This window comes from Podarcis melisellensis (genome assembly GCF_964234715.1).
Source record: "Podarcis melisellensis genome assembly, chromosome: 2".
Lineage (NCBI taxonomy): Eukaryota > Metazoa > Chordata > Lepidosauria > Squamata > Lacertidae > Podarcis > Podarcis melisellensis.
In genome coordinates, this window is record NC_138529.1 from 117,156,775 (window position 1) to 117,289,578 (window position 132,804).

At 43.7% G+C, this 132,804-nt stretch overlaps 6 protein-coding genes, 1 long non-coding RNA gene and 1 pseudogene across 8 annotated transcripts; 7 read left to right on the forward strand and 1 right to left on the reverse strand.

The window, feature by feature from the left end:
• Window positions 1-778: 778 nt before the first annotated feature.
• On the forward strand, window positions 779-7,009 carry LOC309362692 (vomeronasal type-2 receptor 26-like; the record flags this gene model as incomplete). The annotated part of the gene is made up of 4 exons (XM_081898384.1): window positions 779-1,358; window positions 4,927-5,157; window positions 5,380-5,506; window positions 6,111-7,009. Exons 1-4 carry the CDS (start codon window positions 828-830, stop codon window positions 7,007-7,009), a joined length of 1,788 nt encoding a protein of 595 aa, XP_081754510.1. The 5' UTR covers window positions 779-827.
• A 10,466-nt stretch (window positions 7,010-17,475) lies between these two features.
• On the forward strand, window positions 17,476-26,138 carry LOC309363236 (vomeronasal type-2 receptor 26-like; annotated as a pseudogene). Its single transcript has 5 exons — window positions 17,476-17,760; window positions 22,093-22,885; window positions 24,086-24,316; window positions 24,539-24,665; window positions 25,240-26,138. The product of its transcript is annotated as a vomeronasal type-2 receptor 26-like (transcript).
• On the forward strand, window positions 18,628-19,322 carry LOC309363640. Its single transcript, XR_014165499.1, has 2 exons — window positions 18,628-18,686; window positions 19,070-19,322. It is a non-coding gene; the product is annotated as an uncharacterized lncRNA (long non-coding RNA).
• A 5,035-nt stretch (window positions 26,139-31,173) lies between the features above and the next one.
• Window positions 31,174-41,271, forward strand: LOC309365255 (vomeronasal type-2 receptor 26-like). The gene is made up of 6 exons (XM_081903489.1): window positions 31,174-31,637; window positions 33,291-33,582; window positions 34,215-35,024; window positions 35,516-35,743; window positions 38,365-38,491; window positions 40,318-41,271. Exons 1-6 carry the CDS (start codon window positions 31,423-31,425, stop codon window positions 41,226-41,228), a joined length of 2,583 nt encoding a protein of 860 aa, XP_081759615.1. The 5' UTR covers window positions 31,174-31,422; the 3' UTR covers window positions 41,229-41,271.
• A 1,358-nt stretch (window positions 41,272-42,629) lies between these two features.
• LOC309364408 (vomeronasal type-2 receptor 26-like) lies at window positions 42,630-92,173 on the forward strand. Its single transcript, XM_081901628.1, has 7 exons — window positions 42,630-42,845; window positions 45,471-45,638; window positions 83,689-83,980; window positions 84,529-85,338; window positions 86,355-86,582; window positions 89,592-89,718; window positions 90,806-92,173. The coding sequence occupies exons 1-7, from the start codon at window positions 42,712-42,714 to the stop codon at window positions 91,714-91,716; spliced, it is 2,670 nt and encodes an 889-aa protein (XP_081757754.1). The 5' UTR covers window positions 42,630-42,711; the 3' UTR covers window positions 91,717-92,173.
• Window positions 47,692-52,076, forward strand: LOC309364900 (vomeronasal type-2 receptor 26-like). Its single transcript, XM_081902899.1, has 3 exons — window positions 47,692-48,106; window positions 49,664-49,790; window positions 51,142-52,076. Exons 1-3 carry the CDS (start codon window positions 47,795-47,797, stop codon window positions 52,050-52,052), a joined length of 1,350 nt encoding a protein of 449 aa, XP_081759025.1. The 5' UTR covers window positions 47,692-47,794; the 3' UTR covers window positions 52,053-52,076.
• On the forward strand, window positions 58,708-67,769 carry LOC309364422 (vomeronasal type-2 receptor 26-like). Its single transcript, XM_081901666.1, has 6 exons — window positions 58,708-58,945; window positions 59,296-59,587; window positions 59,992-60,801; window positions 61,714-61,941; window positions 64,392-64,518; window positions 66,577-67,769. Exons 1-6 carry the CDS (start codon window positions 58,731-58,733, stop codon window positions 67,485-67,487), a joined length of 2,583 nt encoding a protein of 860 aa, XP_081757792.1. The 5' UTR covers window positions 58,708-58,730; the 3' UTR covers window positions 67,488-67,769.
• Window positions 92,174-114,461: 22,288 nt separating the features above from the next.
• On the reverse strand, window positions 114,462-121,660 carry LOC309361290 (vomeronasal type-2 receptor 26-like; the record flags this gene model as incomplete). Its single annotated transcript, XM_081896181.1, has 5 exons — window positions 114,462-115,360; window positions 116,308-116,434; window positions 118,224-119,027; window positions 119,294-119,585; window positions 121,437-121,660. The coding sequence occupies 5 exons, from the start codon at window positions 121,658-121,660 to the stop codon at window positions 114,462-114,464; spliced, it is 2,346 nt and encodes a 781-aa protein (XP_081752307.1).
• Window positions 121,661-132,804: the final 11,144 nt, after the last annotated feature.

The window sequence follows — 132,804 nt, forward strand, 5'->3', positions numbered from 1 at the left end:
GCTCCATTACTGCAATGCACTCCATTATTGCCAGCATGTAACTCCACTGCTGTAAAGTGTGCTCTAGTGGCCCAATCACTGAGCTCTTTGGGGGAGTCACTGTTAGTGGTTCCCAATGGCTCAGATGCAGAGTTTGTATCCATCAGGAGACATATGTTCAGTATAAGAGCCATATGCTTATTGTTATGGCCCCAATGATATCAAACTCCAAATTGGCAGGCCACTTCGCTATTGACTTTCTGGGGCCTACTGAAGTATTTTATAATTTAATTTTATTTCAGCATAAAATAAAATTTTATTTTATTTTATTTTATTTATGTAAATCAAATTGAAGGTTGATTTGAAAATTTTACCTTCTTGGTTTTTTTGTATTGCATCTTTCGAAACGGCTTAGAGACTATTGCGGTTAGACAGTAGAAAAACTGCTTCAATATTATTCTTTTTTTAAACCCACTTGTGAGGTTTGCCCTATTGAATTTACCATCATCTTTCACATGGAAGTATCCACTCTTAGTCCTGAAAATCAAACCACCAGTCTCTCTTTCTTTCCTCACCAGCTCAGTTATGGCTTTGTTCTTAACGATAAAGCCCAGTTCCCTTTTGTCTACTGGATGACTCCAAAGCAAGACGCTCAGTACCAGGGGGTGGTCCAACTCCTCCTGCATTTCCGGTGGACGTGGGTCGGCCTCTTTGCTCCAGACAATGACAACGGAGAAAGGTCCCTGAGTACCTTGATGCCTCTGATGATCAAAAAGGAAATTTGTATTGCCTTCACAGAAAGAGTACAACATAAGACTTGGCTCTGGATACCCCATGAACTACCTGCCATGTGGAGAGAGGTCAATGTATTTGTTTACACTGCAGACTCTCAATATGGACTTTATATAATCATAGAGGTGGAATCCTTATTTCAAAGGGTACAAAGCGGGGGGAAAGTCTGGATAACCACGGGTCTTCAGAACAAATTCTCATTATGTGATACTGACTGCTTCCCGTATGTACATGGCTCTTTGTCCTTTGTAATGAAGACTAAAAAAAGGACGGAAAAGGACTACTATGAGCCAATGTCCCCAACTAGTTCAAGCTGCATGGTAAATGTATACAATTGTTCATATTCAAAGCATGCCTTGTCCCTGAGGGGCTTAACAAAATGCAGGGAGAAGGAGGATCTGCAGTTGCTGCCCCAAGAAGAAATGGAAAGGATTCAGTCGCAAGACAGCTACATCAATTACTTAAATATCCAGGTTTTGGCTCAGGCCTTAAATGCAGCATATTCATCCAGATCAAAGCGGAGTTCGATTGTGGAAGGAGGAAGAGGAGGAGGCAGGTTGGAACGTCAAAGGCTATGGTCATGGCAGGTATGTCCGTTCCATTTTGTAAAGGATTGTAAGATTTCTTACTGTCAGCCAGATTCAGTGTTGTTTTATGTTTTCTTGTGATTTTGATTCATTTGCAGTTGGTTTGCTTTTTTCAGTTTGTTGTGTTGCTGCTTTTTCACGAGTTTCAAGATTCTTGGCCTTGTGATTTTCTGGAAAGTTTCCATGGTTTTTTTTTAATGCAGCCCTAGGGCCCCCCACCTCTGCACTGGATCCCCTGCAACCCCAAGAAAGCACCAAACAATTTAACCCTGTGTTGCAAACAGTAGTCAGTAATATCCAAGGCAACACAATGACCAAATACAATGATACAATATCAATATGCACTCTTTATATAATATGAAATATATAAATCATATAAACAGAAAACTTACGAATCTCTGAAAGTCACAAATTACGCACTTTAAATGGATTCTCTTGAAAACATAAAACCAAATAAATATAAGTCTTATAAGTCTCTGAAAGTCTTTGAAGACTATGCCAGTCTCTGAAAGAAGCAATGTATCAGATTCTTATCTGGTGCAAACAGGCTATAAAGCTTTGTTCATGGCTTCCAATACTGTCGAAGTAGTTCGCAAACAGATATTGTGAACAGTGATTCCGGACATACCCACTGTTTTCGTGGAATTCTTTCTTCAGCACAGCAGAAGGATACAAAAATGCTTCATAAACTGTAAGATAATATTAAAACAATGACCTGCATATGCATGGTAACTATAATGAACTCGAAATATTATGAACTATACACATAAACTATAATGTCAAAATAACGTGAAATAAAACCAAAGGTATCCTTCTGCTGTGCTGAAGAAGATATTGTATCATTGTATTTGTTCATTGTGTTGCCTTGGATATTACTGACCCCATGAAGGCAGCCAGGCTGAATAGTTCCTGGGGTTGGGGAAGGTGGAGGCAGCACGGAAGCTGCATCTGGGAGCCCCTGCACCACCTGAAGGCAGCCTGGAGCTCCTCAGCTGAGCTGCCTGATCCCATTCCTATTTGCCTGCAAGAAGGAATGGAGGCGGGACTCTCTCAGAAGGGAGCAGGCCGGGGTGTGTGTGGCATCATCTGTTGCCTGCTTGCTTGCCACCTCGGCCCAGCCTTCCCTCACCCAGTGTTGGGCCCGCCAGATCTGGAGGAGGGAGTGATTGTTGTGGCAGCAGCAGACGGACCCAGCGCTGGAAGGTGGCAGGTGCCTGCTTGCTTGCTGCCTGGCCCGCCTTCCCTCACTAGGAAAACAGAAGTGTGGCACTCAAAATGGAAGTTATACTCAGAACAGAGCACGTTCGGCTTCCGAATAAAGTTCCAAAACCGGAACACTCATTTTTGGGTTTGAAGTGTTCGGGTTCCAAGTAGTTCGAGAACTAAGTGTAGGAATGATCGCTGGGATGTGGAGAACACTCCCGCCCGCGGGCAGTTTCAGCTGTCTGCAATATTGACCTTGGGGTGCGGAGCACACTTCCCCCTCACAGATAAAGCCACAGCTGTCTGAACATCTTGCCCTCTGTCTAACCTTTTGCGGTCTCAGTAGTTTGCCATGTCCTGTCTGTGACCTTTGTCTCTGAGACCTTTGTCTCCTTCATCATACATTGTGCAAGGGGAAAATGACGTGGTGGAAATAGGTGCCAAAATAACTTCGTACCACCCCACGATCTTGGGACTGGAGGATGTGTAAAGGTCACAGTCCAAATGTATCTGCCTGAGTTTGCATATTGTGGCAATAAAAGGAGACCCCACAGAGCTAGCTGGCAGCTTGCTTGTGCACAGGTCACCTGCATTATCAACTCCTGCCTCATGTCCTTCACTTCATCTGGCGCCCAGGTCCATGGGGCCAGTTTTACTCACTTCGCTCGGCAAGAGCTACAGACGTGTCCCTGCGTCACTTTGCTGAATTAAGAAACATCTCATTACAGCCTTGCTGGCACCCCGCACTACACTTAGATCTGTTTCTCTACCCCAAAGGTAGTTTATTCTGCTAAAGGAACTATATGTGCTGGGGGGGGGATGTGAATTGGCTTTCTAACGGATGCTAAAGTCGCCATAATAAATCAATTACATCAAAATTTAACACCATATTTAAAAAATGCAATTGGTAGTTTCCCTTCTCTTGACTCTTTTTTCCTTATAGTTTTATATACATCAAGCGAAACACCACCATTGAAGTCACCCATCATTATTACTTTATTAAACATAACCTATTAAACATTTACTTTCTCACAGGAGTGGTACCTATTTATCTACTTGCACTTCATGCTTTCGAACTGCTAGGTTGGCAGGAGCAGGGACCGAGCAACGGGAGCTCACCCCATTGTGGGGATTTGAACCGCCGATCTTCTGATCGGCAAGCCCAAGGCTCTGTGTTTTAACCCACACTGCCACCCGTGTCCCTGATTCCCCATCTAGATTCACTTTAATTGCCACCATTCTGCATCTTTTATTTTAAAGATGGTTTGGAGGTTTGGGGTCTAATTTGGGATTAACATACATCATTACCCCTCTTTTTTTATCAGAAGAAATGAATTTTTGTCCCTTTATTTATTAATAATTTTCTGTGTTGTCTTTTTATATGGGTTTCCTGCAAACAAATAATGTCTAATTTCTGTTTTGTCAAAACGTGTGCTACTTTATTCCTTTTCAATTTATTATTTAATCAATTTACATTCCATTTAAGAATTCTAAGATCCATTTTCAATTAAGTCTTGTTTACCCCTCTGCTTCCAACCCCCCTGCTGTTTGTTCTCCTCTTCCTCTTCTTCAGTCTCTTCCTTTTCTTCTGCTCCCTCCCTATTTCAAGACCTTTCTCATAATGTGTCTGAAGCACTCTGTCTTTGACATTTCTAGAATTAAAAAGGACCAGACAATCTCCTGGAAATTTCCCTTCTTCTTAGCACACAGGGATTTAACCCTGAAAGCATGATCAATAGTTTTATCTACCTCCTACTTTTGTATCTCAAGCACATTTGCAAGTGCCTCAGTTATTTTAGCCCTTATTGCTTCATCAGATTGCTGAGGAACAGACCTAAATCTTTTTTTAAAAATTAATAAGCGTACTAGGACTAGACAATAACATTTTAGACTACCATTAGGCAGCAATACATTTACAAGCTTTTGCAGCCTCACAACAAATGGAGGGAATCTCTAACCTTCCTTACAATCTTTGAGTTTCAGGGTAATCAATACCACTGGATAGTCTTCTTTATAAAATTTCCATTATGTGGTTATTATAGGGAAAAGAGGATCCTGCAATAGAAAGATGACTTTATCCTTATTAGAACTTAGTGTTTTGCCCTTAATAAAGCCATCTTGATCATTCTATCCATATTTTCCCCAACATCTTAATCAACCTTTCCTGTATGTAATAATGCGGACTTTGGTCATCCCCAAAATGCGGAAGCAGAATGAGGGAGGCGTAATAATCTATCACAGTTGCTATGAGTCCAGATGAGAGATGCTCCTCATTGAAAGAAGATAAGGATGCAAAAAATTAGTGGCCACTTAACCAACATGGGTTCTCGTTCTCTCAATGCTGGAGTTTCCTCTGTCATTCCAGCTTCATCCTTTCTTGAAAGAAGTCCGCTTCTATACTAATACTTCAGCTGATGGGCAGTACTTGGATGAGGATGGGGCAGTGGCCGCTGACTTCGATATCGTGAATCTGGTGCTGTTTCCCAACAGTTCTCTTGCTAGAGTGAAGATTGGGAGAATAGAGAGAAAGGGGTCCTCAAATATGAAGTTCACTATTAATCCGGAAGCAATTGTATGGCCCAATCTATTTAAGAAGGTATGAGAAATTATATCTGTCCTTTTATTAACTATGGCATCTGCCACGCTCTAACAACATTTTGAATAATACATATGACTGCAATCTTGTGCTCACTTCCCTGCAGCTAAGTCCCACTGAGCTTAATGGGACTTGCTCTTGAGTAATCAGGTATAACCTTTAATCCAAAGGCACAATTGCTACTGACACTTTCTCCTTGGTGCTCAATTTCTTTATGTCTAGACGGCGCCTCGTTCCAGATGCACCGAAAGCTGTCTCCCAGGATTTGCCAAAAAGGTTCAGGAAGGGAAGCCGCCGTGCTGCTATGATTGTGCTCCCTGCTCAGAAGGGACCATCTCCACTCAGGAAGGTAGGGGAGGATCTCAGAGGAAAGGACCTTGGATAGGACGATGGGGCTAATTTCTGAGTCACTCCAAACATGATGTTAGTAATGGCACCTCATGAATGAAATACCCTCTTCAGGGAGGGCTCCCCTGTTCCCACCCCCAGCACCAGGAAATTTTATCTGCCCATGTGCTCAAGCATGTAGAATTAACCTGTATTTAATGATGGTAGCTTTTCTACAAAATTTTGATTTGTGGTTTTTATAGTGTTATTTTCTCATTTCTCATATTGGCTTCTACTACATAACCCATATAATTTTAGAGATGGAGAGGTGAAACATCTTTGAAATCCAACCATTAAGCACTAAAGATTAACTCATATGAAACCTCAACGATATAAGCACTGCTCAATAAAATCAAAGCCACCTGTTTTAAGAGAAGCCTGTGGGAATGAGTTTGTGGATTGAGACTTTTCTAGTTGTGAATGTTTGCCTCTCTCCTTCCGTACAAAACAACCTTCTTTCCTGATTTCTCCCATATGCCCAACTTTCCTCAGAATTAAAACAGCATAAGACCATTGTAGGAGTGTGACTGATATTAGGATACTGAAGTGTCTTTTCCTCTATGCAGATGCTGATGAATGCACTAATTGTCCAGAAGATCAGCATCCAAGTGAGGACCGAGATCGATGTGTCCCCAAAGCGATCATCTTCCTGTCCTATGAGGAATATTTGGGGAGCCTCCTAGCTTCCTTTTCTCTCTTCTTATCCTTAACCACAGGCTTTGTGTTAGGAGTCTTCATTAAATACAAAGAAACTCCCATAGTCAAAGCCAACAACAGGGACCTCTCCTACATCCTCCTCATCTCTCTCCTGCTTTCCTTTTTGTCCTCCTTCCTCTTCATCGGCCAGCCTAGGAAAGCCACCTGCCTTCTTCGCCAAACAGCATTCAGCAATATCTTCTCAGTTGCTGTCTCTTCTGTGCTAGCAAAAACCATCACTGTGGTGCTGGCCTTCCTGGCCACAAAGCCAGGGAACAGGATAAGGAAATGGCTGGGGAAGAGTCTGGCCAACTCCATTGTCATTTCCTGTTCCAGTGTCCAAGTTCTCATCTGCACCATTTGGCTTGGGGCCTTTCCTCCATTCCCAGATTCTGACATGCATTCCCAGCTTGGAGAAATCATCCTGCAATGCAATGAAGGGTCTGTGTTCATGTTTTATGTCTCCTTCAGCTACATGGGCTTCCTGGCCTCCATCTGCTTCACAGTGGCTTTCGTGGCCAGGAAGCTGCCTGGGGCCTTCAATGAAGCCAAGCTGATCACCTTCAGCATGCTGGTCTTCTGCAGCGTTTGGGCCTCCTTTGTGCCCACCTACCTGAGCACCAAGGGGAAATACATGGTGACCGTGCAGATCTTCTCTATCTTGGCTTCCAGTGCTGGGCTTCTGGGCTGCATCTTCATTCCCAAGTGCTACATTATTGTACTGAGGCCAGATCTGAACTTGAGAGAGCACCTGACAAGAAAAAGCTAAACATGACATTTGATTCTTAGCCTTAAGGATATCATAGAATCATAGAATTGTAGAGCTTAAAGTCCCCACCAGAATCTAGACCGGAATGACAGCTAGTTGTTGTGATTTTAAAAAAAAACCTGGATCCACGATAGCATTTTCCTTAAGGTTCCAGTAAAATCCAGAAATATGTGTGTGTGCATGTGTACATATTCTTATTATTTATTGAATTTATATACCGCCCTATACCAGGAGCTCTTGGGGCGGCTCGCAGAATAAAATCAAGTGGCTTTGGGTTAAACCACAGAGCCTAGGACTTGCCGATCAGAAGGTCGGAGGTTCGAATCCCTGCGACGGGGTCAGCTCCCATTGCTCGGTCCCTACTCCTGCCTGTTATTCTAAAGCAGCAATGCGGCAGCAAGCAAAGGCTATAGCAGCCAAGTCTGCTGCTTGTGGCTGGAAAGCCAAACAGGAAGTTTGTGACTGTTGCCATGGGAACAAAGGGGCAGTCCATTCTGTACTGAGCACCGGATGTTAGCTCAGTGGGTTTGTCATATGACCTGTGCTGGAAGTACATGGGTGGAGTTTATTCTAACTGCTGATGAGTGCAGACATGTTTTCTCTGTACTGAAGTAAAAGACAGGAATAAAAGATGTAAATAGATTTCTGTCTGCTTCTTTCCCCTCCCTGGGGACACCAAAGGGGAGAGAGGAGCAGTTGGTGTGTTTTCCTCACAGCCTGAGGAAAATCGCCGGAACGGACCTCGCGTATGTTTTATCCTGCCGGGAGTCGCCGGAGGGAGGTCTAAAGAATTCAGCCGGTGCCTGAACAGATAGGCACATACCTCAAGACGGGCTAGAATTCCAACAGTGGTAGCAGACGCCGGTTGCTGTTTTCATCGACCTCTGCATCAAGGAGTGGCCTCCATGGAAGCCTGAGGTGAGAAGCTGATCCTCTGCAGCCAGAAGCTGAACAGAAGGAAAGACAGCCAAAGCAACGGAGCCCAGGTATGAGTTTTTCGGGCTTAGAAGTGTGAATGCAGATTGATTCATTCTCTGCTTCGAGGGAGAAACGTTTGGCAAAACAGCTCCAGTCAAAAGAGAAACCGCATTCCAAACATTCCTGTGGTTTCCTGTTCAAGGAAAAGGAATGCTGTTGCTTAGCAACGAAGGCCAGTTTCACGAGAGGGCTGGACAAGTCAGCCTTTTTTTTTTTAAAAAAAAATATTTTTATTGGTTTTTACACATAAAAGGACAAACAAAACAAACATAAACATTCAAAACAAACAACAAAAATTGACTTCCCCATGCCTTCCCTTCGCCACATCCTTGTTTTACCATTTTTTCGAGCAACTCATCGATCAGTCTTTAGTCAAGTCCCTTTTGAATTTTCTTAAAGTTTAAGATTTACAGCTGTAATTCTTTGTTTCCTGCCCCTTAACATCTTATCAGTCCACAATTTTACAGTAGTTTTTTAGATATATTTTAAATTTCCCCCAGTCCTCTTCCACTGTCTCTTTCCTCTGGTCACGGATTCTGCCGGTCATCTCTGCCAGTCCCATATATTCCATCACCTTCGATTGCCATTCTTCCAGAGTAGGTAATTCTTGCATCTTCCAATACTTTGCCAACAGGATTCTTGCTGCTGTGGTTGCATACATAAAGAATGTCTTATCCTTCTTTGATACCAATTGGCCGACCATGCCCAAGAGAAAAGCCTCCGGTTTCTTAACAAATGTCCACTTAAGGACTTTTTTAATTTCATTATAGATCATTTCCCAGTAGGCCTTAATCTTTGGGCAGGTCCACCAAAGATGGTAGAAAGTACCTTCAGCCTCATTACATTTCCAGCATTTGTTATTGGGCAGATGATAGATCTTTGCAAGTTTGACTGGGGTCATGTACCACCTATAGATCATTTTCATTATATTCTCTTTCAGGGCATTACATGCCGTAAATTTAACACCGGTGGTCCATAACTGTTCCCAGTCGTCAAACATAATGTCATGACCAACATCCTGTGCCCATTTAATCATAGCTGATTTCACTGTTTCATCCTGTGTGTTCCATTTCAGCAGCAAGTTATACATTTTAGATAGATTTTTAGTATTGGATTCTAGCAGTTCTGTTTCTAACTTTGACCTCTCCTTCTGAAAACCAAGTTTCCTGTCCTGCTTAAACATCTCATTTATCTGACGGTAGTGTAACCAATCTCGAACTTTATGCTTTAGCTTCTCAAAACTTTGTAACTTCAGTTTTTCGCCATCATGTTCTAAAATTTCACAATACTTAGGCCAATTTGAGTCCATATTAATTTTTTTCACTGCTTTCGCTTCCATTGGTGACAACCACCTAGGGGTTTTACTTTCCAGTAAATCCTTATATCTATTCCAAACATTGTACAATGCTTTCCTGACAATATGGTTTTTAAAACTTTTGTAAACCTTTACCTTGTCATACCACAGATATGCATGCCAACCAAAACTATTGTCATATCCTTCCAGATCAAGAATGTCTGTGTCTTCAAGAAGTAGCCAAAAAGCTGCTGATTCATAATAAAGTCTTAAGTCCGGCAGGGCGAAGCCCCCTCTATCTTTTGCATCAGTTAAGATCTTAAATTTTATTCTGGGCTTTTTGCCCTGCCAGACAAGTCAGCCTTTTGCCTCGGAGAGGCAAAAACAAGGTTTTGTTGTGACTTAGGCCCAAGCAAACAAACTGTTGGAAAGGGACTTTCCAAAGCAGCTAGCGTTGAGAGCTGCCAGGTGGCACAGAGTGTAAACAAGCCAGCTATTGGATTTTAGAGGCTTGTGTTTGAGAGTCAAAGCAAGGACTCAAGATGGATGCAAAGAAGGGAGCTTTGCCTTCTCCGCCCCTTCTGACCAGTGACAATTATGCATCTTGGTCTATTAAGATGAAGGCCCTGCTGCAGAATCAGAGACTGTTTGGGGTGATTGAGAACCCCATTCCAGCAGCACCAACGCGTGCTTGGGAGTCACAGGATGTGAAGGCCAGAACTGCTATAATTCTGTGCGTGTCAGATTCGCAGCTGATCCACGTACAAGATTTACTGCACGCGAAAGATGTTTGGGACACGCTGAGAAGGACACATCAGAGAGATGCAGGTTCTTCAGCGTTGCTGTATTTTGAGAAGCTGACCAACCTGAGGCTTGCGCCTGATGGAGATGTTCAAGCGCACCTGACGGAAATGAAGTTTCTGCGTCAACAGATGGTGGAACGCAATTTCCGTTTGCAGGAGGAAGTGTTTTGCTTCATGGTGATCAACAGCCTGAATCGGACTTACAAAACAGTTGCCAGTCAGCTGGGGTCTCTCCCAGCAGCGGATTTGACTTCGGAGAGGGTCTTTGCCGTGGTTCTGAATGAACAGGACAGACTTGCCGCCCTGGAAGTCAAGGACAGGGGGAGCCAAGAACGGAGTTCTAACGCCCCTACTGCTGTTGCTACTGGAGAAAACGCTGTAGCTTTGAACCTTGTCCGATGCTACAATTGTGACCAGATTGGGCATCTTCAGCGGTACTGCAAGAAGCCACGTCGGAACAGAGGAGCTAAGGCGAGCTCCACAAAGTCTGAGGCGTCAGACAAAGGTCACACCAAGCCAAAGGCAAAGACTGCAAAAGCTTTGATGTCGCTAAAAGCCACACCAGAGGTGGGAAACTTCTTTGTCCTAGACACGGGCGCGACGGTTCACATGACAGGACACAGAGGACTATTTTCTACGTTTAAGAAGCAAAGCTTTGCGGTGCAACTAGCCAACGGTCAAAAGCTGGAAGCGACCGGAATTGGAACTGTGTATCTTAAAAGTCTGAACTTGACTATAAGCAATGTTTATTTGGTTCCAGAGTTGAAGTACAATCTGCTCAGCGTTTCGCAGATTGCCAAGAAGGGACTAAAACTGTCCTATGATGATCAGAACTGCGAGATCTACAAAGATGGAGAGTTGTATCTTTCTGCCAAAGAGAAAGATGGACTGTATTTGTTGACTTTTGATCAAAGTGATTACATGGAATGTAATTCTTGTGATTCTAACATGATCTCTTTTGCAGGTGTAGCTGAGAAAGACGCCAAGCAGGTGACCTCGAGGGTCAACAAGGCATTTCAGCGGGTGTATGCTGATGTGATTGGTCCTTTAGCACCATCTAGAGGCAATGCAAAGTATTACCTAATATGTGTTGATTCTTTTACAGGTTTTGTCTGGCTTTATCTTTTGGAGAGACCGAAAGAAGCCTTAGAAAGGTTTAAAGAGTTTTGTGACAAGGTTAAAAATATGCATGATGCTGACATAGATTGTCTTTGCACAGATGAGAAGCCAATTTTCTTTTTACAGGATTTCCAGAGGTTCCTGAAGAAGAAAGGGATAAGACACAAAGTTGCTAGTTCTGAAGAAGCTTGGAACAAATGTGTTTGTGTTAGGGTGAACAAAGAATTGCAAAAGGGAATGGAAGCGCAATTGCTTAGTTCACATCTGCCACATGAGTACTGGGCTGAATCGCTAATGTCATTTTGTTACACGTGGTTGAGAAAGTTTTAAAAAGAGTTGGGAAGTTCTCCTTTTGAGAAACTGTTCCACAGAAAACCTTCTGTTGCCCATTTCAAGGTTTTTGGGTCTCATGTGAGAACAGAAGCTCCAGGTGGAGTAAAGAATGCCAGAGGCATTTTTGTGGGTTATGAAAAGGGTCTCTACAGAGTAATTTTGTCTGAATCTGGTCAGGTGATTCTCACAAAATTTCTAGAGAGTGCTCCTGAACAGGAGAGAGTGATTGTTCACACATTTCCCACAGGTGATGATGATTCTGATGATGATGAGTTTGATTTTATTGAGTTCAGTAGTACTGATGATGACAGCGATAGCTCAAACAGCTCAGTTGTCACAGTCATTGAGAGGAAATCTCACATAATGACAAGACCCTCAGAAGAGGAGGATGAACCACTGATTAAGCTTAGTACTGGTTCTCCAGAGAGTTCAGAGGCTGAACCAGAAATTAGAGAAGAGCAGCACCTCTTACGTAGGTCTGAGAGAGCAACGAAGGGTGTACCACCAAAGAGGTATTCACAAGAGTTTGCTAACTTAGCTGTTGCTGTTGTAAACGACCAAGGTCAAATTGAAGCTGTGTCTGAGTCAGAGACAAAGGCACAACAGAGAGTTGCTAACCAAGGTAATGCAGAAGCACTCATTCCTTGGAAGTCACACAACCAGAGAGGTACATTGGTAAAACCAGTGGCGGGTAGTTCCAAGGGTGGAACTGAAACAACAGGGGAATGTTATAAGTATAACAACTGTTTGTTTTCTTCTCTGGATGACGCTTTGCTCGCAGCACGCATTGATACTTTAGGGGGAGTATGTTATTCTAAAGCAGCAATGCGGCAGCAAGCAAAGGCTATAGCAGCCAAGTCTGCTGCTTGTGGCTGGAAAGCCAAACAGGAAGTTTGTGACTGTTGCCATGGGAACAAAGGGGCAGTCCATTCTGTACTGAGCACCGGATGTTAGCTCAGTGGGTTTGTCATATGACCTGTGCTGGAAGTACATGGGTGGAGTTTATTCTAACTGCTGATGAGTGCAGACATGTTTTCTCTGTACTGAAGTAAAAGACAGGAATAAAAGATGTAAATAGATTTCTGTCTGCTTCTTTCCCCTCCCTGGGGACACCAAAGGGGAGAGAGGAGCAGTTGGTGTGTTTTCCTCACAGCCTGAGGAAAATCGCCGGAACGGACCTCGCGTATGTTTTATCCTGCCGGGAGTCGCCGGAGGGAGGTCTAAAGAATTCAGCCGGTGCCTGAACAGATAGGCACATACCTCAAGACGGGCTAGAATTCCAACACTGCCAACCTAGCCGTTCGAAAGCACAAGTAGATAAATAGGTACCGCTCCAGTGGGAAGGTAAACGGCGTTTCTGTGCGCTGCTCTGGTTCGCCAGAAGCAGCTTAGTCATGCTGCCCACATGACCCGGAAGCTGTACACCGGATCCCTCGGCCAATAAAGTGAGATGAGCGCCACAACCCCAGAGTGGGCCACAACTGGACCTAATGGTCAGAGGTCCCGTTTCCTTTACCTTTTTTTATAAAACCATTGCAATTTGCAGCTAAACATGTATATGGTGAGGCAAAGGTCCCAAAACAGTTTAAAGGTCAGTTGCCCATTTAAAACTGCTGGGGAATCTCCCGGAAACGGGAGAGGTGTGTCACAATCCCCTTTGACTAAGGATGCATTCAAATTTTTGTCACCACAAAGGTGGCGGTGGTGGCAGTTGTGTGCCATCATAATCAAAGGTGATTGCATCATAATCAAAGGTGATTGCAATCAAAGGTGATTGCGGGAGCAAGCCCTTTTCTCAATTAGAACACCATTCTACTGCTTCGATAAGGTTTGAAACCCTCACTTTTGCAGCACAGTTTTTCGGAAATCAAGCCTATCTCGGGAGTAACTGGCAACACTCCCAGGCACCCGGCTTGGTCTCCTGTTGACCTCCCTGGTTGCATTCCCAGCAAGATCCAGGCTAGGTCGTGATAGGCGATTCTTCTCAGCTTGAGGAACACCCCCCCTCCCTCCTGCTCTCCTGGCAGGGAAAAGGAGATAGACAGAAACGTTTTACATGCTTTTATTTCTGTCTTTGAAGCATAACAGAAAACACGACTGCTCTCTTCAAGCTCCAGCAGTCGAGTGACAAACACCTCCTGTACTTCCTGTACAAGAGCAAGAGGAAGAGCTCATATTACACTCTGAGCTAATTCCAGTGCATTGCCCTGTGAATTGACTGTCCCTCTGTTTCCCACGGAACAGTCCCAGCATTCTATCATGTTTTGTTTTCAAGCTACCAGCTCGCAGCTGCATTGCTTCTATATTGTAACACGGTTAACATTTTCTGGTTCCAGAAATGCTGTGTTTATTCCAAAAGTGGAATCGTAAACTGTGGGTCCATAGCACGACTCACACAAATGTTTGCAATTCCCAAACTCCAGCATGGATGCATTCCAAGGGCAAGGCAAAAATAAAAAATGGCTCCACCTACACCAAACATTAAAAACATATGTATTCCCCCCAAAGAATCCTGGGAGCTGTAGTTTAAGGGTCCAAGGACTGTAGCTCTGAGGGGTAAACCAGGAATGTAGTAGCCTGCCTCATATTGAGTCAAAGCACTGGTCCATGTAGGCTCAGTGTTGTCTAGAAGGCTTTGTCTCCAAAGTTTCAGGTGGGGAGCCTTCTGCATGCAAAGCAGATACTCTGCGGCTGAGGTACAGCCCTTCCTCATGCAATTCCCAGGATCCTTTGGGGGAAGCCCATGTGCTTTAATTGGCTGGTGTGGGTGTGACCTATCTCTCCTCTCCCAAGGAAAGAAGCAACTGGGGATGGGCATGAATAGAAGTGTATAAAACTGTGCACAGGAACCCATGGCCCTTGAGATGTTTCAGGACACTCCAACTCCCATCAGCCCCAGCCAGTGAACCTGGATGATAAGGTGTAAGACAGGCATTGGGGTCCATGGTTCACAAAGGGACATCAATCCTGACTGAGGTGGCAGAGGTGGTCTCTGGCATGGTTTTGTAGGAACATAGTCATTCAGAGTTTGCCACTGGGTCCTGTGGGGACTTCATGGCTTCCATGGCAATCATTAGGCTTACTCAAATTGTCATTATACCAGGCACATCACAACTGGAAGGGCACAACATTGAATTCAAGATTGGGTTGCTGGAATGCACTCAGGTCTTTATTGAGATGTTTAGTAATCCACTGAGTAGGTATATTTACAATTGTGTAGTAAGAGATGTTTAGACAAATTTATGGAGGGGAAAAAGGCTGCCCAAGGCTATTGCCTTCAAGGATATGTTCTCCCCCTCTGCTGAAGGTAGGAGGGCCCTGTGCGATGGGTTTTGGAAATCACATGTAGAGAAGGTTCTGCTCCACATCTCCTGCTTGTGGGCTTTCCTTTGGGGTAACTCATTGGTCATTGTGATTATAGGATGCTGGACTTGATGGGCCTTTGGCCTGATCAGCTGCAGGGCTCTTAAGAGGCCAATAAAGATAATTCAAACTCATCTTTCTGCCTCCTTGACCCATGTCAGTCTATTCAGTAAACATGTTTTTCTCTTGCTCTGCACCTGCTCTTCTGAAGTTCCAGAGGAAACCTCTCTTCCCTTTACAATTATCTGAACCACAGTGATTTATTCTTATTATTTACAGAGTCCAAGGGATCCTCACACCCCGCCCTCAAATATTGCATTTGGGAACAATAACATAAACATCACACTTAAGGGCAGTTGGAGATTTACTTCGTCTACTGTGCCGGAAGGGTTTGATGTATAAAATATCTCATGTGCCACAGAGTCCTTGGGGCTAAGATATAGGGCAGGTGAGGGGGGAGCTAAGTTTGTGCAAAGCTTAATCAGGACATAGGAAGCTGCCTTTGAGATCTGTACCATCTGCTGACTGACAACAGCTTTCCTGGAAGGGGAAAGCCCTCAGCACTACCTGGAGAGGTGAGTCAGGATTGCACTTCACACCTTCTGGGTGGAAAACAGATGCTTGTCCACTGAATATTTGGCCCTTCCTCTCAATCCTCCTTTGAGCCTGAGGCCACAACCAGACACTTCTCTTTATTTGTCAACTCACTGCAGCTTCTGATTTGCAAGAATGTGGGGTTTCTTCTGAACAGCGGGTAGTGGGGAGAGGAATAGTCACAAGGCAAGTGTAGCCAAGAGACCCAGAATGCTAACACTGTTTCTGGTGATGTCTCTCACAAACTATGGGATGCAGCAGAGGGTAAAGTGTCCACCTAGTTTGATCGGAGATACAAATTCTCCTGTGAATTTTTACCGACCAGCGGACCACCTCATTGGTGGAATCATAGCTCCAAGATTTTTTGAAAATGTGCATTTCTTCACCTTTTCCAGCAACCCCTTCAACAGAATTCAGATGTAAGTACTGATGTATTGATGGGATTTATTTCTGCTTCCTAGCTACTCTCCAGTTCCCTTGATGTACCTGTGTTACCCTTGTTTTCTGGCAACCCTGATAAATCACTGGCTCCTCTTTTTGTTGTTGAGGAAACACCTCATTTAGTGGGATGCAATACAATTGGGAGATCTGGGTAGGAATAGAATGTTAGACAAAAGCAACAAGCGCCTTCTTTGCTTATAAACCTACCGTATTTTTTGCTCTATAAGACTCACTTTTCCCCTCCTAAAAAGTAACGGGAAATGTGTGTGCGTCTTATGGAGCGAATGCAGGCTGCGCAGCTATCCCAGAAGCCAGAACAGCAAGAGGGATTGCTGCTTTCACTGCGTAGCGATCCCTCTTGTTGTTCTGGCTTCTGAGATTCAGAATATTTTTCTTCTTGTTTTCCTCCTCCAAAAACTAGGTGCATCTTGTGGTCTGGTGCGTTTTATACGGTATAATATAAAGTTTATAATGTCGTGGGTCTATCCTGGGGATTGAAACAAGAACGCCTGTTATTTTACTTTATTTATTTAAAGATTTCTTTATGATGGTTCATACATTATTTTATACAGTGGTACCTCGGGTTAAGTACTTAATTCGTTCCGGAGGTCCATTCTTAACCTGAAACTGTTCTTAACCTGAAGCATCACTTTAGCTAATGGGGCCTGCTGCTGCGCCGCCGGAGCACGATTTCTGTTCTCATCCTGAAGCAAAGTTCTTAACCCGAGGTACTATTTCTGGGTTAGCAGAGTCTGCAACCTGAAGCATATGTAACCCGAAGTACCACTGTAATGCAATTTAAGTAACTGGCTACCAGCAGGAGTTTGACCAAACTGCGGGAGGCAGTGGAGGACAGAAGTGCCTGGCGTGCTCTGGTCCATGGGGTCACGAAGAGTCGGACACGACTAAACGACTAAACAACAACAGTAGTTTTGATATATGCTGCTCTCTGAAGAATAAATTGTTCTCTGAAATGTAGGGAATGCTCTGGGGTGTGTTTGAATTGCAGGTCTTCTGTAGTAAGCGACGTTGGAACTAGGCAATTATTTAACTCATGCACAGCAAAATCAATGCAACTGCAGATTGTAAATATCTACTGTGCTTTGTCACGTGCAAAGCAGCCTGTGGGCAAAAATTGGCTCCAGGACCTTTTTCTCTGGCGTCCAGCACAGCCAACATAACTAAGACTTCTTGGCTGCTCTGTGGGGCTCCTCTCCCCATACCCCCATTAGAAATATGCAAACCATTATTTGGGAACCTATTTTGCGAGACATTGCCTGGGAGGTTGTTTTATACAGTGATGGGGGGTAACCACTGGACCTAGTGGGGCGGCAGCCAAGAAAGAGTTGTCTTCTGGTTTTGACTCCTTTCTTCTCCTTGCAAAGATACTGTTGACACTGATACTGGTACACCTCCTCCTTCCTTTTCCCTGCCACCTCGCCTCATTTCCTATTTGCTTTGATTAACACAAAAAAGAATGTGACTTTCATTTTCACTGAATTGTGGGTAACTGTTTGACACACTGTTTTTGCAGATGGGAGATGGTGAGGAGCTCACAAGTTCTGTCATTCTCCCTTGCTGTTCAGGATATCAGTAATAACCCCAGGCTCTTACCAAACATCACCCTCGGCTACAGCATGTATGATACCTCTTTTCAGGGGATAATGACTTCCGATGCCCTGATAGACCTGTTTGCTGGTGGGAAAATCAATATTCCAAACTACAGGTGTGGAAGACAGAAAAAGCTATTGGCTGTTCTTGAAGCAGGTGAATCTGACATCTCCACACACATTGCAAGCATGTTGGGCATCTACAAGATCCCACAGGTAAGAACTGGGTGCAGGTCCAACACACCAGGCAGCATATGCCACCTAGTCAGACTGTAAGGAAAACCTAGGATAATGTAACTGATTGTATTGCTTACCTTACATTGTACACTGCTTTGAAACATTGCCTTTTATGAAGTGAAGAGCCATAGAGAAATAAATTGAGCCTGGAACCTTTTGCATGGTAAGTACAATTGTTTAATGTGCACTGAAATGGGAAATGCACAATGTTTATGAACAGTGGTACCTCGGGTTACAGACGCTTTGAGTTACAAACTCCGGTAACCAGGAAGTGGTTGCTCCAGGTTAAGAACTTTGCCCCAGGATAAGAGTGGAAATTGCGTGCCAGGGGCAGCAGGAAGCCCCATTAGCGAAAGTACACCTCAGATTAAGGACCGTTTCAGGTTAAGAACAGTCCTCTGGAATGAATTAAGTTCTTAACGCGGGTACCACTGTATTGTATACTGTGAAGCACGGCTGGAAACCTGCAGAAAAGTTTGGGCTGGATGAGATAACTGTTAGGGGGATTTGTAGCTGGTTGACTGAGGGTCCTCTCCTGTGTTTGATGCAGTGTGGACATGGTGATCCATGCACTGGTGACCTCAAGACTCCATTACTGCATTGCACTCCATTATTGCCAGCATGTAGCTCTAAAGTGTGCTCTAGCGACCCAGTCATTGAGCTCTTGGGGGGAGTCACTGTTAGTCGTTCCCAATGGCTCAGATGCAGTCTCTGTGTGTGGTTTGGGAGCTGCACGGTCAGGGAAAAAACAATGCTGTCCAGGGTTGTAAAGAATAATTGGGTGCATTCTTTCAACCTTCGATCAAACGCTACACTTCCAGGTGCCATAAGAAAGCTGCATAGATAGCGCAGAATAGTGCACACCCTGGAAATGATCTCTTTCAGCTTCTGCCTTCTGGAAGAAGGTAAAGTAAAGGTAAAGGTACCCCTGCCTGTACGGGCCAGTCGTGTCCGACTCTAGGGTTGCGCGCCCATCTCGCTTAAGAGGCCGGTGGCCAGCGCTGTCCGGAGACACTTCCAGGTCACGTGGCCAGCATGACGAAGCTGCTCTGGCGAGCCAGCACCAGCACAGCACACAGAAACGCCGTTTACCTTCCCGCTATAAAGCGGTACCTATTTATCTACTTGCACTTAAGGGTGCTTTGGAACTGCTAGGTGGGCAGGAGCTGGGACCAAATGATGGCAGCTCACCCCACCACGGGGATTCAAACCGCCGACCATACGATTGGCAAGTCCTAGGCACTGAGGTTTTACCCACAGCGCCACCCGCGTCCCTTTCTGGAAGAAGGTACAGGGTTATAAAGACTAGGACTAGCCGCCTGAGAAACAGTTTCTATCCAAATGCGATTTTGGTTTTAAACACAATGTAAGGTAGTCTCTGTGGGAGTATATTGTTTTTAATTATGGGGTATCAGAGTTTTTAGGGGGTTAACCAGGCTGGGATAGCTGGGATAGCAGGCTTGTTGGTTTTTGAATGTCTGATGTAGATTTTTTCAATTTCATTGTTTTGTATGGGACAATGACAATAAAGATTATCGTATCCAACAGGAGCCATGTGTTCAGCATTTGGGACCCATTTTTTTTTAAAGAAACCCCATCTTTATTGAAAATTCAAGAAGTGCATAATTATATCTGCACCAAACATGGTGAGGCATGTAAATAAAAGAGAGAAAAAGAAGAAGGAAAACCGAACCCGTGTAGAAGGGAAAATAAAGGGGAAAAAAACCAGAACTGTATATTTTACAAAGTTGTTAAAAGCCCTGGTGCTTTACCATCTGCCATATTTGTGATTGTTTTCTAATCTCGGCTTCTGATATTGGAGACATCAAAACTTGTTTTTGTGTGTATTCTAGCCTTGGTAGTTTTATTTTTTTGGATCCTGCCCTCCCCATAAACTCTTCTGGTACCTCTTTTCAGGAAGTGGTTGTTAATCACGGTTGGAGATGTATGCACTTCATGAGATTATTGAGTTTTCTTTCTTTTGCATAAGTCACTTCACAAGAATCTTACCTGCCCTTTCACCTGCCTCTCAATACTTTTGTCCTGTACACATATGCATGAATTCAACTTATTGGGACAATATATTACTTAGATCAAATTTCTTTTTTTGTTTCTTACTATACAATTCATCAGTTGGCTTATTAACTATTAATGTCTATAAGTCATTTAATACCTCTTTCAATTTTTTCTTACTATTTTCAAGGTTGTCTTTTTTAAAAGTGATAAGTATGTGTAATGGTTCTACGGTGTTGCTCATGTGTAAATCGATGCCACACCTGGCTGGGTTACCTGGGTGAACCCTTTCTGTCCGGACAGCCACCCATCCGTGGCTGTCTCAATCGCTGGCAGAATCCGTCAGTGGGCGTTTCTTGAACTTCTTCCAGCAAAGAAGTTCTTTGACGCCTAGTCTCCTCCTACTCTCCCTGCGCGGAAGCCTTCTGCGCAGGGAGGGTGTGGGCAGCGGAGGACCTGTGCTCTCCCTGCTGGTCTCCGGCGAGGAGTCATGGAGCCACCTTGCCGATTCCACCATCTGCCCCCCTTCTCCACTGGTGCTACGCTGAATTCCTTCCCCAGAAGATGGGCTGCTTCTCTCCCTCCCGGGACGCTCTCCGGAACCCCTCTGGAGCCCTCCCTCTCCCTCTGGCTCCGATGGCAGTTCCCTGACAGTATGCTATAATTCGACCTCTAATAAAAGCTTTATACGCTTCCCATTCATATATCCTAGCGGTCAAAGTCTCAGTATTTATATCAAAGAGTTGTTCAGTCTCGGTCTTCATTTGTTTTACAAACTGGTCATCATTAAGTAGTGAGATGTTAAAATACCAGTTTCTTGATATCTTGGTATCTTAGCTGTATTATATCCAAGCTAATTGCACTGTGATAAGATACACAACATACACAAATCTCACAATCTTGAATTTGATAGTATAAGGACACTGATGTTAAGATTTTTTTTGTACTTGACTATAAAATGTAAATTGCCTTTCCTTAAGCGCCAAGGGTCAACCAGATTCAGCTTTTGCATGTACTTTTTGAGAGTGTCTCTAACTAATGAATCCCCCCCCCCCCCGTGGAGGTGTGTTTCTGTCCAGGTTAGGATTAATTATTTCATTGAAATCACCTTCTACTATAAGTTTATCATATGTACTTTGACTCAGGTGACTAAAACATTGATAAAACATATCTAGGGAATCTACATTTGTCCCATATATATCGATCAGCATTATTACCTTTTCAGCAATTTTCATACCCAAAATTAAATAGCGTCCATTTTCATCACGAATAACTTGTTGTGTATCCACCCTCAATCCTTTTCGTATCAAGATAATGAGGCCTCTTGCATTGGGAGCTTAATTTGTAGTATATACCTCTCCTACTCAATCCTTCATTAACACATTTTTGTCTTGTTCCAACAAATGTGTCTCTTGTAAATAAGCGATATCAGTATTTAAAGATTTTAAGTATTGGAAAATTACTTGCTGTTTTTTGGGGTCTGTCAGCCCTTTTACATTTAAACTAATTAACTTCATATCGTATTATTAATTTCCTCTTGGCCCCTCTTATCTTGGTCATAAATCCAATATTCATTGCTACAAGGTTTCTTGTATATGCATATAGGTATATATATAACCTGCCATTCATACACCTAAAATACCGTACACATATTTCTCTCTATAATTGGGATTTATGGACCTAATGTTATCAAACAATAGCACTGTGGACCCAATATTTTCAAACTCCTTTCCAGCTGAGGATTGGCAGGCCACTTCACTACTGGCTTTCTGGGGCCTACTGAAGTATTTTATAATTTCATTTCATTTCATTTTATTTCAGCAGGCAATTTAATTGAAGTTTGATTTGAAAATTTTGCCTTCTTGATTTTTTTGTACAGTGGTACCTCGGGTTAAGTACTTAATTCATTCCAGAGGTCCGTTCTTAACCTGAAACTGTTCTTAACCTGAAGCACCACTTTAGCTAATGGGGCCTCCTGCTGCCGCCACACCGCCGAAGCACGATTTCTGTTCTTATCCTGAAGCAAAGTTTTTAACCTGAAGCACTATTTCTGGGTTAGTAGAGTCTGTAACCTGAAGCGTATGTATCCTGAAGAACATGTAACCCAAGGTACCACTGTATTGCATCTTTCGAAACTGCTTGCAGTTAAGCAGTAGAAAAACTGCTTTAATTTTTTTATTAAAAAACCACACACTTATGAGGTTTGCCCTAATTAAATTGACCATCACCTTTCACGTAGAAGTATCCAATGTTACTTCTGAAAATCAAACCACCAGTCTCTTTTTCTTTCCTCACCAGCTCAGTTATGGCTTTGTTCTTAACGATAAAGCCCAGTTCCCTTTTGTCTACTGGATGACTCCAAAGCAAGACACTCAGTACCAGGGGGTGGTCCAGCTCCTCCTGCATTTCAGGTGGACGTGGGTCGGCCTCTTTGCTCCAGACAATGGCAATGGAGAAAGGTCCCTGAGTACCTTGACACCTCTGATGATCAAAAAGGAAATTTGTATTGCCTTCACCGAAAGAGTAGAACATAAGACTTGGCTCTGGATACCCCATGAACTACCTGCCATGTGGAGAGAGGTCAATGTATTTGTTTACACTGCAGACTCTCAATATGGACTTTATATAATCATAGAGGTGGAATCCTTATTTCAAAGGGTACAAAGCGGGGGGAAAGTCTGGATAACGACAGGTCTTCAGAACAAATTCTCATTATGTAATATTGAGTGCTTCCCATATGTGCATGGCTCTTTGTCCCTTGTAATGAAGACTAAAAAAAGGACGGAAAAGGACTACTATGAGCCAATGTCCCCAACTAGTTTAAGCTGCATGGTACAATTGTTCATATTCAAAGCATGCCTTGTCTCTGAGGGGTTTGACAAAATGCAGGGAGAAGGAGGATCTGCAGTTGCTGCCCCAGGGAGAGGTGGAAAGAATCCAGTCGCAAGACAACTACATCAATTACTTGAATATCCAAGTTGTGGCTCAGGCTTTAAATGTGGCATATTCATCCAGATCAAAGTGGATTTCGATTGTGGGAGGAGGAAGAGGAGGAGGCAGGTTGGAACGTCAAAGGCTATGGTCATGGCAGGTATGTCCGTTCCCTTTTGCAAACTGCAGTTCATTGTCCCATGATGTCTGGAATCATCATGGTAGGATCACAGGTAGCTGCATTGCACCGAGCCAGACCATTGGTCTGCCTAGCTTAATATTGTCTACCTTGACTGACCAGCAGTTTTTGGCTTCTCCACAGTTTTTGGAAGGGAACCTTCCCAGCTCTGCTTAGAGACGCAATTGGAGATTGAATCTCGGACCTTTTGGGTGCAAAGCAGATGTCCTACCAAGTGGGCCACACCTCTCCCCCATCATTCTGCATTCAGAGTCAAACATTGCAGCAATGGCTTGTATTGATTGCTTTCTTCAAATTTATAAGCCACCCTTCATCACTTAAGTGGGATCCCACTGTGGTTTCCATTAGAATGCAATGAACAGAAAGTAGGAATGAACGAAATAATAATTCTCCCAGAGTCAGGGGAGGGGCACATCAGAAATGGACACACCAGCCAATAATTTTCTAGAAGCAACTTACAGACTAAGTTCAAAGGCAACACAAGAGAGAGAGAGTGATAGAGATGTAGAGCTAGTTGGAGAATGCTCTAATACAGGAGTTATCTACCTATTAGCAGCCTCCTGGAGGTCCCCCAATCAGTGCAGTTTTGAAAGATCTAAACGTGTAGAATCTTGATTTGATATAAATATTGAGGTTGACTTTTTTTTTACAAACATTAATAAGCATACTAGGACTAGACAATAACATTTTCGCCTATCATTAGACAGCAATACATTTACAAGCTTTTGCAACCTCACAACAAATGGAGGGAATCTCTAACCTCCCTTACAATCTTTGGCTTTCAGGGTAACCAATTCCACTGGAAAGTCTTCTTTATACAGTTTCCTTTATGTGGTTATTATAGGGAAAAGGGGATCCTGCAACACAAAGATGACTTTATTAGAACTTAGTGTGTTGCCCTCAATAAAGCCATCTTGATCATTGTATCCATATTTCCCCCAAAAATCTTAATCAACCTTTCCTATATGTAATGATGCTGACTTTGGTCAACCCTAAAATGCGGAAGCAGAATCAGGGGGCCTAATAATCTATCACAGTCGCTCTGAGTCCAGATGAGAGATGCTCCTCATTGAAAGAAGATAAGGATGCAAAAAATTAGTGGCCACTTAACCAACATGGGTTCTCGTTCTCTCGATGCTGGAGTTTCCTCTGTCATTCCAGCTTCATCCTTTCTTGAAAGAAGTCCGCTTCTATACGAATACTTCAGCTGATGGACAGTACCTGGATGAGGATGGAGCAGTGGCCGCTGACTTCGATATCGTGAATCTGGTGCTGTTTCCCAACAGTTCTCTTGCTAGAGTGAAGATTGGGAGAATAGAGAGAAAGGGGTCCTCAAATATGAAGTTCACTATTAATACGGAAGCAATTGTATGGCCCAATCTATTTAAGAAGGTATGAGAAATTATATCTGTCCTTTTATTAACTATGGCATCTGCCACGCTCTAACAACATTTTGAATAATACATATGACTGCAATCTTGTGCTCACTTCCCTGCAGCTAAGTCCCACTGAGATTAATGGGACTTGCTCTTGAGTAATCAGGTATAACCTTTAATCCAAAGGCACAATTGCTACTGACACTTTCTCCTTGGCGTTCAATCTCTTTATGTCTAGACGGTGCCTTGTTCCAGATGCACCGAAAGCTGTCTCCCAGGATTTGCCAAAAAAGTTCAGGAAGGGAAGCCGCCGTGCTGCTATGATTGTGCTCCCTGCTCAGAAGGGACCATCTCCACTCAGGAAGGTAGGGGAGGATCTCAGAGGAAAGGACTTTTGATAGGAGGATGGGGCCAATTCCTGAGGCACTGCAAACATGATGTTAGTAATGGCACCTCATGAATGAAATACCCTCTTCAGGGAGGGCTCCCCTATTGCCAGCCTTCAATGACCCCCCCCCAGCATGCGCATGTGCTCAAGCACATATTAACCTGAATTTTAATTTGTGGTATTTATATAGTTGTTTTCTCATTTCTCATTTTGGCTTCTACGACATAATCCATACAGTTTTACAGGTGGACAGGTAAAACATCTTTCAAATCCAACCATTAACCACTAAAGATTAACTCATATGAAACCTCAACGATATAAGCACTGCTCAATAAAATCAAAGCCTCCTGTTCTAAGAGAAGCCAGTGGGAATGAGTTGATGGATTGAGACTTTTCTAGTTGTGAATGTTTGCCTCTCTCCTTCCCTACAAAACAATCTTCTTTCCTGATTTCTCCCATATGCCCATCTTTCCTCAGAATTAAAACAACGTAAGATCATTGTAGTCGTGTGACTGATGTTAGGATACTGAAGTGTCTTTTCCTCTATGCAGATGCTGATGAATGCACTAATTGTCCAGAAGATCAGCATCCAAGTGAGGACCGAGATCGATGTGTCCCCAAAGTGATCATCTTCCTGTCCTATGAGGAATATTTGGGGAGCCTCCTAGCTTCCTTTTCTCTCTTCTTATCCTTAACCACAGGCTTTGTGTCAGGAATCTTCATTAAATACAAAGAAACTCCCATAGTCAAAGCCAACAACAGGGACCTCTCCTACATCCTCCTCATCTCCCTCCTGCTTTCCTTTTTGTCCTCCTTCCTCTTCATCGGCCAGCCTAGGAAAGCCACTTGCCTTCTTCGCCAAACAGCATTCAGCAATATCTTCTCAGTTGCTGTCTCTTCTGTGCTAGCAAAAACCATCACTGTGGTGCTGGCCTTCCTGGCCACTAAGCCAGGGAACAGGGTAAGGAGATGGCTGGGGAAGAGTCTGGCCAACTCCATTGTCGTTTCCTGTTCCAGTGTCCAAGTTCTCATCTGCACCATCTGGCTGGGAGCTTCTCCTCCATTCCCAGATTCTGACATGCATTCCCAGCTTGGAGAGATCATCCTGCAATGCAATGAAGGGTCTGTGTTTATGTTTTATGGCTCCCTCAGCTACATGGGCTTCCTGGCCTCCATCTGCTTCACGGTGGCTTTCCTAGCCAGGAAGCTGCCTGGAAATTTCAATGAAGCCAAGCTGATCACCTTCAGCATGCTGGTCTTCTGCAGCGTTTGGGTCTCCTTTGTGCCCACCTACCTGAGCACGAAGGGAAAATACATGGTGGCCGTGCAGGTCTTCTCTATCTTGGCCTCCAGTGCTGGACTCCTGGGCTGCATCTTCATTCCCAAGTGCTACATTATTGTACTGAGGCCAGATCTGAACATGAGAGAGCATCTGACAAGAAAAAGCTAAACATGACATTTGATTCTTAGCTTTAAGGATATCATAGAATTGTAGAGTAGGAAGTCCCCACCTGAATCTTGAATGGAACCACAGCTTTTTTTTTTACAATAATATTTTATTAGGTTTTCTCAAGAAAAAAGACCACAAAGATAACAAAAAATAAACATCAAAGACAAACAAAGAAAAATTACAACAATCAGAAATCAAAAATTCCACACAAAAAACAAAAGGATAAGAAAAATAAAAAATAAAAATCTCTCCTTTCAAATTCCCAGCATTCTTTTACTTATTTTCCTGACTTCCTCTCACCTCCCTCCTTGTATTCCATTTTAAAATTAATTCAGCAAATTCATACCACTTGTCTTACCCTTATTTATAATCAAACCATTCTTGCAAATTCTTATTTCCCCTTATTACTCAAACCACTTCATTTTTTCTTACATTAATTTCATTAAGTTTATCTTGTCCTCAAATCTTTAAAATTCTTAGATTTAAACCATTACTAAAGCCAATTACTTCCTTTCCAGCATCTCTTAATATTTCATTGGAATTGCACTAATTCCATAAATAAGAATTTATTACAAAAGCATTTCTCATTTTAAATTTCTCCAACGTCCCTTTTCCTGGTTCCGGATAATGTCAGTCCTTAAGTCTTTAACCCTTGTCAATCCGGTGTTCTAATATCTAATATCCAATATAGATATTGGAACCACAGCTTTTTGTTGGTAGTGTTTTCCAGAAGGCTCCAGTAAACTCCACAAATATGTGTGTGTGCATGTATCCTTGTCAAAGTTCCCTTTGTTCACTTGTGATGGGGAGGAGATAGATAATTTGCAGTAGACCTCTTTAAGTTTCTGATTCCTAATTCTTCACTAATAGCAACTATGGAGTTGCCCATTGTTATTTGAAATCCATTCCGCGAGTCTCTTTGTCTTGCGGTTTTTTCGTCTTGCGAAGCACGGCTATTAGCGGCTTAGCGGCTATTAGCGGCTATTAACGGCTTAGCGGCTATTAACGGCTTAGCGGCTTTAAGAAAAAGGAAACAAACTCGCAAGAACTCGCAAGACGTTTCGTCTTGCGAAGCAAGCCCATAGGGAAAATCGTCTTGCGAAGCGACGCAAAAACCGAAAAACCCTTTCGTCTTGCACGTTTTTCGTTTTGCGAGGCATTCGTCTTGCAGGGCACCACTGTACCAGGCTCTTCGATCTTGAATTAGACTGCACATTATTCATAGCTGAATTTCCTAAGCTGCTTAAGACGTTATCAACTGAATTGCTAAAGTGAAAAATGAACTTAGCTAAATTAGAAGAAAAGGGACATTAAACTAGCTACATGAAGGACATAGATAAATGGTCATATGGAAATCTGCAACGGTGTTACACATAGTTTGTGGAAAAGAAATATTTTTGGCACGTGAGTTTTGATGAGGATCAAAAGTACAAGACTAGGAGAAAACTTAGTACATGGAAGGACATGACGGAAAATTGATAGTAGGTAGTCAGAAATGCGGTAAGTGGTTCCTTGAGAAGTAAAGTTGTCAGACTCAGACATAAGGAAAGTGGGATTTGGCTAAAGTTTTTTCCCATCTACAGAATACAAGATTCATGTGATAATGGCCTCATGTAGGCATGTCCTGGTATCTATGCTAACCAAAGAGAATGTGAGCAGTTTGACACCAGAAATGTCTATTTCCTTGGCAAAAGCAAATTGAAAGCATAGTACCAGGTGCTTTTACGCCAAGAGCTTGTCTCCTCCAGAAGTAACTGAATCTGGACAAAATACGTCTCTCTGGAAACGTTTTTCCTGCTTTGCATGTTTCGGTCTCTGTTTCTCTTACTTTCTGATTCCCCCTCTCCACTGTATTAGGAACTCTGATTCTTGAAATAAAATAACATTTTATTACCCATTTCTTGGGTCTTCCTGTATGGTCTTAATAGCTGGCAAACCCCTCACCAGTATAGAATCTGTATGGCTGGATCCAGACACATCAAAAAGCGATTCAGTCAAATATGTTGTAAACTTCATACAGGAAAATCCTGTTGGCGAATGATGGGACTCCACAGCGCCATCTGGTGTCAGAGTGTTATAATGCGTATAAAGCACATTATCTTTATGAACATAGTGTGTCCTATGATAGCTGGAAGGAGACGTCTGAAGCCAGACATCTCACTTTGATTAATTCTTATTATTATTATTTATTAAATTTCTATAGCCATAGATGTCAGGGTGGTTCACAACATAAAAATACAATGTAAAAAAGACAAAATACATAATAAAGAGAAGAACACAAACTAACCAATAATGCCTCCACCAGAAGACATTTAAAAGGGCATTGGATGTCAATCAGCCAAAGGCCTGGTTAAAAAGGAACAGTGAAGGGACCAGCCGAACCTCCCTGGAGAGCATTCCACAAATTGTGTCCTTGAGGAATCTTTGTGTCCCCTGGAATCTTTGTGAATCCTCTAAGCCCCTCACCGTTGTCCACTCGGTTATGAGATAGTGAGGGCGATCGCCTTTTAATCCCTTGAAAATAACATGGAACTGAAGAATGTTGGAAGAATGATGCACTTTCCCTCTTCCTCTTACAGCTTTATGTGTTTATCAAGGCTCACATTAATTCACTTGGTTTCTCTGAGAGTCTGCAACACATTCTCTCTTTCTGCCTCTGAGATTGTGGTTGTCTTGCAGGTACGGGGGGAGTAAAGAGAATGTGTGGCACCCACAGAATTATAGAATATCCAGTTGTTTTTAGGGGCCTAAAAAGGTTGGTAGACCCTGGTTAAGGAACGAAGACTGTAAAAGTGGGACATAATAGGGATGCATAAAATCATACAATCATAGAGTTGGAAGAGACCACAAGAGCCATCGAGTCCAACCCCCTGCCAAGCAGGAAACACCATCAGAGCACTCCTGACATATGGTTGTCAAGCCTCTGCTTAAAGACCTCCAAAGAAGGAGACTCCACCACACTCCTTGGCAGCAAATTCCACTGTCAAACAGCTCTTACTGTCAGGATGTTCTTCCTAATGTTTAGGTGGAATCTTCTTTCTTGTAGTTTGGATCCATTGCTCCGTGTCCGCTTCTCTGGAGCAGCAGAAAACAACCTTTCTGCATTTTATTTATCATGGAGAAAGCGAAAAGAATAGGTTTTTCCTGAAAGATGAATACTCAAAGAGGCATCCACGGAAGAATCCACTTGGAGAATCTAGATAGAAAATAGGAAGCAATTTTTGGATACTGTATTGTAGCACCCTGCTTGTGGTTAACGCTTAGCTGGAATGAAATATTCAACGCAGCAACAGAGAAATTAAAATAATAATTTATTTGTCAGACAAATAAATGAGAGGCTCAGTGGTATATGGTTACCAAGCTCTGGCCTGGCCTCCTGCCATTCTGGCCAGCACTTATATTCCCTTAATCCAGCCCCCTTTGCTCCTCCTTGGGCTGCCTCTGTTCAATCAGCCTGGTTGGATTTCCTATTGGCTGATTGCTATAACTAATCACAAAAAGATACACCCATATCCTCCTGTCCTTATAAGGGAGACAAAGAGCTATATATAAATGACAAATAAGTAATAATATATCTTACATGGAATCTTAATTACCAGCTCACCTCTTGCCCTCCTTGCCCTATTGCCTTCTAAAACAAATGTTTAATCTTACATTTTTATGTTCAACAGATGTCAAGGATCTTGAGTTCACATCAACATTGAAAGATCTCCTTCATTTGAGGGTCTTTTAAACAAATGCCTGACAACTATATATCAGAAGTGTTCGATGGCGTCTCCTGTCTGGCAAAGGGGGCTAGGCTCATTTGCCCCTCTGGTCTCCTATTGCAATATGACTCTATGAATCTAGCATTTCTTAAATCCTTTGCATAATTACATTTAAGCCAATATATTTAAGCTAATATATTTCATACATTATCATAGGTAGCCTCTTAAAAGAATAAAGCCTTTGTAAAGTAAAAAGGAAGGAACTCAGTAAAACACAGCTTTTAAAAGAAGCCTCTTTAGTTTACACCCCTCCTTTCACCCCCCTTTCCAGCCTAAAAATAAAGTAGAAAGAAGCTTCTTCTCCAGCCAAGCCAGTTGCCTTTCCCCAACATTTATTGCCCTTTTTAACTCTCTTAGTTTAAGAAAGAAACAGCTTTAGAAGATTTCCTAAAAATGTTCTCTTTTTTCTGTCAGCTAAATGTTTTTCCCATTTGCTTCTGGCCTTAGAAAATTCAGCTCAAGGTTTAACATGAGGCCCATTGGTATCATTTTACTTATTTACCCATTCCTAATTGTGTTTTTTCAGCCTGTAAGGGCAGCATATGTAATTTCCCCTTTTTATGACTTTGAGAATTGTTTTTCTACTATAAATCAATGGGGCCCTCTTGTCTTAGGAGAAAACCTCTTGCCAAGGTTTTTTCTGCCTGGCATGAAACATTTGAAAATCTAAGCCCATTTAATTTAGGAACCTGATCAAGATATAAGCCAATATAAGTCTTGATTAAAAATGCAGTCTATATTCAGATGCCACAGTATCCCAATGGAGAAATTCACTTACACAGAAAATAGTGAAGAAGTGTGCATGCACACAAAAGCTCATACCAATAAAAAACTCAATTGGTCTCTAAGGTACTACTGGAATGAATTTTTAAATTTTGTTTCAGCTGCTAACTGAGACACTTTTAAAAGACACATGACTTCCAGAATCAGAGGCTGCATATTTCTGAATGCCAGTTGCTGGGATCAACTATTGCCATCAGCTTGGGTGGATCCCAGAAATGTCTGATTGGCCACTTGGTGCAACAGGATACTGGATTGGATTAAGCTTTGAACTGAACCAGCAGCAGGACTCTTCTAATGCTCTTGTCAGCAGCAAAGTTCATGCTAAACTCTCGCTCACCACAAGTGACCCATGTCAAACTTTGGAGCAGCAACTTTGTTTCCTCCCAACCATGTTTATCTCCAACTCTGCTCCTGCCCCTCAAGCCACACAGAGACTTCAGGTTGTTGCAAAGATGAACTTCCTTCCCCTTATAATTATCAACATCATAGTGATTTATTCTGCCTTGTTCCTGAGGGAAAAGTTGATACACAGAAGATCACCTGTGTCAGAGACAGACTGAGTCAAGACTGAGAGTAAGAGGGGTGGGGTACATCTGTGTGAGGTTTAATGGCTCTGAAGGTATAGCTGACCACTACCCATATTGGATAAATAAGAGTTTTTTTGGCTTCTTCTGATGTAGCTGGCTATGGGGGAGAAAGGAACACTCACAAGAGAGGTGTAGCAGTCAGTCAGAATGAGATCCCAGATGCTGATGCTGCTCATTCTGCTTGAATCCTGTAGAAATCTGAAGGCAAAATGCCCCTTGAATCCGATCCAGGAAGGAATCAAAGCACAGAATTATTTCCAGACTGGCGACTTCCTCATTGGCGGGATAATATCTCCAAATGTGTTTGGTCTACAACTTCCATACATCTTTTCACAGCCCCCATTAACCAGGTTTAAGGACGAGTAAGTAATTATATGCAGAAGGACGTCACATTTTTCTACTGCATCCCAATGGCTCCTGTTTACTAGGGAAATAGTCTCCATTTTAGGGGGTGAGGACTCTGTGGTCTTCCAGATATTGCGGGACTACAGCTCCCATCACCCCTGATCACTGGCCATGCTGGCAGGGGCTGAGGGGAACTTGAGTTTCACAGCAGCTAGTGGGTTGCATGTTCCCAGACGTGCTCTATTTTTTACCTTCTGCTGTGTTGCTTGCTGAAGAACACAAGTGCATAAATGAAGCTGATCAGAATGATTCACTGAATGATCACACCTGCATTCATGTGATGAGTGGGACACTGGAGAAAATCCTACTTTGTGTTCCTGGTATGCAGGTGTATGGGAAATAGCACTTTCTGAACACTTGACCCAATGCAGTTTTTAATGCACTGGTAAATAAAGCCAAATTTTTAAGCGTGTGCTTGTTCTTATAAGATCACATTAATAAGCCAGCACAATTATTGCAACCCCCTATAACACATGTATCTCTATGGAGAGGACTAATTAACCAGTGAGCCTATTATGTATGTACCTTAAGGTTACTTCCAATGACATATACTCCAAGTGTTGTGTTTGCTGTTCATGTTAAGTTTATGGTGTTACTGTTGTAAACAAAAACAACACATATTTAAACAAACAAAACAAAAGTCTTTTGTGCTGATATTTGGGAGGGCATTTGATTCCATCCTTTCCCCTGTCTAAAATAACCTCCCAGAAGATATCAGCAGAATTAGTGTCTGCGACTGCCATTGCAATGAGATTGAACAGTTCCCACAGGGAGAAAAACGAAAGACAAGGAAACTATCCTCCTGGATGAAATGTTAGTTTAAGTGGACATTATCTCAACCTGGAACTACTCAAGAAGCCCCCTTTGCTGCAGAATAAGACACACAATTTCAAGCTTCAGCAGCAATCCATATTCCTTAGAGATCCCCCTCACTGCTGAGAATTCACTTGCACAGGAGAGACGGAAGAAGATAAATCCTTCTGATGGTTTGTTTCGCTGAAAGACTAGTTGGAAATGACCTTTATTAAATAACAGCCCAATCCTAATCATGCCTATTGAAAATAAGCCATACTAATCAAATAGAGCTTCTAAATGTTGCATAAAGAGTTGGGTCTTTATGCAACTCCTTTGAAGCAGCCAATACTAGCCTTAGCAGCCATGTCCCCATATTTCTCACACATTCGGGGGAAAAATGTTTTCTTCATTTTCCTTCTTTGAAGATGTTTGCTTCTTCTCTTGAGCAATCCTTATATTTTAATTTTTAAGTGGCAAATGGGTTTCCATCTTGTAAGAAGGATATGTCTCTTCTCATCCTTCAAACAAACATACAGACTAGGGTCCCCATATTGCAACAAGTGAAAATCCAGACAAAAAAATGTTGAGCTTTTATTGGCAAAGTTATTGAGCCTTTTTTTTGGGGGGGGGGAGTTGTGGACCTAATTTTAAGGAAATTCCAGCAATTTCGGCCCGCACACTGTTTCCAACCGCCGTATTCCTGCAATGTCTGTATGGCAGCCCAAATATAGACCATGATTTAGGGAATCAAATACTATTTATTTTCATTAAGTGGTGAATGGTTTGACACTTTTTATTTGATTGATTTCTTACAGGTTGCCATTTAGGTTCTACTGGCATATATTGTCCTTCTTGTTCACCATCCAAGAGATCAACCAGGATCCCAGGCTCTTACCCAACATCACTCTGGGCTACAGCCTCTATGAGAACTATGACAATGCAAGGATCACTTCCGACGCCATGCTAGACCTGCTTGCAGGTGGGAAAAGCAATATTCCAAACTATCGCTGTGGAAAATGGAATCATATCTTGGCTGTTCTTGAAGGAGCCAATTCCATTATCTCCAAAGTGATTTCAACCATGTCAGGCATGTACAAAATCCCACAGGTATGAAGGGTGAGGCATGGAGGGACACAAAAGAGGTTCAGCAGCAAAATAAATTCTCATTATCATAAGCAGAGTCAAAAAGAGGCATCAAAGAGGTTTTCCAAAATGTCAATAATATTCCTTACGTTATCTGACAAATGGCTTCTCGGGAGGAAGCCCGCTTGGCCTCTGTGAATCTCCTCCATCAAAACTTTTTTCAGTCTCTTAGCCAAAATGCCAGCAAAGATTTTATAATCCACATTTAGTAAAGAAATGGTCAATTCTAGTCCATGTCATTTTGGCTTCAGAAAAGAAGGTTCCCTCTCTCTCTCAAGAGGGTTTTTGGTTCTCCAAATGTCAACCAAGTCCATATTGTCAGTCATTTCAAAGAAAGTTTTTGGTAGTCTTCCATCTTTAGTAACTACCTGTCTTTGTGCTTTGTCCATATTTGTAGATACTACTCCATTCATATCTCCCATCAAAATTAAGTTATAGTCCAAATAGTCCAACAAAGTCTCATGCAACTTCTTAAAGAATTCCAGTCAGCAAAATAAATAAAACTAGCAAAATATTTGTTAGGTATTAAATATTTCAGGCTAATCCTGTACTTTGCTATGAAAATGAAACACTATAGTTTTTCTTCCCAACTGCAGATTAGTTATGGCTTTGTATCTGGGGTTGTTGATGAGAACACCAAAGTCCCTTTTGTCTACCGTACGGTCCCCAATGAAGAAGTTCAGTACTTGGGGATTGTAAAGATGCTCCAGCATTTTGGATGGATGTGGATCGGCCTCTTCGCTCCAGACAATGAGAATGGAGAAAAGTTCTTGAGTGCCTTGACATCTCTGATGGCCAGCAATGGAATTTGTGTTGCCTTTTCAGTAAGAATACCAGAAAATAATGAACCTAAGATGTTTACACAAGGTGAATTTATTGCCCTATGGAGACAGACCAATGTATTCATTTACTATGTAAAGGTTCATACGGCACTGGGTTTCATCATGAAACTACAACAAATACTCGAGAAACAAATTGGGCCAAAAGTATGGCTCACAACAGCTTTTCAAGACATTGACATGAATTTATTTCTCTTTCCCAAGTTCTTGAAGTATATCCATGGTTCATTCTCCTTTGTAATGAAGACCAAAATAAGGAGCAAACATGACTGCTGTAAACAAGAGTCCCATTTTCTTAATCTTTTTCGGCAAAAAGCATTTAGTTGTTCATACTCAAATCACGTCCTCACTGTGAGAGGTTGGACAAGATGCAGAGATGTGGAGAATCCGGAGGTGCCGTCTGAAGAGGAGCTGCAGACTGTTCTGTCTCAAGACAGCCACAGAACATACTTCAGTGTCCAAATCATGGCACATGCTTTAAATGTTGCCTGTTCATCCAGATCAAAGCAGATGTTGATGGCGGGTGGAGGAGACCAGTTGGCATGTCAAAGGCTACAGTCATGGCAGGTATTTCCTTTCCCTTTCTAGAAATCAAAGTTCTTTCTACCAACTCTACAATAATCATTCTCATTGATTTAGACACGAATGCAACAGTGAGGAAAAAGTTTTAGTTTTATTTATTTAGATTATTTTTTTAGGCACCTGCTGGAAGATATATATACAATGTGTATTTCATAAAATATCAAGGTGGCCTACTGCAATAAAAGACATAAGACCATATAATAAAACCAAAAGAAGCCAGAACAAGTTAATAGCAGACCTCCCTCCACCTGGAGGGTGTCTGTTTAGTCTTGCCAGTAGGAGAAGTTGTGGCACAACAGGAGTTTTGAGTTCCAAGGAAGCAGGGATGAGGCATCTAAAATGCTTTCTAAGTTCGGGTATTCAGTCCTCTGTAAATTCCAACGAGGCCAGGTATGCCAGGACTTTGGAGCTGAAAGGGACAAGGGATGAGATGTCCAAAATGCTTTGAAATGCTGGTGTTTTCCCTGTCATTCCAGCTTCACCCTTTCTTAAGAGAAACCCGGTTGTTGAACACTTCCATGGGCGGACTGTATCTGGGTGAGAATGGGGAGCTGCCAATCATGTTTGATATTGAGAATTGGGTGGTGCTTCCCAATGAGTCTTGTGTTAGAGTGAAAATTGGGAGTATAGAGAGAGAGGCATCCACTGACTTCAAGCTGGCCATTAACCCAGAAGCTATTGTGTGGCCCAAGTGGTTCAACCAGGTAAGAGCCCCTTTATTCCACATGATACATGAAAGCTGTGTTGAACGTTTGGCTTCCGAAAAATGTTCACAAACCGGAACACCTGCTTCTGGGTTTTCAGCGTTTGGGAGCTGATTTGTTCGGGAGCCAAACCATTCAGGAACCAAGGTACCACTTGCGATGAGTTTCGTGAGCCCTTCGCAGTAAATCCCTCGGCTTGACCAGAGTTGTATTTACAGTTTTTATTTGTACATTATTTACAAAGTACAGAGCATCTCTTCAAGCATCTGAATTGTCCGTAACAGATCCCGGGAGTGGGAACTTCCTTCTCCTCCTCCAGGAAAGCAGCCCGGGCAATCCCAAATGTCTCCGTTGTTCTCTGCGTTTTAACCCCCTCCTGTCCTGGGCTGATGGAACTGGTGTTCCCTCTCCCTCCGTGCCTGAGCTGGTAGGGAGGTGCTTCTGCCCTCTAACCTCAGTGAGAGACTTCCTCTTTCGCTCCCCCCACTCTCAGACCTCTCTCTTCTATTGGCTGCCCACTCTCCCGCTTCTTCGGGACTTCCAGGTCGGCGCCATCATCGAATGGCGGACTCTCTCCGAGCTCCGGAGGGAGTCTGCTGGGTAGGGGTTGGGTCTTGCCACGCCGGCGACGCGGGGACCCTCAAAAACCATGGGCGGAGATGCCCATGGACTTGGTGACTCGGCGGGCACCGTTTGACCCCCCCGACCCATGAAGGAGCCTTTTTAAAGGCTCCGGAGCGGGTGACGGGGGGTGGTGGTGCTATGAGTCCACTGCTTCCCCTGCCCAGCGAAGCCGCATGCCATTCGGTGGAGAGCAACCACTTCTTCCTTGGAAATTTCGGATTTGGACTAAAAAGAACCCGTGAGTAAAATTATCGGACTTAAAAAGGCAAATTTGACTTATGAATTTGGAGCGAGCGGGGGGGGGGTGCAAAAAGGAAGTCCGCCCCCCCTTGTTGTAGACGGTTTAACGCAAGGATGTGACAACTAAGATCGAGATATGAACTTGCTTATTTGGAAAAATTTTGTGCTGGAGGAGAAGATTGATTTGTGGAACTAAATTGCAACCCCCCTGGAACCAGGAACGAACCGCTATGAGAGGCTGGCGAAGAGACACAGAAACTTTGACAGCTGTCAAAGTAGCTGTCAAAGCAGGGAAATATAAGAGAACTTTGTTACGATGGCTTTGCTGGTTGGTTACAATTTGGACATAAACTATTGGAAATAAAAGGCAACAAGTTATTTGATTTTTGGGTCTGACTTTGAAAGAAATTAAGTTACTAAATTCCCTCTAGAGGGAGGATGGGACATTGCAACAGTAGCTGCAAGTGGAAAAATACTATGAATTTGAACAGGATTTGTTATCTCTTGGGAAAGCTGCAAAAACGAAGCATTATTTTGTCTACAGAGGTTTCTATACTAAAGGAGACAATGGATTTTATCTATTGAAGGAGAGCCAAGGAAGGGACTTGACGCAAGTTATGTTCCTGAATAACAAAAGCCTCTGTGGAGAACAAGAAGTTTCTGAATTAGAAGGTTTCTGCAGCAGAACAGGAAAAAAGCAACCTGAGGAATGAGAGCTGGACTAAATTTGAAGGTGGAGCATTTGGGAGAGTTGCTTTGAGATTGGACTTTCTGAAATTAAAAACAATTAAAGACGGCAAAGTGGAGCGGAGACATAGATATGGATGCACCAGGCTGGCTGGAGACAACTGGATGAACTTTGGGGATCGGAACCGGGGAAGAGGGGGGGGGAGATTTGGAACCCAAAGGCTGTAAAATTTTATATTTCTTTCTTTTCTCTCTTTTTTCTTTTTTACTGTTTGCTGTTTGAAAATAAGGGAATTCGTATAAGGGAAATGGGGTCGATCTTAGGGAATTATATAAAACATAAGGAGAAATGGTTAATTAAGGATAACAAGATAAACTAATTTGGAACAAATGTGTTATTTAAAATTACAAATAAGGTTTTTAAATTTGGGGAAGAATTTGTGGAATTAATTAAGGGAAGTGGGATACAAGAGGGGGAGGGGGGGGAAGTCCGGGAAAGATGTTATTGAAGTTAAGCGTAAATCATATCTGTCTTTTCTTTCTATCTTTCCTTTTCATTCTGGAAATTTTAAATAAATATTATTAAAAAAAAAAAGAACAGCTTCTTCTCCAGAGCGATCTTTGAAAGACATCTAATCTTCCTTGCTGTATTATACTGTATTGTTTTAATTAGTGTTTTTATGGAGCAGTCAAGTAATTTCGTTGTCCCCGAGAGGGGGCAATGACAATAAATATATTATTATTATTATTATTATTATTATTATTATTATTATTATTATTATTATTATTATTATTATTATTTTATTTGAGGGGGGCTGGGCCCCACAAAGTTGATGGGTATTTCTATTCAAATTGTGTGTGTGTACTGCATCATGTGATCGTTGATGTGGGGCATGGCTTTCCTGGGCCCCCACAATAATTTATTCAAGTTGGCACCCCTGACATCAAGGGTGCTTTCTTGTGGGACTGGAGACCCTGCTGGGCTCTTTCCAGACTCTCTGAGTGAGTTCCATATGCACAGATACTGCTGACACTTCCCCTTTAATGTGCCATCTTTTCTTTATGGCTAGACTGTTCCTCACGCCAGGTGTACCAAAAGGTGTCGCCCAGGATATGCCAAGGTGGTTCAAGAAGGAGAGCCAATATGCTGCCACGCTTGTGTTCTGTGTGCGGAAGGGACCATTTCTACGCAGGAAGGTGGGTGACACAACAGGAGATGGAATTTGTGGGGAGAACATGAATAGGGCAACATATTAGTCAGACACTTTCTGTGAAGATTCTAAAGACATATTTGGATGCAGATCCTTTCTTGATTTTTGCCTTTTTCGTCCCCTTCCAGGAAGTAATTTGAAAGAAATTACTCATAGGAAGCAATCTCTGGGATGCAAATTGGGCTTAGCCAGCCCTGCCCGTAAGGCACAGCTTTGACTATTTTATACTGTGCCTTCTAGGATCAGAGAACCAGAACCAGCCTCACAAAAGTGAATTAAAAATGCATGATACACAATAATAAAAAAAATATATGTGAAAGCGTGTTCTCCTTCATGGAGAGCACGTGTTGTGATGGGGGCCACCAGGACACTTCAAAGTTGTGGGGCGGGCTTATTGACCATTGGCCACTGATGTGATTGGGCTTCCCTTGTCGTTGGGAAGAAATGCTAAAACTCCTTGCATGAGGCTAGGGCTTCTTCTTTTCACCTGTGCATCGGATTGCCCATTCCTCCCTCCCTAGAATTAGAATTGTTCGCTTGACCTTGCTATGCCTGTCATGGGGTTGTCTGCTCTTGGGGCAGGGGCCCGATAGGAATTTTGTCCATCTGGGTGATTGGCTGGGGCTATTTGGTTTTTGCCTGCTGAGTAGCAAATTGTCACAACTTGTAAGGTTGCGGTTAGGCATTGGTTTATGGTTTGGTTGGTTGAGGGACATGGATTGACTATGCCTGCCCCTCTAATGCTGTTGCTGCTGCAAGGGATTCCGTTAAAGGAATCAGGGGCTAACTATTGCTTGTCCACCCTGTCAAGGGGTCTCGGGCCACTCCAAGAGCTCCTGGCTGCATTCGGGGTGGGCTGAGGGCAGGTTCCCTGTTCTGTCACTAGCTTCAAGTGTATGACCCTTTTCTGACTTTCACAGGCGTGTGGAATGTCAGACTGTCCCCCATGGTGGGGGCAGCTAGTCGCAACCAATTCCTAAGCAACTACTCACATGTTTGTATTTTAATAACATTGTGGCCAAAATTATGCCAAAAACCTTAAACAAATTTTTTTGGTGTGATGTGTGAGTTATTGGGGTGGCCCTGGGGACCTCGACACGCAACATTACATTACATAACATTACATTGCATTGGAGAACAATTAAAAATTATGGGATTTCAGCAGGAAGTTATTGGATATCCCAGACAAAGAGTTTGAAAACAGCAGTAGCAACTTGGAAGAGAGGTGTTCAAGGATATTAAAAATAAATAAATCATAAGTTGTGTGTCCTTGTTTCTCAGTTTGATCCTTTTACATGGTTTGCATGTTTTCTGGTATTTTATTCATTGTGACTTGCTGTTTTTATTCATTATGGATTAGTAATTCTTTATTGAACATGATAAGTGTAAAATGTTTATTATTTGCTGATATTAAATTTTACTGTTTACTATTCCTTAGTATTATTATTGAATAGTATTGAATTTTGCTTAATTTGATATGTTGTTTATTTTAAAGTTATGCTTTTATTATGACTTTTTGTGTGTGTATTACGTCTGTGATCTTTGCTGTCCATTTTGTTGTTTCCACTACTTGTAACCCTCCTTCTGCATAGCAATATAGAAAGCCAGTTTACAAATTAAAAATGAATTGAAATATGGAAATGAAGCGGTGTTACTGCCCAAAAACTACTGCATAAGTAAATGCACTGAAGAAGCTTCCCTTTCTTACAATACATTCCCATTTTCTGATATCTCCCATATGAGTGCATTTCTTGACATGTAATGGATTGTGTCTGTAAGCAAAGCCAAAGCCATTCTTTTTCTTCTCCTCAGATGCAGAGCGTTGCACCAAATGTCCAGAAGAAGAATATCCAAACAAGGACCGAGATCACTGCATTCCGAGGATTATCACCTTCCTATCATATAAACAATATTTGGGGATTCTCCTGACTTCTTTGGCTCTCTTCCTGTCCTTAACCACAGGCTTTGTTGTAGGGATCTTCATGAAATACAAGGAAACTCCCATAGTCAAAGCCAACAACAGGGACCTCTCCTACATCCTCCTTGTCTCCCTCCTGCTGTCCTTCTTGTCCTCTTTCCTCTTCATTGGCCGCCCCAGGAAAGTCACGTGCCTCCTTCAACAAACAGCCTTCAGCACCATCTTCTCAGTTGCTGTATCTTCTTTGCTGTCCAAAACCATCATGGTGGTGCTGGCCTTCCTGGCCACAAAGCCAGGGAACAGGGTGAGGAGATGGTTAGGGAAAAGTCTGGCCAACTCCATTGTCCTTTCCTGTTCCAGTGTCCAAATGGTCATTTGCATCATTTGGCTGGGCATCTCTCCCCCATTCCAAGACTCCGACATGCATTCCCAGGCTGGAGAGATCACCCTGCAATGTAATGAAGGTTCTGTTGCCATGTTTTATGCCGCCCTGGGTTACATGGGCTTCTTGGCTGCCATCTGCTTCACGGTGGCTTTCGTGGCCAGGAAGCTGCCTGGGGCCTTCAATGAAGCCAAGCTGATCACCTTCAGCATGCTGGTCTTCTGCAGCGTTTGGGTCTCCTTTGTGCCCACCTACCTGAGCACAAAGGGGAAATACATGGTAGCCGTGCAGATCTTCTCTATCTTGGCTTCTAGTGCTGGGCTTCTGGGCTGCATCTTCATTCCCAAATGCTACATTATTGTTCTGAGGCCTGATCTGAACACAAAGGAACACCTGGCCACAAAACCTAAAGTTGTTGTCTGATTCTTATCATATTTATAACTGTATTCCACCACAGTAGTAGTGAAACACAGTAGTAGTGAAACACACAGAGTTGCCAGAGTCAATGATGGACAAAACCACCACTTGTAAGTAGGAAGGCAGGTGAGTGGTGGTGGCATGAAGGCAGGTTGAGATTGGTGGGGTGGCCCCCACTCACCCCCATGGACCAGACGTCTCACTTGTTTGCCCTGAGCTGCTGAAGAAGGGCAGGATGCATCCCTTTTGTCTCCCTCTCTTGTATAGCACCAGCACTCATAGACATCCAATGAATCGGAAGGTTGGGAGATTGAGAGCAAACATAATATTCAATCATGCAGTGCATAGTTACTTCCCCCAATTGCCAGTTGCTGGTGACCAGTGCCTGGCAAGGCCCATTGGTTTCATGCCCTGCTTGTGAGCTTCTCAGCAATGTCTGATAGGCCACTGTGTTGCAGGACTAGATGGGAGTTTAGACTAACCAGCAGGGCTGTTCTTAGCAAAGTTCAAGCCAAACTCATCCCCGAAATCAAGTGACTCATGTTGCAGTTTGAAGCCACATCTGTGATTTGGTGTAAACATATTTGGAGCCAAGTGAGGATTCCCAGGTAAGATCCTCCCTCTATTGTATGGGCAGGTAATCCCTCCCCTACCTGGCCTGGTCTCCTTGGCAATGCTTCCCCCAGGTGGGATTGGACAACTGACTCAGGTAGGCAGAGACCTCCAGGAATCCCACCTGAGGGAAGGCAAAGCCAAGCCTATGCTGTTGGAGCTGCTCCAGATCTAGGGGCTGCGCGCGTCCACGCAAAGGGCGCCACCTGTTTTAAGCGGGGAGAGGTTATTGTCCCTTGAACCATGTAGAGATCCCAAGAACTTTCTTCCCCTTTTCATTATAAAAATGATAGTGGTTTATTCTTCCCAAAGCTCAAGAGAGATCCCTGGCAATTGCCCAAACATCAGAAGCCAAGGAAGCCTGAGGTTATACGTGTCACACTGTGCTGGAAGGTGTTGACTTCTTCTGATTTCCTGGCTGTGGGGGAGAAAGGAGAGGTCAAAATAGAGGTGTAGGAGGCCAAGCCAGAATGACATCCCTGCTGCGGCTTCTGCTTCTAATGCCCCATCAAGTCTTGACGCGCAGCGTAAATTAATAATGCAGAGTTTTAAAGAATAAAAGCTTTACTAAGTTAAAATAAACTTCTTCATAAGCAACCTGGTTCCAAACAGTTTGACTGAGATTACATACTGATTCTGCTCACAACTTAAGCAGACAGACTCTGATTTCTTACAGAGAGCACAAAAGAGAAACTGGCTACTTTGTCACATGTCAGAGTGACCCAACAGTTAGCAGTCTGGCCTGAATAACTTTAGGAGGCCCAAATGACTTTGCAGTCCCAGCACTTCCCAGCCTGCTTTGCTGCTTCTGCTCTCATGTGTCTTTGTCACATGACAAGTCTATGGGAAGCTGAAAGCAAAGTGCTCCTTAAATTTGATGAGGGAAGAAAATGAAGCGCAGAGTTACTCGCGGCCTGGAGACTTCCTCCTTAGAGGAATCATATCTCCAAGAAGCTTTGTTGTGCAACTTCCATATAACCTTTCCTGGCCTCCAGTAACCAAGCTTAAAGTGTAAATAATTAAATACATCATGGATATCAGGCTTCACCACCGCTTCAGTAGTTCCCTTTCACAGGGAAATAGTTCTTATTTCAGGGATAGGGAGACAGGGGCCCTTCAGGCGCTGCTGGACTCTGGCTCCTATCATCCTGATCACTGTTTGTGGAGGCTGAGGCTGATGGCAGTTTCTAATCTCTTTTCCTTTTGCTCCTTTTGGTCTTCAAATAAAAACATCTTGGAGGTCCTGGGCCACAGGGAGGCTAGGTTGGCCTCAACCATAGCCAGGAACTTTTCGGCTGTGGTCCCGATCTGGTGGAACGCTCTGTCCCAAGAGACTAGGGCCCTGCGGGACTTGACATCTTTCCTCAGGGCCTGCAAGACAGAGCTGTTCCACCAGGCCTTTGTCCAGGCACAGTCTGACCCCCTCCTTTGGTAATCCTCACAAAACTCTAGCCCAATGGTTGCCATTAATGTGATTTGAACTGATTTTAAAATGAAATGATTTTAGAATGCTGTGCTACTTTTATTGTTGTTAGCCGCTCTGAGCCTGGCTTTGGCTGTGCAGGGTGGAGTATGAATAAAAATTGATTATTATTATTATCCATGTCTTTTAAAATTATAAGCTTGAGGACATAGGCTGTTTTAGGAATAATATTTGTAAGCTATAGTGGGAGATTTCCCAAAGAGCAAAATAAAGATGCTATAAATAAACTGAGGCCTTTGTCCAGTTGTAGAATTGTAGAGTTGAATGTCCCGACCCCTCTGAATCTTGAGTGGAACCACAGGTTGTTGTTGGAATTAAAAAATAATCTGGATCCCAGATAGTATTTTCCTGAGGGCTGCAGTAAACTCCACAGATATTATTATTATCATTATTTACTCAATTTATATAGCACCCTATACCGGGAGGTCTCAGGGCGGTTCACAGAACAAAATCAAAGTATAACTATGAAACCACAAAATACAAAATCAAAAACAATGCCTCAATAACCCCAACCTCCTACTGCATAGGCAAGCAGTTTCCTCTCACTGCAATTCCATGTATATGGTGATAAAACCATGTATATGGTGATAAAAAGGTCCAAAAGTATCATTGTCAAAGTTCCCTTAGCTCACTTGTAATGCCGAGGAAATAGATAATTCACAGTAGACCTCTTAAAATTTCTTATTCCCCATTCTTCACTAATAGCAATTGTGGAGTTGCCATTGTGGCTTGAAATCATTCCTGTACCAGGCTCTTTGATCTTGAGTCAGACTGCATTTATTCATAGCTGAATTTCCTAAGCTGCTTAAGACGTCGTCAAATGAATTGCTATAGTGCAAAATGAACTTAGCTAAATTAGAAGAAAAGGGACATTAAACTATTTTGGCATGTGAGTTTTGATGTGGATCAAAAGTACAAGACTAGGAGAAAACTTAGTACATGGAAGGACATGACTGAAACTTGATATTAGGTAGTCAGAAATGAGCTAAGCCAGACACCTCAGTTTGATTTTATTCTTATTCTTATTATTTTATTTATTAAATTTCTATAGCGCCCATAAGCCACAGATGTCAGGGTGGTTCACAACATAAAAATACAATATGAAAAAGACAAAATACATAATAAAAATAACATAAACTAACCAATAATCCCTCTACCCAGAAGACAGTTCAAAGGGCATTGGATGTCAATCAGCCAAAGGCCTGGTTAAAAAGGAATGTTTCACTTGGCACCTAAAGATGTACAATGAAGGTAGCAGCCGAACCTCCCTGGAGAGGAGGGTCTCCAGTCCCTCAAGAAAGCACGCTTGATGTCAGGAGTGCCAACTTGAATAAAATAGTGTGGGGACCCAGGTAAGCCATGCCCCACATCAACGATCACATGATGCAGTGCGCACACACAATTAGGATGGGAATACCCATCAGCCTTGTAGGTCCAGCCCTACTGGAAAGATTTTTTTAAATTTTGTTTCAGCTGCTAACTGAGACACTTTTAAAAGACACATGACTTCCAGTATCAGATGCTGCATATCTCTGAATGTCAGTTGCTGGGATCAACTCTATTGCCATCAGGTTGGGTGGATCCCAGAAATTTCTGATTGGCCACTGGGTGCAACATGATACTGGATTAGATTAGGCTTTGAACAGAACCAGCAGCAGGACTCTTCTAATGCTCTAGTCAGCAGCAAAGTTCAGGCCAAACTCTCACTCACCATGTGACCCATGTCAAACTTTGGGGCAGCGACTTTGATTCCTCGCAACCATGTTTATCTGCAACTCTGTTCCTGCCCCTCAGGCCACACAGAAACTTCAGGTTGTTGCAGAGACGAACTTCCTTCCCCTAATAATTATCAAAATCATCATTATTTATTCTGCCTTGTTCCTGAGGGGAAAGTTGGTACACAGAAGATCACCTGTGTCAGAGACAGACTGAGTCATGATTGAGAGTAAGGGGGGGTGGGGTACATCTGTATGAGGTTTAATGCCTCTGAAGGTATAGCTGACCACTACCCATATTGGTTAAATATGAGTTTTGGGGCTTCTTCTGATGTAGCTGGCTATGGGGGAGAGAGGAGCACTCACAAGAGACGTGTAGCAATCAGTCAGAATGAGATCCCAGATGCTGATGCTGCTCATTTTGCTTGAATCCTGTAGAAACCTGAAGGCAAAATGCCCCTTGAATCCGATCCGGGAAGGAATCAAAGCACAGAATTATCTCCAGACTGGCGACTTCCTCATTGGCGGGATAATATCTCCAAATGTGTTTGGTCTACAACTTCCATACATCTTTTCACAGCCCCCATTAACCAGGTTTAAGGACGAGTAAGTAATTATATGCAGAAGGACGTCACGTTTTTCTACTGCACCCTAATGGCTGCTGTTTACTAGGGAAATAGTCTCCATTTTAGAGGTGAGGACTCTGGTCTTCCAGATGTTGCAGGACTGCAGTTCCCATCACCCCTGATCACTGGCCTTGCTGGCAGTGGCTGAAGGGAACTTGAGTTTTGCAGCAGCTAGTGGGTTGCATGTTCCCAGACATGCTCTATTTTTACCTTCTGTGCTGCTGTGTTGCTTGTTGAAGAACACAAGTGTATAAATGAGCTTGATCATGATTTATTTTCATTAAAAGGTGAATGGTTTGACACTTTTTATTTGATTGATTTCATACAGATTGCCATTTAGGTTCTACTGGCACATCTTGTCCTTCTTGTTCACCATCCAAGAGATCAACCGGGATCCCAGGCTCTTACACAATATCACATTGGGCTACAGCCTCTATGAGAACTATTACAATGCAAGGATCACTTCTGATGCCATGCTAGACCTGCTTGCAGGTGGGGAAAGGAATATTCCAAACTATCGCTGTGGAAAATGGAGTAATATCTTGGCTGTTCTTGAAGGAGCCAATTCCATCATCTCCAAAGTGATTTCAACCACGTCAGGCATGTACAAAATCCCACAGGTATGAAGGGTGGGACACAAAAGAGGTTCAGCAGCAAAATAAATTCACTTTATCGTAAGCAGAGTCAAAAAGAGTCATCAAAGACGGAGAAAATCCTGAGCTATGTTAATCTCGATAGCTCAGTTGGTTAGAGTGTGGTTCTGCCAGCGTCAAGGTTGCAGTCTTGATCCCCTTATGGGACAGCTGCATTGCAGGGGGGAGGCCAAGATGAACCTCAGGGTCGCTTCCAACTCTATGATTCTATGACTCTTGAACTCAGAGACTTTGCTAGTTTTGCAACTGCCCAAAGTTTCAAAATAAAACTATCAGCCCTGGCCAGCACAATATTTCTTACGTATTTAATATTTCAGGCTAATCCTGTACTTTGTCCTGAAAATGAAACACTGCACTTTTTCTTCCCCAATCCAGATCAGTTATGGCTTTGTATCTGGGGTTGTTGATGAGAACACCAAAGTCTACCGCATGGTCCCCAATGAAGAAGTTCAGTACTTGGGGATTGTAAAGATGCTCCAGCATTTTGGATGGACGTGGATCGGCCTCTTTGCTCCAGAGAATGAGAATGGAGAAAGGTTCTTGAGTGCCTTGACATCTCTGATGGCCAGCAACGGAATTTGTGTTGCCTTTTCAGTAAGAATACCAGAAAAGATGTTCACACAAAGTGAATCAGTTGCCCTATGGATAGAGACCAATGTATTCCTTTACTATGTAAGCAGTTATAGGGGATTGTTTATCATCATGAAATTACAACAAGAACTCGAGAAACAAATTGGGCCAAAAGTATGGCTCACAACAGCTTTTCAAGACATTGACATGAATTTGTCTTTCAGTCCCAAGTACCTGAAGTATATCCATGGTTCATTCTCCTTTGTAATGAAGACCAAAATAAGGAGCAAACGTGACTGCTGTAAATCAGAGTCCCATCTTTTTAATCTTTATCGGCAAAAAGCATTTAGTTGTTCATACTCAAAGCACGTCCTCGCTATGAGAGGTTGGACAAGATGCAGAGATGTGGAGAATCCGGAGGTGCCGTCTGAAGAGGAGCTGCAGACTGTTCTGTCTCAAGACAGCCACAGAACATACTTCAGTGTCCAAATCATGGCACATGCTTTAAATGTTGCCTGTTCATCCAGATCAAAGCAGATGTTGATGGCGGGTGGAGGAGACCAGTTGGCATGTCAAAGGCTACACCCATGGCAGGTATTTCCTTTCCCTTTCTAGAAATTGAAGTTCTTTCTACCAGCTCTACAATAAGCATTCTCATTGATTTAGACACGAATGCAATATCAAGGTGGTCTACTGCAATAAAAAACCTAAGACCATATAATAAAAGCATAAGAAGCGAAAACAAGTTAAAAGCAGACGTCCCTCCACCTGGAGGCTGTCTCTTTAGTCTTGCCAGTAGGTTAAGTTGTGGCACAACAGGAGTTTTGAGTTCCAAGGAAGCAGGGATTGAGGCATCTAAAATGCTTTTTAAGTTCTGGTGTTTAGTGCTCTGTAAATTCCAACGAGGCCAGGTATGCCAGGACTTTGGAGTTCAAAGGGAGAAGGGATGAGATGTCCAAAATGCTTTGAAATGCTGGTGTTTTCCCTGTCATTCCAGCTTCACGCTTTCTTAAGAGAAACCCGGTTGTTGAACACTTCCATGGGTGGATTGTATTTGGGTGAGAATGGGGAGCTGCCAATCATGTTTGACATTGAGAATTGGGTGGTGCTTCCCAATGAGTCTTGTGTTAGAGTGAAAATTGGGAGTATAGATAGAGAGGCATCCACTGACTTCAAGCTGGCCATTAACCCAGAAGCTATTGTGTGGCCCAAGTGGTTCAACCAGGTAAGAGCCCCTTTATTCCACATGATACACATGAAGATCTAGTAATCTGTTGAATATTTCCAAGAGGAATTCAAGTATAATCTTTTGGAAGTTTGGCTGATGCTTTCATTATAATTAATTAAGTAAATTATTAAATGTGTATAATGCTCTTCATGTGCAGATACACACACACATGTATGTTTGTATGTTTGTATGTATGTAATTTTTTCATTTATTGTGGGAGCCTTTTTGTGGAACCTGATTGAGCTGCACAATATGGTCCATGGTAAATCCAGCAACAGAAAAATTCCTGTGGTCCCCGCCTTCCCTGGATGCCCTAAGCACGTACTTATTCTGCTTAATGGTTAATCCAGCCCGGCCCTGCGAGATCTCATGACAACATCTCAGAGCCCACGCAAGAGCATCCTGGAGCCCAGTGAGCAAACCAGAGAGCTTGGGAGTAAGGCCTGCTTGGCATGCCAGCTCCTGAAGGTCAGGGTGGTTGTGCTGGAGCCGTTCCAAGGGGCTCATTAGAGTGCAGTGGAATTTTGGTTCTGGAACTTAATCCATTCCAGAAGTCTGCTCAACTCCCCAAACTGTTTGAAAATCAAGGTATGGCTTCCAATTGGCTGTGGGAGGTTCCTGCACTCAATTGAAAGCCTCCTCAGACGTTTGGCTTCCAAAAAATGTTCACAAACCGGATCACTTGCTTCCGGGTTTGCAGCGTTCGGGAGCTGATTTGTTTGGGAGCCAAGCCATTCAAGAACCATGGTACCACTGTATATACATTTTTGCATATACTACTCCTTCCCCGGAATGTAACCCCTGCATAAGATGTGATCATACTCTATGTTTAAATACTGCTCTTCATCAGAGTGTTTTATTGCTGCTGTTCTGGGATGGGATTTTTCTTTTCTTTTCTTTCTGCATCTTTTGCCCTGTGCCTAGAGAACTTATTGGGTTGTTTCCAAACTCTATGAATCAACTCCATAGACACAAATTCTCCTGGCACACAAATACTTCCCCTGAATGTACCTTCTTTTTTTATTAGACTGTGCCTCAGTCCAGTTGTTCAAAGACCTATGTATTAATACTCTTTTCAGTACATTTCTTAGCACAATTCAAACTGCAAAGAAACTGAGGTCGAGTGCCGAGGACCTTCTGGTGGTTCCATCCTTGCAAGAAGTAAGGTTACAGGGAACCAGGCAAAGGGCCTACTCGGTGTTGGCGCACGCCCTGTGGAACACCCTCCCATCCCATGTCAAACACAGCAGGAAGGCTTCCATTCTACATCAAGCATAGGAGCCAACTCCTAGGAGCTGTGGGGGCTTTGGCCCCCACAATAAAATATTTGAGGGGGCTGGGGCCCCATAAAGTTGATGGGCATCGATTATGTGTTGTGCAGTTTACCTGGGCCCCCACAATATTTTATTCAAGTTGGCACCCCTGACATCAAGGGTGCTTTCTTGTGGGACTGGAGACCCTACTGGGTTCTTTCCAGACTCTTTGAGTGACTTCCATAGGCACAAATATTGCTGACACTTCCCCTTTAATGTGCCATCTTTTCTTCATGGCTAGACTGTTCCTCACGCCAGGTGTACCAAAAGGTGTCGCCCAGGATATGCCAAGGTGGTTCAAGAAGGAGAGCCGGTTTGCTGCTATGCTTGTGTTCTGTGTGCGGAAGGGACCATATCTACACAGGAAGGTGGGTGACGCCACAGTAGATGGAATTTGTGGGGAGAATATGAATAGGGCAACATATCAGTCGGAAACATTCTGTGAAGATTCTAAAGACACATTTGGATGCAGATCCATTTTTGATTTCTGCATTTTTAACCTCCTTCCAGGAAGTAATTTGAAAGAAATGACCCGCAGGAAGCAATCTCATGGGTGCAAATTGGGTTCAGCCTGCCCTGCCCATAAGGCACAGCTTTGGCTATTTTGTGCCAAGCCTTCTAGGATCACAGAACCAGAACCACCCTCACAAAAGGAAATTAAAGATGTCTTCAAAATAAATGAGAAATAGAGAAAATTAGGTGAACATTCCATTCCATTGCATTGTAGAACAATTAAAAAATATGGGATTTCAGCAGGAAGTTATTGGATATCCTAGACAAGGAGTTTGAGAACAGCTGTAGCAGATTGGAAGAGAGGAGTTCAAGGATATTAAAAATAAATAAATCATAAGTTGTGTGTCTTTTTTTCTTAGTTTGATCCTTTTACATGGTTTGCATGTTTTGTGGTATTTTATTCATTGTGATGCTGTTTTTTACTGATTGTTGTTGTTTAGTGGTTTAGTCGTGTCCGACCCTTCGTGACCCCATGGACCTGAGCACTCCAGTCACTACTGTCTTCCACTGCCTCCCGCAGTTTGGTCAAACACATGCTGGTAGCTTGGAGAACACTTTCCAACCATCTCGTCCTCTTTCGTCCCCTTCTCCTTGTGCCCTTAACCTTTCCCAACATCAATGTCTTTTCCAGGGAGTCTTCTCTTCTCATGAGGTGGCCAAAGTATTGGAGCCTCAGCTTCAGGATTTGTCCTTCCAGTGAGCATTCCTTCAGAATGGATAGGTTTGATGTTCTTGCAGTCCATGGGACTTTCAAGTCTCCTCCACCACCATAATTCAAAAGCATCAATTCTTCAGCGATCAGCCTTCTTTATGGTCCAGCTCTCACTTCTATACATCACTACTAGGAAAACCATAGCTTTCACTATATGGACCTTTGTTGATTATAGCTTAGTAATTCTTAATTGTACATGATAAGTGTAAACTGTTTATTATTTGCTGATATTAATTTTTACTGTTTACTATTCCTTAGTATTATGATTGAATATTATTGAATTTTGCTTTATTTGATATGTTGTTTATTTTAAAGTTATGCTTTTATTATGACTTTTTGTGTGTGTATTACGTCTGTGATCTTTGCTGTATAGTCTATAGTTTCTTCAGCTTGTAAACCTCATTTTCTGATATCTCCCATATGAGTGTGTTTCTCGACATGTAATAGAATATGTCTGTAAGCAAAGCCAAAGCCATTCTTTTTCTTCTCCTCAGATGCAGAGCGTTGCACCAAATGTCCAGAAGAAGAATATCCAAACAAGGACCGAGATCACTGCATTCCGAGGATTATCACCTTCCTATCATATAAAGAATATTTGGGGATTCTCCTGACTTCTTTGGCTCTCTTCCTGTCCTTGACCACAGGCTTTGTTGTAGGGATCTTCATTAAACACAAGGAAACTCCCATAGTCAAAGCCAACAACAGGGACCTCTCCTACATCCTCCTTGTCTCCCTCCTGCTGTCCTTTTTGTCCTGCTTCCTCTTCCTTGGCCGTCCCAGGAAAGTCACCTGCCTCCTTCGACAAACGGCCTTCAGCACCATCTTCTCAGTTGCTGTATCTTCTTTGCTGTCCAAAACCATCATGGTGGTGCTGGCCTTCCTGGCCACAAAGCCAGGGAACAGGGTGAGGAGATGGTTAGGGAAAAGTCTAGCCAACTCCATTGTCATTTCCTGTTCCAGTGTCCAAATGGTCATTTGCATCATTTGGCTGGGCATCTCTCCCCCATTCCCAGACTCTGACAAGCATTTCCAGGCTGGAGAGATCACCCTGCAATGCAATGAAGGGTCTGTGACCATGTTTTATGCTGCCCTGGGTTACATGGGCTTCCTGGCTGCCATCTGCTTCACGGTGGCTTTCCTGGCCAGGAAGCTGCCTGGTGCCTTCAATGAAGCCAAGCTGATCACCTTCAGCATGCTGGTCTTTTGCAGCGTTTGGGTCTCCTTTGTGCCCACCTACCTGAGCACAAAGGGGAAATACATGGTAGCTGTGCAGATCTTCTCTATCTTGGCTTCTAGTGCTGGGCTTCTGGGCTGCATCTTCATTCCCAAATGCTACATTCTTGTGCTGAGGCCTGATCTGAACACAAAGGAACACCTGGCCACAAAAACTAAAGTTGTTGCCTGATTCTTAACATATTTATAACTGTTTTCCACCACAGTAGTAATGAAACACACAGAGTTGCCTTGGGAATGAATGTATCTTCTTAGATAAAGTTTGCTCTTCATTTTTCATTCATCTTGAAGGATGAAAGGGAATCATTGAACCACATCCCTGGAGAGTTTCTGGACATAAAAGTTTTAGGGATAACCCTACCTGTAGAGTCTACTGGAGTGCAGCCTCCCTCTTCATACATAATTAACTTTCTCTACCATCTCCAATATGTACTTTGACATGACCCACCTTCCTTTCTTCCTCAGTTCATAACTTAAGCCTAAATAATAACTTAGTGTAATTCTGCTTGTAGTATTAAACACTGCAACTGAAAAACGGAATCTCACTTGAGTGTATTAATGCTTGAGGGAACCACCTGAAGGCCCTTGGAGCTGGACCTCAGTATCTGGTCTGGACGATGGGTGTGGAGACACTCCTTTAGATATACATGGCCAATGTAATTTAGGGTTTTCAAGGTGAGCATCAACCAATGAATGTGACAGCTGTCTCTTTGGTGGGAGTGAGAGGGGCACCACGATAGCTGGAGCCAGAGACAATGATGGACAAGAACCACCACTTGCAAGTAAGAAGGCAGGTGAGTGGTGGTGGCATGAAGGCAGGTTGAGATTGGTGGGGCAGTCCCCATTCACCCCCATGGAGCAGACCTCTCACTTATTTGCACTGAGCTTCTGGAGAAGGGCAGGATCCATCCTTTTTGTCTCCCTCTCTTATATAGCACCAGCACTCATAGACATCCAATGAATCTGAAGGTTGGGAGATTGAGAGCAAACAAAAGATTGAATCATGCAGTGCATAGTTACTTCCACCCAATGCCAGTCACTGGTGACCAGTGCCTGGCAAGGCCCATTGGTTTCATGCCCTGCTTGTGAGCTTCTCAGCAATGTCTGATAGGCCACTGTGTTGCAGGACTAGATGGGAGTTTAGACTAACCAGCAGGGCTGTTCTTAGCAAAGTTCAAGCCAAACTCATCCCTGAAATGCAAGTGACTCATGTTGCAGTTTGAAGCCACATCTGTGATTTGGTGTAAACATATTTTCCCCCAGCTCTGTCCCCGCCCCATGAACCATGTAGAGATCCTAGGAACTTTCTTCCCCTTTTCATTATAAAAATGATAGTGGTTTATTCTTCCCAAAGCTCAAGAGAGATCCCTGGCAATTGCCCAAACATCAGAAGCCAAGGAAGCCTGAGATTATACACTGTGCTGGAGGGTGTTGACTTCTTCTGATTTCCTGGCTGTGGGGGAGAAAGGAGAAGTCAAAATAGAGGTGTAGGAGGCCAAGCCAGAATGACCTCCCTGCTGCGGCTTCTGCTTCTAATGCCCCATCAAGTCTTGACGCGCAGCGTAAATTAATAATGCAGAGTTTTAAAGAATAAAAGCTTTACTACTTTAAAATAAACTTCTTCATAAACAACATGGTTCCAAACATTTGACTGAGATTACATACTGACTCTGCTCACAAGTGAAGCAGACAGACTCTGATTTCTTACAGAGAGCACAAAAGAGAAACTGGCTACTTTGTCACATGTCAGAGTGACCCAACAGTTAGCAGTTAGGCCTGAATAACTTTAGCAGGCCCAAATGCCTGTGCCGTCCCAGCACTTCCCAGCCTGTTTGCTGCTTCTGCTCTCATGTGTCTTTGTCACATGACAAGTCTGTGGGAAGCTGAAAACAAAGTGCTCCTTAAATTTGATGAGGGAAGAAAATGGAGCGCAGAGTTACTCACGGCCTGGAGACTTCCTCATTTGCAGAATCATATCTCCAAGAAGCTTTGCTGAGCAACTTCCATATAACTTTTCCCAGCCCCCAGTAACCAAGCTTAAAGAGTAAATAATAAAATACATCGTGGATATCATGCTTCTCCCTCACCTCCTCAATGGTTCCCTTTCATAGGGAATTAGTTTCAGGGATAGGGAGACAGGGGCCCTTCAGGCGCTGCTGGGCTCTGGCTCCTATCATCCTGATCACTGTTTGTGGAGGCCGAGGCTGAGGGGAGTTTCTAATCTCTTTTCCTTTTGCTCCTTTTGGTCGTCAAATAAAAACATCTTGGAGGTCCTGGGCCACAGGGAGGCTAGGCTGGCCTCAACCAGAGCCAGGAATTTTTCGGCTGTGGCCCCGATCTGGTGGAACACCCTGTCACAAGAGACTAGGGACCTGTGGGAATTGACATCTTTCCGCAGGCCCTGCAAGACAGAGCTGTTGCACCAGGCCTTTGGCCAATGCACAGTCTGAACCCATCCTTTGGTAATCCTCACAGAACTCTAGCCCAATGTTTGCCATTAATTTGATTTGATGTGATATTAAAATGAATTGATTTTAGAATGCTGTGCTACTTTTATTGTTGTTAGCCGCTCTGAGCCCGGCTTCGGCTGGGGAGGGCGGGATATAAATAAAAATTATTATTATTGTTATTATTATTATTATTATTATTATTATTATTATTATTATTATCCATGTCTTTTAAAATTATAAGCTTGAGGACATAGGCAGTTTTAGGAATGATATTTGTAAGCTACAGTGGGAGTTTGGCCACAGAGCAAGATCAGGACGCTATAAATAAACCGAGGCCTTTGTCCAGTTGTAGAATTGTAGAGTGGAATGTCCCCACCCCTCCGAATCTTGAGTGGAACCACAGGTTGTTGTTGGAATTAAAAAAATAATCTGGATCCCAGATAGTATTTTCCTGAGGGCTGCAGTAAACTCCACAAATATTATTATTATCCTTATGTACTCAATTTATATACCACCCTATACCGGGAGGTCTTAGGGTGGTTCACAGAACAAAATCAAAGTATAACTATGAAACCACAAAATTTATAATCAAAAAACAATGCCCCAATAATCCTCCCCCCTTGCATAGACAAGCAGTTTGCTCTCACTGCAATTCCAGCTAACCATGTGTATGGTGAGGAAAAGGTCCGAAAGCATCGTTGTCAAAGTTCCCTTAGCTCACTTGTGATGCGGAAGAGATAGATAATTGACAGTAGACCTCTTAAAGCTTCTGATTCCCGATTCTTCACTAATACAAATTGTGGAGTTGCCTATTGTTGCTTAAAATTATTCCTCTTCGATCTTGAGTTAGACTGCATATTACTCATAGCTGAATTTCCTAAGCTGCTTAAGACATTGTCAACTGAATTGCTATAGTACAAAATGAACTAAGCTAAATTAGAAGAAAAGGGACATTTTACTAGCTACATGAAGGACATAGATAAAAGATCATATGGAAATCTGCAACTTTCATATGGAAATATTTCTGGCACGTGAGTTTTGATGAGGATCAAAAGTACAAGACTAGGAGAAAACTTAGTACATGGAAGGACATGACTGAAACTTGATATTAGGTAGTCAGAAACGAGCTAAGCCAGACACCTCAGTTTGATTTTATTCTTATTCTTATTATTTTATTTATTAAATTTCTATAGTGCCCATAAGCCACAGATGTCAGGGTAGTTCACAACATAAAAAGACAATATAAAAAAGACAAAATACATAATAAAAAAGAACACAAACTAGCCAAAAATGCCTCCACCAGAAGACATTTAAAAGGGCCTTGGATGTCAATCAGCCAATGTCCTGCTTAAAAAGGAACGCTTCGCTTGGCACCTAAAGGTGTACAATGAAGGTACCAGCCGAATCTCCCTGGAGTGCAGGGTCTCCAGTCCCACAGGAAAGCACCCTTGATGTCAGGGGTGCCAACTTGAATAAAATATTGTGGGGACCCAGGTAAGCCATGCCCCACAGAAATGATCACATGATGCAGTGCGCACACACCATTTGGATGGCAATACCCATCAACTTTGTAGGGTCCAGCCCTACTGGAAGGAATTATTTTTTATTTTGTTTCAGCTGCTTACTGAGACACATTTAATAGGCTATCACATGACTGCCAGGATCAGAGGCTGCTTATTTCTGAATGCCAGTTGCTGGAGTCAACTCCAGGAAAGAGCTGTTGCCATCAACCTGGGTTGGCCACTGGGTACAACAGGATACTGGATTGGATTAAGCTTCGAACAGAACCAGCAGCAGGACTTTTCTAATGTTCTTGTCAGCAGCAAAGTTCATGCCAAACTCTCAGCTCTGGCAATTGCCCAAACATCAGAAGCCAAGGAAGCCTGAGGTTATACGTGTCACACTGTGCTGGAGGGTGTTGACTTCTTCTGATTAACTGGCTGTGGGGGAGAAAGGAGAAGTCAAAATAGAGGCATAGAAGGCCAAGCCAGAATGACCTCCCTGCTGCGGCTTCTGCTGCTGTCTCTGATTCTCAGGCACCTTCAAGTCTTGACGCGCAGCGTAATTTACTAATGCAGAGTTTTGAAGAATTAAAGCTTTACTAAGTTAAAATAAACTTCTCCATAAACAACATGCTTCCAAACAGTTTGACTGAGATTACATACTGACTCTGCTCACAACTGAAGCAGACAGACTCTGATTTCTTACATGCTCTCATGTGTCTTTGTCACATGACAAGTCTGTGGGAAGCTGAAAGCAAAGTGCTCCTTAAATTTGATGAGGGAAGAAAATGGAGCGCAGAGTTACTCCCTGCCTGGAGACTTCCTCATTAGCGGAATCATATCTCCAAGAAGCTTTGCTGAGCAACTTCCAGATAACTTTCCCCAGCCCCCAGTAACCAAGCTTAAAGTGTAAATAATAAAATACATCGTGGATATCATGCTTCTCCCTCACCTCCTCAATGGTTCCCTTTCATAGGGAAATAGTTCTTATTTCAGGGATAGGGAGACAGTGGCCCTTCAGGCGCTGCTTGGCTCTGGCTCCTATCGTCCTGACCACTGTTTGTGGAGGCCGAGGCTGAGGGGAGTTTCTAATCTCTTTTCCTTTTCCTCCTTACTGTCTTCAAATAAAAAAATCTTGGAGGTCCTGGGCCACAGGGAGGTTAGACTGGCCTCAACCAGAACCAGGGCTTTTTTGGCTGTGGCCCCGATCTGGTGGAACACCCTGTCACAAGAGACTAGGGCCCTGTGGGAATTGACATCTTTCCGCAGGGCCTGCAAGACAGAGCTGTTCCACCAGGCCTTTGGCCAATGCACAGTCTGACCCCCTCTTTTCGTAATCATCACTAAACTCTAGCCCAGTGGTTGCCATTAATTTGATTTGAATTGTTTTTAAAATGAATCGATTTTAGAATGCTGTGCTACTTTTATTGTTATTATCCATGTCTTTTAAAATTATAAACTTGAGGTCATAGGCAGCTTTAGGAATGATTTGTAAGCTACAGTGGGAGTTTGGCCAAAGAGCAAGATCAGGACCGTATAAACGGAGGCCTTTGTACAGTTGTAGAATTGTAGAGTTGAATGTCCCCACCCCTCTGAATCTTGAGTGGAACCACAGGTTGTTGTTGGAATTAAAAAATAATCTGGATCCCAGATAGTATTTTCCTGAGGGCTGCAGTAAACTCTACAAACCACAAAATACAAAATAAAAATACAATGCCCCAATAACCCCGCCCCCCACTGTATAGGCAAGCAGTTTCCTCTCACTGCAATTCCAGCTAACCATGTGTATGGTGAGGGAAAAAGTTTGTGAATCCTCTTAGCCCCTCACTGTTGTCCACTCGGTTATGAGATACGGAGGGCGATCACCTTTTAATCCCTTGAAAATAACATGGAACTGAAGAAGAAAGTGGGAAAGAATGATGCTCTTTCCCACTTCCTTTTACAGCTTCGAACTGTAAAATATCCAGTTGTTTTTAGGGGCCTAAAAAGGTTGGTAGACCCTAGTTAAGGAATGAAGATTGTAAAAGTGGGACATGATAGAGATGCATAAAATCATGCAGAAAGTGAAAAAGGACAGGCTTTTCCTGAAAAATTAATATTCAGAGGCATCCCTGGAAGAATCCACTTTGAGAATCTAGATAGAAAATAGGAAGCAATTTTTGGATACTGTAGCCCAATGGAGAAATTCACTTACGCAGGAAATAGTGAAGAAGTGTGCATGCACACAAAAGCTTAGTTGGTCTCTAAGGTGCTACTGGAAGGAATTTTTTTATTTTGTTTCAGCTGCTAACTGAGACACTTTTAAAAGACACATGACTTCCAGGATAAGAGGCTGCATATCTCTGAATGTCAGTTGCTGGGATCAACTCAGCTTGGGTGGATCCCAGAAATGTCTGATTGGCCACTGGGTGCAACAAGATACTGCACTGGATTAAGCTTTGAACTGAACCAGCAGCAGGACTCTTCTAATCCTCTTGTCAGCAGCAAAGTTCATGCTAAACTCTCGCTCACCACGTGACCCATGTCAAACTTTGAAGCAGCGACTTTGTTTCCTCCCAAACATGTTTATCTCCAACTCTGCTCCTGCCCCTCAGGCCACACAGAGACTTCAGGTTGTTGCAGAGATGAACTTCCTTCCCCTTATAATTATCAAAATCATAGTGATTTATTCTGCCTTGTTCCTGAGGGAAAAGTTGATACACAGAAGATCACCTGTGTCAGAGACAGATTGAGTCAAGACTGAGAGTAAGGGGGGTGGGATACATCTGTGTGAGGTTTAATGGCTCTGAAGGTATAGCTGACCACTACCCATATTGGATAAATAAGAGTTTTCTTCTGATGTAGCTGGCTATGGGGGAGAGAGGAACACTCACAAGAGAGGTGTAGCAGTCAGTCAGAATGAGATCCCAGATGCTGATGCTGCTCATTTTGCTTGAATCCTGTAGAAACCTGAAGGCAAAATGCCTCCTGAATCCAATCCGGGAAGGAATCAAAGCACAGAATTATTTCCAGACTGGCGACTTCCTCATTGGCGGGATAATATCTCCAAATTTGTTTGGTTTACAACTACCATACATCTTTTCTCAGCCCCCATTAACCAGGTTTAAGGATGAGTAAGTAATTATATGCAGAAGGACGTCACATTTTTCTACTGCACCCCAATGGCTCCTGTTTACTAGGGAAATAGTCTCCATTTTAGGGGTGAGGACTCTGTGTTCTTCCAGATGTTGCAGGACTGCAGTTCCCATCACCCCTGATCACTGGCCAGGCTGGCAGGGGCTGAAGGAAACATGAATTTCGCAGCAGCTAGTGTGTTCCTTGTTCCCAGCCATGCTCTATTTTTGCCTGCTGTTCTGCTGTGTTGCTTGTTGAAGAACACAGGTGTATAAATGAGCCTGATCATGATTTATTTTCATTAAACGGTGAATGGTTTGACACTTTTTATTTGATTGATTTCATACAGATTGTCGAATAGGTTGTACTGGCACATCTTGTCCTTCTTGTTCACCATCCAAGAGATCAACCGGGATCCCAGGCTCTTACCCAACATCACGCTGGGCTACAGCCTCTATGAGAACTATTACCATGCAAGGATCACTTCTGATGCCATGCTAGACCTGCTTGCAGGTGGGGAAAGCAATATTCCAAACTATCGCTGTGGAAAATGGAGTAATATCTTGGCTATTCTTGAAGGAGCCAATTCCATCATCTCCAAAGTGATTTCAACCACGTCAGGCATGTACAAAATCCCACAGGTATGAAGGGTGGGGCATGGAGGGACACAAAACATTTTCAGCAGCAAAATAAATTCTCATTATCCTCATCAAAAAGAGGCATCAAAGAGGGAGAAAATCCTGGGCTATGTTAAGCTAGATAGTTCAGTGGGTTAGAGTGCGGTGCTGCCAACGTCAAGGTTGCAGGCTTGATCCCTGTATGGGACAGTTGCATTGCAGGGGGGAGGCCAAGATGAACCTCAGGGTCGCTTCCAACTCTACGATTCTATGACTCTTGAACACAGAGACTTTGCGAGTTTTGCAACTGCCCAAAGTTACAAAATCAGTCCCGGTCTGCACAATATTTGTTAGGTATTAAATATTTCAGGCTAATCCTATACTTTGCTCTGAAAATGAAACACTATACTTTTTCTTCCCCACTCCAGATCAGTTATGGCTTTGTATCTGGGGTTGTTGATGAGAACACCAAAGTTCCTTTTGTCTACCGTACGGTCCCCAGTGAAGAAGTTCAGTACCTGGGGATTGTAAAGATGCTCCAGTATTTCGGATGGACGTGGATCGGCCTCTTTTCTCCAGAGAATGAGAATGGAGAAAAGTTTTTGAGTGCCTTGACATCTCTGATGGCCAGCAATGGAATCTGTGTTGCCTTTTCAGTAAGAATACCAGAAAAGAATGAACATGAGAGGTTCACACGAAGTGAATTAATTGCCCTACGGACACAGACCAATGTATTCCTTTACTATGTAAGCAGATATACGGGATTGGTTATCATCATGATACTACAACAAAAACTCGGGAAACAAATTGGGCCAAAAGTATGGCTCACAACAGCTTTTCAGGCCATTGACACAAATTTGTCTTTCGGTCCGAAGTATTTGAAGTATATCCATGGTTCATTCTCCTTTGTAATGAAGACCAAAATAAGGAACAAACGTGACTGCTGTAAATCAGAGTCCCATCTTTTTAATCTATTTCGGCAAAAAGCATTTAGTTGTTCATACTCAAAGCACGTCCTCACTGTGAGAAGTTGGACAAGATGCAGAGATGTGGAGAATCCGGACGTGCCATCTGAAGAGGAGCTGCAGAGTGTTCTGTCTCAAGACAGCCACAGAACATACTTCAGTGTCCAAATCATGGCACATGCTTTAAATGTTGCCTGTTCATCCAGATCAAAGCAGATGTTGATGGCGGGTGGAGGAGACCAGTTGGCATGTCAAAGGCTACAGTCATGGCAGGTATTTCCTTTCCCTTTCTAGAAATCAAAGTTCTTTCTACCAACTCTACAATAATCATTCTCATTGATTTAGACACGAATGCAACAGTGAGGAAAAAGTTTTTGTTTTTGTTTTTAATTTAGATTATATATATATGTGTATTTCATAAAATATCAAGGTGGTCTACTGCAATAAAAGACATAAGACCATATAATAAAACCATACGAAGCCAAAACAAGTTAAAAGCAGACGTCCCTCCACCTGGAGGGTGTCTCTTTAGTCTTGCCAGTAGGAGAAGTCGTGGCACAACAGGAGTTTAGAGTTCCAAGGTAGCAGGAATGAGCAAAAGCTATTTGGTGTTTTGCAACTTTCTGACTAGTTGCAGGACCTTAGCCAGACCTAGCAGAGTACCGTATATGCAGAATCCACGGAAGCAATTGGCGACTTGGCTGTAAACAGGATAGATGAAGCCGGAACCAGGAACTTGTAGTGAGGTGTTTATTATATACATTGGACTATTTACAGGAACAGAACACGGATCTTTAGCTAGCTCTCTCATACACGACTCACAACTCCTACACTGACACTCAGAATTCTGAACACTGAACCACACATTCCAGTTAGTAGACCATTAATTATCACTCCTTTGAGAGAGCTTGACCAATCAGGGAGCTGTCCCCATGCCTCTGTTATCACCAGGCAGACTTACTCCTTCAGATGACCTTCTGGCTGTCTGCCAAACCTTAATTGACTGTGTGAATAGCTGCACATACACAGTTTCCCAACAACATCTAAAATGCTTTCTAAGTTCTGGTGTTTAGTCCTCTGTAGATTCCAACTAGGCTAGGTATGCCAGGACTTTGGAGTTCAAAGGCAGAAGGGATGAGATGTCCAAAACGCTTTGAAATGCTGGTGTTTTCTCTGTCATTCCAGCTTCACACTTTCTTAAGAGAACCCCAGTTGTTGAACACTTCCATGGGCAGACTGTATTTGGGTGAGAATGGGGAGCTGCCAATCATGTTTGACATTGAGAATTGGGTGGTGCTTCCCAATGAGTCTTGTGTTAGAGTGAAAATTGGGAGTATAGAGAGAGAGGCATCCACTGACTTCAAGCTCGCCATTAACCCAGAAGCTATTGTGTGGCCCAAGTGGTTCAACCAGGTAAGAGCACCTTTATTCCACATGATACACATTAAGATCTAGTAATGTGTTAGTCCCGGGGGGAAGGTTACCGTTGGTGTAGTCAAAGTCCGATCCTGGGTCACTAGCCTGGAAACAGTTCACAAGGAGCGGGGCGAGGTCCGAAGCCGGAAGCCGGGCGGGGACAGGAACACTGGAGGGTCAGGTCTGGGTCCGGGCGGGAACAGGTACTCAACAACGACGTTGCTCTCGCAACCTAGGACCGGGCTGACTGGCCTTTATCTTCTCTGAGGCCAGGGGCGGTCCCGGCCCCCAGGAGACCCGCCTCTCCTGGTCTTAAGGCGAGCACTCCTCCTGGGAGAAACCAGTTCCCTTCGCCTCTCTGCCTTGAGCCTCTGCAGTTCAGGAGAGGCTGAAGGGTTACTGGGCCCAGGGGGAGACTCACCTGTAGGCACTGAGTCCTCAACCACCTCTGGAGCCAGAGTGGATTCACTTGGTGCCTGCTCCTGAGGATCCGGCACAGGTGTAGGCACTTCAGAATAAAGGCCCTGCCCCAGTTCAGCTGGCCCTGGAGGCGGGGACTCCTGTGCAGGCTGGGATTCCTCTGGTTCAGCCTCTGAATCAGATTCCCAGGCCATCACAAGTAATCTATTGAATATTTACAAGAGGAATTCAAGTATAATCTTTTGGCTGATGCTTTCCTTATAATTAATTAAGTAAATTATTAAATGTGCATATACACACACACATGTATGTATGTGTGTTTGTATGCATGTAATTTTTTCATTTATTGTGGGAGCCTTTTTTGTGGAACCAGATTGAGCTGCACAATATGGTCCATGGGAAATCCAGCAACAGAAAAATTCTGTGGTCCCACCTTCCCTGGATGCCCTAAGCACGTGCTTATTCTGCTTAATGGCTAATCCAGCCCGGCCCTGCGGGATCTCATGAGAACATCGCAGAGCCCATGCAAGAGCATCCTGGAGCCCAGTGAGCAAAAGAGAGAGCTTGGGATTAAGGCTTGCTTGGCATGCCAGTTCCGGAAGGTCAGGGTGGTTGTGCAGGAGCCGTTCCAAGGGGCTCATTCGAGTGCAGTCAAATTTTGGTTCTGGAACTTAATCCATTCCTTCCAGTAGCACCTTAAAGACCAACTAAGTTAGTTCTTGGTATGAGCTTTCGTGTGCATGCACACTTCTTGTTTTGACTATGGCAGACCAACACGGCTACCTATCTGTAACTTAATCCATTCCGGAATTCCACTCAACTTCCCAAACTGTTCGAAAACCAAGGAACGGCTTCCGATTGGCTGCGGGAACTTCCTGCACTCAATTGAAAGCTGTGTTGGACATTTGGCTTCCAAAAAATATTCACAAACCAGAACACTTGCTTCCGGGTTTGCAGCGTTCGGGAGCTGATTTGTTTGGGAGCCAAGCCATTCAGGAACCAAGGTACCACTGTATATACATTTTTGCATATACTACTCCTTCCCCGGAATGTAATCCCTGCATAAGATGTGATCATACTCTATGTTTAAATACTGCTCTTCATCAGAGTGTTTTATTGCTGCTGTTCTGGGATGGGATTTTTCTTTTCTTTTCTTTCTGCATCTTTTGCCCTGTGCCTAGAGAACATATTGGGTTGTTTCAAAACTCTATGAATCAACTCCATTGACACAAATACTCCTGGCACACAAATACTTCCTCTGAATGTACCTTCTTTTTTATTATTATTAGACTGTGCCTCAGTCCTGTTGTTCAAAGACCTATGTATTAATACTTTTTTCAGTACATTTCCGAGCACAATTCAAAGTGTCGGTGCTGACCTGTAAAGCCCTAAACCGCCTCAGCCCAATATATCTGAAGGTGCGTCTCCACCCCCATCGTTCAGCTCCGAGGGCCGTCTGGTGGTTCCCTCCTTGCAAGAATTAAGGTTACAGGGAACCAGGCAAAGGGCCTTCTCGGTGTTGGCGCCTGCCCTGTGGAACGCCATCCCATCACATGTCAAGGAGATAAACATCTTTTTGACTTTTAGAAGACATTTAGTGAAGTTCTTAATGACTGATGTTTTAATGTATTTCTAATCTATTGTTGGAAGCCGCCCAGAGTGGCTGGGGAAACCCAGCCAGATGGGTGGGGTATAAATAAATTATTATTGTTATTATTTTAAAAGTAAACACAGCAAGAAGGCTTCCGTTCTACATCAAGCATAGGCGCTGTGGGGGCTTTGGCCCCCACAATAAATTATTAGAGGGGAATGGGGACCCATAAAGTTGATGGGCATCGATTATGTGTTATGCGGCTTAGCTGGGTCCCCACAATATTTTATTCAAGTTGGCACCCCTTACATCAAGGGTGCTTTCTTGTGGGACTCGAGACCCTACTGGGTTCTTTCCAGACTCTTTGAATGACTTCCATAGGCACAAATATTGCTGACACTTCCCCTTTAATGTGTCATCTTTTCTTCATGGCTAGACTGTGCCTCATGCCAGGTGTACCAAAAGGTGTCGCCCAGGATATGCCAAGGCGGTTCAAGAAGGAAAGCCGGTTTGCTGCTATGCTTGTGTTCCGTGTGGGGAAGGGACCATATCTACACAGGAAGGTGGGTGACGCCACAGGAGATGGAATTTGTGGGGAGAATATGAATAGGGCAACATATCAGTCAGACACTTTCTGTGAAGATTCTAAAGACGTATTTGGATGCAGATCCTTTCTTGATTTCTTCATTTTTAATCCCCTTCCAGGAATTTATTTGAAAGAAATGACTCGCAGGAAGGAATCTCTGGGATGCAAATTGGGTTCAGCCTGCCCTGCCCATATAGCAGAGCTTTGGCTATTTTGTGCCAAGCCTTCTAGGATCAGAGAACCAGAACCACCCTCACAAAAGGAATTTAAAAATGTCTTCAAAATAAACAAGAAATAGTGAAAATAGCCAATATTTATTTAAAAGAGAGAAAGCATAATGCACAATAATAATAAAAATTAGGTGAACTTTCCATTCCATTGCATTGTAGAACAATTAAAAATTATGGGATTTCAGCAGGAAGTTATTGGATATCCCAGACAAGGAGTTTGAGAACAGCTGTAGCAGCTTGGAAGAGAGGAGTTCAAGGATATTAAAAATAAATAAATCATAAGTTGTGTGTCCTAGTTTTTCAGTTTGATCCTTTTGCATGTTTTGCATGTTTTGTGGTATTTTATTCATTGTGACTTGTTGTTTTTTATTAATTATAAATTAGGACTTCTTTATTGTACATGATAAGTGTAAGCTGTTTATTATTTGCTGATATTAATTTTGTTGTTGTTGTTGTTTAGTCGTTTAGTCGTGTCCGACTCTTCGTGACCCCATGGACCAGAGCACGCCAGGCACTTCTGTCCTCCACTGCCTCCCGCAGTTTGATCAAACCCATGCTGGTAGCTTCAAGAACACCATCCAACCATCTCATCCTCTGTCGTCCCCTTCTCCTTGTGCCCTCCATCTTTCCTAACATCAGGGTCTTTTCCAGGGATTCTTCTCTTCTCATGAGGTGGCCAAAGTAGTGGAGCCTCAGCTTTAGGATCTGTCCTTCCAGTGAGCACTCAGGGCTGATTTCCTTAAGAATGGATACGTTTGATCTTCTTGCAGTCCATGGGACTCTCAAGAGTCTCCTCCAGCACCATAATTCAAAAGCATCAATTCTTTGGCGATCAGCCTTCTTTATGGTGCAGCTCTCACTTCCATACATTACTATTGGGAAAACCATGGCTTTAACTATACGGACCTTTCTTGGCAAGGTGATGTCTCTGCTTTTTAAGAGGCTGTCTAGGTTTGCCATCGCCTTTCTCCCAAGGAGCAGGCGTCTTTTACTTTCGTGACTGCTGTTGTCACCATCTGCAGTGATCATGGAGCCCAAGAAAGTAAAATCTCTCACTGCCTCCATTTCTTCCCCTTCTATTTGCCAGGAGGTGATGGGACCAGTGGCCATGATCTTCGTTTTTTTGATGTTGAGCTTCAGACCATATTTTGCGCTCTTCTCTTTCACCCTCAATAAAAGGTTCTTTAATTCCTCCTCACTTTCTGCCATCAAGGTTGTGTCATCTGCATATCTGAGGTTGTTGATATTTCTTCCGGCAATCTTAATTCCGGCTTGGGATTCATCCAGCACAGGCTTTCACATGATGAATTCTGCATATAAGTTAAATAAGCAGGGAGACAATATACAGCCTTGCCGTACTCCTTTCCCAATTTTGAACCAATCAGTTGTTCCATATCCTGTTCTAACTGTAGCTTCTTGTCCCACATAGAGATTTCTCAGGAGACAGATGAGGTGATCAGGCACTCCCATTTCTTTAAGAACTTGCCATAGTTTGCTGTGGTTGACACAGTCAAAGGCTTTTGCATAGTCAATAAAGCAGGAGTAGATTAAATTTTACTGTTTACTATTTATGAGTTTTATGATTGAATATTATTGAATATTGCTTTATATTGAAAGCGAAATGAAATATGAAAATGAAGTAATGTTACTGCACGAAAACTATCGCATAAGGAAATGCACCAAAAACACTTCCCTTTCTTACAATACATTCTCATTTTCTGATATCTCCCATGTGAGTGCATTTCTCAACATGTAAAAATAGTGTCTGTAAGCAAAGCCAAAGCCATTCTTTTTCTCCTCCTCAGATGCAGAGCGTTGCACCAAATGTCCAGAAGAACAATATCCAAACAAGGACCGAGATCACTGCAATCCGAGGATTATCACCTTCCTATCATATAAAGAATATTTGGGGATTCTCCTGACTTCTTTGGCTCTCTTCCTGTCCTTAACCACAGGCCTTGTTGTAGGGATCTTCATTAAACACAAGGAAACTCCCATAGTCAAAGCCAACAACAGGGACCTCTCCTACATCCTCCTTGTCTCCCTCCTGCTGTCCTTCTTGTCCTCCTTCCTCTTCATTGGCCGTCCCAGGAAGGTCACCTGCCTCCTTCGACAAACGGCCTTCAGCACCATCTTCTCAGTTGCTGTATCTTCTTTGCTGTCCAAAACTATCATGGTGGTGCTGGCCTTCCTGGCCACAAAGCCAGGGAACAGGGTGAGGAGATGGTTAGGGAAAAGTCTGGCCAACTCCATTGTCCTTTCCTGCTCCAGTGTCCAAATGGTCATTTGCATCATTTGGCTGGGCATCTCTCCCCCATTCCCAGACTCTGACATGCATTCCCAGGCTGGAGAGATCACCCTGCAATGCAATGAAGGGTCTGTTGCCATGTTTTATGCTGCCCTGGGTTACATGGGCTTCCTGGCTGCCATCTGCTTCACGGTGGCTTTCCTGGCCAGGAAGCTGCCTGGGGCCTTCAATGAAGCCAAGCTGATCACCTTCAGCATGCTGGTCTTCTGCAGCGTTTGGATCTCCTTTGTGCCCACCTACCTCAGCACAAAGGGGAAATACATGGTAGCCGTGCAGATCTTCTCTATCTTGGCTTCTAGTGCTGGGCTTCTGGGCTGCATCTTCATTCCCAAATGCTACATTCTTGTGCTGAGGCCTGATCTGAACACAAAGGAACACCTGGCCACAAAATCTAAAGTTGTTGCCTGATTCTTTACATGTTTATAACTGTTTTCCTCCTGAATTGCCTTGGGCATGAATGTATCTCCTTAGGTAAAGTTTGTTCTTAATTTTTCATTCATCTTGAATGATGAAAGGGAATCATTGAATCACATGCCTGGAGAGTTTCTGGACATACAACTTTTAGGGATAACCCTACCTGTAGAGTCTACTGGAGTGCAGCCTCCCTCTTCATACATAATTATCTTTCTCTACCATATCCAGTATGTACTTTGACATGACCCACCTTCCTTTCTTCCTCAGTTCATAACTTAAGCCTAAATAATAACCGTGTAACTTGAAATTCTGCTTGTAGTATTAAAAACTGCAACTGAAAAATGGAATCTCAATTGAGTGTATTAATGCTTGAGGGAACCACCTGAAGGCCCTTGGAGCTGGACCTCAGTATCTGGTCTGGACGATGGGTGTGGAGACACTCCTTTAGATATACATGGCCAATGTAATTTAGGGTTTTCAAGGTGAGCATCAACAAATAAATGTGACAGCTGTCTGTTTAGTGGGAGTGAGAGGGGCACCACGATAGCTGGAGCCAGAGGAGAGGTCAAAATAGAGGTGTAGGAGGCCAAGCCAGAATGACCTCCCTGCTGCGGCTTCTGCTGCTACCTCTGCTTCTAATGCACCATCAAGTCTTGACACGCAACGTAAATTAATAATGCAGAGTTCTAAAGAATAAAAGCTTTACTAAGTTAAAATAAACTACTCCATAAACAACATGGTTCCAAATGTAAAGAAAATGAAGGAACATTCTTTCACCTCTGGTGGACTTGCCCCAAAGTGAAGGCCTTCTGGGAAATGATATATAATGAGTTGAAAAAGGTATTTAAGTATACCTTCACCAAGAAACCAGAGGCCTTTCTTCTGGGCATTGTCGACCAGAAGGTGCTAAAGAAGGATAGAACATTTTTCATGTATGCAACAACAGCAGCAAGGATACTACTCGCTAAGAACTGGAAAACTCAAGATCTACCCACACTGGAAGAATGGCAGATGCAACTGATGGACTATATGCAACTGGCAGAGATGACTGGCAGAATCCGAGACCTGGGAGAAGAAAGGATTGAAGATTGGAAGAAATTCAAGATCTAGCTACAGAAGCACTGTGATTTAGTGGAATGTTAAGAAGGATGCTTGGTTATAAATAATTGGCCATCACTAAAATAGATCAGGATTTGATGATAAGAGAGATTAAGAGAAACAAATTTGCAGGAGAATTATTTTATTGTATTTAAATAAGCGGTTATAAAATTGGAAATAAGATGATAATTTGCTTGACAAAAACTTATTAATGATGAAAGTGGGAGCGGGAGACGTGAGGAAGTTCAAGGATGTTATGAAATTTTGTTAAAACAAAGCAATACTGTTTCTTATTATTGTATTCTTTTTCCTAAAAACTCCAATAAATATTTATATAAAAAATAAATAAGTAAAAATTGACTGATTAAAATGGTTAAAAAAACAAAACAAAACATAAACAACATGGTTCCAAACAGTTTGATTCAGATTACATACTGTGCAGTTTGAACTTTGACATGACCCACCTTCCTTTCTTCCTGAATTCATAACCGAAGCCTAAAGAATAACTTGGTGTAACTTCAAATTCTGCTTCTAATGAAGGAGGTGAGGTCAGGTGACCCCACCCAGGCCTGAAGTCCCCCCAGGCCTCAAGACCTCACCCCAGGCCTCAAAACCAAATTTCCCCTTTCTCCTAAAAATCCACAGCTTCAGCTTTTCTCTGCTCTTCTCTGCTTTCTCACAAGATGCTGCTGCATAGGCAAAACGTTATTTTTATCAGCACGAGAGAGCTTCAAGAAGCTAATGAATAGACTCTCTTAATGCCAAGAATAAGCAGGCCTGGGAACTGAGTCTTATCTCATCCAGTTGCAACACATCTTGGACACGCTGAGACACAAGGCTCCTCAACCCCCTTGGCTTCTCATCCCCCTTTCCTGGGAAGGGCGCCAAGAGTCCCAAGACAGGGGCTTTCTGTTCATGCTCAGGGAAACTCATGGGAGTGAGAGGAGCACCATGATAACTGGAGCCAGAGTCAATGATGGACAAGAACCACCACTTGTAAGTAAGACGGCAGGTGAGTGGTGGCGGCATGAAGGCCGGTTGAGATTGGTGGGTAGTCCAAGCCAGAATGACCTCTCTGCTGGGGCTTCTGTTGCCGCCACTGCTTCTAATGCACCATCAAGTCTTGACGCGCAGCGCAGATTAATAATACAGAGTTTTAAAAAATATAAGCTTTACTAAGTTAAAATAAACTTCTTCATAAGCAACCTGATTCCAAACAGTTTGATTCAGATAACATACTGACTGTTCACAACTGAAGCAGACAGACTCTGATTTCTTACAGAGAGCACAAAAGAGAAACTGGCTACTTTGTCACATGTCAGAGTGACCCAACAGTTAGCAGTCTGGCCTGAATAACTTTAGCAGGCCCAAATGCCTGTGCAGTCCCATCACTTCCCAGCCTACTTTGCTGCTTCTGCTCTCATGTGTCTTTGTCACATGACAAGTCTGTGGGAAGCTGAAAGCAAAGTGCTCCTTAAATTTGATGAGGGAAGAAAATGAAGCGCAGAGTTACTCCCGGTCTGGAGACTTCCTCATTTGCAGAATCATATCTCCAAGAAGCTTTGCTGAGCAACTTCCATATAACCTTTCCCAGCCCCCAGTAACCAAGCTTAAAGTGTAAATAATAAAATACATCGTGGACATCATGCTTCTCCCTCACCTCCTCAATGGTTCCCTTTCATAGGGAATTAGTTTCAGGGATAGGGAGACAGTGGCCCTTCAGGCGCTGCTTGGCTCTGGCTCCTATCATCCTGATCACTGTTTGTGGAGGCCGAGTCTGAGGGGAGTTTCTAATCTCTTTTCCTTTTGCTCCTTACTGTCTTCAAATAAAAACATCTTGGAGGTCCTGGGCCACAGGGAGGTTAGACTGGCCTCAACCAGAGCCAGGGCTTTTTTGGCTGTGGCCCCGATCTGGTGGAACACCCTGTCACAAGAGACTAGGGCCCTGTGGGACTTGACATCTTTTCGCAGGGCCTGCAAGACAGAGCTGTTCCACCAGGCCTTTGGCCAATGCACAGTCTGACCCCCTCCTTTCCTAATCCTCACAAAACTCTAGCCCAGTGGTTGCCATTAATTTGATTTGAATTGTTTTTAAAATGAATCGATTTTAGAATGCTGTGCTACTTTTATTGTTATTATCCATGTCTTTTAAAATTATAAACTTGAGGTCATAGGCAGTTTTAGGAATGATTTGTAAGCTACAGTGGGAGTTTGGCCAAAGAGCAAGATCAGGACCGTATAAACGGAGGCCTTTGTACAGTTGTAGAATTGTAGAGTTGAATGTCCCAACCCCTCTGAATCTTGAGTGGAACAACAGGTTGTTGTTGGAATTAAAAAATAATCTGGATCCCAGATAGTATTTTCCTGAGGGCTGCTGTAAACTCTACAAATATTATTATTATCATTATTTATTGAATTTATATAGCACCCTATACCGGGAGGTCTCAGGGCGATTCACAGAACAAAATCAAAGTATAACTATGAAACCACAAAATACAAAATAAAAATACAATGCCCCAATAACACCCCCTCACACTGCATAGGCAAGCAGTTTCCTCTCACTGCAATTCCAGCTAACCATGTGTATGGTGAGGAAAAGCATCGTTGTCAAAGTTCCCTTAGCTCACTTGTGATGCGGAGGAGATAGATAATTGACAGTAGACCTCTTAAAGCTTCTGATTCCCGATTCTTCACTAATAGCAATGGTGGTGTTGCCCACTGTTGCTTGAAATCATTCCTGTAACAGGCTCTTCGATCTTGAGTTAGAGTGCATATTACTCATAGCTGAATTTCCTAAGCCTCTTAAGACGTTGTCCACTGAATTGCTATAGTGCAAAATGAACTTAGCTAAATTAATAGAAAAGGGACATTAAACTAGCTAAATGAAGGACATAGATAAATGGTCATATGGAAATCTGCAACGGTGTTACACATAGTTTGTGGAAGAGAAATATTTTTGGCACATGAGTTTTGATGAGGATCAAAAGTACAATACTAGGAGAAAACTTAGTACATGGAAGGACATCACTAAGTGATATTAGGTAGTCAGAAACGAGCTAAGCCAGACACCTCAGTTTGATTAATTATTATTAATATAAATAATGGCTCACAACATAAAAAGACAATGTAAAAAAGACAAAATACATAAAAAAGAACATAAACAAACCAATAATGCCTCCACCAGAAGACATTTAAAAGGGCATTGGATGTCAATCAGCGAAAGGCCTGGTTAAAAAGGAATGTTTCGCTTGGCACCTAAAGGTGTACAATGAAGGTACCAGCCAAACCTCCCTGGAGAGCATTCCACAAATTGTGTCCTTGAGGAATCCCCTGGAATCTTTGTGAATCCTCTAAGCCCCTCCACTCAGTTATGAGATAGTGAGGGCGATCACCTTTTAATCCCTTGAAAATAACATGGAACTGAAAAAGGAGGTTGGAAAGAATGATGCTCTTTCCCACTTCCTCTTACATCTATAAAATACCCAGTTGTTTTTAGGGGCCTAAAAAGGTTGGTAGACCCTGGTTAAGGAACGAAGACTGTAAAAGTGGGACTTAATAGAGATGCATAAAATCACGGAGAAAGCGAAAAAGGATAGGTTTTTCCGGACAAATTATTACTCAAAGAGGCATCCACGGAAGAATCCCCTTGGAGAATCTAGATAGAAAATAGGAAGCAATTTTTTTGATACTGTAGCCCAATGGAGAAATTCACTGAAATAGGAAATAGTGAAGAAGTACGCATGCACGGGACACGGGTGGCGCTGTGGGTTAAACCACAGAGCCTAGGACATGTATGATCAGAAGGTCGGCGGTTCGAATCTGTGCGACAGATGAGCTCCTGTTGCTCAGTCCCTGCTTCTGCCAACCTAGCAGTTTGAAAGCACATCAAAGTGCAAGTAGATAAATAGGTACCGCTCTGGTGGGAAGGTAAACGGCGTTTCTGTGCACTGCTCTGGTTCGCCAGAAGCGGCCTAGTCATGTTGGCCACATGACCTGGAAGCTGTACCCCAGCTTAGATGAGCGCCGCAACCCCAGAGTCGGCCCAATAACAAACTTAGTTGGTCTCTAAGGTGCTACTGGAAGGAATTTTTTTGTTGTTTGTTTCAGCTGCTAACTGAGACACTTTTAAAAGACACATCACTTCCAGAATCAGAGGCTGCATATCTCTGAATGTCCGTTGCTGGGATCAACTCTATTGCCATCAGCTTGGGTGGATCCCAGAAATGTTTGATTGCCCACTGGGGGCAACAGGATACTGGATTGGATTAAGCTTTGAACTGAACCAGCAGCAGGACTCTTCTAATGCTCTTGTCAGCAGCAAAGTTCAGGCCAAACTCTCACTCACCACGTGACCCATGTCAAACTTTGGAGCAGCAACTTTGTTTCCTCCCAAACATGTTTATCTCCAACTCTGCTCCTGCCCCTCAGGCCACACAGAGACTTCAGGTTGTTGCAAAGATGAACTTCCTTCCCCTTATAATTATCAACATCATAGTGATTTATTCTGCCTTGTTCCTGAGGGAAAAGTTGATGCACAGAAGATCACCTGTGTCAGAGACAGACTGAGTCATGATTGAGAGTAAGAGGGGTGGGATACATCTGTGTGAGGTTTAATGGCTCTGAAGCTATAGCTGACCACTACCCATATTGGATAAATAAGAGTTTTTTGGCTTCTTCTGATGTAGCTGGCTATGGGGGAGAGAGGAACACTTTTAATAGCGCTGTAGGAGTCAGAGTCAGAATGAGATCCCAGATGCTGATGCTGCTCATTTTGCTTGAATCCTGTGGAAACCTGAAGGCAAAATGCCCCTTGAATCCACTCCGGGAAGGAATCAAAGCACAGAATTATTTCCAGACTGGCGACTTCCTCATTGCCGGAATAATATCTCCAAATTTGATTGCTCTACAACTTCCATACATCTTTTCTCAGCCCCCATTTACCAGGTTTAAGGATGAGTAAGTACCGGTAATTATATGTAGAAGGACGTCACGTTTTTCTCCTGTACCCCAATGGCTCCTGTTTACTAGGGAAATAGTCTCCATTTTAGGGGTGAGGACTCTGTGGTCTTCCAGATATTGCAGGACTACAGCTCCGATCACCCCTGATCACTGGCCATTCTGGCAGGGGCTGGAGGGAACTTGAGTTTCACAGCAGCTAGTGGGTTGCATGTTCCCAGACGTGCTCTATTTTTACCTTCTGTGCTGCTGTGTTGCTTGCTGAAGAACACAAGTGTATAAATGAACCTGATCAGGCATCAAAATGATTCACTCAATGATCACACCTGTATTCATGAGATGAGTGGGACACTGGAGAAAATCCTACTTTGTGTTCCTGGTATGCAGGTGTATGGGAAATAGCAGAGTTTTTAATGGACACGTAAATGAAGCCAAATTTTTAAGCATGTGGTTGTTCTTTACAGATCACATTAAGAAGTCAGCACAGTTATTGCAACACCCTCTAACACATGTATCTCTATGAAGTGGACTGATTAACCAGTGAGCCTATTGTTGTTGTTTAGTCGTTTAGTCGTGTCTGACTCTTTGTGACCCCCTGGACCAGAGCACGCCAGGCACTTCTGTCTTCCACTGCCTCCCGTAGTTTGATCAAACTCATGCTGGAAGCTTCAAGAACACCATCCAACCATCTCATCCTCTGTCTTCCCCTTCTCCTTGTGCCTTCCATCTTTCCTAACATCAGGGTCTTTTCCAGGGAGTCTTCTCCTCTCATGAGGTGGCCAAAGTATTGGAGCCTCAGCTTCCCAATCTGTCCTTCCAGTGAGCACTCAGGGCTGATTTCCTTAAGAATGGATACGTTTGATCTTCTTGCAGTCCATGGGACTCTCAAGAGTCTCCTCCAGCACCATAATTCAAAAGCATCAATTCTTCGGCGATCAGCCTTCTTTATGGTCCAGCTCTCACTTCCATACATCACTACTGAGAAAACCATAGCTTTTACTATACGGACCTTTGTTGGCAAGGTGATGTCTCTACTTTTTAAGATGCTGTCTAGGTTTGTCATTGCTTTTCTCCCAAGAAGCAGGCGTCTTTTAATTTCATGACTGCTGTCACCATCTGCAGTGATCATGGAGCCCAAGAAAGTAAAATCTCTTACTGCCTCCATTTCTTCCCCTTCTATTTGCCAGGATGTGATGGGACCAGTGGCCATGATCTTCGTTTTTTTGATGTTGAGCTTCAGACTATATTTTGTGCTCTCCTCTTTCACCCTCAATAAAAGGTTCTTTAATTCCTCCTCACTTTCTGCCATCAAGGTTGTGTCATCTGCATATCTGAGGTTGTTGATATTTCTTCCTGCAATCTTAATTCCGGTTTGGGATTCATCCAGCCCAGCCTTTCGCATGATGAATTCTGCATATAAGTTAAATAAGCAGGGAGACAATATACAGCCTTGTCGTACTCCTTTCCCAATTTTGAACCAATCAGTTGTTCCATATCCAGTTCTAACTGTAGCTTCTTGTCCCACACAGAGATTTCTCAGGAGACAGATGAGGTGATCAGGCACTCCCATTTCTCTAAGAACTTGCCATAGTTTGCTGTGGTAGACACAGTCAAAAGCTTTTGCATAGTCAATGAAGCAGAAGTAGATGTCTTTCTGGAACTCTCTAGCTTTCTCCATAATCCAGTGCATGTTTGCAATTTGGTCTCTGGTTCCTCTGCCTCTTCTAAATCCAGCTTGCCCTTCTGGGAGTTCTCGGTCCACATACTACTTGAGCCTTCCTTGTAGAATTTTAAGCATGACCTTCCTAGCGTGTGAAATGAGTGAAATTGTGCGGTAGTTGGAGCATTCTTTGGCACTGCCCTTCTTTGGGATTGGGATGTAGACTGATCTTCTCCAATATTCTGGCCATGGCTGAGTTTTCCAAACTTGCTGGCATATTGAGTGTAGCACCTTAATAGCATCATCTTTTAAAATTTTAAATAGTTCAGCTGGAATACCATCACTTCCACTGGCCTTGTTATTTGCAGTGCTTTCTAAGGCCCAATTGACTTCACTCTCCAGGATGTCTGGCTCAAGGTCAGCAACCACACTACCTGGGGTGTACGAGACATCCATATCTTTCTGGTATAATTCCTCTGTGTATTCTTGCCACCTCTTCTTGATGTCTTCTGCTTCTGTTAGGTCCTTACCACTTTTGTCCTTTATTATAGTAATCTTTGTACGAAATGTTCCTTTCATATTTCTGATTTTCTTGAACAGATCTCTGGTTCTTCCCATTCTGTTGTTTTCCTTTATTTGTTTGCATTGCTCGTTTAAGAAGGCCTTCTTGTCTCTCCTTGCTATTCTTTGGAAATCTGCATTCAATTTCCTGTACCTTTCACTATCTCCCTCGCATTTTGCTTGCCTTCTCTCCCCCGCTATTTGTAAGGCCTCGTTGGACAGCCACGTTGCTTTCTTGCATTTCTTTTTCATTGGGATGGTTTTAGTTGCTGCCTCCTGTATAATGTTGCAAGCCTCCACCCATACTTCTTCAGGCGCTCTGTCCAGCAAATCTAAATCCTTAAACCTGTTCCTCACTTCCACTGTGTATTCATAAGGGATTTGCTTTAGATTGTATCTTACCGGCCCAGTGTTTTTCCTACTTTCTTCAGTTTAAGCTGGAATTTTGCTATAAGAAGCTGATGATCTGAGCCACAGTCAGCTCCAGGTCTTGTTTTTGCTGACTGTATAGAGCTTCTCCATCTTTGGCTGAAGAGAATATAACCAATCTGATTTCGATGTTGCCCATCTGGTGATGTCCATGTGTAGAGTCGTCTCTTGTGTTGTTGGAAAAGCGTGTTTGTGATGACCAGCTTGTTCTCTTGACAGAACTCTATTAGCCTTTACCCTGCTTCGTTTTTGTTGCTATCAAAGGGTTAAAAGAGTAACAGAAACGCTCTAATCACTGAGCAGCTGGAGGTCATTAGGCTTCCAGGAACATGAGTCTGTATAAATAGTCCCCCTGTTTGTTTGTTCTCCCCCTTCTCCCTTTTGGGTGTGTGTTTTGCTGAGATGTGTGGTTCGTCGCCAGGATTGTTTTTGGTGTTTTGTAAATAAACCTTATTTTTTGATTTACAAACCGCATGCTCCAGGACTCCTTTTGGGAAGATGCTGCCTCTCCTGCCCTTCTTAGCTGCTGCGCGAAATCCTCTGCCGTGGTGAGACTTTTAAAGAAGGAAGTGCACTGGGCATTTACATTAAACTAATTAAAGTTTAATGGGACAGGTTATGGTTGTTTGTACGTCAAGAAGGAGATAAGGAGAGCAGTTCAGAGTGATTTATGCAAGGACTGGAGTGAAGACAGAAGCGGTTGCTGACAACGAAAGCCTCCAAAGCAGCTTGAGTCCTGCAACGTGCCTAGAAAAGTTTTTAAGAGGCACTGCGCAGTTTGTACTCGCTGGAAGACGTCTGATTCCTCAAGGAGCCACCTCAGCAGCTGGGAGACGGTCTACAGGTGTGTGAGTATCGTTCCTAAGCCCCAGGGAGGATGGCAGAGTCCCAGGAAAGTTTTACTGTCCCGTTTACGCGACTCAATGGGAAAAATTGGCAAGATTGGAAGGCTAGAGTAAGGGTTTGGTTGCAAGCAAAAGAGTTGTGGAGCTGTACTGAAGCACCGCCTTTACAGGCAGCTGCAGACGCGTCTGCAGAAGCCAAAGCAGCAGCAGCAGCTTCACAGAAACGCGACAGGAAAGCCCAAGGTCTACTAGTTTTGGCAGTGGGACCAGAGCAAATGCCTTATGTTTCTGAGTTAAAGAACACGCATGAGGTCTGGACGGTTCTGCAGCGGTTAAATTCCAGAAACACTGCGGGGGCCAAGATCCATGCTACAAGATGTTTGTTTGATTTACGTCTCCAACCGGGAGCGTGTGTGAAAGAACATATTGCCAAAATGGTATCTGCCTTTAATCAACTAAGACAGCTGGGCATTCCTTTCTCTATGGAGCAGCAGTCATACATATTGTTGTCTTCTCTTGATAAAAGCTATGAGACTCTAGCTCTAACTTTGGAAGCTATGCCTTCAACTGAATTAACCCTTGAATACATTTCTTCTCGGCTTGCGGATGAACAGGATAAAAGGCAAAGAGAAAGAGGTTTGTCTTTAAAGGGGAGTTATGCTGTGCCTAAGAGTGTTGATGCTGAGTTTGAGCACACAGTAAATGCTTTTGCAGCTAGACACTGTTTTCGCTGTGGTTCCCCTTCCCACCTAATCAGGAATTGCACACGTGAACCTGGTCAAGACAGCAACAAGGCCGTTACCCCTAGTTACCAGACAAGGAGTTCCAGGGGACGTCGAAGAAGAGGAGGAGGTCGTGGCTACTCCCACAGCACACAGCACATGGCTTCAGCAATGGCGTTGATGCAAGGGCGTGGCCAAGGCAGCAATCTACGCTGGTTGATCGACAGTGGTGCATCTCACCACCTGGTGGCGCCATCTAGTGTACGTTTGCAGAATTGCAGACATTTGCAAACCCCTAAAGTTGTGACAATGGCAGATTCAACTAAACGTTCCTTAGAGACTGTAGGCACAGTGTTCTTAAATTGTTTGCAAACAGAAATTGATGCCTACGTGCTAAAGGGACTGAAGGGGTGTATTTTGTCTGTGTCAGAACTTGATAGAAATGGGTTTAAAACTGTGTTTGAAAATGGGGTTTGCACTATTTCAAAGAATAACGTATCTCTTTTGCAGGTGGAATGCAGAAATGGGTTATATTATTTTGAGACAAGTCCAGATGAAGTTGAACAGGTTCATGCTGGTTGTGTGAACACGCCTACCCATAATTCTTGTGTTCATTTATGGCACCGCCGTTTAGGGCATATTAATTTTCAGTATGTTAAAAGGCAACCTGAATTATCAGAAGGGTGCAAATTGAACAAATGTACTAAGTATTTGGATTGTACTGCATGCAAAAGTGCGAAGGTTCATAGATGCAGCTATCCCAGTTCAGATAGGAAATCTGACAAAGTATTCCAACTTGTGCATATGGACCTATGTGGCCCAATGCCTGTTGCTAGCATGGGAGGTTCAAAGTATGCACTGTGTCTCTCGGATGACAAAACAAAGGTTACATGGTTTTTTCCTCTCAAAACAAAAGCAGATACTGCAGAAACAGTTAAAAATTGGGTTCATGCGGTAGAACTTGAATTCGGTACTAGAGTACTTGCTTTTCAGACAGACAGAGGGTCAGAATTTACCGGGTCTGTGTTGCAGAATTTCTTTAAGAAAAAGGGAATTAAGCATCGTCTGTCTACACCTTATTCCCCCCAAGAAGGAGGCGTGGCCGAACGTAAAAATAGGGTTCTGCAAGAGTTGGCAAACTCTATGTTGTTTGATGCTAAACTTCCTCAGTTACTGGGCGGAAGCCTGGCAGGCGGCTACTCATATTCTGAACCGAGTATATAATTCGGTAATTGATACTACGCCTTATTTTGCTTTATATGGGAAGAAGCCCAAAGTTAATTACTTTCGGGTGTTTGGATCTCAAGCCTATGTACTTATCCCAAAAGCGTTAAGGAAAAAGGGAAGTCCAAGGGCTAGAAAACTCATCTTTTGCGGGTACGAACCACATGCCAAATCTTGGAGGTTTGTGGACCCAGGTGGGGATACTACAAGAGTGGTCCTCAGTAGGAGCGCTGATTTTTGTGAGCAGTCCGGATGGACTCACTTACACGCTAACCCTGACATTTTGAGAGATGATTTAGGCATTCATGCTGAGAAAGAAAGTCCAGAGAGTGATGAGCCAGAAGGGGATGGTGCACATGGTTCAGATGCAGATTCTGATCAGGCACGAGGTTCTTCTCCTAAGGTAGAAAAGCCAGAATCTAGGAGTGCTCCAACTTCGCCAGTCAGTAGGCCTAGCAGACAGCAAAAGCAAAGCAGGTCACCTGCAACACCAAGCCCAAGGGAGGTATCTAAACGGAGGTCTTTATCCCTAGAGGCACGTCCAGACATAAAGTCTGAGACAGATTCTGACAGCCAACGGTCAGAGGGGGCACAAGAGGAGCAATTGCGCAGGTCAAAACGCGCCACGAAGGGCAAGCCGCCAGAGCGGTTTAAGGTGACAAGTGTATACGTAAATATGGCACAGTGTGAGCCAGAAAGCTATATGGAAGTACAACAGCTTCCAAGCTCAGAAGCCGTAAAGTGGCAGGAAGCAATGGAAAAAGAGATGGCTTCAATGAAGTCTCTCGGTGTGTTTACAAGTACAGAGCTTCCGAAAGGGCAACAAGCTGTAGGTTGTCGATGGGTATATCGTTTAAAGCCCACAACTACTGAAGAGTTGCAATATAAAGCCCGACTAGTTGCAAAAGGGTTTTCGCAGCGCAAAGGTGTTCACTATTCTCAAATCTATGCCCCTACTTCAAGATCGGAGTCATTAAGAATGCTTCTAGCCTCTTCAGCTAAGAAGGGAAATAAGCTGTTTCATTTTGATGTCAATGTGGCTTATTTAAATGCAGACTTACAGGAGGAAGTCTATATGACACCACCACCAGGTTTTGAAGGAGACAAGCCAAACCAGGTCTGGCGCCTACACAAATCCATTTATGGGTTGAAACAGTCCGCCCGTAATTGGAATTCCTGCTTAAACGATGCTCTAGAGAGCATGGGGTTCAGAAAGAGCGCAGCAGATGCGTGTCTTTATCTAAAAGGCTCGGGATGTGAACAAGAAGCAGTTTTGATATTTGTTGACGATTTATTATACAGTGGAAAGGATGATAAACTTGCACAACAATTTGCCACAAAGCTTGGAGAAAGGTTTCAGATAAAATCACTAGGCAATGTATCTGTTTATCTAGGAGTTAAAATTCAGCAAGATGAAAATGGTAACTATTGGCTTAGCCAAGAAGCTAAAATCCAGCAGTTGCTGGAAAGGTTTAAAATGAACAACTGTGCTGGTGTTAAAACCCCAATGGAGTTAAGTTACACAAAGGATGCTCAAACTGAGCAAAAGGCAGAGTTCTGTAATCCCGGGGTTTACCAGTCAGCGATAGGCAGTCTACTCCACATTGCACAGTGGACTCGGCCCGATATAACATATGCTGTCAACATGCTGTGTAGACAAGCTGAAAAACCATCAATGCATGCTTGGCAAGGAGTAAAAAGAGTTTTAAGGTATCTCCAAACTACCAAAAGCTTTCGCTTAAAACTATCAGCAGAGGGCAGCACACAACTTGAATGTTGGGCCGACAGCAGTTGGGCAGATGCTGGACCAGATAGAAAATCAGTGTCAGGAATAGCGATAAAATTTGGAAATGCACTAATTGGTTGGAGATCAAGAAAACAATCACTTATAGCTTTAAGTTCAACTGAATCTGAGTTCAATGCGTTATCAGATATATGTAGAGAACTGGAATTTTATAAGCAACTGGTACAAGAATTGTTTGGAGAATGTTCCCTACCTATCAGAGTGTGGGAAGACAATCAACCTTGTATTAAACTAGCTAAATCAGGTCAATTCAAGGCGCACACAAAACACTTGGATATCCGTTATCAAAATGTATGCCAAAGTGTAAAACAAGGTTTAATTGAACTAAAGTATTGTCCAAGCCAAGAAAATCTCGCAGACGGTTTTACAAAAGCTTTGAGTCCGCAATCTCATAAATGTTTCTGTTCAGGTTTAAATTTGTATTAAGGTTGGTACAGCTCAGTGTTACGAGCGAGAGGGGGTGTTGCTATCAAAGGGTTAAAAGAGTAACAGAAACGCTCTAATCACTGAGCAGCTGGAGGTCATTAGGCTTCCAGGAACATGAGTCTGTATAAATAGTCCCCCTGTTTGTTTGTTCTCCCCCTTCTCCCTTTTGGGTGTGTGTTTTGCTGAGATGTGTGGTTCGTCGCCAGGATTGTTTTTGGTGTTTTGTAAATAAACCTTATTTTTTGATTTACAAACCGCATGCTCCAGGACTCCTTTTGGGAAGATGCTGCCTCTCCTGCCCTTCTTAGCTGCTGCGCGAAATCCTCTGCCGTGGTGAGACTTTTAAAGAAGGAAGTGCACTGGGCATTTACATTAAACTAATTAAAGTTTAATGGGACCAGCGTGTTTGTGATGACCAGCTTGTTCTCTTGACAGAACTCTATTAGCCTTTACCCTGCTTCGTTTTGATCTCCAAGGCCAAACTTGCCAGTTGTTCCTTTTATCTCTTGATTCCCTACTTTAGCATTCCAATCCCCTATAATGAGAAGAACATCCTTCTTTGGTGTTACTTCTATAAGGTCTTGTAAGTCTTCATAGTTGGTGCATAAACTTGGATTACTGTGCATAAACTTGGATTACTGTGATGTTAAAAGGTCTGCCTTGGATTCGTAGCAAGATCATTCTATCATTTTTGAGATTGCATCCCAGTACAGCTTTCGCCACTCTTTCGTTGACTATGAGGGCCACTCCATTTCTTTTACGGGTTTCTTGCCCACAGTAGTAGATATGATAGTCATCCAAACTGAATTTGCCCATTCCCGTCCATTTTAGTTCACTGATGCCCAGGACGTCAATATTTATTCTTGCCATCTCATTTTTGACCACATCCAACTTACCCAGGTTCATGGTTCTTACATTCCAGGTTCCTATGCAATATTTTTCTTTACAGCATTGGACTTTCCTTTCGCTTCCATGCATATCCGCAACTGAGTGTCCTTTCGGCTTGGCCCAGCCGCTTCATCAGCTCTGGATCTACTTGTACTTGTCCTCCGCTCCTCCCCAGTAGCATGTTGGACACCTTCCGACCTGAGGGGCTCATCTTCCAGCGTCATAACTTTTATATGCCTGTTGTCTTTGTCCATGGAGTTTTCTTGGCAGGGATACTGGAGTGGCTTGCCGGTTCCTCCTCCAGGTGGATCACATTTGGTCAAAACTCTCCACTATGACCTGTTCATCTTGGGTGCCCTGCTCGGCATAGTTCATAGCTTCTCTGAGTTATTCAAGCCCCTTCGCCACGGCAAGGCAGTGATCCATGAAGGGGAGTGAGCCTATTATGTATGTACATTAAGGTTACTTCCAATAACCTATACTCCAAGTGTTGTGTTTGCTGTTCATGTTAAGTTTATAGTGTTACTGTTGAAAACCAAAACAAAATGTATTTAAACAGACAAAACAGAGGTCTTTTATGCTTATATTTGGGAGGGCATTTGATTCCATCCCTTCCCCTGTCTGAAATAACCTCCCAGAAGATATCAGCAGAATTAGTGTCTGCGATTGCCATTGCAATGAGATTGAACAGTTCCCACAGGGAGAAATATGAATGACAAGGAAACTATCCTCCTGGATGAATTGTTAGTTTAAGTGGACATTATCTCAAACTGGAACTACACTAGAAGCCCCCCTGGATGCAGAATAGGACACGCAATTGCAAGCTTAGCCAAGTTCAGTGCTTCTTGGGAATTAATTTGGCTCCACGGACTTTTTCTCTGACCCCTCCCCCAGCAGCAATCCACATTCCTAAGATTTCCTCCTCACTACTGCGCCAGACACCTGAATTCACTTGCACGGGAGAGACGGAAGGAAATACATCCTTCTGATGGTTTGTTTCACAGAAAGACTAGTTGGAACTGAACTTTATTAAATAACAGCCCAATCCGAATCATGCCTATTGAAAATAAGCCATACTAATCAAATAGAGCTTCTAAACAGACTTAGCTCTCCATTGCAGTTGGCTCTTTATGCAACTCCTTTGAAGCAGCCAAAACTAGCCTTAGCAGCCTTGTCCCCATATTTCTCACACATACGGAACAAAGAATGTTTTCTTCATTATTATTTTTTTGAAGATGTGTGCTTCTCCTCTTGAGCAATCCTTATATTTTAATTCTTAAGTGGCAAATGGATTTTCATCTTGTAAGAAGGATATGTCTATTCTCACCCTTCAAACAAACAGACTAGAGTCCCCATGTTGCAACAAGTGAAAATCCAGACAAAAAGATTTATTGGCAAAGCTTTTGAGTTATTTTAAAGGAAATGCCAGTGATTTCCACCTGGACACTGTTTCCAACTGCTGTCTTCCTTCTATGTCTATATGGCAGCCCTAATGCAGACCATGATTTAGGGAATCAAATACTATTTATTTTCATTAAGTGGTGAATGGTTTGGCACTTTTTATTTGATTGATTTCTTGCAGGTTGCCATTTAGGTTCTACTGGCATATCTTGTCCTTCTTGTTCACCATCCAAGAGATCAACCGGGATCCCAAGCTCTTACCCAATATCACATTGGGGTACAGCCTCTATGAGAACTATTACCATGCAAGGATCACTTCTGATGCCATGCTAGACCTGCTTGCAGGTGGGGAAAGCAATATTCCAAACTATCGCTGTGGGAAATGGAATAATATCTTGGCTGTTTTTGAAGGAGCCAATTCCATCATCTCCAAAGTGATTTCAACCATGTCAGGCATGTACAAAATCCCACAGGTATGAAGGGTGGGGCATGGAGGGACACAAAAGAGATTCAGTAGCAAAATAAATTCACTTTATCGTCAGCAGAGTCAAAAAGAGGCATCAAAGAGGGAGAAAATCCTGAGCTATGTTAAGCTAGATAGCTCAGTTGGTTAGAGTGCGGTGCTGCCAACGTCACGGTTGCAGGCTTGATCCCCGTATGGGACAGCTGCATTGCAGGGGGGAGGACAAGATGAACCTCAGGGTCGCTTCCAACTCTACGATTCTATGATTCTTCCCTGCTAGGGAAGCTTTTAATGTTTAATAGGGTATTGTATTTTGGTGTTCTGTTGGAGGCCACTCAGAATGGCTGGTGAAACCCAGCCAGATGGGTGGGGTATAAATAATGAATTATCATTATTATTATTAAAATGGAGACTTTGTTAGGGTTGCAGCCTCCCAAAGTTTCCAAATAAAACTATCAGCCCCAGTCAGCACAATATTTGTTAGGTATTAAATATTTCATGCTATTCCTGTACTTTCCTCTGAAAATAAAACACTGTACTTTTTCTTCCCCACTCCAGATCAGTTATGGCTTTGTATCTGGGGTTGTTGGTGAGAACACCAAAGTCCCTTTTGTCTACCGTACGGTCCCCAATGAAGAAATTCAGTACATGGCGATTGTAAAGTTCCTCCAGCATTTTGGATGGACGTGGATCGGCCTCTTTGCTCCAGACAGTGAGAATGGAGAAAGGTTCTTGAGTGCCATGACATCTCTGATGGCCAGCAATGGAATTTGTGTTGCCTTTTCAGTAACAATACCAGAAAGGAATGAACCTAAGATACTGACACAAAGTGAATTAATTGGCCTATGGAGACAGACCAAAGTATTCCTTTACTATGTAAACGTTCATACAGCACTGCGTGTCATCATGCAACTACAAGAAGAACAAGAGAAACTAATTGGGCCAAAAGTATGGCTCACAACAGCTTTTCGAGACCTTGACATAAATTTGTTTTTTGGTCCCAAGTCCTTGAAGTATATCCATGGTTCATTCTCCTTTGTAATGAAGACCAAAATAAGGAGCAAACGTGACTGCTGTAAATCACAGTCCCATCTTTTTAATCTATTTCGGCAAAAAGCATTTAGTTGTTCATACTCAAAGCACGTCCTCACTGTGAGAGGTTGGACAAGATGCAGAGATGTGGAGAATCCGGAGGTGCCGTCTGAAGAGGAGCTGCAGACTGTTCTGTCTCAAGACAGCCACAGAACATACTTCAGTCTCCAAATCATGGCACATGCTTTAAATGTTGCCTGTTCATCCAGATCAAAGCAGATGTTGATGTCGGGTGGAGGAGACCAGTTGGCATGTCAAAGGCTACAGCCATGGCAGGTATTTCCTTTCCCTTTCTAGAAATCAAAGTTCTTTCTACCAACTCTACAATAATCATTCTCATTGATTTATAGATGAATGCAACAGTGAGGAAAAGGTTTTTGTTTTATTTATTTAGATTTAGATTCTTTTTTTAGGCTCCTACTGGAATATGTGTGTGTGTGTGTGTGTGTGTGTGTGTGTGTGTGTTTCATAAAATATCAAGGTGGTCTACTGCAATAAAAAAAAATATAAGACCATATAATAAAACCATAAGAAGAAAATAACAAGTTAAAAGCAGACGTTCCTCCACCTGGTGGCTGTCTGTTTAGTCTTGCCAGTAGGAGAAGTTAATAATAATAATAATAATAATAATAATAATAATAATAATAATAATAATAAATTTTTTTATTTATATCCCGCCCTCCCCAGCCGAAGCTGGGCTCAGGGCGGCTAACAACAATCAAATAAGTCAAATAATCACACATTCTAAAAATATTTCATTATAAAAATTAATTAAAATCAAATTGATGGCAACCGATTAGGCAAAATTCTGTGCAGGTTGCCAGAGGAGGGAGTCAGGCTGCGCCCTGACCAAAGGCCTGGTGGAACAACTCTGTCTTGCAAGCCCTGCGGAAAGATGTCAGGTCCCGCAGGGCCCTAGTCTCTTGTGACAGAGCATTCCACCAGATTGGAGCCACAGCCGAGAAGGCCCTGGCTCTAGTTGAGGCCAGCCTAACCTCTCTGAGGCCTGGGACCTTGAGGATGTTTTTATTTGCAGACCGTAGGTTTCTCTGTGGGGCATACCAGGAGAGGCGGTCCCGTAGGTATGAGGGATAACATAAGTTGTGGCACAACAGGAGTTTTGAGTTCCAAGGAAGCAGGGATGAGGCATCTAAAATGCTTTCTAAGTTCTGGTGTTTAGTCCTCCGTAAATTCCAACGAGGCCAGGTATGCCAGGACTTTGGAGCTCAAAGGGACAAGGGATGAGATGTCCAAAATGCTTTGAAATGCTGGTGTTTTCCCTGTCATTCCAGCTTCACCCTTTCTTAAGAGAAACCCGGTTGTTGAACACTTCCATGGGCGGACTGTATTTGGGTGAGAATGGGGAGCTGCCCATCATGTTTGATATTGAGAATTGGGTGGTGCTTCCCAATAAGTCTTGTGTTAGAGTGAAAATTGGGAGTATAGAGGGAGAGGCATCCACTGACTTCAAGCTCGCCATTAACCCAGAAGCTATTGTGTGGCCCAAGAGGTTCAACCAGGTAAGAGCCCCTTTATTCCACATGATACACATGAAGATCTAGTATTCTGTTGAATATTTCCAAGAGGAATTCAAGTATAATCTTTGGGAAGTTTGGCTGATGCTTTCATTATAATTAATTAAGTAAATTATTAAATGTGCATAATGCTCTTCATGTGCAGATGTACATGTATGTATGAATGAATGAATGTATCTATGTATGTTTGTACATATGTATGTAATTTTTTCATTTGCCTTTTTGTGGAACCTGATTGAGCTGCACAATATGGTCCATGGTAAATCCAGCAACAGAAAAATTCCTGTGGTCCCCGCCTTCCCTGGATGCCGTAAGCACGTACTTATTTTGCTTAATGGTTAATCCAGCCCGGCCCTGCGAGATCTCATGAGAACATCGCAGAGCCCACGCAAGAGCATCCAGAAGCCCAGTGAGCAAACCAGAGAGCTTGGGAGTGAGGCCTGCTTGGCATGCCAGCTCCGGAAGGTCAGGGTGGTTGTGCAGGAGCCGTTCCAAGGGGCTCATTCGAGTGCAGTCGAATTTTGGTTCTGGAACTTAATCCAATCTGGAAGTCCACTCAACTCCCCAAACTGTTCGAAAATGAAGGAACGGCTTCCAATTGGCTGCGGGAGCTTCCTGCACTCAACTGAAAGCCACTTGCTTCCAGGTTTGCAGCGTTCGGGAGCTGATATGTTTGGGAGCCAAGCCATTCAGGAACCAAGGTACAACTGTATATACATTTTTCAATATACTACTCCTTGCCCAGAATGTAACCCCTGCATGTGATCATACTGTATGTTTAAGTACTGCTCTTCATCAGAGTGTTTTATTGCTGCTGTTCTGGGATGGGATTTTTCTTTTCCTTTCTTTTGTTTCTGCATCTTTTGCCCTGTGCCTAGAGAACGTGTTGGGTTGTTTTCAAACTCTATGAATCAACTCCATAGACACAAATTCTCCTGGCACACAAATACTTCCCCTGAATGTACCTTCTTTTTTTTATTAATATTATACTGTGCATCATTCCAGTTGTTCAAAGACCTATGTACTAATACCTTTTTCAGTACGTTTCCGAGCACAATTCAAAGTGTTGGTGCTGACCTTTAAAGCCCTAAGCGGCCTCAGCCTTTTATATCTGAAGGAGCGTCTCCACCCCCATCGTTCAGCACGCATACTGAGGTCCAGCTCCAAGGGCCTTCTGGTGGTTCCCTCCCTGCAAGAAGTGAGGTTACAGGGAACCAGGCAGAGGGCCTTCTCGGTAGTGGTGACTGCCCCGTGGAACGCCCTCCCATCAGATGTCAAAGAAATAAACAACTACCTGACTTTTAGAAGACATCTGAACGCAGCTCTGTTTAGGGAAGTTCTTGATGATTGATGTTTTAATGTATTTCTTATCTTTTGTTGGAAGCCGCCCAGCGCAGCTGGGGAAACCCAGCCAGATGGGTGGGGTATAAATAAATTATTATTGTTATTGTTATTATTTAAAAAGCAAACACAGTAGGGAGGCTTCCGTTCTACATCAAGCATAGGAGCCAACTCCTAGGAACTTTGGGGGCTTTGTCCCCCACAATAAAATATTTGAGGGGGCTGGGACCCCATAAAATTGATGGGCATTGATTATGTGTTGTGCGGCTTACTTGGGCCCCCACAATATTTTTTTCAAATTGGCACCCCTGACATCAAGGGTGCTTTCTTTTTTTAATATTTTTTATTAAATTTCCATTTACCAAGCCAATCATATCATATCATATTAATTATTCCAAATTATATTAATACATATCACAAAGTCCAAATATTAAACCAAATTGTAAAATTTTTGTGGGGGGTACCCATGCTTCGAGTTCGGTAGGAGTCCAATCATCTTTATATTTCTGCTGCTTTGATGTTCACAGTCCCATCTTCTCATCTCCTTGTCGTTATCCTTTTTCTCCGAATTTTCTCCACCAGCGAGTTGAAAGAATCAGCCTTGTTATATTTCTGTGTGAACTTTGTAATGCTTTCCTGTAATTCATCTCACATAAATCCAAGAGTGCAAGAGTCTTATTCGGGCGGCAGTCACCATTTTTGTCAATTCCGATGAAATACAGTCTCGGCGTCTGCTCCTTAATTTTCCCAGACCTGCACCATAAATCAGTCTTTCCAGGAGAGTTATTGCCCTTTCAAATTTACGATCCAAACCTGATAGCAGAACAATGGCTCACCCTCCCTAAGTCTGAAAATCTTGCATCAAGGTCTGCCTCTTAATGGCGGATCACTTTGTAACTACGCCACAAGAAAGCCTCCCTTCTTTCCAGATCTTTCACAGAGTAAATCCTTTTATTAGCATTTTTGTTTCCACACAGTCTATTTTTCAATCTCACTTGCAATCAATCATTGCGACGGTTCTTCTAAGGGGGGGGTGTTGTTAGGTAAATCATACTGGGGGGAAAAGAAAGTCCCCCCCTTTCCGTTCCGTTCAACATACCGGCATGGCTGTGCTTCTTTGAGGTAGTCCTTTGTTCATTCTGTCCCATCGCTCTGTCTTCGTGGTAAATTTATTTAGCAGATAATACACTCCTGACCTCGCTCAAAACATGTGCATTTACTTCTCCAATTTTTTAATTTTTTTTTATCTTAAGCAACGCAGCTAGTTTCGCTCCTGAAAGTAGCGTCCGGGAGCTCCAGAACTCTCACAAGGGCTTTCCGCTCAGTGCCCCCACCCCCTCCTTCTTTCAATCTCGGGGGTGATTTATGGACAACCGCGGGCGAGACAGCATCTTCCCACCACCTGGGAAGATGAGGGAGACTGATATACTCCCCATAATCAGCCTCTAATTATCTGGTGCGAGCCGGATAGATAATATTGTCGGACATCTTCCAAGGCGCCCCTAGCGCCCCCCCTGCTGAGTGACATCAAGGGTGCTTTCTTGTGGGACTGGAGACCCTGCTGGGTCCTTTCCAGACTCTCTGAGTGAGTTCCATATGCACAAATATTGCTGGCACTTCCTCTTTAATGTGTCATCTTTTCTTTATGGCTAGACTGTGCCTCACGCCAGGTGTACCAAAAGGTGTCGCCCAGGATATACCAAGGTGGTTCAAGAAGACAAGCCGGTTTGCTGCTATGCTTGTGTTCCGTGTGGGGAAGGGACCATTTCTACACAGGAAGGTGGGTGACACCACAGGAGATGGAATTTGTTGGGAGAATATGAATAGGGCAACATATCAGTCAGAAATTTTCTGTGAATATTCTGAAGACATATTTGGATGCAGATGCTTTCTTGATTTCTTCATTTTTAACCCCCTTCCAGGAAGTAATTTGAAAGAAATGACTTGCAGGAAGCAACCTCTGGGATGCCAGTTGGGTTCAGCCTGCCCTGCCCATATGGCACAGCTGTGGATATTTTATACCAAGCCTTCTAGGATCAGAGAACCAGAACCACCCTCACAAAAGGAAATTAAAGATGTCTTCAAAATAAACGAGAAATATTGAAAATAGCAAATATTTATTTAAAAGAGAGAAAGCATGATGCACAATAATCAAAAAAATTAGGTTAACATTCCATTCCATAGCATTGTAGAACAATAAAAAATTATATGATTTCAGCAGGAATTTATTGGATATCCCAGACAAGGAGTTTGAGAACAGCTGTAGCAGCTTGGAAGAGAGGAGTTCAAGGATTTTAAAAATAAATAAATCATAAATTCTGTGTCCTTGTTTCTCAGTTTGATCCTTTTACATGGTTTGCATGTTTTGTGGTTTTTTATTCATAGTGACTTGCTGTTTTTTATTGATTATAGATTAGTAATTCTTTGTTGTACATGATAAGTGTAAGCTGTTTAGCATTTGCTGATATTAAATTTTACTGTTTACTATTCCTGAGTTTTATGATTGAATATTATTGAATATCGCTTTATTTAATATGCTGTTTATTTTAAAGTTACGCTTTTATTATGACTTTTTGTTTGTGTATTACGCCTGTGATCTTTGCTGTCTATTTTGTTGTTTTTTTAGCTTGTAACCCTCCTTCTGCATAGCAATATAGAAAGGCAGTATACAAATTAAAAGTGAAATGGAATATGGAAATGAAGTAGTGTTACTGCCCAAAACTATCGCATAAGGAAATGCACCAAAAAGCTTCCCTTTCTTACAATACATTCTCATTTTCTGATATCTCCCATGTGAGTGCATTACTCGACATATAATAGAATATGTCTGTAAGCAAAGCCAAAGCCATTCTTTTTCTCCTCCTCAGATGCAGAGCGTTGCACCAAATGTCCAGAAGAACAATATCCAAACAAGGACCGAGATCACTGCATTCCGAGGATTATCACCTTCCTATCATATACACAATATTTGGGGATTCTCCTGACGTCTTTGGCTCTCTTCCTGTCCTTAACCACAGGCTTTGTTGTAGGGATCTTCATTAAATACAAGGAAACTCCCATAGTCAAAGCCAACAACAGGGACCTCTCCTACCTCCTCCTTGTCTCCCTCCTGCTGTCCTTCTTGTCCTCCTTCCTCTTTATTGGCCGTCCCAGGAAAGTCACCTGCCTCCTTCGACAAACGGCCTTCAGCACCATCTTCTCAGTTGCTGTCTCTTCTGTGTTGGCTAAAACCATCATGGTGGTGCTGGCCTTCCTGGCCACAAAGCCAGGGAACAGGGTGAGGAGATGGTTAGGGAAAAGTCTGGCCAACTCCATTGTCCTTTTCTGCTCCAGTGTCCAAATGGTCATTTGCATAATTTGGCTGTGTATCTCTCCCCCATTCCCAGACTCCGACAGGCATTCCCAGGCTGGAGAGATCACCCTGCAATGCAACGAAGGGTCTGTTGCCATGTTTTATGCTGCCCTCGGTTACATGGGCTTCCTGGCTGCCATCTGCTTCACGGTGGCTTTCCTGGCCAGGAAGCTGCCTGGGGCCTTCAATGAAGCCAAGCTGATCACCTTCAGCATGCTGGTCTTCTGCAGCGTTTGGGTCTCCTTTGTGCCCACCTACCTGAGCACAAAGGGGAAATACATGGTAGCTGTGCAGATCTTCTCTATCTTGGCTTCTAGTGCTGGGCTTCTGGGCTGCATCTTCATTCCCAAATGCTACATTATTGTGCTGAGGCCTGATCTGAACACAAAGGAACACCTGGCCACAAAAACTAATGTTGTTGCCTGATTCTTTACATGTTTATAACTGTTTTCCTCCTGAGTTGCCTTGGGAATGAATGTATCTCCTTAGATAAAGTTTGTTCTTAATTTTTCATTCATCTTGAATGATGAAAGGGAATCATTGGATCACATGCCTGGAGTGTCTGGACATACAACCTTTAGGCATAACCCTACCTGTAGAGTCTCCTGGAGTGCAGCCTCACTCTTCATACATCACTATCCTTCTCCACCATGTCCAGTTTATATTTTGACATGACCCACCTTACTTTCTTCCCGAGTTCATAACCTAAGCCTAAATAATAACTTAGTGTAACTTGAAATTCTGCTTCTAGTATTAAAGTCAGCAACTGAAAAACGGAATCTCACTTGAGTGTATTAATGCTTGAATGAACCTTCTTAAGGCCCTTGGAGCTGGACCTCAGTATCTGGTCTGGATGATGGGTGTGGAGAAGCTCCTTTAGATATACAGGGCCAATGTCATTTAGGGTTTTCGAGGTCGGAATCAAGAAATGAATGTGACACCACGAGGGGCACCACGATAGCTGGAGCCAGAGTCAATGATGGACAAGAACCACCACTTGTAAGTAAGAAGGCAGAAGAGTGGTGGTGGCATGAAGGCAGGTTGAGATTGGTGGGGTAGTCCCCCCTCTCCACTCCCATGGAGCAGACCTCTCACTTATTTGCCCTGAGCTGCTGAAGAAGGGCAGGATCCACCCTTTTTGTCTCCCTCTCTTATATGGCACCAGCACTCATAGACATCCAATGAATCGGAAGGTTGGGAGATTGAGAGCAAACAAAAGATTGAATCATGCAGTGCATAGTTACTTCCCCCAAATGCCAGTCGCTTGTGACCAATGCCTGGCAAGTCCCATTGCTTTCATGCCCTGCTTGTGAGCGTCTCAGCAATGTCTGATTGGCCACTGTGTTGCAGGACTAGATGGGACTTTGGACTTACCCAGCAGGGCTGTTCTTAGCAAAGTTCAAGCCAAACTCATCCCCGAAATGCAAGTGACTCATGTTGCAGTTTGAAGCCACATCTGTGATTTGGTGTAAACATATTTTTCCAGCTCTGTCCCTACCCCTTAAACCATGTAGAGATTCCAAGAACTTTCTCCCCTTTTTAATTATAAAAATGATAGTGATTTATTCTTCCCAAAGTTCAAGAGAGATCTCTGGCAATTGCCCAAACATCAGAAGCCAAGGAAGCCTGAGGTTATACATATCACACTGTGCTGGAGGGTGTTGACTTCTTCTGATTACCTGGCTGTGGGGGAGAAAGGAGAAGTCAAAATGGAGGTGTAGGAGGCCAAGCCAGAATGACCTCCCTGCTGCGGCTTCTGCTGCTACCTCTGCTTCTAATGCCCCATCAAGTCTGGGGGAAGCTGAAGGCAAAGTGCTCCTTAAATTTGATTACGGAAGAAAATGGAGTGCAGAGTTACTCCCGGTCTGGAGATTTCCTCATTAGCGGAATCATATCTCCAAGAAGCTTTGCTGAGCAACTCCCATATAACTTTCCCCAGCCCCCAGTAACCAAGCTTAAAGTGTAAATAATTACATACATCGTGGATATCATGCTTCTCCATCACCGCTTCAATGGTTCTCTTTAGCAGGGAAATAGTTCTTATTTCAGGGATAGGGAGACAGTGCAGTACAATATAATAGACAAGGAATCACAGTGAGTCTACTATGAGTATTACATTTAAGAAACACAGAACTGTTTGCTTGAACAACTTAAGGTATCACAAGAAATCATATTTAAATATCAAAACATGTAAAGGAATTATCAAAAGGTCCACTTAAAGTGGCATACAGCAAAAGCTGCACAATGCGAAACGCTCTCCCCAGAGAGGCTCGCCTGGTGCCATCATTACATATTACATCATTACATAGTCACCAGGCAAAAACAGTCGTCTTTCATAAGGCGTCTGACTTTTAATTATTAGGGTCTTTTTAAGTGGGTGGGGTGTTCCGATCTAGCTTTTAAAAGTAGATTTAATTTTTTTAATGCAGGTTTTAAGGTATGAGGCCAGCGTGGTGTAGTGGTTAAGAGCGATAGACTCATAATCTGGTTCGCGTCTCCGCTCCTCCGCATGCAGCTGCTGGGTGACCTTGGGCCAGTCTCACTTCTTTGAAGTCTCTCAGCCCCACTCACCTCACAGAGTGTTTGTTGTGGGGGAGGAAGGGAAAGGAGATTGTTAGCCGCTTTGAGACTCCTGAAGGGGAGTGAAAGGCGGGATATCAAATCCAAACTACTACTACTACTACTACTACTACTCTTCTTCTTCTTCTTCTTCTTCTTCTTCTTCTTCTTCTTCTTCTTCTTCTTCTTCTTCTTCTTCTTCTTCTTCTTCTTCTATGTCTTTGTTTCTTTGTTTCATATAATCGTACGTTGCTTTGAGTTGCCCTGGAAAAGACGACAAATCGATTTAATAAATAATAATGCCAGAGACACCGATTTGGGGAGGTTGTTCCCTCTCAGCTTCATCCTATGTAACAAGGATGTTTTGGTGGCGAAAAGTGAGATAAACCTTGTGCACTACATCTGTCTACATCTGCGGGATACAAATGTAAGCATTAAATATTGAAATTGACGGACACATCTTTGCCTCTCCTTCCCTACTACATAGGTTTATTCTGCTACTTCATTTCCCCCCCCCCAAATGTAATCGAACACAGATAGTTATGCATGTAAGTGATGCTCAAGCCACTCTTCTCATCCTCAGATGCAGATCGTTGCCACAAATGTCCAGAAGATCAACATTCAAACAAGCACCAGAATCAATGTATTCCTTAAGATCATCATCTTCCTGGTTTATGAAGAATATTTGGGGATAATCTTAGCTTCTATTGCACTATTCTTGTCTTTAACAGCAGGCATCATATTAGGAATCTTCATTAAATATAAAGAAACTCCAATAGCCAAAGCCAACAACCGGGACCTCTCGTACCTCCTCCTCATCTCCCTCCTGCTTTCCTTTTTGTCATCCTTCCTCTTCATTGGAAGGCCAAGGAAAGTGACCTGCCTTCTCCGACAAATGGTCTTCAGCATAATCTTCTCGGTTGCCATTTCTTCTGTGTTGGCAAAAACCATCACGGTGGTGTTGGCCTCCTTCTTGGCCACAAAGCCAGGAAACGGTGAAAAGATGGCTGGGGAAGAGTTTGGCCAACTCCATTGTCGTTTCCTGTTCCAGTGTCCAAGTTGTCATCTGCACCATTTGGCTGGGCATCTCTCCCCCATTCCCAGACTCTGACAAACACTCACAGGCTGGAGAGAGATCACCCTGCAATGCAATGTAGGGCCTGTTGCCATGTTTTATGGTTCCCTCAGCTACATGGGCTTCCTGTTTACCATCTGCTTCACAGTGGCTTTTCTGGCCAGGAAGCTGCCTGGGGCCTTCAATGAAGCCAAGCTGATCACCTTCAGCATGCTGGTCTTCTGCAGCGTTTGGGTCTCCTTTGTGCCCACCTACCTGAGCACCAAAGGGAAATACATGGTAGCCGTGCAGATCTTCTCTATCTTGGCTACTAGTGCTGGACTCCTGGGCTGCATCTTCATCCCCGAGTGCTACATTTTATACTGAGACCTGACCTAAATACAAAGGAATACCTGACAATAAAAACTAAAGAAGGCATCTGATCTTGAGTACTATGAGTAGGGACAGATTCTGCTTACGACAGAATCTGAAGAAGAACCAGTTTTGTCTCCAGAGGGGGGGGGGAGGTGTATCTGAGAGGCAGAGCTGGTTCCACCCAAGTTCTATGCCCAACATCTCCAGTTTAAAGCATGAAGAAGCAGGACCAGGAAAAGCGACTTTCCTCCTGAGATCCTGCCAGTTAGAGGGGATAATACTTAGCTGCATACACATCAAACATTTGAGACACAGCATGTGACCCCCAATGAATACTAGGAGCTGCAGATTACCCCCCACAGAGCTACAGCTCCCAGTACTGTTAACAAAGTACACACTTTTCTTACAGGGATGCTCTCATGTTCTTCATGTCAGGAGTTCAGCCTACACTTGAGTAGTACTCTGGCAGAGACACATGCCCGACTGGCATGTTCTCTCCCTCCTGGTCTTTCGTTCGGGAGCTTCAAAAGCTTTCTTCAGACTGAACATCACAGCAACCGATGCCAACCAACACCGGCATACTTAGGGATCCACAGAGTTTGTGCACCTTGTGTGACAGACCTCAGCAACTCAGCATTTTGGCTAATCTACTTTATTTACATATAAACACACACGGAGCACTGCAACATGGCTCCCTCTCTCTCTAGCATCAGACAGCAAAGAGAAATAGAACAAAGGACAATAGTCCCACTTAATGGAACACAGTAACACAAACATCCTGTCTCCGTCACTAACAAAAACCCCATGACTGCACTCATAGATCTGGAATTCTAACACTTCACTGGTGTGCAGATGCTTTGGGTCACTAGGAGCATAGTCGGTGGCTGTATTCAGGGCCAGGTTGAAATTTCCCAGTTGGCTAATTGGCTCCAGCCCTCTGGTTTTCACCATCCTCATAGTGAATCCCTCGTGGCAGGGATTGTGAGTTTTATGGGTGTAGAACTTTCCTGAACTTTCTAGAACTTTCTGGTTCTCAAAAGAACAAGCTAGTAGCTGTGTTTGTCTAGATAGTCATGTGAGACTCGAGGTCATTGCTCGGGGTGGGTATTATATTCTCCTGCCTGCTGGGCAGTTTAGCTTCAGTCTTTCTTACTTCCTGTTTTCCTGTCTATTTTTTTTGCTTCTGTAACTGGATGTGCTCTTCAGAGTGGAATATATTTGTACCTTACTGGGGATCCAGTAAGTCCTGTATGCTTTTGAACCTCAGTAAACTATTGCTGAAGAATTCTGCTGCATGAGTGAGTGTTTCTTTCCTTTGGAACTGTGCATGGGAGATGGACTTCATGCATTTGATACTCTGCTATTTTCTGCCCATGTGCTGGAGTTGCTCAAGCATGGAGACAGGGGTGGCGGCTGATTTTTGCACCAGCCCTGTCACTTCATAGCAATTGTCGCAACTTTGACAGTTTAGTCCTTGTTTAGTTGACTTTGATATTGGTAATTGGGGAAGGCTATTGAGCAGGTGGTTGCAGGCCAGATCTCATAGGAAACTGATTTTCTAGATGCATTTAAATTAGGGTTTATTGTGCTGGACCTCAGTGTCCGGGCTGAATGCTGGGGGTGGAGATGCTCCTTCAGGTGTACTGGGCGGAGGCCGTTTAGGGCTTTAAAGGTCAGTACCAACACTTTGAATTGTGCTCAGAAACGTACTGGGAGCTAGTGGAGATCCTTTAGGACCAGCGTTATATGGTCCTGGCAGCCAGTCCCAGTCACCAGTCTAGCTGTCGCATTAGTTGTAGTTTCCAGGTCACTGTCAAAGGTAGCCCCACATAGAATGCATTGCAGTAGTCCAAGCGGGAGATAACCAGAGCATGCACCATTCTGGTGAAACAGTCTGCGGGCCGGTAGGGTGTCAGCCTGCGTGCCAGATGGAGCTGGTAGACAGCTGCCCTAGACACAGAATTGACCTGTTCCTCCATGGACAGCTGTGAATCCAAAATGACTCCCAGGCTGCGCACCTGGTCATTCAGGGGCACAGTTACCCCATTCAGGACCAGAGAGTCCCCCACACCTGCCCTCCTCCTGTCCCCTGTGTCCCCCCACAAACAGTACTTCTGTCTTGTCAAGATTCAACCTCAATCTGTTAGCTGCCATCTATCCTCCAACCATCGCCATACACTCACAAAGGACCTTCACTGCCTTCACTGGCTCTGATTTAAAAGAAAGGTAGAGCTGGGTATCATACACATACTGATGAACACCAAGCCCCCCCCCCTGCCCTGCTTTTGAGCTTCCCAGAGATGTCTGATTCACTACTGGGAGATACAGAGTCCTGGACATGATTGTCCTTTGGTCTGATCTGGCTGCAGGGCTCTCCCTAGGTAAAGGTAAAGGGACTCCTGACCATTAGGTCCAGTCGTGGCCGACTCTGGGGTTGCGGTGCTCATCTCGCTTTATTGGCCAAGGGAGGCAGCGTACAGCTTCCGGGTCATGTGGCCAGCATGACTAAGCCGCTTTTGACGAACCAGAGCAGCATACAGAAACACCATTTACCTTCCCGCCAGAGTGGTGCCTATTTATGTACTTGCACTTTGACATGCTTTTGAACTGCTAGGTTGGCAGGAACAGGGACTGAGCAACAGGAGTTCACCCCGTCGCAGGGATTCGAACCACCGACCTTCTGATCGTCAAGTCCTAGGCTCTGTGGTTTAACCCACAGTGTAACCCCCGTCCCTCTCCATAGGTACTTGTGTGCAAAATTCAGATCAAACTTTCCCTATCCCTTTTCCTTGACTCATATCAAAACTTTGGAGATGCATATCACAAACACGCTTTTCTCCAGCTGTACACCTGCCCCTTAAGCCATATAAGACTCCAGGGAGTTGTGGATGCGAAACTTCTTCAACTTATAATTATCAAAATCATAGTGATTTATTCTTGTAAGAGCTAGAGAGATATTTTTTGGAGATGGCCTAGGCATCAGAATCAACAAGAGTGTTGATAGAAATGCCATTAATTGCACTGTGCCTGGAAAGCACAGTTGGTGCAGAGAATATTTCCTGAGTCAAGATCTGCAGCAGGAGAGAGGAGAGGGCAGGGGGATATGGCTGTGTGATGTTCCATAATTCTGAAGTCACAGCAGAACAACACCCAAATCAGTAAAACCAGTACAGCTTTGGTCTTGGAAGAGCTGCTTGCTTCTTCTGATCTGCTTTCACTGGAGGTGAGAGGAGCCACTGATATGAGAGATGTAGAAGGCAGGGCCAGAATGAGATCCCTGCTGCTTCTATTGCTAATGATGCCCCATGGAGTCTATGGGAACCTGAAAGCAAAATGCCCCTTGAATCTGGTCAAGGACCAGCATGAAGCACTCAGTTACTACCGGCCTGGAAACTTCCTCATTAGTGGGATTGTATCTCCAAAATATTTTTTTGGAAAGCTTCCATACAACTTTTCCCAGACCCCCTTAACCAGGGATAAGGGGTAAGTAATTCTATGCAGATGGATGTTGTGCTTCTCCACCAGCTCTCCAATGGCTGCTTTTTAAACCAGGCAAATAGCCCCTATTCAAAGCTCCAGAACCTGTGACCCTCCAGACATTGTTGGGTTAAAGTTCCCATCATCCCTTGCTGGCTGGGCTGGTACTGGTGGGAGTTGGAGTCCAGCAATAGATTCCCAGCCATCCATTCCATTTTCAGCTTCCCTGGGTCTTGCAGGAAAGTGGGATCAAAATGAGGCATAACATTATTCCAATTTGGGTAGATAGGTGCGGGCAACACCAAATTCAGGCAATTTCCAAAGTTTCTATTTATTTTACTTTTATTTTATTTTGACACTATATCACACAATTACAATAATCTGCCAGTAGTGCAACAGTAGACCATGTGAAAATTCCTCTTTGCTAAATTAATGCTTTCCTTCTCCATCTCCACCTTTTCCCTTTCGTGTCATATGTTTTTGAATTATGAGCCTGACAGACTGTCTTAAGAAAATGAATACACTGAGTGACATTTTTTGGCTGGAAAGAAGGAGAAATAGGCTTTAAATAAAACAAATACATATCATAATACAGAGCAGGAGACTTCCTCATTAGGGGAGTTGAATGTCCAAACAATGAAAAATAATTATTCAACTTTTTCTCACACACCCCTTCAGCCGACCAGATTTCATTCATAACTACTGCAATGCGCTCTGTGTGGGGCTACCTTTGAAGGTGACCCAGAAACTACAACTAATCCAGAATACGGCAGCTAGACAGGTGACTGGGGGCGGCCACCGAGACCACATTAACACCGGTCTTGAAAGACCTACATTGGCTCCCAGTACGTTTCCGAGCACAATTCCAAGTGTTGCTGCTGACCTTTAAAGTCCTAAGCGGCCTGAGCCCAGTCTACCTGAAGTCTCCATCCCCAGCGTTCTGCCCGGACACTGAGGTCCAGTGCTGAGGGCCTTCTGGTGGTTCCCTCGCTGCATGAAGCCAAGTTACAGGGAACCAGGCAGAGGGACTTCTTGGTAGTGGCCCCCGCCCTGTGGAACGCCCTCCCACCGGATGTCAAAGAGAAAAACAACTACCAGACTTTTAGAAGACATCTGAAGGCAGCCCTGTTTAGGGAAGTTTTTAATGACTGATGTTTTAATGTATTTCTAATCTTTTGTTGGAAGCCTCCCAGAGTGGCTGGGGAAACCCAGCCAGATGGGTGGGGTATAAATAGTAGATGATGATGATGGTGACTGGTTGATGTGTTTGGTACCTGCACTCAAATGGTTTCTAATGACCTGTTTCCTAGTCCCCAACTTAGTGGCCATCATTGGCAAAGGATTTGCCCTTGCTTGACCCCTGTGTTGACTTTTGAAAAACAGTTGGGGGAATCTATGCAGACATCCTCTGAAGCAGCCAAAACCATGCAAGTAGCATTGCTGCAACTTACCAGTCTTTGGGGTTGGGGATGGGGTTCATTTTTACTCAGTTTTGTTCTTTGAAGACAATGTGCACTTCTAAGCTCCTGCAATGGAGCACATATCCCCAAATTATTATTGGAGAAAGCAGAGATCGTTGGAGGAAAATGTGGGGTATAAATTCAAGAAATAAAATGCATGCATACATACAAACTATTATTTGCAGATCAAATATGTTTGTTTTTGTTAAATGGTGAATAGCAGTTTAACGCTTCAAAATTGATTGATTTATTGCAGTTTGTCTGCCAGCAGGTACTGGCGAATCTTGTCCTTCTTGTTCACCACCCAGGAGATCAACAGTGATCCCAGGATCTTACCCAACATCACCCTGGGTTACAACCTCTATGAGAACCATTTAGATGAAAGGATAACTTCTGATGCCACGATAGATCTGCTTGCAGGTGTGGAAAGCAATATTCCGAACTATAACTGTGGGAAACAGAATAACCTGCTGGCTGTTCTCGAAGGGGGAAATTCTGCAATCTCAAAGCAGATTTCATCCATGTTAGGCATCTACAAAATCCCACAGGTAGGTAGGGTGGCAGCATGGAGGGACAGAGCAGAATGTCAACTGCAGAAAATTCCACTTTTTTTGACACCTTTCTTTTCCAGAGAAGTCATGAGAGGGCATTAAAAATGAGAAAACTGCTATTTTGTTTTCAAAATTCAGCCTCCACCAACCTAGCACCTTTCAGATGTTTCAGACCACAATACCATCCTACATCCAGTTGGAGAGTTGGAAAGCTAATTTAGTCCACTCCCCTATAATGCAGCAGACTCGAGATTAAGAGTCTCATGCTCTACTTATTGACCTATCCCAGTCACAGCCAGTACAAATTTTCTTAGATATTAATCACTTCAGATTAATAAGGATATGTTCCTGGAAGTAAAGCAAATCACTATCAGTTTCTATTATGATCTTGTTGAGATTCCTGCATCGCAGGACTAGATGACCCTCAAAATTCTACAATTTTAATTCTTTCTTTTCTCACTAGGTCAATTTTGCCTTCATGGCTCAGGTTCTTGAAGATAAAACCCAGTCCCCATTTGTCTACCAGATGGTCCCCAAAGAAGAAGCTCAATATCGGGGCATTGTGAAGTTGCTCCTGCATTTTGGGTGGACCTGGATTGGCCTCCTTGCTCCGGACAATGATGCTGGAGGAAGATTTGTGAGTGACTTAACGCCTCTGCTGAGCGGCAGCAGGATTTGCATTGCCTTGTCCAAAAGATTTCCAGAAAAGGATCTAATTAAAATGTTCAGCCCAAATGAACCATATGGCACCTGGAGACAAGTCGATGTATGTGTTTGCTACATAACCACTCAAATGGGATCAAATATGATTTTTGCAATGCAAGCAGTACGTGGGAAACAAATTGGGCCAAAAGTCTGGATCACAACAGCTTTTCAGGACATCGACTTGAATTTGTCTTATCCTCCTTATATCTTCCAGCACTTACATGGTTCTTTATCCTTTGTAATGAAAACCAAGATCAGTAGCAGCAGAAGTGCCGACTCCATACCAGGCTTCCATCTTCTTCAGCAATTTTGGGAGGAAGCTTTTCATTGTTCGTATTCAAAACATGTGCTGTCTGTGAGAGGCTGGACAAGATGTGCAGAGGAGGAGGAACTGCAGGCTCTGCCCCAAAAGGAGCTCCAGAGAGCCCTATCTCAAGACAGCTACAGCACTTGCCTCCATATTCAAGCTGTGGCTCAGGCCTTAAATGCAGCATATTCATCTAGATCCAGGTGGATGTTAATGGTGAATGGAGGAGACACATTGGAACGTCAAAGGTTATGGCAATGGCAGGTATTTCCTTTCCCTTTTTTCCTTTCTTTTGCAAACTATCCATTGTCCCAATGTTGGAATCAAATTTACAAGCGAGATTTTTCCGTGCCCGTTTCTGAAGGAAATCCAATTTGTAAGGGTTCTGGTTAAGGTGAACATTTTGGCTCACTTTGGTTATGTCGTATGACACTTCCATATCTTGTGGTTCCTCTCTGGTGCCATTAGAGAGACAGAGATTTCTTTTTTTTATAATGATTTTTATTAAATTTCTGTTTTACATTTTAGAAAATTCACTTAAACAACCTTAAAATACCAATGACGTTCCTTCCTCTCTTTCCATGGTTCATTTTGTACAACATAAATCTCTGCATGTTTTATATAAACTAAACCATTCAGTATTCCATTATTAAAGGTAAATGGGACCCCTGACCATTAGGTCCAGTCGTGGCCGACTCTGGGGTTGTGGTGCTCATCTCGCTTTATTGGCCGAGGGAGCCAGCGTACAACTTCCAGGTCATGTGGCCAGCATGACTAAGCTGCTTCTGGCGAACCAGAGCAGCGCACGGAAACGCCGTTTACCTTTCCCACCAGAGTGGTACCTGTTTATCTACTTGCACTTTGATGTGCTTTCGAACTGCTAGGTTGGCAACAGCATGGACCGAGCAACGGGAGCTCAACCCATTGCGGGGATTCGAATCGCCGACCTTCTGATTGGCAAGTCCTAGGCTCTGTGGTTTAACCCTATTATTACATCCATCAAATATTATTTACACTGTTGAATTTATCTTAATGCTGCCAACGTTTTCAAGTATACACAATTTCCCCCCATATATTCAATAAACATTTTCCAATCTTCTCTAAACGTATGTTGTTCTTGTTCTCTTATTCTATATGTTAATTCTGCAAGCTGCGCATATTCCATCAACTTAAGTTGCTATTCTTCTTTAGTTGAGACCTCGCTCGTTTTCCATTTTGGGTCTAACAAAACACAGTCTGCAGTAGTGGCAAACATAAATAACCTTTTTTGACACCTGGGAATTTCCGCTTGAGTTATCCCCAACAAAAAGGACTTGGGTGTGTTTTTTTTGAAAAGTACTTTTAAACATCCCCCCCCCCAGTTCATTATGAATTATTTCCCAATACTCTTTTACCCTTTTACAGGTCCACCACACATGATAGAACGTACCTTCAGTCTCATTACATCTCCAACACTTATCTGATTTGGTCTTATACATCTTAGCAAGTCTACTTGGAGTTAGATACAGGTTTCTTAATCAGGGATGAAATCTCATATCCCAATCCGCTGAGCGTTTAAGCTGCCCATCAACAGTTAAGCACCTGGAATGCAGACTGAGTGGGCACACAGATCTTCTGGTCACAGTCTTCCACATTGCTTCCTTAATGCTGATGTTCCCCTTGTCATTCCAGCTTCACCCTTTCTTAAGAGAAATCCAGTGTTCAAATACTTCCATGGGCAGACTATGTTTGGATGAAAATGGGGAGCTGCCAGCTGACTTTGATATTGATAACTGGGTGATGTACCCTAACGGGTCCTGTGTTAGAGTGAAAATTGGGAGTCTGGAGAGAGTGACTTCTACTGGCCTAAAGTTCACCATTAACCCAGAAGCCATTGAGTGGCCCAAGCAGTTTAACAAGGTATGAGGATATACCATATTTTTCGCTCTATAAGACGCACCTTTTCCCTCCTAAAAAGTAAAGGGAAATGTGTGTGCGTCTTATGGAGCGAATGCAGGCTGCGCAGCTTTCGCTGAAGCCAGAACAGCAAGAGGGATTGCTGCACAGCAAACCCTCTTGCTGTTCTGGCTTCAGGGATAGCCGCTCAAAAGCCTCTTCAACAACATTTGATTCAGAATATTTATTTTCTTCTTTTCCTCCTCTAAAAACTAGGTGCATCATAAGGTTGGGGGCGTCTTATAGAGCGAAAAATACAGTAACATCCCTCTGTTATATCAGGCTAGGAGAGCCTGATTACACTCTTCCTAGTGCAACTGCTTCACAACAGCCTTGTAAGGTGGACCAACTATGTCTTAAGAACCCAGTAAATGCTGCCAGACAGACCAGAGGGGAATCTGGGACGCTCAAGGAAATACTGGACCCCCAGGAACCTGAGACAATATAAGCAGCAATTCCCCAGCCACTTGGGTTCCTCTGTTCACTTGGGGAGGAAAACCAGCATTTATCTTTCTTTCTCCCAGGGAACAGAGTAGCCTACTTTTCTCTAACACCCCAGATTGTATCCCCAGGAAATTGCACCCAGCAGTTAGGAGCATGGCAGATGGCTCAAATCCTTAAATTTAGCAAATCCACATTTCAAAGAGGCAATTGGTATGAAGTTCTATTCAGATTAGAAGGAAGGGAAGGAGGAAAATGGACAAAGCAGAATACTGAAAAGAGGTTGATATCCCCCCCTTCTTTGCCAGTACTCAAAGCACCTTTGAAAACTCAATAATCCAGGAGTCATTTTTAACATTCTTGTCTTCAGGATATTGCATGTACAATGGCTGCATTGCATCAGTGTGGTTTGTTGCCACTATTTTCTTATTGCTGTTATTCTGGATTTGTATTTGCCTTATTTTGTCCTCTGTATAGAAGGTAGAGATAACAAAGTTAAGACAAAGAAGCAAACACACCTGTCAGATGATGGTGTGGTTGCTCGAGAGTAAACAGGCAAGACTCCGACCTGTCTTTTCCAGGCTTTATTCTTGGTGCAACCTATTTACAATGAAGAGCGTTGTAAGTTCATGTCTGGCTCAATCGCTAGCAGAATCTGGGAGTGGTGGGTCTTTGTAACTCCCCCAGCATAAAAGTCGCGTCACCCCCAACCTTTTCCGCCCCTCCCTGCGCCGAAGCCTACTGCGCAGAATGGGCGCTGGCAAGGGCGTACTTGCAGCCTCTCTGGTTTGCTCAGGCTCGGAGTTGAGGCTCTCCCTAGCATCCTCTGGCCCTTGCGCTTCTCCACTGGAGGCTGGGCTTTCCTCCTTGCCAGAAGACGAACTGCTTCGCAAGATTTTCGGAGGCTCCCTATAACAAAACTGCCCCTCCATCTCTCGCCTCTGAGCTGATGGCAGTTCCCTGACAACACCAAACGGTTTTCTCTGCCATGCCCTTTTCTTACAAAAAGAAAGTGCTTCCCCAGAAATAAATGGACGGGGTCAGTGGGACTAGGGATCTTGCTGGATGCTTTGCAAACTGTATGAAATAATTCCATCGGCACAGGTGCTCCTAACACCTTCTGCTTTATACACCTTGTCTTGATCATTAGGCTGTGCCTCGCTCCAGGTGTACCGAAAGCTGCCACCCTGGATATGCCAAGGCAGTTCAAGAAGGAGAGCCAGTTTGCTGCTACTCTTGTGTTCCATGTGCGGAAGGGACAATCTCCTCTCAGGAAGGTGGGTGATTCCAAGGGCGGGGTGACGAGGGTGACACTGTGGTCTAAACCACTGACAAGGATCCTGAGATCACGCTAAGGGTAGCCAACTTCTGTGTGATTGCCATAAAACTTAGGAAACAAGCTGTGCTATCTCATAATGATTAAGGTTTTAAAGGATATTATTAGGTTATATGTTAGTGACTAAGTTTTAATTTACAGTGGTACCTCGGGTTACATACGCTTCAGGTTACATACGCTTCAGGTTACAGACTCCGCCAACCCAGAAATACTACCTCGTGTTAAGAACTTTGCTTCAGGATGAGAACAGAAATCGTGTGGCAGCAGCAAGAGGCCCCATTAACTAAAGTGGTGCTTCAGGTTAAGAACAGTTTCAGGTTAAGAATCGACCTCCGGAACGAATTAAGTACTTAACCTTAGGTACCACTGTATGTATTTTTTAACTGTTGCTATATCTGTATTGTCCCTGTTATAGGTAAAGGTAAAGGGACCCCTGACCGACTCTGGAGTTGCTGCGCTCATCTCGCTTTATTGGCTGAGGGAGCCGGCATACAGCTGGTCATGTGGCCAGTATGACTAAGCCGCTTCTGGCGAACCAGAGCAGCGCACAGAAATGCCATTTACCTGCCCGCCAGAGCGGTACCTGTTTATCTACTTGCACTTTGATGTGCTTTCGAACTGCTAGGTTGGTAGGAGTGTCCCTGTTATACCTAATTGCAAATTCAAATGTATCCCTATTGTGTTTTATGACTTCCTTGATATTGTATGTGGGCTGGAATTGGTCTGTGACCGAAATAATAAAATTCAGTATCCACTGAGCCTATTGGGCTTGCTGATTGTAAGGTCGGCGGTTTGAATCCCCACGATGGGGTGAGCTCCTGTTGCTCTGTCCCAGCTCCTATCAACCTAGCAGTTTGAAAGCCTATAAGCACACATAGATAAATAGTTTAAAAAGGTAAAGATAAATAGATAAATAGGTACCGCTGTGGCGGAAAGGTAAGCAGCGTTTCCGTGTGCGCTGGTTCCCATCACGATGTCCCGTTGCGCCAAAAGCAGTTTATTCATGCTGGCCACATGACCCGGAAAGCTGTCTGTGGACAAATGCCGGCTCTCTCAGCCTGAAAGTGGAGATCAGCACCGTACTCCATAGTTGAATTTGACTGTACTTAACCGTCCAGGGGTCCTTTTCCTTTACCTGATTCCAAGGGAGAGGGCATTCCTTGGGAGAATAAGAACAGGTCAGAGATTTATACAGAGACTCCTTCTTTGAAGATTCTGACATTTTTGAATCTGGATCCTTCTTCTTCTTCTTCTTCTTCTTCTTCTTCTTCTTCTTCTTCTTCTTCTTCTTCTTCTTCTTCTTATTATTATTATTATTATTATTATTATTATATTTATACCCCGCCCATTTATACCCATCCCAAGCCAGTCTGGGCGGCTTTCAATCAAGTGTTAAAAACAACACAGCATTAAATATTAAAAACTTCTCTAAACAGGGCTGCCTTCAGATGTCTTTTAAAGATATGATAACTACTTATTTCCTTTACATCTGAAGGGAGGGCATTCCACAGGGCGGGTGCCACTACTGAGAAGGCTGGTTCCCTGTAATCTCACTTCTCGCAATGAGGAAACCGCCAGAAGGCCCTCGGCGCTGGATTCAACCTCAATCTGTTAGCCGAATGCAGGCTGCACAGCTATCCCAGAAGCCGCAACAGCAAGAGGGATTGCTGCTTTCACTGCACAGTGATCCCTCTTGCTGTTCTGGCTTCTGAGATTCAGAATTTCTTTTTCTTGTTTTCCTCCTCCAAAAACTAGGTGCATCTTGTGGTCTGCTGCGTCTTATAGAGCGAAAAATACGGTAAATAAATCAATTAACATTTTCCTCCTTTGTTGCATATTCTAATTTTGTTACCTCCTCCACATTATCTTCTTCTCTCAAAATGCATTATGACACAGAGAGTTACAGATATAAGTGATGGAGATGAAAAGACTTTTTCTCCTTCTCAGATGCAGACCATTGCACCAAATGCCCAGAAGATCAGCATCCAAACAAGGACCGGGATCAATGTATTCCCAAGATTATCACCTTCCTGGCCTATGAAGAATCTTTGGGGATCCTTCTGGTTTCCGTTGCCCTTTTATTGTCATTAACCACAAGCTTCATTTTAGGAATCTTCATTAAATACATGAAAACTCCGATAGTCAAAGCCAACAACCGGGACCTCTCCTATATCCTCCTCATCTCCCTCTTGCTTTCATTTTTGTCCTCCTTCCTGTTCATTGGCCAGCCAGGGAAAGTGACCTGCCTTCTCCAACAAGCAGCCTTTAGCATTATATTCTCAGTTGCTGTTTCCTCTGTGTTGGCAAAAACCATCACTGTGGTGCTGGCCTTCCTGGCCACAAAGCCAGGGAACACTATGAGGAGAGGGCTGGGGAAGTGTTTGGCCAACTCCATTGTCATTTCCTGTTCCAGTGTCCAAATTGTCATCTGTACCATCTGGCTGGAGATCTCTCCCCCATTCCCAGACTCCGACAAGCACTCCCAGCCTAAAGAGATCATCCTGCAATGCAATGAAGGGTCTGTTGCCATGTTTTATGGTTCCCTCAGCTACATGGGCTTCCTGGCCTCCATCTGCTTCACAGTGGCTTTCTTAGCTAGGAAGCTGCCTGGGGCCTTCAATGAAGCCAAGCTGATCACCTTCAGCATGCTGGTCTTCTGCAGCGTTTGGGTCTCCTTTGTGCCCACCTACCTGAGCACAAAGGGGAAATACATGGTAGCTGTGCAGATCTTCTCTATCTTGGCTTCCAGTGCTGGGCTTCTGGGCTGCATCTTCATTCCCAAGTGCTACATTATTATGCTGAGGCCTGATCTGAACATGAAGGAACATTTGACTTCAAAAGCTAAAGCTGGCACCTGATCCTTAAATATTCAATTTTGACAGTTGATACCCAGCAATATTTTCTTAGATACAAACCTCTCTTCATTTTGCATAAATTATGAGTGATGACAATTGATGCCTAAAGACTGCAATGGCTACAGGCACTATGATATTATAATTTTCTGTGCCTTGCTGTACCACAGCCTGATTTCCCTCAGATTCTTGATCAACCATCTGGCCATAATCTTCATGCTCCCCTGCGGATCACTGTGACTGGTTTGACACATCTGTTTATTTATATGGCTAACTTGTCCTAAAACTGTGCCCAAACTGGATCACAACATATCAAATGGCAAATAATAATTCAAAAAAAAATATTAGAAACAACCAGAAGAAATTGCAATATTAATGAGGAAACAAATCCAACAGTTCAAGCTAAAAACATTGCACAAAACAATGCATGTTTTAGTAGCTTAAACTAAACTGACGTTATACCAAAACAAAACAGGATGGTAGTTAAAAAACCCCTCACCGTTTCCCAGATGATGCACTTGTGTGCAGTAGTTGGGACAAAAAAACATGGAGCATCCTCCAAATAATCTGCAGTAGAACTTCTTTAGTGGCTGAAATCCACCCCCACCTCACCCCTGGTTTTATCTCCCTATTTCCTGCTTTGTTGTTGTGTATCAATGTGCTGGAGAGGAACAGACCCAGGGGACCAAAATTGGGGAACCCCATGTGTAGAATTTGAAAACTCGAGACTACGTTGAGCAAAAGTGATACAACAACAACAACAAATTTGCACCCTGCCCATCTGACTGGGTTGCCATAACCATACTAGATTATTGTCATATGTGCAGAAGAAATTGTGTGACCTGGCGGGTAGCACTTTTTGCAACTGCTGCTAGGAAAACTAGAGCAAATTATATAGCCAAGGTAGCCATTAACTGTAAAGGTGATGAATTTATTTGATCCTATCTATCTACCTCAGGCTATGCTCTATCTTTGTCACCACACTCTGAATATAAATTGCACACTGTATTAATTGATATTGTTTTTCACATTAGTGACCATGTGATGATTTTAGCTTATGAATGTTATTGTTTAATGTTTTTATTTGTACGTTGGGGTATTTTTATAGCTTTGTTTAGAGTACATAATGTTTTAATATTATAAATGTTTTAAGTCTTTTTTTAATAAATTCAGTATATTTTCTTTTAATTGTCAAATAATTCTGTGTACATTGTGGCACCCTTTGGCTATGTGCAATAAAATTGACTGAGACTGAGACTATTTATCTAATTATATGTTAAGTGAATAATAATAATAATAAATTTTATTAATACCCCACCCTCCCCAGCCAAGACAAGGCTCAGGACGGATAACAACCAATTATAAAAACAAGTTGAGTAAAATACAACTTAAAAGCAAGATTAAAATACAACATTAAAACATTAAAATGCAGCCTCATCACAGGAGGAGAAAGGAAAAAAGAAAGAGGGGGAGGGAATAAAACTGATTCCAAGGTGGAACAACTCTGTCTTACAGGCCCTGCGGAAAGAAATCAGATCCTGCAGGGCCCTGGTCTCATGAGGCAGAGCGTTCCACCAGGCCGGAGCCAGTGCTGAAAAGGCCCTGGCTCTGGTTGAGGCTAATCTGACTTCCTTAGGGCCCAGGACCTCTAGGGTGTTGCTATTTGTAGACCTTAAGGTCTTCCGTGGGGCATACCAGGAGAGGTGGTCCCGTAGGTACGAGGGTCCTAGGCCGTGAAGGCTTAATAGTGTGCCAGTGAGGCACCCTTTTCCACAGGGAGAGGCTCAGACTCAGAAGCGGAGAGACTCTTGAGACCCCTGGAAAAGGATGCTTTGCTCGCTGGCTGCAGAGTGCAGAGCTGAACTGCTCTCTGCTGCCGCCTGCTGGCTTTTCTCGTTGACTTTGTGGTTGCCCTGCCCCCACAATTACGGTATATTATTGTGGCTGCCCAAGCACCCATGGCCCCCTGGAGTTGGCTCTTATGGAAGGCAAGCAATGCAGAGCCAGACACACTTCTTTCAAACATGTTAGTAGCTGTTTGCCAGTCCTGCCTGCCTGCAATGCAATTGCACCCCAAGTCTGAAACCCCAAGTTGCACCTGGGAGAGAGGGCATAGGAGGAGGACCCAGGAAGAAGAAGAAGAAGAGTTTGGATTTGATATCCCGCCTTTCACTCCCCTTCAGGAGTCTCAAAGCGGCTAACAATCTCCTTTCCCTTCCTCCCCCACAACAAACACTCTGTGAGGTGAGTGGGGCTGAGAGACTTCAGAGAAGTGTGACTGGCCCAAGGTCACCCAGCAGCTGCATGTGGAGGAGCGGGGAAGCGAACCCGGTTCCCCAGATTACGTGACTACCGCTCTTAACCACTACACCACACTGGCTCTCCAGGAAGCCCTGGAAGGGAGATGATCTGGTTATATCATTGCTAATATCTGACTGCATTGGAGGGATTCATAGAATCATAGAATCATAGAGTTGCAAGAGACCACAAGGGCCATCGAGTCCAACCCCCTGCCAAGCAGGAAACACCATCAGAGCACTCTTGACATATGGTTGTCAAGCCTCTGCTTAAAGACCTCCAAAGAAGGAGACTCCACCACACACCACACTGTTTCATATCAAGGAAAGTGCTTCAATGCTTGATAGTTTATTTCATGATGAATTGAAAGCGCCACCATAGCCACATTATCAAAAGGAATTACAGGTGATTCTCAACTTATGCTTGGGTTATGTTCCAGGAATAGTGCATAAAGCCAAAATCACATATGGTCAAAACACACTGGATTCCACAAAATCCAACACAGGATTGCCAAACGGTTTTTTCCCCTGGACACCTGCCCCCTTTCTACCTCCTTGTTTGTTTGTTTGTTTATTTCTTTATTTATTTATTTATTGCCAAGCATGTATACCTGAATGCACCCAAATTAAATGTGTGAGAGTTTCAAGTTGCTTATATTTGGATAGTAAGTGTTGGCATGAATTAATATGCTTGTAATGATGTATTGTTATATATTTATATTGCCGTCATTTTGTGAGGTGTGTTGGTTACATTTATGTGAAAAAGCAGCATGCATACTGAAATCATAGAATCTTAATAATAATAATAATAATAATAATATTTTTTTATTTATACCCCTCCCTCCCCTGCCAAGGCCAGGCTCAGAGCGGCTTACAAGCAATAATAAAAACAAGATGAAATATTACAACTTAAAAACAAAAATAAAATACAACATTAAAATAATGGAACATTAAAATATTAAAATGTAGCCTCATCGCAGGAGGAGAAGGAAAAGAAAAAAGAAAGAGAGGGAGGGAGGGAATCAAACTGGCTCCAAGCCAAAGGCCAGGCGGAACAACTCTGTCTTACAGGCCCTGCGGAAAGAAATCAGATCCTGCAGGGCCCTGGTCTCATGAGGCAGAGCGTTCCACCAGGCTGGAGCCAGAGTTGAAAAGGCCCAGGCTCTGGTTGAAGCCAATCTAACTTCCTTAGGGCCTGGGACCACTAGGGTGTTGTTATTTATGGACCTTGGGGCTCTCCGTGGGGCATACCAGGAGAGGCGGTCCTGAAGGTACGAGGGTCCTAGGCCGTGAAGAGTTGTAAGGGACCCTGAGGGTAATCTAGTCCAACCCCCTGCAATGCAGGAATCCCAGCTAAAGCATCCATGACCGATGACCCTCCATCCTCTCTTTAAAAACCTTCAAAGAAGGAGAGTCCACCACCTCTCATGGGAGTCTGTTCCACTGCTGAACAGCTCTTACTGCCAGAGAGGGTTTTTTTTTCAAATGTTTAGTTGGAATCTCCTTTCTTGCAACTTGAAGCCATTGGTTCTAGTCCTACCACCCAGAGCAGGAGAAATCAAGCTTGCACCATCTCCCATGCAACAGCCCTTAAGATATTTGAAGATGGCTATCCTATCTCCCAGGGACGTGGGTGGCGCTGTGGGTAAAACCTCAGTGCCTAGGACTTGCCGATCGTATGGTCGGTGGTTCGAATCCCCGCGGTGGGGTGAGCTCCCGTCGTTCGGTCCCAGCTCCTGCCTACCTAGCAGTTCGAAAGCACCCCTAAGTGCAAGTAGATAAATAGGGACCGCTTTCTAGCGGGAAGATAAACGGCGTTTCCATGTGTTGCTCTGGTGCTGGCTCGCCAGAGCAGCTTCGTCACGCTGGCCACATGACCCGGAAGTGTCTCCGGACAGCGCTGGCACCCGGCCTCTTTAGTGAGATGGGCGCACAACCTTAGAGTCGGACACGACTGGCCCGTACAGGCAGGAGTACCTTTACCTTTACCTTTTTATCATATCTCCCATCAGTCTCCTCTTTTCCAGGTTAAACATACCCAGGTTAAACATTCAAGCGCTCCTCCTAAGACTTGGTTTCCAGACCCTTGATCATCTTGATTGCCTCCTCTGCACACATTTCGGCTTGTCAACGGCCTTCTTAAATTGTGGTGCCCAGAACTGGACAGGGTATTTCAGATGTGGTCTGACCAAGGCAGAATAGTAAAGGTAAAGGTACCCCTGCCCGTACGGGCCAGTCTTGACAGACTCTGGGGTTGTGCGCCCATCTCACTTAAGAGGCCAGGGGCCAGCGCTGTCCGGAGACACTTCCGGGTCACGTGGCCAGCGTGACATTGCTGCTCTGGCGAGCCAGAGCCGCACACGGAAACGGCGTTTACCTTCCCGCTGGTAAGCGGTCCCTATTTATCTACTTGCACCCGGAGGTGCTTTCGAACTGCTAGGTTGGCAGGCGCTGGGACCGAGCAGCGGGAGCGCACCCTGCCGCAGGGATTCGAACCGCCGACCTTTCGATCGGCAAGTCCTAGGCACTGAGGCTTTAACCCACAGCGCCACCTGCGTCCCGAATAGAGTGCTACTATTACTTCCCTTGATCTGGACACTAGACCTCTGTTGATGCAGCCTAGAATAGCTTTAGCTGCTGCATCACACTGTTGACTCATGTTAAGCTTGTGGTCCACCAAGATATAATAAATATTTTGTTATCTTCCCTCTCTCTCCTTTTTGTAAGCTGTTGTTTATTTACTCTGTGGACCCAGAGACAAATGGTTTGATGGCACTGGTTTAGGGACTGGTCTAAGGCAGAGCAGAGAGCAGATTCTACAAAGCAGGTGGTTCTTGCACATTTTTACTGAGTACCAGCCTTGTGTACCCTTAGGCAATGTCACTGGAAATTTCCTAGAAAGCCCAGCTTCTCATTGTGCCTCTGTATCAAGGAAAGAAGCCATAAGTCTCAGGCAGCAAGCAATCACTAAGAGAAAGGACTACATTATTAGGGACCTAGAGTTTACTCAGAAATCTCACCCACAAGTTTTCTCAAAATCCCCCCCATTTGCCCAAGTACAGTGGTGCCTCGCAAGACGAAATTAATTCGTTCCGCAAGTCTTTTCATCTTGCGAGTTTTTCGTCTTGCGAAGCACGGTTTCCCATAGGAATGCATTGAAAATCAATTAATGCGTTCCTATGGAAACCGCCTTCAGACCAGGTCCGGGGACAGTCTGTCCCCCGACCTCTTCTGAAGGCTGGCGGGGGGCAAAAGTCTTTGCTCCCCCCTGCCTGCCTTCTCGGGAGAGCGGAAAACGCAGCGCTGCCTTCCCGCTCTCCCGGGAAGGCAGGCAGGGGGGGACAAAGACCTTTGCCCCCCGCCCGCCTTTGGAAGAGGTCCTGGACCTCTTCTGAAGGCTGGCGGGGGGCAAAAGTCTTTGCTCCCCCCCGCCTGCCTTCAAAAGCCGTTCGGGATAGCGGGAAGCGCTTCCCTGCTATCCCGGACCGCTTTTAAAATGCTGGCGGTGGGGAGCAAAGCCTTTCGCCCCCGCCGGCCTTCCTGGACCTCTTCTGAAGTCCGGAGGGGGGGGAAAGGCTTTGCTCCCCACCGCCAGCATTTAAAAGAGGTCCCCGGAGATTTCCCTATGGGCTTTCGTCTTGCGAAGCAAGCCCATAGGGAAAATCGTCTAGTGAAGCGACACAAAAAACGAAAAACCCTTTCGTCTTGCGGGTTTTTCGTCTTGCGAGGCATTCGTCTTGCGGGCACCACTGTATGAAACACAACACTCCAGGTTCTTGATAAGCATAACACAGGATTGCCAGAATCCTGACAGATGCTGCCTTATGTTTTTGTTGTCAGATGCTCCTTTGTATTAAGATCAGGTCTCAACACAACAATGTAGCACTTGGGAATGAAGATGCAGCCCAGAAGCCCAGCACTGGAGGCCAAGATAGAGAAGATCTGCACAGCCACCATGTATTTCCCCTTTGTGCTCAAGTAGGTGGGCACGAAGGACACCCAAACACTACAGAAGACTAGCATGCTGAAGGTGATCAGCTTGGCTTCATTGAAGGCCCCAGGCAGCTTCCTGGCCAGAAAAGCCACCGTGAAGCAGATGGCAGCTAGGAAGCCCATGTAACTGAGGGCAGCATAAAACATGGCCACAGACCCTTCATTGCACTGCAGGGTGATCTCTGCAGTCTGGGAGTGCTTGTCGGAGTCTGGGAATGGGGGAGAGATGCCCAGCCAGATGGTGCAAATGACAATTTGGACACTGGAACAGGAAATGACAATGGAGTTGGCCAGACTCTTCCCCAAACATCTCCTCACCCTGTTCCCTGGTTTTGTGGCCAGGAAGGCCAGCACCACCATGATGGTTTTTGCCAACACAGAGGAGATGGCAACAGAGAAGATGATGAAGAAGGTTGCTTGTCGAAGAAGGCAGGTGAACTTCCTTGGCTGGCCGATGAAAAGGAAGGATGATAAAAATGAAAGCTGGAGGGAGACAAGGAGCATATAGGAGAGGTTCCTGTTGTTGGCTTTGACTATGGGGGTTTCTTTATATTTAACGAAGATTCCTAACACGATTCCTGTTGCTAAGGACAAGAATAGGCAAATGGAGAGTATGATCATCCCCAAATGTTCTTCATAAGACAAGAAAGAAATAATTTTGGGGACACACTGATCTCGTTCCTTATTCGGATGCTGATCTTCTGAGCATTTTGTACAATGTTCTGCATCTGAGGAGAAAAAGAATGGTTTCAACACCATTTACATCCATAACCCTCTGCATTCTTGTACATTTTGAAGACGGATGCTGATGTTGTGTAGGTGAAAAAATTAGAATGTGCAATAGCAAAAGATAGGCAGAATTGGCTCATTTGCTTCTTTAAATCTTATACTTGCATTCTGCCCTTACTCCAAGATGACAGAGGTGGTCACAAAGTTTTTCTTACTTTTTAATCACTGAAATACCCATACAATACTGGACAAAGCTGAGAGACCTCTGGCCACCCCAGATATATACATCTGGCATCTTCATTGTGTGGTTTTTCCCTATTATAAAGATAACCTTTTTATTGGCTGTTGTATTGTAATCATATTAACATAACGTATGGTTCACTTTATATTGTGCTTTCACTGCATTAAGTATTTACTTTTTTTGGCAATTTTTCAGTTATTCAAAATGATTTTTAAAACTATCTTTTTGTATTTGGTTCACTGAAAGCATGGTACAAAATACCTGAATAACTAACTATGTGCAATGTATGCTGAGGCTCTCCCTACTCCCCACTTTGTACCCCAGAGACTGCTTCCTTCTACTGAGAAATGAGGTTACAGGGAACCAGGCAGAGGGCCTTCTCGACAGTGGCCCCCATCCTGTGGAAGTTTTTAATGTTTGGTGTTTTATCGTGTTTGTAATATTCTGTTAGGAGCTGCTCAGAGTGACTGGGGAAAGCCAGTCGGATGGGTGTCATACAGATATAATAATACTAATACTACTGCTACTACTACTACTAATAATAATAATTCAACTCACTTCCTGGAAGTGGTGAAGGTGAGTAAAAATAGCAAAGGTGAGAAAGGATCCACATTCAAAAATGTCTTTGGAATCTTCACAGAAAGTGTCCCTGAGTGAATCTCTGCTCTGTTTTTATTCTCCCAAGGAACCCTTGGAGTCACTCACCTTCCTGAGTGGAGATTGTCCCTTCCGCACACAGAACACACAAACAACAGCAAACTGGCTTTCCTTCCTGAACCCTTTTGGCATATCCTGGTTGACATCTTTCCGTACATCTCGAGCCAGGCACGGTCTAACCATAAAGAGAAGGTGCATCAGAAGGAAACCACTAGGAGTATTTCTGGCTACGGAATTCATGCATAGAGGTCAAAAAGGGCACATCTTGGATGCACATTTGTCACCTCCAGACTGGATTATTGTAACTTGCTCTACATGGGGCTGCCCTTGAGACTGACCCAGAAACTCCAGCGGGTGCAGAATGCCACGGCGATACTCCTTACGGGGTCCTCGCTGCGGGATCACATTCACCCAGTGCTAGACCAGCTTCACTGGCTCCTGGTGGAGTACAGGATCAGGTTTAAGGTGCTGGTTTTAACCTTTAAAGCCCTATACGGCCTAGGACCCTCGTACCTACAAGACCGCCTCTCCTGGTATGTCCCACAGAGGAACTTACGATCTTCAAACAAAAACATCTTGAGGGTCCCAGGCCACAGAGAGGTTAGGCTGGCCTCAACCAGAGCCAGGGCTTTTTTGGCTGTGGCCCCAATCTGGTGGAACGCTCTGTGACATGAGACTAGGGCCCTGCGGGACTTGACATCTTTCCGCAGGGCCTGCAAGACAGAGCTGTTCCACCAGGCCTTTGGCCAAGGAACAGTCTGACCCCCCTCCTTTGGTAATTCTTTAGTGAAGTATTCTCTGATTTTTCCCATTCTTTTTGAAACCCTTGTCTAGTGTGATCTCCAGTTGCCTCTGTTAATCTAGCCAGTTCAATATACTCTAACAGTTTGTCTTGCCATTCCTTTTTGTTGGCACTGTTTTTTTCCCCCATACCTTGTTAAACTGCTTGGGCCACTCAATAGCCTCTGAGTTAATAGAGAACTTTACGCCAGTGGGTGCCTTTTTCTCCAAGCTCCCAATCTTCACTCTAACACGAGACTTATTAGGGAACATCACCCAGTTCTCAATAGAAAAGTCAATGGGCAGCTCTCCATTCTCATCCAAACACAGTCCTCCTATGGAAGTATTTGAGCACTGGATTTCTTTTAAAAAATGGTGAAGCTGGAATGACATGGGAAACACCAGCATTAAGAAAGCAGGAAACCATGTTGGATATCTTGGTCTTGTTTACTTCAAGCTCTTAAGAACTGGGGCTGTTGCACATTTCAGGCTTTCTATTTTATTATTAAAAAGCTAGCCCACCTTTCATGTTATAAAATAACAAGGTGCCTTGCAGAATAAGAGCTATAGAAAAGAAAAGAAAAGACTTCTAGGAATCCTCAGAGGCCATATGCGTCAAAAATGTCTTATCAAAAATGCAATATTCATAGAATCATAGAGTTGGAAGAGACCACAAGGCCCATCGAGTCCAACCCCCTGCCAAGCAGGAAACACCATCAGAGCACTCCTGACATGTGGTTGTCAAGCCTCTGCTTAAAGACCTCCAAAGTAGGAGACTCCACCACACTCCTTGGCAGCAAATTCCACTGTCGAACAGCTCTTACTGTCAGGAAGTTCTTCCTAATGTTTAGGTGGAATCTTCTTTCTTGTAGTTTGGATCCATTGCTCCGTGTCCGCTTCTCTGGAGCAGCAGAAAACAACCTTTCTCCCTCCTCTATGTGACATCGTTTTATATATTTGAACATGGCTATCATATCACCCCTTAACCTCCTCTTCTCCAGGCTAAACATGCCCAGCTCCCTTAGCCGTTCCTCATAAGGCATCGTTTCCAGGCCTTTGACCATTTTGGTTGCCCTCCTCTGGACATGTTCCAGTTTCTATGGTTGCTACAATGGATAGCATTTAAAACACACACACACACACATACACACACACACACACACACACACCAAGAAAGGAAATACCTGCCATGGATGCAGCCTTTGAAATTCCAAGTTGTCTCCTCCACTCACCCTAAACGGCTGCTTTGACCTTGCTGAATAGGCAGCATTCAAGGCTTGAGCCATGGCTTGGATGCTGAAGTGAGTGATGTAGTTGTCTTGCGACAAGGTTATCTCCAGCTCCTCCTGAGGCAGATCCTGCAGTTTCTCCTCCTCTGCACACCTTGTCCAGCCCCTCACAGACAGCACATGTTTTGAATAGGAACAATGAAATGCTTCGCGCCAAAACTGCTGAAGGAAATGGGAGCCTAGTGCGGAGGAGATATTTCTGGTGCTCCTTAATTTTGTCTTCATTACAAAGGAGAAGGAACCATGGAAGTGCTGGAATATATAAGGAGGATAAAACAAACTCAAGTCGATGTCCTGAAAAGCTGTTGTGATCCAGACTTTGGGACCAATCTGTTTCTCACTCTGTAGCGAAAAGATGATAGCCCAGCCCACCTGAGTGGTTACAAAGGAAACAAACACACACACTTGATTCCAGCTGACATATTCATCTGATCCTAATATTTCGTATGCGTTTTTTTCTGGTATTCTTTTTGATATGGCAATGCAAATCCCACTGCTGATCATCAGAGGTGTCAAGGCACTCACAAATCTTTCTCCATCATCATTGCTCGGAGCAAGGAGACCAATCCACGTCCATCCAAAATGCAGGAGCAGCTTGATAATCCCCTGGTACAGAGTTTCTTCTTTGGGGATCATCCGGTAGATGAAAGGGAACTGGGTTTTATCTTCAAGAACCTGGGCCATAAAGCCATAACTGATCTAGCAAGGAAAGGAAGAGATTGGTGTTTTGTTTTGCTTTCAGGATGAGAAACAGGTTATTTATTTACCTGAACTGATTAATATGTAACAAAACATCCGCTTGTTGAGGCTGATGGGAGTTCCTGAGTTTTGGAAAAAGAGCCTCAGATCCATAGCTCAGGATTTTCTCATTTTTTTAATGTCCCTTCTTAACTGCCCTGGAGACAAAAAGGCATTTGATGTAGCTGGCATTCCCCTCTGTCCCTCTATGCTGCCACCCTTCATACCTGTGGGATTTTGTAGATGCCTGACATGGCTGAAATCTCTTTTGAGATAGCAGAATTTTCATGTTCAAGAACAACCAGCATGTGACTCTGTTTCCCACATTGGTAGTTTGGAACGTTGCCTTCCCCTCCTGCAAGCAGGTCTAGCATGGCATCGGAAGTCATCCTCGCATCATGATAGTTCTCATAGAGGTTGTAGCCCAGGGTGATGTTGGGTATGAGCCGGGGATCCTGGTTAATCTCCTGGATGGTCAGCAAGAAGGACATGATGTGCCAACTGTACCTCACACTAAATCTGCAAGAAATAAATAGAATAAAAAAAGTGTCAAACCATGCAACAAAATTGAACATCCACAAATAACGGGGTGCATGCCTATTATACAAATGAAATGAAATGAAATAAATGGGGCCATGCATGCTCCTGCAATGCAGGAGTGTAGAAGCACACCATATTCAAAGAACAAAACTGAGTAAAAAACAAAAATTCTCTCCAAAGTTTGGGTTAAGCATGATAGCTCACTTGGTAGAGCATGAGACGCTTAATCCTAGGGTCATGGGTGAGAGCCCATCATTGGGCAAAATATTCCTGTATTGCAGGGGGTTGGACTAGATGACCGCCATGGACCCTTCCAATTCTAAACTTCTATGATTCTAAGTAGGGGAAGTGTATTGCCAAGGATGACCACTGGACCGGGGACAAGAAAGCAGAGTATCTCCATGGTAATTGGGATCAGCTTACAAGATCTACCTACCCTGGAAGAATGGCAGGTGAAAGTGATAGACTATATGGAATTGGCGGAAATGACTGGCAGAATCCGAGACCAGGGAGAAGAGTTGGTGGAAGAAGACTGGAAGAAATTTAAAGATTATCTACAGAAACATTGTAAAATTAATGAATGCTAAAATGATGTCGGAATGAAATGAAGCGGTTTTAGCAACAATGTTAAAAAGGAGTATGTAAAAATGGATTGTTAATAGATGAAAATATAAAGTTATAATATGTTAAGATAAAGAATTAAGATAAAAACAAAGAGGGAAAGGATTTGCTGAATTAACCATTCAAACTGGAATACAAAAAAGGGAGGTGTGAGGAGGTCAGGGAAACAAGTAAATGAAAGGCAAGACATGGAAAGATGGATTTATTTTTGACTGTTTTCATTTCCTTTGTATTTTGTATCTTTTGTTTTCTTTTTTCTATTTTTTTATTACCTCTATAATATATTTTTTTTGAAATTTTTAATAAATACCATTATTATTATTTTTTTAAAAAGGTAATTGGGATCAGCTTGAGCGCAGATCGGGAAGTTCCAAGTGCAACAATAAATCTTTACTTATGAATGAAGCCTAGCAGGTTGACAGATTGTGTGTGTGTGTGTGTGTGTGTGAGAGAGAGAGAGAGAGAGAGAGAGAGAGAGAGAGAGAGGTTGGGGAGGAAGATCGAGGGAGAGGTTGTTCATATTTTGGACATCTGACTCCACCAATGAGACCTGTATAGATTTTTAATGTTTGGTGTCCTAATGTGTTTTAATTTGCTGGAAGCTGCCCAGGGTGTCTGGGGTTACCCAGCCAGATAAGAATAAGAATAGATAATTTTACAGGGAAGAACCCAGAGAAGCTCAAATAGGACAAGTGTGCTGGACAATCTTTTGCTGGATTCTCAATCCCATCAGCCCCAACCAGCAAGGATCATGAATGATGGACACTGTAGTTCAGAAATGTGTGGGTAAATAGGAACCACTGGAATAGGGGTGGAGGAACATGACAGACACCTGCAGATAATTAGGTAAAGGTAAAGGTACCCCTGCCTGTACGGGCCAGTCGTGTCCGACTCTGGGGTTGCTCGCCCATCTCGCTTAAGAGGCTGGGGGCCAGCGCTGTCCAAAGACACTTCCGGGTCACGTGGCCAGCGTGACAAGCTGCATCTGGCGAGCCAGCGCAGCACACGGAAACGCCGCTTACCTTCCCGCTAGTAAGCGGTCCCTATTTATCTACTTGCACCCGGGGGTGCTTTCGAACTGCTAGGTTGGCAGGTGCTGGGACCGAGCAATGGGAGCGCACCCCGCCGCAGGGATTCGAACCGCCGACCTGACGATCGGCGCTGAGGTTTTACCCACAGCACCACCCGCGTCCCTTAATAATTACTTACTCGTTAATCCTGAACACTGGGGTCTGGGAAAAGACATAAGGATGCTGGTCTTGAAAAACGTTTGGAGATATAATCCCACTAACGAGGAAGTCTCCGGACCGGTGGTAGTTGTTTGCATCACTTTGATCCTTGATCAGGTTCAAGGGGCATTTTGCCTCCAGGCTCCCCCAGACTTCATGGGGAATGATTAGCAGCAGGAGTAGTGAAAGGAGCGGTAAGATCATTCTGACTCTGCTTTCTACATGCCCCAGTTGGCTCTTCCCACCTCCAGTGCCAGGAGATCAGAAGAAGAGGAAATCTCTTCCAAGGCCGAAGCGGCAGTGGCTTTAGTGATCTGGGAGGTGTTCAGCTGTAGCTTCAGAGCTGCTAACTTTACACAGGCATATCTCTCCCTCCTCTGGCCAGCTTTTCACCTGCTCTCAATCTTGACTCAGTCTGTGTCAGACTCAATAAAAATATTCTCTGCACCAACTTTGCTTTTCCAGGCACAGTGCAATGAATAACATCATGCTGTTTTTGATTCTGATGTTTAGGCCGTCTCCAGAAATACCTCTTGAGCTCTTACAATAATAAATCACTATGATTTTGATAATTACAGGTGGAAGAGGTTTTGTCTCTGAGGCTTATTGGAGTCTGGAATGAATGGCTCAAGGGGCAGGGGCAGAGCTGGAGAAAAACATGTTTGTGATATGCATCGCCTACATGAGTAGGAGAGTTTGGCTTGAACTTTGCTCAACTGGGTTAAACCAAAGTCCCATCCAGTCCACCCCACTATATCACACAGTGGTGAATCAGGTGGCTCTGGGAAGTTCACAAGCAAGGCTGGAAGTTCCCAATGGTCACAATTTCTCAAGGAATTTGGTTTGTGTGTATTAAAACTATCAGTGCCTATGAGTTATGATGGCTATGCTCTGCAGCTAAGGAAGGATGGGGTGCTGTTATACTCGTGTCCTGCTAGAGGTGCAAATCTCTCCTACACCAATACAGTGATACCTCGGGTTACATACGCTTCAGGTTACATACGCTTCAGGTTACATACGCTTCAGGTTACAAACTCCGCTATGTTGCGATAATGAAGCAATGCAGCTGCAAAGTCCTAGCTTGAAGTGTAAACATGATGGGAATGTTGGGACTGCTGTGGGAACAGAGGGGCAGTCATTTCACAGTGCGCAGCACCGGAATTACCTCACAGTGTAATATGAGATGTACAAGATGTACATGGAGTGTTTGTTACAACACTGCTGGAATTTGGAGAGAGCAGTCACGTTTTCTGTAACGCTGCAAAGACAGAAATAAAAGCATGTAAATACATTTCTGTCTATCTCTTTCCCCTGCCTGTGGGAGGCAGGAAAGAGGGGTGTGTTCTTCTCACGTTTGAGAAGAATCGCCGATCGAGACCTTGCCTGCGTCTGCTGGGGAATGCAGCCAGGGAGGTCAACAGGAAATCAAGCCGGGTGCCTGGACTGCTGCCAGCTTCTCATGAGAAGGGCTTGAGTTTCCAACACGCTAACCCAGAAATAGTACCTTGGGTTAAGAACTTTGCTTCAGGATGAGAACAGAAATCGTGCTCTGGCGGCGTGGCGGCAGCGGGATGCCCCATTAGCTAAAGTGGTGCTTCAAGTTAAGAATAGTTTCAGGTTAAGAACGGACCTCCGGAATGAATTAAGCACTTAACCTGAGGTACCACTGTAAATCATTAGGTAAAATTGCTGTGGTGCAGGGAATTTACTAAGCTTTCCACTAGTTTAGACTGGTGAAAGCGTTAAAGGGACACCTGACCATTAGGTCCAGTCGTGACCGACTCTGGGGTTGTGGTGCTCATCTAGCTTTATTGGCTGAGGGAGCCGGTGTACAGCTTCCAGGTCATGTGGCCAGCATGACTAAGCCGCTTCTGGCAAACCAGAGCAGCGCACGGAAATGCTGTTTACTTTCCCGCTAGAGCGGCACCTATTTATCTACTTGCACTTTGACGTGCTTTTGAACTGCTAGCTTTGTAGGAGCAGGGACTGGGCAACAGGAGCTCACCCCGTCAAAGGGATTTGAACTGCCGACCTTCTGATCGGCAAGTCCTAGGCTCTATGGTTTAACCCACAGCGCCACCCACGCTTTCCACTAGTTTAGACTGGTGATAGCTTTAGGAGCATGCAATTTAGGGCTTATTATCAAAAGCTGTTCAGTTTATTCTTATTTGCCCCTCTAGTTTTATTTTTGATTTTGGGGGGCTCAAGGCTAGAAACCAGAGTTAGAGGAGTGATCTCCCATTTCCAACTGAGTGAGTGTTCAATGCCTCATCTTAAAAAGCTTGAAGTTGAAAGCATAGAAACTTATGGGGACATCTTCATTGTTTCTATACAGTTCTGAACTTCTCACTCTGCTCTTGAGCTCCTAAACCATGGCACCTGAGCATTGGTTCTGCTGCTTAGCTTCTACCACCATCTGCCAGGATAAAGATCTATTTCGTTCTTACAAGTAAGAGCCTTGGCTTGCAAGCTTTGGAGTGGGAATCATGGCACAACTGGAAGATGCTATAATGATGACGTAAACATGCCAGCAATGCACAATATTATTTAGAAAACAAGACTGTGCAAAACTAGGGTGAGCCAGGTGAACACAAGCAGCATAAAGACCAAAGTGGTTGGAAGGTCCCTATTGGGAATCAGGCTGTGATAAAGAAATAATATAAAACATTAAGTCCAAACATTCCTTTCCATCATTCAAGATTTATGCAGAATGAAGAGAGAGAGTCAGAGTTTATGAAGCTTTAATCCAGAAACAATTATGTATGTTTAATTTCTACAGGGCTGGCCATTGTCAGCATTGATTAATTTAAGAATCAGATACCATTCTTAGTTTTTGTTGTCAGGTGCTCCTTTGTATTCAGAACAGGCCTCAGAACAATAATGTAGCATTTGGGAAAGAAGATGCAGCCCAGAAGCCCAGAACTAGAGGCCAAGATAGAGAAGATCTGCACGGCTACCATGCATTTTCCCTTTGTGCTCAGGTAGGTGGGCACAAAGGAGACCCAAACACTGCAGAAGACCAGCATGCTGAAGGTGATCAGCTTGGCTTCATTGAAGGCTCCAGGCAGCTTCCTCGCCAGGAAAGCTACCATGAAGCAGATGGTAGATAAGAAGCCCATGTAGCTAAGGGAACCATAAAACATGAACACAGACCCTTCATTGCACTGCAGGATAATCTCTTCAACCTGGGAGTGCTTGTCAGAGTCTGGAAATGGGGGAGAGATCCCTAGCCAGATGATGCAAATGACCATTTGGACACTGGAACAAGAAATGACAATGGAGTTGGCCAGACTCCTCCCAAGCCATCTCCTCATAGTGTTTCGTGGCTTTGTGGCCAGAAAGGCCAACACCACCATAATGGTTTTAGCCAAGACAGAAGAGATGGCAACAGAGAAGATGGTGCTGAAGGCCGTTTGTTGAAGGAGGCAGGTGACTTTCGTGGGACAGCCAATAAAGAGGAAGGAGGACAAAAAGGACAGCAGGAGGGAGACAAGGAGGATATAGGAGAGGTCCCTGTTGTTGGCTTTGACTATGGGAGTTTCCTTGTATTTAATGAAGATCCCTGCAACAAAGCTTGTGATTAAGGACAGAAAGAGGGCCAAGGAAGTCAGGAGGATCCCCAAATGTTCTTTATGTGATAGGAAGGTGATAATCTTGGGAATGCAGTGTTCTCGGTCCTTGTTTGGATATTGGTCTTCTGGACATTTGGTGCAATGTTCTGCATCTGAGGAGGAGAAAAAGAGTGGCTTCAGCACTACTTAATTCCATCAGCCACCTTTGTTCTATTGCGTTTTGGAGAAAGGTACCAATATGAGAGAGGTCAGGAAATAAGAATGTGGAGTAAGGAAGGAGAGGCAAACAATTTTTCATTTGCTTATTTGATGTTTACACTTGCATCCTGCCTTTCCTGCAAGGAGTTGGAGGTGGCACACATGGGTTTCCCACCACTTTTTATTGCCAAACAACCTTGTAGGTTAAAGCTGAGGGGCAACAACCTCCCCACAGAAGCATTTCTGGCATCTTCGTCTTGCGTTGTACAGTTTTGGCTGATGCTGAAGATGCCTCTCTTCAACTTGACCTTTGACAGTTTGTTTTTTATTTGATTATTTATTTCCTCCATTTGACTCCCGTCTTTCTGCCAAGGAGCTGGAGATGGCATGCATAGTTCTCCCCTTTTCATCCTCACAGCAAACCTGTGAGGTGTATACTGTATTTCTCCTTCATCTTGGATAACTTTTATGTAAGCTGGACTGGTGGAAGAGTGTTAAAAAGATAATTGCCTTCTCATGTTTCACTTTTTACGTATGATTTCTTGTTATACCTTTAATACAGTAGCTAATCCAAATACTTTCAAATTTCTTCCATGAAATGCTCATATTATCCCCCCCAAAATTATTCATATTGTAATCATTTTCCTATTATGCATTCTTTCTTTCATATTGTGCTTTCATTGTGTTTAAAATTTGTTATTCTTCACTGTTTTTTCAGGGTTTTCTAAACATTTTTTTAAATAAAAAAATTGTTTCTTTTGGGCGTTGTCAGGCTTCAGGGAATTCAATCCCTGCCAGGCTGGCAGCCAAGAAGCAGATAAACAAAAAAACAGTTCTTACCAAGTAATTTATTCACTATGCACAGAGAGAGAGAGATGAAGGAATGCAGTCTATCTAGGATAGAAGACATCTGAAGGCAGCCCTGTTTAGGGAAGCTTTTAATGTTTAATAGGTTATTGTATTTTAGTGTTTTGTTGGAAGCCGCCCAGAGTGGCTGGGGAAACCCAGCCAGATGGGTGGGGTATAAATAATATTTTTTAAAAAAAATAATAAAAATAATGGTGTTTTCCAAGTAAAGTCCCACCCCTTCCGTCTCTCCTATTCTATGTCACCCTTGTGTTGGCTAATCTGAGCTTTCTGCCTTGGAGCTTTCTGTTCTACTACCCTTTTTTTTAAAAAAAGGATATTTATTAAGATTTTTTAAAGTATTACAATAAAAATGAAAAAAATAACAAAAATTTAAAATAAAAATAGTTAAAAACACACAGATTTTCCATTGCTTGTTTTCCTTTAACTTGTTTCCCGGACCTTCTCATACCTCCCTTTTTTGTATTCCACTTCAAATTGTTGGTTCAGCAAATCCTTACCATTAGATTTTTACCTGTTTATAACCCTTTTTTCATATTATCTTAAAGCATTACAGCAGGAAACCACTTAATTTCTATCCAACATCATTCTAACATTCATTAATTTTACAATATTTCTGTAGGTAGTCTTTAAATTTCTTCCAATCTTCTTCCACCGACTCTTCTCCCTGGTCTCAGATTCTGCCAGTCATTTCTGCCAATCCCATATAGTCCATCACCTTCGTCTGCCATTCTTCCAAAGTGGGTAGATCTTGTGTCTTCCAATACTTTGCAATAAGTATTCTTGCTGCTGTTGTAGCATACATAAAAAAAGTTCTGTCCTTCTTTGGCACCAATTGGCCGACAATGCCCAGAAGGAAGACCTCTGGTTTCTTCAGAAAGGTATATTTAAATACCTTTTTCATTTCATTTCCCATCATTTCCCAGAAAGCCTGGATCCTTGGGCACGTCCACCAAAGGTGAAAGAATGTACCTTCAGTTTCTTTACATTTCCAACATTTATTATCGGGCAAATGGTAGATTTTTGCAAGCTTGACTGGGGTCATGTACTACTACCCTTAATGCATGTCTGGTCCAGGGGGGTGGAGTCATGAATGCTTTCCAAAGACACTGAGTCTGTCAGCTGTCTCTCCCCTGGTGCTGCTTCTTCCTGCTGTTCCTCTTCCAATATTTGCAAGCCTCTCCTCTCTGCAGCTTCTGAACTATGCCCTTCCGCAAGCCACTGTTCTAAATCTATACTCCCTCCTCTTCTCTGGAAGGTTCTGGGGAAGGGGGGTGGGCGGTCCCCACCATTCCTTCTAAGTCCAGCCCCTGACAGGCATTGATCTTGTTCTTTGATAACTGAGAGCACATGGTAAAATAACTAAATGAACTCACTCTCCTTATTCTTCCAAGGAATCTCCTCTCCCTTTGAGTCACCTACCTCTCTGAGTGGAGATCGTCCCTTCTGCACAGGGAGCGCAAGCATAGCAGCAAACCACCTTTCCTTCTTGAACCACCTTGGCATACCCAGGGTGGCAGCTTTTGGTGCACTTGGAGCGAGGCACAGTCTAACCATTAAGAAAAGAAGGTACATTAAGGAGAGAGTGTTAGTAGTATTTTTGACAATGGAATTCACTCAGAGAATCTGATAAGGACGCAACAGCATCCCTAGTCCAGCTGATTCCACCCACTATTTTATGGGAAGCACTTGGAAACAGCAAAGAAGGGACACACACACACACACACACACACACACACCAAAACATAATAACAGCAATAAGAAAATTGTAGCAGTGGCTGGGGGGAAGTGTCTGGGAAACACATTGTTTCTAGTTTCAGGATCTTGCTGTTTTGCAGCATTCTCACTTCGCAGGTAAGATTCACCTTCCGTTGTGTGGGCAGGGCGGTCCCTCCCCCTATCTGGCCGATCCCCTGGCAACGCCTCCCCAGGGAGGATTGGGCAATTGGCTGAGGTAGGCGGAGACCCTGGGGAGGGTGAAGCCAGCCCGTACTACTGGGAGCCGTACTGGGATCCAGGGGGCTGTGCATGGCCATGCAAAAGGCACCCCCCATTTGATGTGAGGAGCAGTCATTCTCACAAGGACAAGTGTTAAGCACGCTCTCCTAGCCTCCCCCCTTTGTTATATCCCCTACCTTCTTAAATGGCTTGGGCCACTCGATGGTTTCTGGGTTAATGCTAAACTTTATGCCAGTCGACACCTCTCTCTCTAGACTCCCAATCTTCACTCTAACACGAGACTGATTAGGAAACATCACCCAGTTCTCAATATGAATGTCGGTTGGCAGCTCCCCGTTCTTATCCAAACACAGTGTGCCCAGAGAAGTATTTAAGCATTGGATTTCTTTCAAGAAAGGGTGAAGCTGGAATGACAGGAGAAACCAGCAGCATTAAGGAAGCATGGAACCATGTTGGCTATCTCAGTCTTATTCCCGTTGAGCTCTTATGAATTGTGGGCAGTGAACATCTTGTGTAGACTATAAGCCCTCTTGAAGAACTCTATGTTATCAATTAAAACATTTATAGACCACCTTTCATATAAAACAGCTAGGAGCTGAGCAGAATAAGATCAATACAAAGACAATAAAATATTTTTTTTTAACCCACGAGGACTATAGATATTCAAAGTGTTTAACCAAAGTAGTCCTAAAAATCAGTGCTCAGGAATGCCTTTAGAATAATAGAATCTTGGAGTTGGAAGAGATCCACACTATCTCTAGTGAAGATTATTCTACACTTCTGGGGGCCAATCCAGTTAAGCCCTTGACGTGGCTATCCATAGTGAACACCAGCGTGTGTTTGGGACATGCCACTTTGCCAAGCTTCTTGAGTGCATTCTGTGGTGCCCAGCATGCTTCCTCAGTGCCAGTAAATCAGCAGAGCAACACTCAACATCAAAGTGATTCAGGAGCAAGGCAATTAAGTATAGACAAACAGCTTTACTGCCAGGTTGTAAAAGCTTAACTGTCTCCATTTACAGTGGTACCTTGGTTGCGTGGCAAGTCCCCTCCCCCATGTGAAATGAAGACACTGGACACATTATCTAAGGTTAATGGGCATAAAAAGGCCACAACTTTATTGATTACAGAATTGAAAGGTATTGGCCTTAGGCATTGGCTCCTATCGACTACCCGGCATGGAGACCGGGAAGGGTTATCCACAAGCCGTGGGAGTCCTGTTGAAGTACGCCAACTAGGATCCCACGGGTGTCACCGCTCGGGGGCGTGCCGGAGGCCCTTACCTCCCTAGGTTTCGGACAAGGCAATGCCCCTCGGAGTCCTCTACCGGACTACCCTTTTCATTGGGGGAAGGTGATGGCGCTTCCTTCCGCCCATTCATTTGCATAACAATTAACCCCCTGCCAATGCCTAACTGCCAATACCGCGAGAGTTGTGACGTTTGCTACGAGGTAGGCGAAAAAACCCAAAGGCTAGAAGTGCGCCAAATTGGAAAAATTCCTACCAGGCCCCTTGTGGCGACCAACCGGAGTCCATAGCAAGGTCATAGCTAGCTAAGCCTAAAGGGTGGGTGGGATGGGAAAAACCGCTCAGCTGGAAAGGGGGAAGAGGGTGGTCCCCGGGTGTGCCTGGCCTTAAATAGGCTAGGCCCCACCTCCCCGGCTCGCCGATTGGCGGGCAGGGTCGAAGGCACGCCCGGGGATTCCCTGTTCTCGCGGGGGCAAAAGGCCAGCCCCCGCGTGTGTGGGAGGGGATAGCCCGCAACCCCCTCTCCTCCCTAAGCTCGGAAATGGCTTTCTTGAACTTGATCCATTCTGGGAGTCCATTCAAGTCCTGAAACCATTTGAAAACCAAGGCACGGCTTCCGATTGGCTGCAGGTGCTTCCTGCACTCAAGTGGAAGCTGTGTTGGATGTTTGGCTTCCGAAAAACATTCACAAACTGGAACGCTCGTTTCCGGGTTTGTGGCGTTTGGGAGCTGATTTGTTCAGGAGCCAAGCCATTCAAGTACCAAGGTACCACTGTACATAGTTCATCTGCCAAAGTACCAGTAAACTGTTAGTTTTGGAAGGAATGAACACTTACATTCACCGCAACATGTCTTGCTACTAAATTGGATTCTACAGCTATGTCAATGGATTGCAAGGAAAGATAATACCTGCCATGATTGCAGCCTCAGAAATTCCTCTTCCTTTTTTCCACCTCCCATCACCATCCACCTTGATTTAGATGAATATGCAACATTTAAGGCATGCGCCACAGCTTGGACATTGAAGTAAGTGCCATAGCTGTCTTGAGACAGGACTCTTTCCAGCTCTTCTCTGGGCAAAGGCTCCAGTTTCTCCTCTTCTCTGCATCTTGTCCGGCCTTTCATAGACAACACATGCTTTGAATAGGAACAATGAAAAGCTTCCTTCCAAAACTGGTTAAGGAAATGGGACCTTGGTTCATAGTAGGTATGTTTGGTGTGCTTTGTTTTGGTCTTCATTACAAAGGACAAAGAACCATGGATGTACTTGAAGAAAAAAGGATGTAAAGAAAAGATAAAGTTGATGTCTTGAAAAGCCGTTGTGATCCAGACTTTTGGCCCAATTTGTTTCTCAAGTGCTTCTTGTACTGAAAAGATTATACCAAGTCCCATTTGAGTTGTTATGTAGCAAACAAATACTCTGGCTTGTCTCCAGATGGCAAAAGGCTCATTTGGGTTGAACATTTTTAATACATCCTTTTCTGGAAATCTTTTTGACAAGGCAATGCAAATTCCACTGCTGATCAGCAGAGGTGCCAAGGCACTCACAAATCTTTCTGCGCCCTCATTGTCTGGAGCAAGGAGACCAATCCACGTCCATCCAAAATGCAGGAGCAACTTGAGAATGCCCTGGTGCTGAGCTTCTTCTTTGGGGACCATCCGGTAGACAAAAGGAAACTGGATTTTATCTTCAAGAACCTGAGCAATGAAGGCATAACTGACCTATTGAGAAAAGAAAGAGATAAGTGGTGTGCTTTGCTCTCAGGAACAGATTTTTATTAACCTGAAATGATAAATATCTAACAAGATTTGTGCTGGCTGTGGCTGATTGTAGTCTGAAATGTCCGAGGGGAGGGTGACAGGTTGGTTAAAGCTAAATTTTGAAAAAGGAGCCATTGTAGCTCCGGATTTTCTCATGTTTTATTGCCCCTTCCCAACTGCACTGGGGTTGAAATTCTCCTCTGTCCCTCCATGGAGCCACCATTCCTACCTGTGGGATTTTGTAGATTCTTGACATAGCTGAAATCTCCTTTGAGATGACAGAGTTGGCTTGTTCAAGAACAGCCAGCAGGTTATTCCATTTCCTGCAGTTATAGTTTGGGACATTGCTTCTCCCACCTGCAAGAAGGTCTAGCATGGCGTCAGAAGTCAACCTTGAATCAAAGTGGTTCTCAAAAATATTGTAGCCCAGGGTGATGTTAGGTAAGAGCTTGAGATCTTGGTTTATCTCCTGGATGGTGAACAAGTAGGACAATATGTGCCAATAGAACATAGGTGAGACACTGCAAAAAATATACCAATTAAAAAAAATTAAGCTGCTATTCACAATTTATTAACAAATGAACAAAAACATTATCTGATCCACAAATTATTACAGGTATATAAATATTGGGAGGTTTATGCTCCATTTCAGGAGAATAGAAGCACTTCATCTTCAAATAAAAAGGTAAAGGGACCCCTGACCATTAGGTCCAGTCGTGGCCGACTCTGGGGTTGCGGCGCTCATCTCGCTTTACTGGCTGAGGGAGCCAGCGTACAGCTTCCGGGTCATGTGGCCAGGTCATCTTCAAATAAGTATTAGTAAAAACAATTTCCTCTGAAAAGTTTGTGAAATGCTGGGAAATTGCAGGAAAGGCTGCATTTCCTTCAGTGGTCATGGCAGCTTCCGAAGGGTTGCTTCAAAGGAAGGTCTGTGTAAATTGTTCAACTATTTTTCAAAAGGCAATACAGGGTTCAAGGTGGGAGAGTCTTTCTCCCAGACTGACCACTGGCGTCATGATCACTTACGAAAAAATCCTGGTGGGTTGAAGGTGTGTGAGAGAGAAAGAGAGAGAGTTTAATATTTTGGAGACCTTAATCCCCTAATCAGGAAGTCCTCTGACCTGTTTTATTTTATCTAAATCACCCAGAGCAGTTTAGCATTTCTTTTTTAAGACAGTCTCTAGCCTCAGGCTTATAATTGAAGAAGATACGGCACAAAAGGGAAGTGGATTGGGTTGGAGGAGGAAAACTTTAATATACCTAAGTGAAATTTCAACATGAACTGCTGTTGGTTTACTGCCGCATTCCTTAGAGATGATTTTCCTTAAGCTGTACATAAATTGTGCAAATAAAAATATAATAATATCACAGCATCTTGGAAACCACCTGGATCTCACGACATCATCACCTCCCTCCTACACGTGAAATAATTTAATGCCACATTAGGATATCTGGTTAGGTTCATTTCCATTCCAGTGTGTGGCTACAGGCTCCAAACCCCTGTAACTGGGGCTATTGCCCTGAGAAACAGGAGCTATTGGGGTGGAGGTGGACAACCACGACAACCACCTGCATTTAATTACTTACCTCTCAATCTTGGTGGAGGGGGTCTGGGAAAAAACATATGGAAGTTGCCGAAGAATATATTTTGAAGGTATGATCCCACTAATAAGGAAGTTTCCAGGCTGGTAGTAACTGCGTGCTTTATTCTGATCCCTGATCAGATTCAAGGGGCATCTGGTCT

Bases quoted from the DNA above. Each gene is read 5' to 3' on its own strand.
- LOC309365255 (XM_081903489.1), top strand. From the start codon at position 31,423: ATGAGATCCCAGATGCTGATGCTGCTCATTCTGCTTGAATCCTGTAGA. The intron at 33,583-34,214 runs GTATGAAGGGTG...TCCCAACTGCAG, and splicing joins GCATGTACAAAATCCCACAG to ATTAGTTATGGCTTTGTATC. The intron at 35,744-38,364 runs GTAAGAGCCCCT...CTTTATGGCTAG, and splicing joins GGCCCAAGTGGTTCAACCAG to ACTGTTCCTCACGCCAGGTG.
- LOC309364900 (XM_081902899.1), top strand. From the start codon at position 47,795: ATGCCAGGACTTTGGAGTTCAAAGGGAGAAGGGATGAGATGTCCAAAA. The intron at 48,107-49,663 runs GTAAGAGCCCCT...CTTCATGGCTAG, and splicing joins GGCCCAAGTGGTTCAACCAG to ACTGTTCCTCACGCCAGGTG. The intron at 49,791-51,141 runs GTGGGTGACGCC...TCTTCTCCTCAG, and splicing joins GACCATATCTACACAGGAAG to ATGCAGAGCGTTGCACCAAA.
- LOC309364408 (XM_081901628.1), top strand. From the start codon at position 42,712: ATGAGGGAAGAAAATGAAGCGCAGAGTTACTCGCGGCCTGGAGACTTC. The intron at 42,846-45,470 runs GTAAATAATTAA...TGAATCCTGTAG, and splicing joins CCAGTAACCAAGCTTAAAGT to AAACCTGAAGGCAAAATGCC. The intron at 83,981-84,528 runs GTATGAAGGGTG...TCCCCACTCCAG, and splicing joins GCATGTACAAAATCCCACAG to ATCAGTTATGGCTTTGTATC.
- LOC309364422 (XM_081901666.1), top strand. From the start codon at position 58,731: ATGAGATCCCAGATGCTGATGCTGCTCATTTTGCTTGAATCCTGTAGA. The intron at 61,942-64,391 runs GTAAGAGCACCT...CTTCATGGCTAG, and splicing joins GGCCCAAGTGGTTCAACCAG to ACTGTGCCTCATGCCAGGTG. The intron at 64,519-66,576 runs GTGGGTGACGCC...TCTCCTCCTCAG, and splicing joins GACCATATCTACACAGGAAG to ATGCAGAGCGTTGCACCAAA.